The sequence below is a fragment of the Enhydra lutris genome, unplaced genomic scaffold, assembly GCF_002288905.1.
Source record: "Enhydra lutris kenyoni isolate GAN:26980312 unplaced genomic scaffold, ASM228890v2 scaffoldscaffold2, whole genome shotgun sequence".
Lineage (NCBI taxonomy): Eukaryota > Metazoa > Chordata > Mammalia > Carnivora > Mustelidae > Enhydra > Enhydra lutris.
In genome coordinates this window covers 30,782,540-30,926,718 of record NW_019154086.1, presented here as the reverse complement: position 1 = coordinate 30,926,718, position 144,179 = coordinate 30,782,540, and the positions used below count along the sequence as shown (strand labels likewise).

At 37.4% G+C, this 144,179-nt stretch overlaps 4 protein-coding genes across 6 annotated transcripts in view; 3 read left to right on the top strand and 1 right to left on the bottom strand.

The window, feature by feature from the left end:
* The window catches only part of LOC111146093 (arginine and serine rich coiled-coil 1), a 452,933-nt gene extending 422,111 nt beyond the window's left edge, over window positions 1–30,822 (top strand). The window contains exons 9-11 of the mRNA XM_022501478.1: window positions 21,013–21,119; window positions 29,464–29,616; window positions 30,277–30,822. Of these exons, the coding sequence (XP_022357186.1) occupies window positions 21,013–21,119; window positions 29,464–29,616; window positions 30,277–30,369 (353 nt within the window). The 3' untranslated portion in view covers window positions 30,370–30,822. The remainder of the gene's footprint in view (window positions 1–21,012; window positions 21,120–29,463; window positions 29,617–30,276) is intronic.
* A 20,146-nt stretch (window positions 30,823–50,968) lies between these two features.
* Window positions 50,969–85,029, top strand: LOC111150679 (myeloid leukemia factor 1). Of its 3 annotated transcripts, none has more exons than XM_022508223.1 (7): window positions 50,969–51,041; window positions 68,929–69,079; window positions 76,805–76,888; window positions 77,988–78,116; window positions 79,822–79,981; window positions 81,794–81,932; window positions 84,448–85,029. In XM_022508223.1, exons 1-7 carry the CDS (start codon window positions 50,995–50,997, stop codon window positions 84,551–84,553), a joined length of 816 nt encoding a protein of 271 aa, XP_022363931.1. In that variant the 5' UTR covers window positions 50,969–50,994; the 3' UTR covers window positions 84,554–85,029. The 3 variants fall into 3 exon arrangements, with proteins under 3 accessions (XP_022363931.1, XP_022363946.1, XP_022363940.1); XM_022508238.1 differs by lacking the exon at window positions 50,969–51,041 and adding an exon at window positions 73,277–73,318 and having other exon boundaries at window positions 68,933–69,079; window positions 84,448–84,746; XM_022508232.1 differs by lacking the exons at window positions 50,969–51,041; window positions 77,988–78,116 and having other exon boundaries at window positions 68,957–69,079; window positions 84,448–84,729.
* Window positions 85,030–91,791: 6,762 nt separating this feature from the next.
* Window positions 91,792–135,407, top strand: LOC111150059 (G elongation factor mitochondrial 1). Its single transcript, XM_022507395.1, has 18 exons — window positions 91,792–91,936; window positions 93,190–93,342; window positions 94,237–94,369; window positions 95,194–95,398; window positions 97,785–97,901; window positions 99,955–100,105; window positions 104,101–104,258; window positions 104,855–104,939; window positions 107,777–107,914; window positions 109,061–109,162; window positions 110,944–111,000; window positions 113,880–114,017; window positions 114,917–114,999; window positions 125,077–125,239; window positions 127,350–127,494; window positions 133,264–133,424; window positions 134,194–134,247; window positions 134,384–135,407. Exons 1-18 carry the CDS (start codon window positions 91,847–91,849, stop codon window positions 134,513–134,515), a joined length of 2,265 nt encoding a protein of 754 aa, XP_022363103.1. The 5' UTR covers window positions 91,792–91,846; the 3' UTR covers window positions 134,516–135,407.
* LOC111150068 (latexin) lies at window positions 115,027–121,242 on the bottom strand. Its single transcript, XM_022507408.1, has 6 exons — window positions 120,940–121,242; window positions 119,558–119,620; window positions 118,263–118,440; window positions 117,855–117,991; window positions 115,621–115,683; window positions 115,027–115,356 (listed from the first exon to the last, which is right to left on the bottom strand). The coding sequence occupies exons 1-6, from the start codon at window positions 121,066–121,068 to the stop codon at window positions 115,261–115,263; spliced, it is 666 nt and encodes a 221-aa protein (XP_022363116.1). The 5' UTR covers window positions 121,069–121,242; the 3' UTR covers window positions 115,027–115,260.
* Window positions 135,408–144,179: the final 8,772 nt, after the last annotated feature.

The window sequence follows — 144,179 nt, the reverse complement described above, 5'->3', positions numbered from 1 at the left end:
TTGCTATAAAGCTTTCTGAACCTAGTGTTTATTAAGAAGTTTCTTGCAAGTTGTTCAATTTCCTTATGAGTTAGAGGACTACTACTAGGACTGTTTACTTTTGGTCTTTGCTGATTCCTTACCTCATGTGATCTCAACAATACATTTAATTTGATTTTTTAAAATATTCTGTCTAGTATTATTTGTTATTGTGTTCAGCACAAGTATCATTTAGAGAACCTTTATCCTCCATTATCTAGGAAGTAGGAGTTTTTATTTAAACATCGTCTTTCTCTAAGGTGATTTACCACATCACTTCATTAAAACTCCTTTTTTTTTTTTCAAAATACCAATACTCTCTAATTTGCCAAATCTAGCGGAATTTTTCTCATCTTCAACCTTGCAGCACATTCAATACAACTCACCATACTAGTCTTCTTGAAACATGTCCACTTTACTTTATATGGCATTATAATACTTACCTGGTTTCCTTGCCAGTCCTGGCTAGCCCTGTGTCTTCTTCCCAATTTGCAAGTATTGGCATTCACTGGAATTTAGTTCTTTTCTCTCTATAACCTCTGTTCCTAGGTGAATTTGTCATTTTCCACTGGAGTAAGTGCTTGTATATGCTTGTTACTTCCAACTTTATATCTAAAGCCCAGACTTTCTCTTCTGAACTCCAAACTTGGAGACATTTTTTTTAACATACAAGCATATCAAACTTCATTATGTTTAAAACAACTCTCAGTTCCCACCTGATTGGGATAGTAATCAACTTTTGTCTAAATTCCCGTAAAAGCCTCACAATTAACTCATTTCTCTACTGTCTCTTGATATACTAGAAAATGACTAGTCACTGCTTTGGAACTGAGTGCTCTGGAAAGACCTCCCTGAAGACCTGGCATTTAAATTAAATCTGAACAAGAAGGGACTTGCTATAAAAAGAGAATTCTAGATGGAGGAAACAGCTTCTGTAAATATCCTAAGGCGAAAGTAAGTTTAGAACGCTTAAGAACCACAGGAAGGCCAGTGTGTAGCTAGGGCAAGGGTTAGAGATTTGGTTGAAGATCTTAGTAGGAGCCAAATTATGTAGGAACTTATAGGATTTTGTAAAGAAGAGTATGGGCTTTGAATTTTATTCTAAATGTGGTAGGAAGTCAATGAAAAGTGATAGTTTAAATTTAGAGAGTAAGAGAGAAAAATCAAGGTCTGGAGTTGGTAAAGATGTCAAGACTAGACCTAAAGATTTGAGGGTCATTAGCATGTAAATTGTTTTTATAGCTATGGGTCACCTAGAGAGAAAATAAAGATAGAAAAGAGGAAGTGAGGGGTGCCTGGGTGGCTAAGTCAGTTAAGTGTCTGCCTTTGGCTCAGGTCATGATCCTAGGGTCCTGGGATCAAGCCCTGCACAGGGCTCTCTGCTCAGTGGAGAGCCTGCTTCTCCCTCTCCCTCTGCCTGCCTCTTTGCCTACTTGGGCTCTCTCTCCTTCTGTCAAATAAATAAATAAGATCCTTAAAAGAAAAGAAAAAAGAGGAAGTGGTCCAATCTGAACATTGGGGCACGGTAACATTTAGAGGAGCTAGTATAGGAAAATGAAGAATTGTGCCCAGTGAGGAGAAAAGAAAATGAGGAGCATATGGTGTCATGGAAGCCAGATGAAAAATATATCAAGACTAAGGAAGTGGTTACTTAGATTGAATGATGGGTAGGAGTAGGAAATATAATCCTGCTCCTATAAGGGTCTTCATTAAGTAGTTTCAAGGACAATAAAAAATTAGCTTTTAAGTACTATCTAGAAATTCTTGAGAGCAATAAACAAGTACCTGCCATTTTCCTAAAATTAAAAAGAGAGACTCTTTAAAGAGCTTCCTTACCCAATATAAGAAAACTACATTCTTTAGCTACAGTAGCCTCTCTGTGATCAGCTGACCATTCAACAAATACCTCCTAGATTCCTTGTGAATGCTTAGTGTGATCCAAACACTATTCTTTTTTTTTTTTTAAAGATTTTATTTATTTATTTGACAGAGAGAGATCACAAGTAGACAGAGAGGCAGGCAGAGGGAGAGAGAGAGGGAAGCATGCTCCCTGCTGAGCAGAGAGCCCGATGCGGGACTCGATCCCAGGACCCTGAGATCATGACCTGAGCCGAAGGCAGCGGCTTAACCCACTGAGCCACCCAGGCGCCCCCAAACACTATTCTTGTTAGACTTTCAGACATAACATTTGATTCCTTAATTCGTTTGGGCGTGACCCATTGCTATTTTGTAGCAAAATTTAAGGATAATTGATAATCTTTTGGACCAGATGAGATTTTCTTAGAGCTTACGGCTTTGTAACATGTCTGATTGGTTAGACATAAAGAATGTAGGAACAAGTAAACTTGGCTTGTTTAAAGGGACCTTTCTTCAGTTGTCTATTCTGAACAAAGACTTTTAACAGTGAGTGATAATTGTTTGAAGTAGTACTGGCTTTTGTAGAATGTTTACTAAAAAAGATTCTTTAGAAAGGGGATAGCAGGGAGATACTGAAACTTCGTAATCCATTTTCTGACTATGTTGGTCAATTAGCTTTCTGACGTGTTGGACAGTAATTGCTTCCAGGGACTGGTTTTACTGTCTGACTAATCACTGTGTCATTGCATCTGGATTATTGACCTCCTATGTCCATCTGGCTGCCAGGATCAAGCCCTGAGTCAGCCTGTAAAAACTCTTCTTGAAATGTTTTGAATTAATTGTAGATTCGTAGTGGTTTCCTTTACAAAGGTTTATTTTTAGTACTAATATTGTTATATAATATCAGTTGTGTGATTATTAAATGAGTTTAAGTAGGCCTGGAAGTGTTTATGCATGTATGTATATGTGTGTATATGTGAAGTTTATATTTTTACCCAGTCTTAGTGTTTATGAGTTCAAATTCTATTCTTTAATTTTTTACTTAAAGTTTACTTATATCTAAATAGTAATAGCCCCTGGTTATTCCAGTTTCAGATGCTACAAGTTGGGAAATATACCTTCTTAGGGTTATAAACATCTTAGGTTTATAAATTTCTCCACTTCTGTGGACCCATTATAGATTTTTCTGCTCAGATTGTGAGATACTATAGAATGATTGCCACTAACACTGCCATCTCCCCTTTCCCAAAGATCAGAGATCTTTAAACATTCATCATATGTTGGTAGTTGTTGTTGTTGTAGTTCTTAGGCATTAAGAATTAAAATGTATAAAAAATAGGTTACTCAGAAATTATGTTCCTATAGTTGGAGATTTGTCCTAGAGCCACTGTCCTCCCAAACTGGGCTGTAATTGGAAGCTCTGCATACGAAGCTCAGAACTATTCTAAATATTCTCTCACTATCTCCCTTCCCTTTCTTGTCCTTCCCCCTTTGCACACATCTTCAGAACCCCTTGTCTTACCTTACTCCCAAGGTTTAGCTTCCAAACAATCCTGATCTTCCCTTCAGTTCCTCATCTCCTTATTTTTCCTTTCTCCAAATTTATCAGTCCTGCAGGGCACTATTCTCTTCTATGGAATGATAAACTCCTCTCTGCTAAAGTGTTTCTTCCACCCAGAGATGATGCTTGTACTTTAGTAGATACCATATCTTAATTTGGAAGAGAAGATGGAAATTTAATGGCAGCACTTGTTCAAGACAATATAGTTTGTTGTGAAGTTAGATCTTGGAGTGCGGATTTTCAGTCACTTCACCTGAAAGTAGAGCTGGACTTGCCCATTATTTTGTAATTTGATAACTTAAAACATAGTGTTTTTCATGAGAAAGTACTATTAGGAGCAAATGAATGGTTAATATTAATATTACCTTGTTTCTATAGCTGATTTCTGTCATAGTCATGGAGGAATGGGCATATATATATATATATATATATATATATAATTTCCCATTTGTTAATTACTTTATTTCTTTGTTTATACTTTGCTCCTCATCAATCTGAATGGCTTTGTATGGGTCTCAATTTAATGTGGCAAATGTGTGAATTATGGTATGGTCTGCTTTATTGAAATCATAATGGATTAGAAACAGGTTAAAATGTGGAAACTTTTCTCTATTTTTATTAAGGTTATGATCATTATTGATGTGAGATTTTCAACTTAAATATTTACTACCCTCTTTTTCTTTTTTTTTTTAAGATTTTATTTATTTATTTGACAGAGAGAGATCACAAGTAGGCAGAGAGGCAGAGAGAGAGGGGGAAGCAGGCTCCCTGCTGAGCAGAAAGCCCAATGCGGGGCTCGATTCCAGGACCCTGAGATCATGACCTGAGCCGAAGGCAGAGGCTTAACCCACTGAGCCACCCAGGCGCCCCACTACCCTCTTTTTCTTAAAGTACAGTTTAAAAAACCAAATCATTAGGCTATCTTACCAGCATATTGTAATTGGAAAAAATATACAGCTATGCATATAAATCATAACTCAGACTTACTATCATATAATTATCATAACATTGTCAAGGAGATTTTTAAGCCTACCCAAAGTTAGCTACAATAAGTTAAACCAAATAAGAATAATATATATTTCTTTGTACGCAGCTTGACCAACTGTATTAGAACATACAGAAACATACCAGATTTAACTGTAGTAATAAAGATTTATGATTACCTATAGTTAAATAATATAGATAATATAGCATTTAGGGCTTTTCTTAAGTAAAAGCCAAGGATCTTATTTACATTTATTTGAAGGACAAGACTGTAAGGAGAAGAAAGTATTTTCAAAATGATGGACCAAACAGAAAGATTATAATTACAGACATCAGAGTTCAGATAGGATGTGTAGGTATGTTGCTTCTTAAATGAAAGTTTGCAAAGTAGACATTATTCATCCATTTTATTTGGGTCTAGATGCCCCAGTTCTCTTCCCTGAACTGGTAGAATTTCTCCAAGTAGTTCTGACTCTCTCGCCCTTGGTTCCTTACAAGTCCCTGAAACACTTGCCTCTTCTATTAGTCTGTCATTCTTTATTCTCCCTTCAGATTTTTCTCTCATCAGTTCCACCTGAATACATTTTCCAGGCCACATTCTTTAACTAAAAAACAAAATAAAAAACTTGACCATCAACATTTAGTCATTTAAACTATTTTCTTCTTATGTAGCAGCTCCTTTATAAGGTAACATGAATGTGGCTCAATTTTTTACTTTAAATCAGAAGAAATAAAAATTTAACTTGGCAGTATCTTTTGGTAATAAGTAACATTTTTACAACTTGATCCTAAAACTATTTTTAAATTTGATTTAAGTAATTGGCAATTGTTTTCTTTTTTTAAGTTTTGTACCTAACAAACTAATATTTGGAGTGTCTAATTTTATTATAATCATTTATATTTCAGCTTATTCCTGAAACTGAATTTCATTATTAAATATTATATTTTGCATCCTAATGCTAAAATTCCACATAAAGTGTTAAGAGCAATGTTTTTTTTACTAAGAACCAATTTTATTTAAAATGCAAATAATGAGTAATAAGGCAGTTTTTTGAAAGAACAAAGTCCTATGATTTACACTCCCTAATTTCAAGATTTACTATAAAATTATAGTAATGAAGACTGTGGGTTACTATAAAGATAGACATATAGATAAATGGAACAGACTAAAGAGACCAGAAATTAACCTTCACATATATGGCCAATTAATTTTCAACAGAACTACCAAGGCAATTCAGTGGGGAAAGGAAAATCTTTTTAATAAATGCTGCTGAAGGGACGCCTGGGTGGCTCAGTGGGTTTAGCCGCTGCCTTCGGCTCAGGTCATGATCCCAGCGTCCTGGGATCGAGTCCCACATCGGGCTCCTTGCTCAGCAGGGAGCCTGCTTCTCCCTCTGCCTCTGCCTGCCACTCTATCTGCTTGTGCTCACTCTCGCGCTCTCTCTCTCTCTCTCTCTGACAAATAAATAAATAAAAAATCTTTAAAAAAAAAAATAAAAAAAATAAATGCTGCTGAAAAACTGGATATCCTTTTGGGGAAAAGAAACAATGACATTTATCTCATACCATACATAAGAATTAGCTTAAAATCAGGGCACCTGGGTGGCTCAGTGGGTTAAGCCTCTGCCTTCGGCTCAGGTCATGGTCTCAGGGTCCTGGAATCGAGCCCCACATCGGGTTCTCTGTTCGGTGGGGAGCCTACTTCCCCCTTTCTCTCTGCCTGCCTCTCTGCCTACTTGTGATCTCTCTCTCTGTCAAATAAATAAATAAAATCTTAAAAAAAAAAAGAATTAGCTTAAAATGTATTATAGATCTAGAAGAAAGTATAGGAGAAAATCTTTGCAGCCTTGAGGTAGACAAATAATTGATAGACACAAAAAGCACAAAATTTTAAAAATAATAAATTGGAATTTTTCTAATTAAAAAGTTTTGCTCTTTAGGGTGCCGGGGTGGCTCAGTTGGTTGAGCATTGACTCTCGATTTCAGCTGAGGTCATGATCTTTGGGTCCTGGGATTGAGCTAAATGTTGGGCTCTGTGCTGACTGTGGGCTCTGCTTGGGATTCTCTCTCTCCCCCTCTCTCTCTGACCCTCCTCCTGTTCATGTGCTCTCATGTGTGCTCTCTCTCTCTCTTTTTCAAATAAATAAATAAATAAATAAATATCTTTAAAAAAATAAGAAGTTTTACTCTTTGGTAGACACCATAAAGAACTAAAAGGCAAGTCACAGAATGGAAGAAAATATTAGCGATATATATTGACAAAGGATGTATATTCAGTATAGATGAAGAATTCTTGTAACTCAATAATAAGAAAACAGACAACCTAGTTAAATAATGAACAAAAGATTTGAAACAATTTTAAAAAGAAATGAATGGTCAAGGCGCCTGGGTGGCTCAGTCGGTTATAGCATCTGCCTTCAGCTCAGATCATGATCTCTAGGTCCTGGGATTGAGCCCCACATTGGGCTTCCTACTCAGCGAGGGTCTGCTTCTCTCTCTCTCTCCCTCTCACTCTCTCCCTCTTTCCCTTTCCCTCCCCAGCTCTCGTTCTCTCTCTCTCTCAAATAAATCTTTAAAAAAAAAGAAATGAATGGTCGATAGTGTATTACAGAATGCTCAATATCATTAGTCATCAGAGAAATACAAACTTAACCATATAATTCAGCCATTGCAGTATTATATATTTACCCAAGAGAAGCGAAAATACGCAGACTTTAAGTAAATGTTATAGTAACTTTAGTCTCAAAAGCCAGAAATTGGAAACAACCCAAATGCCTATCAACAGGTGAATGGATAAACAAATTGTGATTATTCATGTGATAGAATTCTACCAGTAATGCAAGGAACAAACCATAGATCTACCCCACAACACAGAGCTATACTGCAAAAAAACAAGCTGAGTCAAAAACATCAGACATTAAAGAGTTTACCATTTGTATGAAATTCTAGAAAATGCAGACTAACCCATACTGGGTTTCTTTAAATGCAATGATTTTATATGCTGCACTTCATTAACATAGCAAAATACTCTGCTTTTAAGAAAAAGAAATTAATGGGGCACCTGGGTGGCTCAGTGGGTTAAGACTCTGCCTTTGGCTTAGGTCGTGATCTCAGGGTTCTGGGATCGAACCCCACATCAGGCTCTCTGCTCAGCGGGGAGCCTGCTTTCCCCTCTCTCTCTGTCTGCCTCTCTGCCTACTTGTGATCCTTCTCTCTCTGTCAAGTAAATAAAGAAAAGAAAAGAAAAAGGAATTAATGTCTTCTGCTGTTCACTACCATTCTCCCTACCTCATCTCTGTTTAAAGGATCAAAATTGAGGGGCACTTGGGTGGCTCAGTCTGTTAAGCATCCAACTCTTGATTTCAGCTTAGGTCATGATCTTGGGGTTATGGAGTTGAACCCTGTGCGAGGCTCCATGTCAGCATAGAGCCTGCTTAAGATTTTTTCCTTCTCCCTCTGCCTGTCTCCCTCTTCTGTCTCTCTAAAATAAAATCTTTTTTAAAAATATCAGAATTGGGGCGCCTGGGTGGCTCAGTGGGTTAAGCCTCTGCCTTCGGCTCGGGTCATGATCTCAGGGTCCTGGGATCGAGCCCCACATCGGGCTCTCTGCTCGGCAGAGGGCCTGCTTCTCTCTTCTCTCTGCCTGCCTCTCTGCCTACTTGTGATCTCTCTCTCTGTCAAATAAATAAATAAAAATAAATTTAAAAAAAAAATAAAAAATAAAAATATCAGAATTGTATATAAATTTGATAAGCATATAAAATAAGCATAAACAATCATAATGCCTCATCATGTAAAGGTTATCAGATTCAAAAGCTAAGGAGGCATCTGGTTCAATGAGAACCATATGGAATATGAAGTACAAAGACTTGGTTTCATATTCCACCTCTGCCTCTTTTGGTACCTCTTAAATGTTGAGAGTATCAAATGCTATATTTGAAAAATGGGGATATTATTTATTACAAAAAATTATATCTGTTTCAGAATCAAAAAAGATGTCATTTCAACCAGAAATCTCCAGCACCTGGCAGATAAAGGCACTAAATACATATTGGTTGAATTAATGTCAATTTGTTTCTGAACCCCAGCATTTTTTTCAATGTGTTAAGGAAATTAAGGCACATGGGGCCACGGACTATTTTCTATAAGCTTATGAAGCCTAATACAAAATGCTTATAAGAAGACATCTTAGAATTCACAGCTTTGTATTGACAACTTAAATGTCCAAATACAATATGTTAGTTACCTGTTTGCTTCTAAGATCATAAAGGAACAGATCACAAAACACTTGAGTTGAGGCTGTCCCGCTTTTCCTGGCAGAGCAAGTCCCTTGGTGGAAAGAATCCCTGTTCTCGCAGAATTAAGCCCCACTGCTTCTAGTCCATGTATAACTTTCTATTCAAGATGAAATCAAACAAAGAACAAGCCGTGAGAGGAGACAGAAGATAATCTTATGTTAATGACTCAAAAAAACCCTTTCTTTGTTTTGTTTTTGTTTTTGGTGGAAGATTTCTTTTTTTTTTTTTTTTAAAGATTTTATTTATTTATTTATTTATTTGACAGAGAGAGAGAGAGATCACAAGTAGGCGGAAAGGCAGGCAGAGAGAGAGAGAGGAGGAAGCAGGCTTTCCGCCGAGCAGAGAGCCCGATGCGGGGCTCGATCCCAGGACCCTGGGATCATGACCAGAGCCGAAGGCAGAGGTTTTAACCCACTGAGCCATCCAGGTGCCCCATTGGTGGAAGATTTCTGAGTGCACTCTCTACTCCCTACCCCAGTACCCTGGTGTTAGTGGGAGGCAGCAGCTACGCAACTCTGAGAGGTGACTGGGCTGGCACCAACACCAGTGCTTCTGATATTTTCCCATTAAGTTTTCTTCTCCCAATAAGTTTTATTTCATTAATCTTAATGCCACATATGCATGCTTTCTCTAGCTAGTGGGTGGCCAGAACACAACAACTTGCAAACAAAGGCTAAGGCATTACTGGGTTGATATAAGAGAGTTGCAGAGTTTTTGTTGGTCTTATTTACTTTTTTTTTTTTAATCTCCTCTGGACCTAGGAGTGAGTATAACCAGTGCTTTTTGGGGACCATAAGGAGAATACAACTTCTGACTTTCCCCAGATTAGTAGAAGGAGTAGATTGCCTCTGGGTTCAGTGTTTGTGTCTGGAAATCTATCCTTTTACTAGTGTCATCCTCATATCAACTGATGCATCTGCTTTGCAAAATAGAAGACTGTGGAGTTCTTAAATGCAATTGTAAACACACTTTTGGATAAATGGTTCTTTTAATCTTTGAGTGCTCTTCATTTTCATCTCATTCATTTCCAGGTTCCAACACAGTTTCTTAAAATAAGGATTTAAGGGACGCCTGGGTGGCTCAGTTGGTTAAGCGGCTGCCTTCGGCTCAGGTCATAATCCCGGCGTCCTGGGATCAAGTCCCATGTCAGGCTCCTTGCTCGGCAGGGAGCCTGCTTCTCCCTCTGCCTCTGCCTGCCATTCTGTCAGCCTGTGCTCGCTCTCTCTCCCTCTCTCTCTCTGACAAATAAATAAAATCTTTAAAAAAAAAATAAATAAGGATTTAAACATTAAACATTAACCCTAGGTAAAGAACTAAGGGGTTTTGGTATGCCATAGTTATTCTTTCTTTTTTCAGTAGTTGTTTGACCCTGAAATATGCATATAATAGTCAGCTGCTATTAATAGTCCTATCTCTCATTTGTTATAAAATTATAACTTTAATACAATGATGCATTACATTTTAATCATGTATTATTACATTTGAACCTGAACTACCATATGAATTTGTGAGATCTTATTTTTATATTAACATCTATATTTTATAAGGTATGTGGTGTGTGTGTATACATATATATGTTTGTTGTAGATACATTTGACTACATTTATATGTCCACAGAGATTTATATAGAGGCATTAAAAAAACAAACAGGCATAGTCAGTCCTGGGTGTTCATTATATATAAAGGTTATTGGGATGCAAAGATATAAAAGATAGAAGAACCTAGTAATTGCCTTTAAGATCAGAGCACAAAGCATTAGTTTGGATTTTACAAGGCCAGCCAGCAACAAAAGAGCAGTAATTTATGAGCTCAGCGTAAAAGAATAGCATAATTGCATTAAAAATTAATGCTAATGAACACTAAAATGGGGAAGGTGGTTATGATGAAAGTTTGTATTCATCTTCTCTGGTTTGAATGATGGCTAGTGGCTTGATTAATGGCTTAATTTCTATCAATTAGCGGGGAAAAATCTCCTGCGAGACAAGGGTAAATTGAGCATTGAATTACATATCTTGCTTTTGTGTGCTAAGAAGAAAGAGCTGCGTATCTCTGATATTAGCCACAGTGACAAATGTGGTGTGCCCCGCGATGTCTGCATTAGCTCTCCTGACAGGCAAGTTGTGTGTGGTTATGGGGTGTTTAGAGATGGCTGGCAGACAGCATTCACTGCAAGTTCCTTGGAAACAGACAACTCTTCCATCTCCAGAATTTTAATTAGAGTCAATAAGAATTTTAGAATGAAAATGGACAGCAAACAGCAACTTCACATTCTGTATTCTGCCCTCTTGATCTGGTATACCTTGAATTATATTCCTTTCTTCAGTCCTGTTAAAATAAGAAATCTCCAGTAGCTTTTAGCCTTGTTGGCGTTATTATTTCTTACCACTGTGTTAAAGTAGATTTGACTACTCATGTTTGTTACACTTGAAAAAGCATAAGACAATAGTCTATGCAGTAGGTTACATGGTGGTTATTGGTTTAGCCAAATGTACAAAAGCCGTTCTAGTTTTTTGCAACAACAGTTGCTACGCAATAAATAAAGAACAGCTCTGAAGTGGTAATTTACTAGTCAGGTTGTTTTCAGGCTTAGGGGAAAGAATGCAGTTCTCTAAAAACTTATTTTTTAATACATAATAAAGGTTTTGGGGATGTGACTTACATAATTCTTTCAATACTTTTTCAAATATGTAAGCTTCTAAAAATATTGTTTGTAACCTAGCTCAAGATAATGCCAGAAGACCGAGATAATATTTATGGCATCAAATAAAGCATTAAAATACAGAATAAGAACAATCCCAAGAACATTTATTATTTCTAGTAAATGGATGGGAAAGAGGGGAAAAAATAATTTGTTTGGCAGGTGTGGGTAAAGAATTTATTTGACAAGGAATTAATGACTTGATCACAATGACTAGGTCCCCCATTTCTACCACCAGCTAGTTATGTGACCTTGACCACGTTACTTCACCTTAGTTTCTCATCTGTACAATGAGAATAATAATAGTACTATCTCTCATGGTTATGCGAGTTAACAGAGGTAATCCATGTGTAGTGCTTTGTGCAGAGTGCCATAATGTAAGCTTCTGTTACTGCTGGGATTTTACTCCTTCTACCAGAACAGCTCATCCGGCCTTTTCAACAACCATTTAAATGAAAAATTAGCCTTTGTGACCTTCCTCACTGGAAAGGCATTCTAGGATATTGACAGACACTTAAGTAAAATACATTTGCTTTATAAGCCCATTTCCTTATAACCACACAACTACTATTTGGGGGAGTTTGTGTTACTAGACACCATTAGGAAGAGGCAGGGCCTTTCCCATCTCTTGAGATTGGAGGCTGAGGGCCATGTGTCCGGGGGAAACACTGCTCCCCCATTCAGCCTGCAGTGTTCAGTGAATCCGGGTGGATCCAGTGTCTTGGCAGCTGATAACAATTCAGCCTTTTGTGCCTTCTCAGAGATGTGCGTAGCCCTGTCATCTCTTCCAGTCTTTCCCAGGCCTGCCACACCACAGGTGATGCCATGAGAGGTGTGAGCTAAAGCCAGTATTACCAGGCTGAAAAAAGGTTGCCAGCCTGAAACCATATGGCCAGAAATTGAAATATGTAAACTTGTTAGGCAACTTCCATGTCTTTACTACTCTGACTAAATTAGCACTCAAGTACTATGTCTAGTCTGTCATTTATTAAGTGCTTTTAGTGTTTCCTCACCCTGGGCTAGCACACGTATCATCTCCTACATTTTCTTGCCTTCTTCCTTCACCTGCTTCTTCTCTCTGCTGGATTCACCATGTCAGAGAGGATTTCCCTGCTCATCCCATCTGAAATAGCTCCCTTTCTCCTTTCTAGCCCTCTATGCTGCTCTGTTTTTCTTGATATTATATTGTTTATTTATGTGTTTATTATTTGTCTCTCCCATGAAGGTATAAGCTCCATGAGGAAGGAAACTCTTACTTGTTTCTAAACCCTTGTTTGTAGAACAATGCCTAGTGCATTGAATGTGCTCCAGTATTTGAAAGGAGGAAAGGAGAGTTAGGAAGGGAGGGAAGGAGAGAGTCAACCTCAGCTATTCCATGATGTTTATTCCCATTGCACAGAGAAGAACACTGAGACCATTACAACTTGAACCACTTGCCCAGGGTTACACAGTAAATAGCAGAGACAGGGTTTAATCCAGATAATCTGAACCCAGAGCTATTAAAACTAACTGCTTAAAGACACTTAATTTTTTAAGTTACAAAAACTTCTTATAATTTGACATCCCCCCAAGAAGTTTTATTTTTTAATGGTTACTTTAACATCCTTTCAATTTTTCAACCAAAGTTTATTGACTGCTTACTAAGTAATAAAGCATACAACACTAAGTCCTGGAGTTAACACAGAAAGTTATGTTCCCTCCAGCTGGGGAAATGAAGCTTTCACTAATGAAGAGATTAGTATCAGTGCAAGGCAACATATGCTAAGAGCCAAATGAATTATGGAAGAGGCCCTTTTCTCACCGGTGGCAAGAGAAGGTAACAGGGAAGATTGAGAAAAGGTGAGAGCATTTTAGGTGAGAGGAGCTAAATGAGGTATTCTGTGTGCATTTTGTTTTTAATAAAGCCTAGCTTGATACCCAGTTCACTTTCACTTATTAAAGTGTTTCTCAGAAACTCTTCACTGGTACAGTCACATTAAAATTATTCCTGTTACTTAATTTGATACAGAAAGCAGTTTAATAAGATTAGTCTGTCTTGGGCCTTATCCAAGAAGGGTTATTAGAAGGCTTCAGGAGCCTCATTGACATATATAACCTGGCCCAGTATTAACAGCTTCCAGAAGAGCAATAGACCAGCCACTTTCTACTTAAAAAGTTTTCTCATCTTTCTAGTTATTTGTGGGTATCAGTTCTAGGAATTTTTGCCCAGGGATCTGGGTCCTATGAACAACCTTAAAATGTTCAGGTTAAATGAATTTCTAATATATGCTTTGCATGTTTTATGAAAAAAAAAACTTATTTAAAATGTACTGTTTTGAAGGGAAAAGAATGGCTACATTTTGTTAAAATTTGTGTTCATGAGAAATTGGTATAACTTTAGAATTTCAAGTAAGCTTTCAAGTAAGCTTAGTGGCTTTTTCCAGGTAGGTTTTGTTTAGAGTTTTTTGTTTGTTTATTGGCCAAAGTCTGTTGTTTGCTTTTTTAAAAATTCTTACAACAGAACTTGAAAATGCTTTACATTTCAAAGACTGTTTTGCTTTCAGTATCGATATTTTACCATAAACGAATTTCATAGATGTGCCCATTCTTAGCTAAAATTTGAGTCAATTTAAACCGAAAATAAGATATTCTTTTGTGTTATTCATGTATTTATAGCAGTACTATTAGTATATAAATATTTTTTTACTGGAAGAGTAGCATGAGTACCTCAGTAACTATGAAGCCAACTGACCCAAACTCTTTGTAACATAAAATGTATTTTAACTTTGGGGAAATTCATAAACTATTAATATTCAGAAGGAGTCAGTTGAAGATGAGATTTTCATGTGTAAGAAGATATCTTTCATGGAACTCATGTTGGCTGTTATCCCATGATTACATCTTGAGTAATAGTGCCATCTGCTGTTCTCAGCCTAGCATTGCTGCCAGTTTAGAGAATAGTTTGTGTAATCTACAAATGGAGTATAGAATAAAATTTTGCCTTTTCAGATAAAAGGTTTATATTGGACCTTACCATCTTTACTCACTAATCTTAAATTTGTGTATCATTTGATAATATTTTTTCTAATTCTGTGAAAGTTGTGTCAAATTGTGTCAAATTGTCAAATATAACTTGAAGTGGTTGGTGAGCCTAATTTGTATAATATAACATCAACGTAACAAATAAAATGTTTGATTTTAATTTTTTATCACAAAAAGAGCAAAATGATTTTCCGCGTGGTGAGTTAGTATTGATTGTTTTTAATCTGTAGTGACTTCGCTTTCTGACTCCGCTATTTTTTATTTTAATATGAAATATGTATCCCTTCTACTGAAATTTTAAAAACTACCTATGAAAGTCATTTTATTTACCAGTAATGTGTTTATAAAATAGGATGAAATGCTAATCGATATCTTTCCTTCATGTTTACCATGTTAATATCTAAAACATCCTGTAATTTTGATTCTCCCAGTAACATTGTTCCTTGTCTTTATTTTTACCTCACAGCTGGTGAATAAAGATACTTTATATGCTAGGCATTCGTTCCAAGCATATAAATGATGAGTAGTTTTCATTCACATTTCTCCTGTTCTTAAAATTGGTAAAGAATTTTTTAGTGACAAATTGGTATGTAAAACTTAAGAACCTGAATTTAAAGCAATTTGTTGTATCTTATTGGTGTGTTTTATTCTGCTTCCCAAAATGACAGGATTATATTCAAGACTTATATTTGCAGACATTGGTATTTAAATTTTGAGTATGAAGACCTTTAATACATGTTTTATGGGGGCACCTGGGTGGCTCAGCGGGTTAGGCCTCTGCCTTCAGCTCAGGTCATGATTTCAGGGTCCTGGGATCGAGCCCCACATTGGGCTCTCTGCTCAGTGGGGAGCCTGCTTCTCCCTCTCCATCTCCTTCTGCCTGCCTCTCTGCCTGCTTGTGATCTCTGTCTCTCTGTCAAATAAATAGATAAAATATTAAAAAAAAAAAAACATGTTTTATGCCTGCTTTCAAACAGCATGAAGATTAGCTATTTACAAGACTAAAAATGTAACTCTCCCATGAATTTTTCAAATTTTAACTTAAATAACTCTCTCTTACTCTTTAATTTAAATATCACTGGTAAAATGGTTCCCACATTGAAAGGTAAAAGCTACGTTGGTTTATTTTCATATTGTAAGTCAGGCAAACTGGTTTTCTCTTATCTGCCCTGTCACTTTGTTAGGCCTGAAGTGATCTTTAAAGAAACGCAAAGATAACGTTCTGGTTTTCTCTAATCTTTTTCCTTCCTTCCTTCCTTTATAATTTCTCCAAGGCTGTTTTGTTAAACATACTGGCCCTTGGGCCAGCTTCTGTGATAATACTTTTATTTGTATTAGGAGCTGGTTGTACTTCCATATTTGAAGCTGCAAACACTATAAGCTTTAGACATCAAGTACTATTTGTGAGCTCACCTCTGACTTTTAATACTAATGATGTGCTTTGTAAATCCAAATGAGAGAATATGTTAGAGAAAAAACCCAAGGCTTCAAATAGTTGATATATATGAGACATCATCCTGAAGTCTGAAATACTGTCTTTTGATTGGGAATTAATGATGGTGAAATAATAGTGAGATTAACTAAAACCTATACAAACAAGTGTATTTTCACATTGACAAATTAAAGTTGGATCATATGGAATGGTATCCATTATGACTTTTCTCTGCCATATTAACACTATTATACATGTAAGTAATAAAAATATCATCCACTGGAATATATATGTTCACATTAATAAATTAGCTGGGCAAAGAATCTCCTCATTTGATATGCTCAATTAGTACACTGCATAATTAAAATGCACAGGAGCTTTTATTCTAAAACGTGTGGAACTATTTGCTCAACCATGACACTGACAGTACTTTCTTTCATGCTGCAAATATAGTCTTCTTAAATTGGGAGTGTGGGCTCTAGCAGCTATTACTTCCAGACATTCCATGCATTATTTTTCACATGAGAAAGGACTGGTTAGAGCTGTCAGGGACACATTTCCAGAAGACTGTCTTTCCCTTAAATAAACTGGAGGTTGCATAAGTTTGTATAATTACAATTTACAATTGGACAAAAGTTGAAACAAAGATTTTTCATAAATAGTTAATTTTTATTGAAATTATTAAACCAAATTTCTTTTCATACTCTTTGTAACACTTAGTATTTTACGTTTAGATCTGTAGGGATATAGAAATTACTTTGATGCAAACAACTACCTTATTGTCAAACCAGTTTTTATGGTTGTTTCTTAGGATATAAATCTAGTTATTGTCCAGAAAGTCTAAAATCCCCCAAATTTTTAGGTGTTTGTTGAATATACAGTAGCTCCTAATTCAGCTATGTATTCATATCAGCTTAGAGCAAGAGTTTAAACAGAGTGTGTGAATCATAATGTTACATTTTTCCTGTGGAAAAAAGAAAAATATGAAACAATACATTTCTTAAAGCACTAATTGGAAGAGCAAAAGACTGAAAACAACTCAAATGATCACCAATAGGGCATTGGTGGGGGAAAAAAATCATAAAACCATAAAACAGATAACTATACAGCTGTAAAATAGAATGGGAAAGTCTCTATACTAGGGTGGAATGATATTAAAGACATAATGTGTAGTATGTTAATTTTGTGTAAGAAAGAAGTGAATATGTATACTTATATTTTCAGAAAGAAAAAAAGGAAGGGTAAAAACCAAAATCTAATAAAACTGGTTACCTATGGATTGGGGGAAGACCTGAGAGAATGGGATAGGAAAGGAAACTTAGACGTCTTTGAATGATATTTTACATTTTGACTTTGGAATCATGTGTTTTATGCAACTAAAAAATAATATTAAAGACAAGAAATAACAAGTGTTGTCAAGGACATGGAGATAAAGGAACCCTTGTGTACTGTGGGAATGTTAGCTGGTGCAGCCACTCTGGAAAACAGAATGAAGTTCCTCAAAAAGTTAAAAATAGAAATACCACATGGTCCAGTAATTCCATAATTCCACTACTAGACATTTACCCAAAGAAAACAAAAACACAAATTCAGAAAGATAATATGCACCCCTATGTCTTTTGCAACATTATTTACAATAGCCAAGATATGGAAGCAACCTCAGTGTCCGTGGATAGGCGAATGGGCAAAGATGTGGGGTGTGTACACACATACACACAGACACACTAGAATATTACACAGCCATTAAAAGGAAGAGATCTTGCCATTTGCAACAACATGGTTGGACCTAGAGGCTATTATGCTAAGTGAAATAAGTCAGAAAAAGGAAAATACCATGTGATTTCACTTATATGTGGAATCTAAAAAAACAAAACAAGTGAATAACAAAAAGCAGATTCAGATTTGTATTCTACAAATACAGAGAATAAACTGGCAGTTGCCAGAGGGGAGAGGGGTTGGGATATGGGCAAAATGAGTGAAGGGAAAAGAGAGGTACAGGCTTCCAGTAATGGAATGAGTAAGTCTTGAGAACAAAAGGTATAGTATACAGAATATAATCAATGGTATCATGATAGTATTTTATTATGATAGTAGCTACACTTGTGGTGACCATAGTATATAACATATAATTACATCTAGTAGTATATAACATATAATAACATATGAATTACTATGTTGTATACCTGAAACTAATGTAACATTATGTGTCAACTATACTCAAATAAAAAATACTAATATTAGGGAGGCCTGGGTGGCTCAATTGGTTAAGCATCTGCCTTCAGTCTGCCTGGGGTCGTGGGATCATGTCCCACATCGGGCTCCGTGCTGAGTGGGGAGCCTGCTGCTCTCTCTCCCTGCGCTTCCCCTTGCTTGTGCTCTCTCTCTTTCTCTCTGACATATAAATAAATATTTTAAAAATTTATTAATATTAATCACAAGAACAATAAAACAGAAAGCAAGACCTCCATCAAAAATGAATTAAAACAAATTGAACCTAGCTATATATCTTGTTGGTAGCCTAAGCACATGGAGAATTATCTCAGGTAACTCTTGAGTATACAGTTTTGACAGTTCATCAGTGGAATAATTCCTGACATCAAAAAGAATCATAAAGAAATTTTAAACTGTATTAATTCATCTTGTTAATAGTGATATTAATCTTTTTACTTTGAAACTAATACATACTCAACTCTCATATTAAGAGAAACAACTAAGAGCACGAATGGCTCAGTGGGTTAAGTGTCTGCTTTCAGCTCAGGTCATGATCTCAGGGTCCCGGGATCAAGCCCCACATCAGGCTCTCTTCTCAGCGGGGAGCCTGCTTCCCCCTCTCTGCTTGCCTCTCTGCCTACTTATGATCTCCTTCTCTCTGTGACAAATCTTTAAAAAAAGAGAGAGAGAGAGAGAGAAACAACTAATACTTTTGATCATATCATTAAGACCTAAGTTGTTTTTAAAGATTTTATGTATTTATTTGACACAGAGAGAGATCACAAGTAGACAGAGCAGCAGGCAGAGAGAAGGGGAAGCAGGCTCCCCACTGAGCAGAGAGCCCGATGCGGGACTCAATCCCAGGACCCTGAGATCATGATCCAAGCTGAAGGCAGAGGCCCAACCCACTGACCCACCCAGGTGCCCCAAGACTTAAAAGTTTTAAAGTGAGAGAAAAGACAAAGAAATATAAAATCAGAGACCTTAAAAGTCCTCTAATCTTTAATTTGATTGCTAGTATCAGCATGAACTCATATCACTTTTTTTTTTCTTAAAATATGCATTTCCTATCCTACCCACTGAAAAAACTGAGAAGCAGTGACAATCCAGGAACAGTGAACACCCCTGGTGCTCCAGTTACTGTCTTTAAATAAATATCATTCCCCACTCAAAGGAGTCCGAGCCCTTTGGAGAAATGGCTAAGTTGAGGTGTCGGGCAGGAACTGTGCAAGATGAGCCTAGAACATCTTGTCACCCCTTAACTATAAGCGGTCATATCGAAAGGATGCAGGACCAACCTCAGGAGGTCCCCACTGCCCAAAGGTAGAATAATTGGAGCAACAAAATATGAAAATGATTACATACAATAAAATATATTAAGCATATAAATATTCAAGAACTCATAATGCTTACCTCTGGATCACGATCGACAAGTAAAGGGGAAAATTAAACATTTATTCTACCTTTCCTGTACAGACTACTTCACAGTCAGTAAGAGAAGTTCTTCATAACAGAGGAATCAGAGCTAATAAATGCAGGGAGAATAACAGAATTAGAAAAATCACCCATTTTGCAACATCTCATGAAATGATGGCTCTAATCAACAAACATTAATGTCTGCTGAAAACGATAAGTGAGAGGTTGATGAAGAACTTTATAATAGAGTCAGGCCGACATCACCTTGGACCCACTGATCAATCTTAACATCCTTAAAATTGGGAGAAACACATCCCAATACGGTGTAATGAGAATTACACAGCATCACCTATTATGTATCCTTGACCGAAAGAAATTGAATGAACCTGAAGTAATCCAGCCTCTAGATCTAACTATTGGTTTACACGAAATTTGAGGAATAGAGGAACATGTTAAATTACATCATGAGAATAAAATCAGCCAGATCTAGAATGTAGAAAATTTTCAAATGTGAATAATCTATTCCCTTCAATAAATAAATGGCAATGGAAGGGACAAACTGAAGACAGTCAGTCATTAAAGGGGATTTAAGATACTTATCAACGAGGTCTAAGGTGTGGACCTTGTTTGGATCCTGTTTCTTGTACTTGTAAAAAAAGTACTTGTAAAAAAGACATTTTTTTTTGGACAATCAGTGAAAATTAAACATGAACTGTATAAGATGATATTAAGGCATTATTCATAATATTATCAGATGTGAAGATGGTATTGTAATTATATTACTGTTTGGTTTTTTTAAGTCTTTATCTGAAATGCCTACTAAATATTTAGGGGTGATACAGCACGATGTCTGGGAGTTACTTTTGAGTACTCCAGGTCTACCCAAAAGAATGAAGTGAGGGGCAACTGGGTGGCTCATTGGTTAAGCCTCTGCCTTCAGCTCAGGTCATGATCCCAGGGTCCTGGGATCGAGCCCCATGTCATGCTCCCTACTCAGCAGAGCCTGCTTCTCCCTCTTCCTCCGCCTGCCTCTCTGTCTACTTGTGCTCGCTCTCTCTCTGTCAAATAAATAAAATCTTTTAAAAAAAAATGAAGTGAGGATGAATAAATATGAAGTAACAGAGTTCCTGACTATAGAAGCTGGGCAATAGGTGCAAATGGATTCATTGTGCTGCTAATTCCTTTTATATGTATTTCCATGATAATTTTTTTTAATATTTAAGGCCCTCCCCCAAGATTAGCCCAGATTAGCTTGGATCATTATAGCATTGCCTTCTCAGCAATGTGTTGTTAGGTTTTAGGTGAGAGCCTTGGTGTGTAGGAATGTGATATTTGCGGATCTCAAGAGGAAAATGGTTTTTTGTTAGAGCTTAACTATAACATCTTTTCATCCAGTTAAATTCCAGAAGTCATAAAAATTACTTCATAGAAAGAAAGAAGCTTGCTTAGAATAGTGTTGTTAACAATCTTACACACCAAAATATACTGACATTATACCCCCCCTTTTTTTTTTTAGACCAAGCCACCCTGGTCGAACAAGTAAAAAGAGTAAAAGAAATTGAAGCCATTGAAAGTGATTCTTTTGTTCAGCAGACATTCAGATCAAGTAAAGAAGTCAAAAAGGTAAGTTTTCATCCAGACATTATGAATAAGCCTTTAGATTCCCACTGAGGAGATGCTTTATTAATGGATTTTACTTAAATGTAAGTGCTTCTTCTAACAGATAGATGAAGTAGGGTGAGCGAGTGTCAGCGTGTTATTGAGAGAGAGAGAATGAATCAGTGAGAAGCAGTTCAAGTTTAACTTGTAAAAATATATCTGATGCCATTTTTATTTTAAAATTCACTGAGAAGACAAAGTAAAATGTCAACAGTTCAAAGCAGTAATATGCATTTCATGAACATATAGCTTTCTTTTCAAGTGTCTGCATCGACTTTTTGAATTGACACTGCTAGAGAAAAGTTAGAAGAGAGCTTTAACAATCAGATTATTACCCAAATAGTAACACGTATGTACACTCTTTGCCCAGATGGGTTTCACTTATTCAACTCCAGTAAAAGGAGTTTTGATTGGCATTTTATTTCTGTTGAATATTGCATATATTCTTTCAATTATTATCAGGGCCGCCTTTAGGAGTCTGTTCCTTTAGTCGGAAAAGGCATTCCACTGTAAGATGCATGTATTCTTTAATAACATACATGTAATGAAGGCATGGTATTATTACCACTTATTCAAAAATATTCTGTATCTGTAAATATATTAATGACTGTAAAGTATCCTGCTGACAAATTTATCATAATTCATCTATTTTTTTCTCTGATACAAGATATTTAAGTAGTTGTAACCCTGAAGGTATGACATACATGTTTGTAAATATCCATTCTTATCCCCTTAAGATCAAGTTTTTCAAGATGGAGTTATCTGCTTAAGGTTAATATTATTTGTTTTCACACATGTTCCCAAAGTCATCCTCCACACACATTGTCCCAATACAGATTCTGCCCACAAGTACAAGGAGATGCCTGCTTCTCACACCCTGGTTAACACCAAGTCCTTTTTCCCATTTACTGACCTGATAGATAGCCAGGCGAAAATTGACCTTCTGTTTTCCTATTAGCATTTCTTTTATTGCTAGTGACATGAACATCTTTTCAGTTACCATATACGTTTTAAATCTTCCTGGAGAGGTGACTTGAGCATGTGCTGCGCGCCTGGGTACACAGCACCGGCCAGCCCTGGTTAGCCATGGTCCCTGCCTTCATTTGCCAATTTCATTTGAACTTTCTATAGTGTACACCAACACGACTCCTAAAAAAGGGTGGAACTGTAAAATGGACATCCATAAGTATAGTTGCTCATTTAATACCTTACTCTTGAATATCTTACATATTAAAAGGTCATTCATATGTCCTAAAAGAATTGTAATTTACTTTCCTAATATTTGTTTTCTGAGGTTCACCCTGACTTCCCAGGTCTCACTGGACTCACTGAAGATAAACAGCATTTTCTTTCTGTGGAAATACTTATTCCTCTGTAGTTAATACACCAGGTTTTCCGCTAAACAACTTTTCCCCTTTTGATAGTAATTATTAATAATAAACTTATTTGGGGGTGCCTGGGTGGCTCAGTCAGTTAAGCAGCTGCTTCCAGCTCAAGTCATAATCTCAGTGCCCTGGGATCGAGTCCAGATCTGGCTCCTTGCTCAGCAAGGAGTCTGCTTCTCCTTCTACCCTTCCCCCCACCCCACTCATAATCTCTCTCACACTCTCTCAAATAAATGAAATCTTTTTTAAAAATTATTTTAAAAAATAATAACAAACTTATTTTTATTTTTTTATTTTTTTTTAAAGATTTTATTTATTTATTTGACAGACAGATCACAAGTAGGCAGAGAGGCAGGCAGAGAGAGAGGAAGGGAAGCAGGCTCCCTGCTGAGCAGAGAGCCCGATGCAGGACTCGATCCCAGGACCCTGAGATCATGACCTGAGCCGAAGGCAGCGGCTTAACCCACTGAGCCACCCAGGCGCCCAACAAACTTATTTTTAATTCAATTGTTTTCCCTCCAAGATACTGGCAGCTCTTCCAATAACTAGCAAAACCAGCAATCAACAAGGAAATTGATCAGAAGTGTACCTGATATAGAGGAAAGAGGGTGGAACTTAGGACTCAAGGGGATGTGAGTTTGAATTTTAACTTGCAAACTTCCTGCCATGATTTATGGTCTTTAGCAAGTTTCTCAACCTCTTCAGCCCTCAGTTTCCAAATTCATAAAATAGAACCAATAACACCTACTTTTTGGAGTTGTTGAGGAATAAATATAATGAGTATCAAATATCTAACATGGCTCTTGATCCAATAAATGCTTATTTTTAGATAACATACTCTAGCATCTAAATTGTTTTATATCTATGCACATTCTGTAAACTAAGCATAGTGCTTAAAAACTTCTACTATGGGGCACCTGGGTGGCTCAGTGGGTTAAAGCCTCTGCCTTCGGCTCAGGTCATGGTCCCAGGGTCCTGGGATCGAGCCCTGCATCGGGCTCTCTGCTCGGCGGGGAGCCTGCTTCCCTTCCTCTTTCTGCCTGCCTCTCTGCCTACTTGTGATCTGTCAAATAAATAAATAAAATCTTTAAAAAAAAAAAAAAAACTTCTACTATAGGTTCTCATTCTGTCTTAAGTATCAACACCTTGTCCCATTTACATTTTTTAATCTTCCCCTAGTTTCCATGCTCACCAGTAAGGCAGACCTCTTGTTGAAAAACACAGAAAATCTTTAGATCTGATTTTACCTTTAAAGTCTTTTGAAAGGTATAAATGTAATAATATCTGTATATTTCCATTACAGAATTAATAATGTTTTCACCTCACTGCAGCCACTAGAAAAGTTTTAAAAGATTATTTCCCATAACATCTGAAGGTTATTTATCTTAAGCTAACTGACTAAATCCAAGGGAAAAAGTCTTCTTCCTAAATCTCTAACAAAACCCAGTATAGTTAAATGGCTTTCCATGGGACCAGTATAAAGGAATTTCACCTATATCTCTGAGCAAAGGGACCATCATTATTAATTATTTTAATAATTAGTTTCTGTTTTAGTTTTCATTGCCAAGTTGGAATTTTCTCTTACCTTCAATACAGCTTTTCTTGCACTTCAAGTTCAGATGCCACCATAAGGGATAGGGAAGACTAAGATGAAATAGGGGCCTCCTGGGGCACCTGGGTGGCTCAGTTGGTTAAGCATCTGACTCTTCATTTCAGCTCAGGTCATGATCTCAGGGTCGTGAAATCAAGCCCCACATAGGGCTCCACGCTCATCAGGGAGTCTGAGATTCTCTCTCTTTCCCTCTGCCTCTCCCACCTTGCACAAGCTCTCGTTCTCACTCTCTCTAAAATAAATAAATTCTCTCAGTTTCAAAAGGAACATTCATGAATCTGTGTGAGAGCAACTCATCTACTGTTTCAGCTGTCTTTTAAAAGAGGTGCCCCTTAATAATAATTCACACAAAGAAATAAAATCAATTCTGGAAAGCCTTGAGCTGGCTAGTATGATGGAGAAGCAAAAGCAGCCTAGAAATACTAATGCAGCACTGTGAGCTGAGCCACTTAAAAATGTATTTAATTAAAATATTTTACCAACATCTTTATTTCTTTCCTCTAAAATTAAAACCAAATAAAAATAAATCTTGGGGTAGGGACGCCTGGGTGGCTCAGTTGGTTAAGCCGCTGCCTTCGGCTCGAGTCCCACATTGGGCTCCTTGCTCGGCAGGGAGCCTGCTTCTCTCGCTGCCTTTGCCTGCCTCTCTGCCTGCCTGTGCTCGCTCTCGCTTCTCTCTCTATGACAAATAAATAAATAAAATCTTTAAAAAATAAATAAATAAATAAATAAATAAATAAATAAATCTTGGGGGCGCCTGGGTGGCTCAGTGGGTTAAGCCGCTGCCTTCGGCTCAGGTCATGATCTCAGGGTCCTGGGATCGAGTCCCGTATCGGGCTCTCTGCTCAGCAGGGAGCCTGCTTCCCTTCCTCTCTCTGCCTGCCTCTCTGCCTACTTGTGATCTCTGTCTGTCAAATAAATGAATAAAATCTTTTTTTAAAAAATAAATAAATAAATAAATCTTGGGTTTAGCCGTTGGGAAGCAGTGGTCAAAAACATGAGATGTACGGTCAGACAGATGTGGGTTCAGGTCTGATTCTGCCATTGACTGTGTGTCCTTGAACCACATGAGAACCCCATGGCTCTCTTATCTTAAAAGGAGGTAATAGCCCTGGCAGAAGTTTTTATAAGGATGAGCAAGATACTTTACATGAAACAGTTAGCCAAGTGCCTGACACTCAGGAAATAAAAGCTGTTATTATTCTTTCTCTCCCTGCTTCTGTTCCACCTCTTCCTCTTCCTGAATGCTGAAGGCTGCATTTGGCTATGGCGTTCTTTTTTTTTTTTTTTTCCTTTTTAAGATTTTATTCATTTATTTGACAGACAGAGATCACAGTAGGCAGAGAGGCAGGCAGAGAGAGAGTGGGAGAAGCAGGCTCCCCGCTGAGCAGAGAGCCTGATGCAGGGCTTGATCCCAGGACCCTGGTATCATGACCTCAGCCAAAGGCAGAGGCTTTAACCCACTGAGCCATCCAGGTGCCCCTGGCTATGGCATTCTTAAAAGGAATTGGAGATGCAAAGATTCTCATTTTGGTTGGGTCACAGCTTGTTTTATGTAATTTTTTATGGTTTATAGACCCTAAAATTCTCATTGGAGTCTTGGTGACCTATTGTATTACTAAGCAAATAATTAAAAATTTACTTCACAGCTCACATAGTAGCTTACTGGTTCAGTGTACAGACAGAAGCTTCGGGCCAGTTTGTTTCAACACAGCATTCAGAAACATTAAAACACTAACCAAATGATGTAAAACAATGTTGTAACATAGCCCCACTTTGTTTTTTATATTTAAATAATTTAAAGTGACTGAAATAATAATGGCTGCCATTAATGCTAGACATTTAACATATTTATCTAAAATCCCAGTAACCTTTATTTAAAACTAAGCAAGCTAAGGCTCAACAAATTTTAGAACCCATGGTCAAAGTACTAATAAATGACAAGAAAGAACATTCACACAAAATTGATTCAACCCCAGACCCCATGTTTGTTTTTAGTCATTCGGTGTCTCCCATAATTGTGAACTCAATGCACGTTCCTATTGACGTATAAAGAAAGCATGCATTCACTAATGGGGGAATATGCTAAAAAAAAAAAAGACAGGGGCACCTGGGTGGCTCAGTGGGTTAAAGCCTCTGCCTTCAGCTCAGGTCATGATCCCGGGATCCTGGGATCCTGGGATTGAGCCCCGCATCCGGCTCTCTGCTCGTCAGGGAGCCCGCTTCCTCCTCTCTCTCCGCCTGCCTCTCTGCCTCCTTGTGATCTCTGTCAAATAAATAAATAAAATCTTTAAAAAAAAAAAAAAAAAGAGAGAGAGAGAAAATGGCATTTACCTTAGTGAATGTACAACAGTCTAAAGTATTAGCCATCCAACACTGGACTTTTGTTAGTCACTGCATTTCAAAATGATCAGAAAAGCAGTGATGGGCCAACAGTGAATAAATTTACACTCAACTGTAATATAACACAGAAGGCCAATTTATTAGTTTAGAAAACGATATCCCTTCCAGTTTCTAAAATGTCTGTGTCTGCAATATAAGGTAGCAATTCAGGATGCCCAAGAAGCTGAATTATTTATCAGGAGATTACTTAGCAAAGGGAGGTAAATTATCTTGAGGACCATTTCATCCAGATCATGGGGAGATAGGGGCTATCCCTGATGCATAGCAAAGACTAACTCTCTTGAGGACTAAGTTACTGATGACCCAGGTTTCAATATGTTTCTCTTCTAGACAGCTCTACGTACACTGGCATAAAGTTTGTATCCCTGAAAAAGGCTTCTCTATACTCACAACCCCTTCAACTGATAGTGTTCACCATTGTGAACTCCACTAATTAAGCTAAAGAGCTGTTACCAGAAAGTGGCTATTACCAGCAACATTCTAGACATTGTGTCTCTGTCAACACATATCGATTTAACAGGTTAACTCTCTGCAATCATCTCTCTCTTGTGTGAGTAGATAATCTGATAGCCTCTGCTAGATCATCAGCTTCAGGAACCAAGATGCAGTTTGTTTCCAAACTGCTGTCACAGATAAGCTTATTGCCAGTTATTCAACCCTGAAATGCTTGTAGCTGGCAGATAATCCACCTATGTTCAGAAAGAGGGTAAATAACCTTAAGCAGCAGTGTCTAACTTACTCTTTTTTCCTTGGAAGTCTGTTTTTGAAACAAGTTTTCCAATCCAAACCACCAGGTGGCAGTGCTACTCAAAGCCAGATACTTGATAGTGGCTCTGTTGAGTTTTTTTTATAGTCAAAATTTCTCCAGCAGTTTTCCTCACTTAAAGAAGCAATTGATGATTCTTGTCATATATTTTTTAACTACCCATTTAAATAATAACTTCCATGCTCTGATCCTAATCTCTGAAAACTTTACCTGAAATGTGTATAAGCACTTCTGAAAGAAAATGTTAATATACTGTAGGTAAAAACAGAATGAGATCAGTTCACTGATATAAAAGAATGTTGTACCTCTGCCACCTGAATATGTGTGATCCACATCTTTGACAACAAGAACAACAGCACTCCGCAATTCTTCAAGGTAGTTCGATACTGCCAGTCTAAGCCCCATCAAAGCACAGCTAAGACAGGCAGAATGACATGCTCCTCTATTCTCTGATTGCAGCATAGACTACCAAAAAAATGATGTCTGGACCTCATTAGATTAGCATACTTCCCACCTTTCCCTATTGCAGAGTGTTGGGCTTTACTGATCTACGTCCTTGGTTTTATAAAGGGTCAGTATAATATCACACAGGCCTGTAGACCTTCTCGGCCCAGTATGTTGGAGACGGAAAAGTTTGACACCTGGTGATGGAGGTGGGGGTGGGGGGGAGTACTGGCTTCAAAATACTAGAAGAAAACTGCCAAATATAACGGTTATGTCTTTAAGTATCTATATGTCCCTTGTTAAAATTTGCGATTGTCTTTATTTTGATATCTATTTGTTAGTAATCTGTAGGTTCATTAGCAAAATGTAATCTCCATGTGGTACAGAGAACATACCTATTTTACTCTCCCTTGTGTACCCAGTGCTTAGCAGTTAGTAGCATTCAATAAATACTGAAAACATGGAATCCAGTTCTAAGATAAATCATTCTAAGAAAGGATTAACTAATTCATATAGATTTCATTTTCTAGGTGTTTTTTCCCAGTGACATCTGTTTTACCCTTCACTCAGAGAAGTGGATGTTCAGAAGTAGCTAAATTAAATAAGAAAATGGTGGTTCAAAAACTACACATATAGAACCAGTGGGTGTAGAAAAAAGTTTGAGTGGTGGAATTAATCTCCCAGTCATCTTGGGTTATTTTAACTTCTGATTTCAGTTTCTCATCTAGTCCATTTCATGTTATCCCTGCAGCCTTGCAGCTAGTTAGCCACTTTCCTGGCCTTTTCCTTTCTCAGATAGGGAGGCATGGGATTTAACCCAAGAGAGCGCAACATTGCTGGTGTCTTCCAGGCATCAGCAATGATTTACCAGTCCTCATGTCTGCAGCTCTGAGCCCAGTGCCTGGCCCCTTGTATGGCCCCTGAATGATGGAATATCATTCAGCAATAAAATGGAATGAGGTACTGATACATGCTTCAGCCTTTCATGGGTGAACCTTGAAAGCATGCTCAATGAAAGAAGCCAGTCACAGAAAACAAAACAAACCAGCAACAACAAAAAATTACCTAATGTATGATCTTTTGTGTGAAGTGTCCAGAATAAGCAAATCCATAGTGACAGAAAATAGATGAGTGGTTGCGTAGGGATGGGGAGGCTGGGAGAAATGGGGATTAGCGAGTACTAATGGGTATGGGGTTTTGTGGGAGGAATATGAAAATGTTCTGAAGTTGCTTGTGGTGTTGGTTGCAAAACTCTTGTGGATATGCTGAAGGCTATATGAATTGTGATATGTGAATTATATCTCACTGAGGCTTTTATCTAAAAAGCAAAAACTAAACAAACTTTGAATTTGCTTTTCACCTCTAAAGAGACCAGATGAATGCTGGAGCTTTGTTGCTTGTTTTGACTAATAGAATTTAGATTTATGAAATATGTTTTTCTATAGATAGACTCATACGTCTCAATTTCTCAAGAAAAATATGCTGATTATAAAAAAATGATCAACATTGTCTCCATGTTTTTGTATTTGTGGTCTTGTTTTAAGAATTGTTTCTTATTCACCCAGGGTCTTTTTATGATTAGCAGTATCTCAAAGAGACTAAATGAACAATTACTATTCAAAATAAAAAATATTGTTAAGGGAAATTTTAATTCATCTTGTGATCTAATTAATGAACTATTTCTGTATGATGTTTCAGTCCGTGGAACCTGGTGAGGTGAAGCACACAGCTGTGACATCAGGACCAGCACCAGGAGCTGCTGACCCACCCAGTAGTGAGAAAGAAATAGATCCCAGCAGCATCCCCACGGCCATCAAGTACCAAGATGACAATTCTCTGGCCCATCCAAATGTAAGATCTTTGGATCAGAACAATGTCCACTGAAGTCTAGTTGACTGAAATGAGTTTAAACTGTTGTTATTTTTTGCTGGTGACAAGAAGCCTGTTGGAAGCAATGGATTCATATGTTCCTGTTGGCTAGAAATAGGCAGCTGACCCCTGTCCCTTAGAGCAGTTACATAGATTTGAAGCCAGTATGAGCCAAATCATTTTGTCTGACTTTCAGAAGTATTCTTTCTATGCTTAACAAAAATAAGCAAAAAAAAAAAAAAAAAAAGTTTGGTTGTTTTTTAAATCTAGCATTAAAGATCTAATTCTGCCTGAGCTCTAGTTGGTTCATTGAATTGAGCCTGTCATCGACATATTTTGCTCTCTGCTCTGAAGTCGTGGCATTCCACTGTGTCTCTGAGAGAGTATGTAGGAAGTAAACTTCACAAAATGCACCATAAAATTGTTAACAGACAATGTTGATATTAGTCCTTTTCTCCAGGACTTTCTGAACATTATGAATTCCAAATAGATTATCTTCAGTTGAGAAGTCACCAAAAGTTTAAACAGTATCCAAATCTTGTGCTAAAAGATGTATTCTGTAAAGGTACTTTATGTTGCATAAGGGCAAATCCAAATTATTGGCAAACAGTAACATTTTTCTTTTTCTTTTTCTTATTTCAGTTATTTATTGAGAAAGCTGATGCTGAGGAAAAATGGTTCAAGAGATTAATTGCCCTCCGACAAGAAAGGCTAATGGGTAGTCCTGTGGCCTGAATAATATACATATGGTTAAATTAACAGTAACATTGGAAATTTAGGTTTTTAAATCCCAATATTAACTTTTTACTCTTAAAAAGCAGTTAACTGATAATGTAAAAAGGTACTATTTCATTCATTTCTCGTGTAGGCTTGAATATTTGCTGATTTGAACTTAGCCAAACATTGTGAATATTAAAACTAGTGTAAAATTTAACAGTGCATGAAAATGTCATATTGTTAATAAAAATATCAGTGGTAAAATAAATGATACACAGTAGTATTTGAGTAAAATTGGAAAATATCAAGTCATCATTTAAAGACACAATTTTGATTAATCATGCATATGTAAGAATCAAACTATATGCTATCCATGTGAGATTTCATCTTCCATGTATTATGAAACCATTTTGAGTCTTTTTTTTCACCTTATTATAAAAATTTAGGCAGAATAAAAAGCACTCCAAACAATCTAAGCAGAATGAGCATGTTAATCTTAAAGGAAAAACATATTTTTTAAAACATTTCTTGAAAATTAAATAAATTGAAAATTTATTACTTAGAGATCAGCATTTACTAAGTGTTCCTTTTAAAAATATTAGCAGATCCCGGCTCATTCTTCTAGAACCATATGTTCATACTAGACCTCATCAGTTGACAAAATACCCATGATGGAGAAATCATTTCTGAGGAAACTGGTGAGAGCTCTCACTTCAGTCTTACTTACCCAACTGCTAGTCCCTGCAGAGAAAGCCAGCTAATTGTAATTTTGATAAGGCTATCTGTCATTGTAGAATACCTTTCTCCAGTAGCTGAATGAAAATCAACCATGCTTTCCATACTAAACATGCCAGAGATGAGGATTTCTAGGCCTTGCAAAACTAGTTTTCAACAGCTGACATGAATATTTCCCTTCTATTTTGTTCTGTTGTCTGGTGTCACTCTAATTTGGTCTCGGTTAAGACTGTGCCTCAGAATACAGTATAAACCTGAAAAGTTTGGGGGCGAGGATTACCAATATGCAGGACAGTTTAAAGCCATCTTTGTTGTATTTCTGAAACTACTAAAACTGTAATTCCTATAAAAATTTTAAAAGTAGGGGTGCCTGCATGACTCGGTCAGTTAAGCATCTGCTTTCAACTCAAGTCATGATCCCAAGGTCTTGGGATCCGCGTCCTGTATTAGGCTCCCTGCTCAGCCTCTCCCTCTCTTACTCCCCCTGCTTGTGTCTCCTCTCTCCCTATTAAACAAACAAACAAAAAAAACAAATAAATAGATCTTTTAAAAAATAAATAAAGGGCGCCTGGGTGGCTCAGTTGGTTAAGCGTCTGCCTTCAGCTCAGGTCATGATCCTGGAGTCCCACATCAGGCTCCCTGCTCAGTGGGGAGCCTGCTTCTCCCTTTGCCCCTCCCGTCTCATGCTCTCTCTCTCTCTTTCTCTCTCCCAAATAAATAAATAAAATCTTTAAATAAATAAACAGATTTTTAAAATATAAAGATCCCAGTTGCAAAAGGTATGGAAAATAAGCTGATGATAAAATACTTGTTTTCATATAAACATGGTTCACGTTCTAAGTAGGTGCTAGTGGTCTTTTCTTCTCTTTTCTCTTCTTTTTTTAGCTGTAAGTGAAAGTGCCCAGCATAAACTCAGGTTCATGTGATCTTTAGTAAAGATACATACATTTTTAGTGACTAAAGGAGGGATTACAGTTTTTGAAATATTTTGTAGTTCATTCCTTGCATAACTTGTAAACGGTAAAAGGACTCTCACTCCTTTGGAAAGTATATTTTACAAGAATATGGGTTGTCATTTGGTCCACTAGTTTATTCTTCAGTGAACTTGGACTAGGCATTTTTTTCCAGTATGCCTAACGCTCCTTACTTATAACTAGTGAAAATATTGTGATCTGTGTTAATTATATTTAACACCAGTGTTCCTTTATGGCAAGTAGCCCAAACACAGAAGTTTAAATTACAGTTGATTTGTATTTTAAAGCTAAATTTTTCAAGACATGGAGAATCAAGTTGTTTTTTAATTCACTAAACTTTAGTCCCTGCAGGAACTCAATGACTATTCCCCTCCTTCCTGATTTCCAGTATGATTCATTTTAATGTATCATTAACTTCATTTACCTACATTCCTGTTGAAGACTACACTATTACCACATAAGCCAAAACAAATTTAATGAGAAAGGCTTCAGAGAACACTATCAAATATATCACCATACTCAACTAGGTGATGCATCCTGGCCTTCTTTAATATCCTAATGTAATGAGTCTATAAAACACAACAATCCCTTTCATGTCACTTGAGTAATGATAACAATTTGGACTTACATGAGACCTTGGTGTTTATTGAGACATTGATTTCATACAGAATGATGAGTGCTCATAATATAAGTTGGGTTTTCATTTCTGACTACATTCTTAGGGAAAATGGAATAAGAGCATCACGTCATTCCCCTACTTCACTTTAGCATCCTCACCGATAAAATGAGTGGACCTGCCTTCTTTGATTTTTCGGCAACATAACATAAAAGAATGCCCTTCATAGAAAAAGTTTTCTGTGTATGCCAAAATAACATTTTAGCATGCTAGCCAGCTTAAGGAAATATGGAACAGATAGTTGCATGGGTAATGGTGCGAAAAGCTGTACCCCAACATTGGTGTACTCCTTATGTATGCGCTTGAAATGCCGTGGTCGGTGGACTCTATCCCAGCTTTGTCCCCAGCTCTCCCTGATCTCCCTCCCTGCCAAGAACACAGGAAACCCTATTTGCTCTGCAGTTAATGACCTATACCATCTACTTACTTGAGGGATCTCAGGTTTTCTTTAGTCAAATTTACCCACTTATTCATTAATCTTTTTTTTCAATACCTATTTGTCCTGGGCACCATATGTGCAGTTGAGTACACACAGGTGAGTCTAGTGGGGATCGTGCCTCCAAAAGGTTTAGTTATCAAGCTCAGACATGAATATGACACAAGAAATATAATACTTAGTGGCAGAGCAGAAAACACGGTGGCAGTGAAAAAAGAAATTATTCCAAGTTAGAAAATTAAAGAAGTCTTCATGAAAGAAATCACAACTGATGAAGACTTGAAGAAAGATGGCTCTGGAGCCACAAGGACTCCCAGCCAGCCATCCACCTCCATCTTCCTAATAGTTGCCCTGGAAGGTTGGGAACTATCTAACCCATGGAAGTTCTAACCCAGGGAAGAATCCCTCTTGCAAAAGACCTAGGTGGCCCTGCCTCTCAATTTTATGAAAAATCCAGGCAAAATTTGAGGTTTCTGGTTACTCTTCGGCTTTCTCTGACCATTTCTACCTTTCAGTGGAGAATTGGATAAATAAGCCAAGCCTTCATTTGGCCACTGGTATCAACAGTCTTGTATCACTACCAAGATGACATGAGCCGAGACATGCAAAGAAAACTGAAAGGAGACTTCCAGTACCTCTGAGAGCATCATGTCTGGCAGTAAGGCCTTGCACAGCCATGTGGATCCCTCTGCGTTCCCCCAATACGCTTTGTTTTTCCACTGTGTACTGTTATAGAAAGCATTATTTGGAACTAAAAGATAGAGTCTTGTCTGGTTAGATCCTACCCCAAATTTTCCTTTCATTTGGGGATCCAGTGAAAATCTTTAAGTGTACAAATAAGATAGTAATAAAAGCTGGAAACGGAACAAGACAGGTGACATTTTTGGTCACTGAACTATGGATAAATTGATCTGGAATTCTTGTACCCATGTTACTCCTTCCCCCATTTCCCTATCCCCAAATTCCTTTTGAGTATTACAGAAGGAATTTTATTTATTTAAGAATTATTTCTTCTAGAGAGAGCAGTGGAGAGAGGGAGAGAGAGTCTTAAGCAGACTTTGTGCTGAGCATGAAGACCCTGAGATCACGACCCTGAGCCAGAACCAAGAGTCGGATGCTTAACCAACTGTGCCACCCAGGTGCCCTGACAGAAGGAATTTTAAACAAGCTCTTGGCCATTACTCAATTGACATAGTACTCGAATTATTTAGACAGTGTTTAAATGCCATCCTTTAAATGTAAGCTTAACTCCTTGGAACTCCATTCTGGAATAATGAAAAAGCACATCATCTTCATAAGAAAATACTTGAGTCTTTACCACAGAACAGGAGTAAAAATAAAGGTAAGAAAGAACATTTTGTGAATTCTCTAATCATTTTCATCTTTTATTACGGGGGTGGACATTGGTCAATATATTTAACTGGTGGGTTTTTCTAAATCAAAACACTCTTATCCCTATTTCCAAGTTATTTTTGGCTATCATTGTACACCCAGGATCTAGCCCATTCCTGACACAAAGAAAGCTCTCAATAAATATTTTCCAGTGAAAGAAGAATGAATTTGCCCGTGTCAAATGAGCCATCTATTTAACAGTCTGGTTATTTAAATTAAGCTATTTGGAGCCAGCACAAAAAATAAGTAGGTGTCTATGTGTATACCAAAAGAACTGACAGTACAGTCTCAAGGAAATGCTTGCACACCTGTGTTCATAATGGCATTGTTCACAATAGCCAGAACATGGAAGCAACCCCAAGTGTCCATGGATGGATGAATGGAGAAGCAAAATGTGGCGTATGCACAAAATGGAATATTATTCAGCCTTAAAGAGGAAGAAAATTCTAAGCAAAATAAGTCAGTCAAGGAAAGACAAATACCATATGGTCTCATTCATATGTGGAATTTAAGAAACAGAACAAATGAGCAAAGATTAAAAGAAGAGAAAGAGACAAACCAAGAAACAGACTCTTAACTATAGAAAACAATCTGATGGTTATCAGAGGGGAAAGAGTGAGGGGATGGGGATTAAGGAATGTACATGTGATAAGCACCAGCTGATATATGGAATTGCTGAATCACTATATTGTACACTTGAAACTAATATAACACTGTATGTTAACTAAAAAAGGAGGAAGGAAATTCTGCAATACACTACAACTTGGATGAACCTTGAGGACATTAAGTGAAGTAACCCAATCACAAAAAGACACAAACTGTTATGATTCCACTTATATGAGTTACTCAGATTAGTTAAAATCATAAAGACAGAAGGCATAACCATAGTTGCCCAGGCTGGGGGAGGGGGAAATGGGGGGTTACTGTTTAAGGGGTAAAGAGTTTCAGTTTCATAAGGTGAAAAGAGTTATGGGGATGGATGGTGGTGATGGTTTCACAATACTGTGAATCTATTTAAGAACCCTGAACTGTAGATATTAAAATGGCTAAGATGGTAATTGCTATGTGTATTTTGCCACAATAAAAGAAAATCTATCCTAAGTAAATGTCATGGGTAAGTACAGAGTACATAGTGCCTTTCTGTTGTAATTGGGGCTACAACAGTGGGATGGAGTTAAAGCAAGGATCTTACTATTTCTACACTAGACCAGACTTTCTAGTGTAATTTTTTTATTGCTGAAATAATATTTCAAGTGATGTGGATGTGGTCATTCAGGGTCCACTGCTGGCTCCTATGATTGCTGTCCTTGGGAGCTATAGGCCAGTGTTCAAGAAGTAAAGGCTACCAATATAGTAATACACCACTGTAAACTCAACAGTGTACCACTTTATTTTTAGATCTTGAGAAGGAATGGCAAAATGATCCTGTGACAACTCAGGATGATGAACTGAACTGACCCTCTTTTAGCATCTCGTAACTTGAGACTTGGGCTGAAATCCTACAGTGTAAGAAATGTAATAGAGTGCAGACTCCCTTCCTAATCTTTTTAAAAATGAGCTGCCAAAATCCCATGTCTTACGTAAAGTCTGTAACTACAGTCTACCTGCGAATGACACAAGAATTATGTCCTAAAATTAAAATGGAATTGAAAGCATAAATAATTGAGAAATAAATATTTTCCAAATACCACCCCAATGGATGAATGACTGACTACTGTTAAAGATTCACAGGTTTGTTTAAACAAATTCTGTAATTGGATTATTTATTTAGCACCATTGTAGCTTTTCTCTCCTCTCTTTCTGCTGTAGTACATCTAATTGGCCTGGAGAAGATAACGCATAACTAATTGATTAATAGTTTGTAAAAATACTCTTTGCAAAATGCTGTGTATTTGAATCCCCTGCACTCTCAGTATGTGAGGTGAAAATGGAAGGTCATCCAAAATGATCATCGCCCATAAATACAGTTTTCTCCAAGTTTAAAATATTTCATTAAAATTTGTGGACCTACATAGAGCATAATCAGCATCCTAAGTCCCATGTTACTTAACAGCTGTTCCACCAGAAACGCTTCCAGGCAAATAACCTATTCACATTAAGTGTTCCTACAATCACGCTTGTGTGGCAGAGGTCATGTGGGCTGCTTTCAGAAAAAGATGCTATGAGGCTTTTAACTTCCCTTCTCTATCATTAATAAGAGAATAACGGATGTGTTAGCATTCACCATAGCCTAGAAAATACCAGAGACTCCGTTTTTACTTGTTGTCCTAAACTTGAAATTCCAATTTCTAAGTATTCTCATCTTGCTATAATAACTGTGCAATGTAATTCCCAAGAGACATTGTTTGATTAATTTCTAAATCCGTTTGAAAGGCATTTAAACAGACCTTAAAGAGCTTTGTAAAAGTTATAAAAATATACTTATTCTCTTGTTTTTTGAAAAGATAGCTTAAAATTCTCACAATCTATGAGAAAAATCTCTGTTCTGTTGCCAGCAAAGACAGCATAGCATTAAAATGTATTTTTACTTTGGAAGTTAAAAAATCAATCTAATGTTTAATGTCACTGGAAGATTTGAATATTGGACTCTAGTTCAAAAGCAGAATGTATATATTAAATGTGAATGGCCACTACTTTATTAAACTAATTCTGTTTCTAAGTACTTCAAAGTGTACTCAATCTTCATATATGTTTTCTATAAATTATATAAATTTAAATATGCCAGCTAGCAAATGGTCACATCTAATTTATCAAATGTGCTCATTTGCTAGCCTTGTATCAATACAAGCAACATCAGCCTGATAAAAGAATAACATAACGAAAATTATATCAAGAATTAGCATTTTTCTTAAGTGGTATCTTCAACATTTTTGTGACTTGAGATTTTCTTTCATTAATTTTTTTTAAAACAGGAAAGTCAAGTCATCCATAAGCAACCAATTTTTGTTACACTGCTACTCTCTCTCCCTGCCAAGTGACCATTGTTAACAGTCCTTCCCAGCCCTGCCCTATGTTTAAACAAATACATCTCTGTAGAGATAGTGACATATGGGCTGTCTTTTCAGACCATGGAAACAGATTGGTCTGCAGTTAACTTTTTCCCTTGATATTATGCCTTGGATAACTTTCTGAAGCCATACATCTGTGTGCCTCATTCTTTCTGAATGGCTGCGTAGATTTCCTAAAAGTGAAACTGCTAAGCCATAGGGTATGTACCTTTTGTATTTATACTATAATAGCAACGGTAAATAAACTTTCAAATTAGATGATTTTATGCAAATTAAGATTGTTATCGCTCTCTTCTTCAAATCATTTAAGAACTAAAAACTCACGGGGCACCTGGGTGGCTCTGTGGCTTAAAGCCTCTGCCTTCAGCTCAGGTCATGATCCCAGGGTCCTGGGATCGAGCCCTGCATGGGCTTTCTGCTCAGCGGGGAGCCTGCTTCCTCCTCTCTGTCTCTCTCTCTCTCTGCCTGCCTTTCTGCCTACTTTTGATCTCTGTCTGTCAAATAAATAAAGTCTTTAAATAAAAGAATTAAAAAGTCACTCTATAATTAGGATACATTTTATGCAGCTAATAATCTCCATATTCCCCCTAAAATCATTGGCCACAATGCTCCTGGAGGCAGACCTTAATAGACTGCAGTGCCTGGTTTCCCTTGCCCTCCAGCCTTTGGCTGGGTTCAGCCAATAGGAGGCACCGGCAGCAAGTCAAAGGAAGGAGCAGAGAGAATTGGGTATCTGTACCTTTGCTGGGCCCTGTTTCAATTGTGGCTGCTTTCCTAAGGTCACAGCTCTAGGAGGCCAGCCCCCTTCCCAAGGGTGCATCTCTCACCATGTTCTAGTAACAGCTCCTTCCTCCTGCCCCTTCAGACCTGGGGGCTGGAAGAGTTTCCTATAGCTTCTACTCCCTGATTGGGGCCCGTAACCCTGCCCATATCCCTGTTAATACCTTCATTAAACACTTTTGTGTATGTCCTCTGTTTCCTACTGAGACCAAAGCTAATAAAATTATCTTCAAGGGCAGTGTATCAATTAGCATTAATTAAGTATATCTGTTCCATGACAATAGCATAACAACAATAGAAACAACAAACAATGACTTAAAGAGGAAAAATGTTTCTCTCTCAAAGAAAAGACATTTAAAGGTAGTTACGATGGATTCATATGTCAGAGACTTGGGCTCTTGGGTCGATGGCTTCCACCACGCCTCAGGCTGACTGAGGCCGTAGCTAGCATTCTCACATTCCACATGCCCACATTCCAGGTGGCAGAAAGGATGTCCTCCCTGTCTTTTTTTTCATTTTTTTATTAACATATAATGTATTATTTGCCCCAGGGGTACAGGTCTGTGAATCATCAGGCTTACACGTTTCAGAGCACTCACCATATCACATACCATCCCCAATGGCCATAACCCAACCATTCTGTCCCTACCCCCCTACCCCCAACAATCCTCAGTTTGTTTTGTGAGATTAAGAGTCTTTTATGGTTTGTTTCCTCCCTGCAAGTTTATATCATACCAACTGAAACTTAATCAAATGACTGCTCTCCTGTTGCAAAGAAGATTGAGAAATGAAGTATTGAATTGTTTTAGCTCGTCAGAGCCGAAAATACCCTGATAATTATGAATCAATCGTAATAAAATATTTCCTTTAAAAATACAGTAAAATCCTGAAACAGACTTAACTATAGAGAAGAAATTGATGGTTACCAGAGGGGAGGTGGGTAGGGGTATGGGTGAAAAAGGTGATGGGGATTAAGGAGTGTCCTTGCCATGATAAGCACTGAGTAATATATGGAATTATTGAATCACTATATTGTACACCCACAACTAATACAACACTGTATGTTAACTATACTGGAATTAAAATTAAAACGTAATTAAAAATAAAGATATAGCTAGCAAAATCCCAAAGAAATCCAGCTACATAGCCCATCTACTCATTCAAATTTTCATTAATTCAGAAAACGATTTCGAGGAATACTGCTTGGAAGCACGTTCCCTTTCCCAGACCTCCAAAGACGACTAGACACCCTTTTCATATAAACAGTAATAGTTTATATGTAAACATTTCAAACACCGCATGAGTGGCATTTAGGCCCTAAGAATTCCTAATCACTGTTGTTGTTTAGCTTTATTTCAGGCTAATACTAATCAGTTAAGAGTAGTTCTCTAAGCCTGAATGTATCCCCTTTAAAGAAATGTGGCACGCATGTTTCAGCCTGACTTTATGTCGCACAGGTGTGATCTCTCGGGTGAGGATCCCAGGGAAAGGAGGCACCAAATCATCAATTTAAGTCAGGTGCGTACCCACCTGCTTTTACACTTAAGGAGTTTCCATGTCTTTATTCTACTTTTTCTCCTTTAAAGACCCTTTCATTCACCTTACATTGTAATCACATGGAAAATGCAGAATTCAATTCTAATTCTGTATTTATTTTTTTTTTAAATGTTATTTATTTATTTGACAGAGAGAGATCACAAGTAGACGGAGAGGCAGGCAGAGAGAGAGAGGGAAGCAGGCTTCCCGCCGAGCAGAGAGCCCGATGTGGGACTCGATCCCAGGACCCCGAGATCACGACCTGAGCCGAAGGCAGCGGCTTAACCCACTGAGCCATCCAGGCACCCCTAATTCTGTATTTAGCAAGCAACCTTTGATCAATGGTTTCTGTCTTCACCAGCAGGGTCTTGTCAACAAGTATTTTAATTTGCCAGAGATTGAATTAACCAGGTGCATGATTGCATGTGAGTGAACCAATAAATTTGAATTTTTTAGCCTGCTCTTACTCCTGAGAAGCCAAGAGAAATGAGGTAAGGCAAATGAGAGGTGAATTGTTGTTAGAAGAAATGATTGGTGTTTCTGTTAGAAGAAATGATTGAAAAGAGGTCTCCTAATGCTTGTATCAAGGTAGCAGATCAGCTAGAAATTAGGGGCAGAAGCCCCAACTAGTGGTAGAGGTACATTTGCCTGGAGCATGCCCTTGCTTATATTTCTGGGAACCAAGGAAGCCAGCAGAAGGGGATAGGGTCCAATAAGAGAGAGAGAGATGAGAAGCGCAAATCCAACATGCAAGCCAGAGATAGCAGTAGGTAGTAGCGTATTTCTTATACGCTGTGATAGCTTTAAAACATGTCTACAAATTCTTTGATACTTTTCCCATGGAGAGGTGGGAGTGTAGGTCCCCTTCCTTGAATCTGGGTCAGTCTCAGTAATTTGCCTTTAACCAAAAGAATGCATCAGAAGTGGTCCAGCATAATTTCCAAAGCTGGTTCAGGAAACGCCCATGCCTAATTCTCAGATCCTCACCCTCGGAGCCCAGAGCAGCCATTAGGAGATGACCAACTACCCAGGAGCCGCCCTGTTGTGAGAAAACCCAGGCAGCAGGGAGAGTCCACGTGTTGGTGTTCTGCCTGAAAGTCCCATCTGAGGATCCAGCCAACACCCAGCATGTGAGTGAAGACATCTCCAACCTCTGAGTCCCCCTAGCTGAGGCCCAGAGATAAGCCATCACCATTTCCCTGTCTGAATTCCTCACCCATGGAATTTATGAGTGTCATAAAATGACTCTTTCGCACCACAAAGCTTGGGGGTGGTTTGCTGTACAGCAATAGTAGTCATAACACCAACCCTATGGAGTCACTGAAAATCTGGTTGAACCACACACCAGTAAACACCGACGTTTACCTGCAGGTCTGCGGGAAGCTGGCTGACTGCCGCTGTTGCGGCTGTGGGGATTGTGCTATGAGCCTGCGTTGTCTGCCGAATAGACTCCACTTCCTGAATCTCTGTTCCACCATCTAGTAAACAAGGTTGGGGGTGGGGGGGGGGGGGCGCCTGGGTGGATCAGTCCATTCAGCGGGAGGACTCATGGTTTCAGCTCAGGTCATGATCTCAAGGTCATGGATTCTGCTTGAGAGTCTCTCCATTTCCCTTTGCCCCTCTCCTGCACTGTACACATGTGAGCCATCTCTCTCTCTCAATAAATAACTGAATACATACATACATAAATGTAAGGAAAAAAAAAAGGGTAATTCCCATCTTGCAGAATTCCTTGTTAGAAGAAATGACTGGTGTTTCTGTTAGAAGAAATGACTGAATTAGAGTTATGTATGTAAAACACCCAGCACAGGACCTACCAAGGAGCCAGAATCAATTAAAAAATAGTTGAGAGTTGCAATGCTATAATTTTCTGATTTTAAGTTCTCTACATTTCACTTAGAATGTGAGTGATCTTATTCTATAAAGCCAGGTCACCATATACAGCTAAGTTGGACAGACAGACCTATAAGAGTGTTTGGATTAAATGATAAATATAATTAGAAAATGAGAGTGCCACGTAAAAACAAATACAGGGTTATTTAGTGCCCTTAGCTAGAAATCAGCGTGTCCTATAAAACTGACTGCCACATACAAGATTGAATGAACCATAATCATCAAAATGACTGAGAATTAAGAAAGAAAATTAATTCCCAAAGGAAATCACTATAGATCTCATTAGTTCAGGAATAACCTACCTTAGGACTTTAATTAAAAATAATATTTATTCCCAATAAATGAGTGCTGACAGGTTTCTGCAGAATCCATAATCTTGGTTATGCTAAATCTTCTTATATTAAGGCAGACATCATTAATCTCATTTGAGATGCCCTCCAGTCTGACAGCTCTCACAGCACTGGGGCAATTTCTTGCAGCAGGCTTTTTATCTTCACAAAGGAGTTATAACTCATGCGGATACCTAATGTAAAAAGGTCTGGGCAATTAGAGACATCACTCTGAGATCTACACTGGCATTTTATCACTTTAGAAAGCATCTCATAATGAGTTTGTTCTCAAATGGAGGCCAATATCTCAACACTACCATCAAATTAATAGTGGTTATTTTATTATTTTATTTATTGCTACCATTCTTTTTTTTCCAGAAAAGCATCAGGTGTTTTATAAAAAATGCATAGAATATGGCAAGATAAAAGAAATTTTAACAAGTCGATGAAGAAAATAGGGCAAAGGAAGGAATGAGAGTAGAAAATTTAGGAAGAAGTTGGAAGGAATCAGATTAATATCCAAAAAGCATACTGTAAAATTTTATAAAGGTATGCACTTTCAAGCTGCCAGCTGATTGTTGGCTTATATTTCAAGTCTTATGTAATGATTAATTCTAAGAATTCTGTTCTGTACCTATTCTGATTACTTTTGTGCAAGTTACTAATAGATGCATGCGCTGGGTTGAAGGGTATCTTCCGCGCCAAAAAAGTTCACTCCCCCCCAAAAATTCACCTCAAACCTGTGGTGCCTTCTTTCGGAAATAGGGTCCTTGCAGGTGTAATCAAGTCAAGAAGAGGTCATTCTGGATTAGGGTGGGTCCTAAATCCAGTGACTGCTTGTCCTTGTAAGGACAGGGAGGTTTGGATTCAGACACTCGCAGGGGAGATCATGTGATGACAGAGGAGAAAGGAGTGATACCCGGATGAGCCAGGGAGCACTGAAGACTGTCAGCCAGGCAGAGGTCAGGACCTATGCTTCCCTAGAGCCTTCAGAGGGAGCATGGCCCTGTTGAAGCTTGATTTGGAACCTCTAGAACTGTAAGAGAATAAACTCCTGTTGTTTAAGCCAACCAGTTTTTTTGTCCTCCGTGATGACAGCCCTGAGAAGCTAATAACAGCGCATAAAGGTGTTTCCTTAAGAGCCTAGAATATATTCCCAGAATGAATATATAGGCCTGAAGGAGAAAAAATGAAGTAAAAGAAACAAAATTTCTAAAAATGTTGCCTATCTAATGTTGCCTACTTGTGATCTTTGTCAGTCAAATAAATAAATAAAATCTTTAAAAACACACACACACACACACCTATGGGTTGGGCCTCTGGGTGGCTCAATCAGTTAAGCCTCTGCCTTCAGCTCAGGTCATAATCTCAGCGTACTGGAATCGAGTTCTGAATCAGGCTCCCTACTCAATAGGGAGCCTGCCTCTCCCCCTGCTCCTCCCCCTGGTTGTTCTCTCTCTCTCTCTCTGTCAAATAAATAAATAAAATCTTTAATAATAAAAAAAAATAAAACCTATGGCTCCCCTATGCATATTGGCCGGTTTCAAAACAAGTATCAAGTAAACAAGTGACAAATATTAAGAGGGGTAAAAAGTCTTGGAAGCATTCAATCGCATTTAGTTTAGCAGATTATTTTTATATGGATAAATGGGCTTTTGAAATTTTATTACATACACTGCTAGATTCTAATTTTTCCAAAGCTATACAGGGAGGACACTCTTCAGTAAATAAAAAATTGGAATACAAACAGGGCACAGGCAAGATGATTTCAAGTCCACTTTAAGACTGAACAGAATTAGAAAGGTAATATAATACCCAGAACCTGATAAATGTATACTAGATGTTTGCAAACCAGAGGAAAACATTAGTTTGTTATCTAAATATCCTGTAGAAAGGAAACTACTGCCTCATGGCCCCGATATTTTAAGATCTGGACACCCAGCGATGTGATGGTGACTGGTGTTCACTCACAAAGGCCTTTTGTGAGGAGTCAGGACACTTCTCAGCTCTCACCACTCGGGACTTGCTGTCAACACAGTTCTGAGTTACATTCAGAAGCCAGCATGCGGGGGTTACTGGGCTCAGGTATCCTTTCATACCATGAAAACTCACACTGTAACTAGATCACAGACTCGAAGCCTGGGGACCCGATTGAGCCCACAGGGTTGTTTTGTTTGCCCTGCTCAGGTATTTTGCTTTTAATTAATTGCTAACTTTTAAAAATTGGGAGATTTCCTCTGAAATTCTGTATTACCAGCGGGCGTGAATTTCTGCAGGGTAATCACCTGGAGCTGAATAGCAGTTTCCCCCTTTGCTGGAAGCCTGTCCAGTGCCCCACTGTGCACCGCTCCGGGAGCCCATAGTTATGTGGCACCAGGATAAGAGTGCAGGTCCTTGGACCACACTCCTGCATGTGTGACCTTGAGCAAGTGCTTTCTCTCCTGTGACCCTCAGCTTCCTCTCATGTAAAATGGATGTAATAATAGTGTCCATCTCATGAGATTGTTCAGGGGATTGAGGGCGTTAAAACACTTAGAATGTGCCACACACACTGCGGCAACCAATACACTTCTGTTGTTATTTTGGTAATTATTAGTTCTTAACATCTTACCAATCCCACTTTCTTCATTTTTATTATTTGCCTGGCCTCTATTGTTTTGACTCCGGCTCTAGGTATAGCCCCGCCCTCAATCGGAGGGAAAGGAGACAGTCCTACTAAGTGCTAGCACAGGTTCGCCTGGTGTATTAATAAGAGCTCAGAGTCTGCAGTCAGACAAGCTGGCTTTCAATCCCGGCTCTCCTACTTCCTGGCAATATGTCCTTATATTACTTAACACTCTAAAACCCATGTTTACTTACTTCCATAACATAGTCATGGGGAATGGTCATGAATCAATGAGCCTAGCACAGGGCAGGGTTCAGCTTTTTCAGGTTTTATTATTAAGAAGAGCAAATCTCCCTGGGCCTGGGTCACTCAGTTCCTCCCAGTGGGCTGCCAGTGCCAGTAGTATGAGCCTGGCTGGAGGCTGTGTCCCAAGGGGGTCTCCAAGTGAGGGAGATATGAATTAGGAGAAATCCAGGTATAGCTTGGAGCAACTCATAATTAATCCCCAGTCACCATTTTATTTTGTTACCCCAAAATATATACCCCAGATAGCATTAAAACTTGCATTGCCTTGAAATTAAAAACAATTCTTCTAAAATGGAAGCAGATTTTTTTTTACATTTCAAGTAATAAAAGCATCTAAGCATATATGAAAAAGGGATGAAGGAATTTCAAGTGCCTAATGTTTTCCAAAATAATCCCTTAATCCCGAAACAGGCTTCTCAAATCATTGCCTTCACAGCAGGACATCCATCCACAGCTTGAATTCTCTCCAAATCTTATCAAAGATTTAAAAATAACTTTTAAAATAGCACTGTAGACAGTCACATTAAACAGTGTCTGAGAGCAGATGACCTCAACAGTATTTCTTTTTTTTTTTTTTATTGTATTTATTTATTTGACAGAGAGACACAGCAAGAGAGGGAACACAAGCAGGGGGAGTGAGAGAGGGAGAAGCAGGCTTCCCACCAAACCGGGAGCCCGATGCAGGGCTCGATCCCAGAATCCTGGGATCATGACCCGAGCCGAAGGCAGACGCCTAATGACTGAGCCACCCAGGTGCCCCCTCAACAATATTTCTTAAAGAATACTTTATCCTCCTCAACTTGTTTTAGGCTCAATGATTCTAAAATTTTTCATTTCTTAGAAGAAGCAAAAAAGTGTTCTATCCACAAAAGAAATAGTCACGAATATCAAAGTGTTGACTCAATAGGAAAATCCTCCTTATGAGATTATCCCCTGTAGAGAAAAAGTTTTCTGAATCTCAGTGACAATAAGATTAAAAAATAGCTGAATGTTAAATCAATTTTTAACGTGGACAAGAACGATCATAGCTTTATTCTTAAAAACCAAGAGAGAGAGAGAGCTGGAGCATGGAGAGAGGAAGAAAAAGGAAGAAAGAAAAGGAACAAAAATTGATCAATAATAGATGAGTAACTTGTGGTAAATTCATACAATAAAATACTACACAGCAATGAAAAAGAATAAAGTGCTGCTATATGTAACAAGATGAATGAGTTTTGCAGACCTAATATTAAGCAAAAGAAACCTCAGAATACTGGTTACCTTTGCGGGAGATTGGGAAAGAGCATAAGGGAATTCTCTGGGGCATTGGAAATGCTTTATATCTACAGCCGGATGGTGTTTTCATAGGTTTATTTGTATGTAAAAATTTACTGAGCTGTACACTTAAGATTAGTGGATTTTTAAAAAGAATTTATTTATTTATTTGACAGAGAAAGAGAGAGAGAGAGTTCACAAGTAGGCAGAGAGGCAGGCAGAGAAAGAGGGGGAAGCAGACTCCCTGCTGAGAAGAGAGAGCCCAATGCAAGGCTTGCACCCACCTGGGATCATGACCTGAGCCCAAGGCAGACATTTAACCGACTGAGCCACCCAGGAGCCCCTCTAAGTATTTATTTTAAAAAGAGCATGACACATGCTCCAAAGTGTCCAAGCCCCAAAGACTTATACCTAAATGTAGGAAATGTAGGTAAAGCCAAACCTTTTGCCCATTTTTATTAACAACAGTATAATCTTTGTTTTAGCCCTGACCCTACGGTGAGTCTTCACTCCCTCCCCCAGCCTATTCTAATATCTTCCTCCTCTGTGACCTTCCATCACTAACTACAACAGAATATTCCTTTGCTTTTCTCCTGGGAGCTCCCTGTCAGCCACCTGAAGGTTAGTCCCACTCCAGGGCCTGGAGCCTCCACTTCTGCCCCAGGAGGCTGCCTAAAGCATCTTTCCATAAAGGCACATCATTGTGACCAAAATTCTAGGTGATATATTCTCTACTTATTCCCAAATAAAACAACTCCATTACAGTTTGTGAAAAATAAACAGCCAGACATGAATATGCACGTCCAAAGAGATGGAAAATAAACATGACTGAGAAAATCTGCTGCTTGTTCATAGTTCAGTTGTGAATAAAACTCCAGGCCCTAGCCTCAGTAGCAGGCACCAAAAAGAAGTTAATATTGGAAAAGCCTCTCTGTAAACTCAAACTTGCTCTGAATTTGTAGGTCACTGGAAGACAAACGTGGGTGTATTTCTCAAAGGGAGAGGGTACTATGGGCATTTAGGGTAAGACAATTCTTCCCTGCAGGGTTCTGCTTTCACTCCACACAGTGAGGGGAATACAGACCCCTTCGGGGAAGTGGCATGGTCAGCGACCAACCACAGCTTGACACCTACTCCCTGGGGGTGGGGGTGTCAGTACCAATGGAATGGGAACCCAGAATATAAATGAAGTTTGGTTGCAGGAAAATAAATTGACATTTCTTACTCACAAGATAGTGGCTGGAGCTTGGTACACATCAACTCCTGTCTGGTGGGAAGCATTCAGGCTGGGGAATGGGGCTGCCATGGGCAAATGTGTAACACCTATGGGGACACCAGTCCTATCATACACACTGTAGATTAGTGTATTTATGAAACAATTTTACCACTGATAAAGATATCTTGAGAGAGAGGGTTAATCTGGATTTGAACTGACTGGACATTCACCAAATTTTGATGGGCCTCAGCTTTTTCGCATGTAATATGGGGATAAACATCTTAGCATACAGGATTGCTATAAGAATTTAAATGAGAAAAATGTATGTAAAACACTTAATGCAATGCCTGGGGCATAGGAAGTATAAATAGGAGCTACTATCCCAATATATAATTTTCACTTAGCTCATCTTATTCCTCTGAAGGTAAATTTCAGGACATATGAATAGACTCTATATTATATACACCAGGCACATGCTACCTCAGGATCTTTGCATCGACCTGGAATGTTTTTCTGGCAGATGTTGATTTTCTTCCAGCGAATCTCTTCAGATTTACTTTCTCAAAGTGGCCTACACAGGATTCCCCATTCATAATTCACAAGTCCGACTCCCTTACCCTGCTTGTTTTTTTTCCCCCAACACCTATCACCTTTTAACATAGTACTTTCTATGCCTCTTATTTTTATTCTGTGCTCACAAGACTATAAATTCCAGGACAGGGATTTTTGTCTGTTTTGTTCAGCAACACCTTAATGTCTAGATCAGTGCCTGACACAAGGTAGACACTCAATAAATATTTGTAAAATTGAATTGCTGGTTGAATATATTCCCACAGAATTTTATGCTTTTTAGTTTGGACCCATTATTTAGTTGGTCAGCATGATTTTGAGAAATGATTACCTGCTTTTATCTTGCTTCTTTCAGTGTGGCCCATCACCCACATTCCATGCAACCAGCCACACTGTGGAAAACTCCAGGCCTCCAACCCTGTTCAATAACTAACTGTGCAAACCTTGGCAATTTATTTAGCCTCTCTGTGTTTTGTTTGCATCACTTATAAATGAAGATAAAAACCATCTCTCCTCCACAAAATCCTAGGAGGATTCAATGAGTCAGTGCATATGAAGATCTTACAACAGTGCCTGGCATACACTCAATAAATATTAGCTATTGTGATTCTATTTATAGCCAAATCGAGGACCTTATCCCCTTTAATCCTGATCTCCATTCCTATTGCTCCCTTTTGGGGTATTCATCCTCTCCTACCTCTTCTTTCATTTCCCATCAGTTTGAAACTACGCTGTCTCTTCAGCTTCAACTCTCCCCTTTCTTCCATTAACCTTTAAAAAAAAAAAAAAAAAAGCATTTGTTACTAGGCCCAAATTACTTTTGGGAATTCCAGGTAACTCTGCGACTAACCTGTGCCCAGACTAACGCTTTCAGGTTTTAGCACTGTAGGTCTAAGAAAAATCCCCATGGGAACAAGGTGAAAATTCTTCTTACAAGGTGCTTTATTCAATGTTAATCCAAAACTATTTTAATACTATCATTTACACCAAACATTTACCCATTTCATTTAAGGATTTTGGGTGGGGGAGGGGTAGGAACAGAGGGAGAGAGAGAGAGAGAATCTTAAACAAGCAAGCTCCATGCCCAGCATGGAGCCAGAGGTGGGGCTCGATCTCAGGAACCTGACTGAAATCATGACCTGAGCCAAAACTAAGAGTTGGACACTTAACCAATTGTGTCACCCAGGCACACCTGTTTTTAGTTTTTAAACAATATGACCCTCCTTAACATCTTGGACTGTACTATTTTAAAGAGGAAATGATTACAAGTCTTCTAAAACAATTTTTTTTGCCTTGTAACTAATTTAGAAATCCCTGATATATATATATATATATATCATATATATATCATTCTGATGCCAGAGGAGAAGAAAATAGCCTATTCCCTGGAAAGGCTGTGCTATCTGAACTTGGACAGTGCAAAATCTGCCCTTACCTCACACCACCAGTCTCAGGAAAAGGAGGCTGCCAGCAAACTTGGCTAAAGGTGGGGAGGTAAGAGGTCTAAAGGATTAAATTTCCAGCTCCAAAAATAACCCCTGAGTACTCCTGTCACCTCAAATCGGGTCCTGCATGTTTCTTCATGCTGGAACAGTGCCACCTCTCTGGTCTGATCCCAGGAGGCCCTGTGGAGCCCTGGATGGCTCTCTGTCTCCAGAGGACAGCCTCCGAGAGAGGCTGGGGAGCCTACTGTATTAAAGTAGACATACAAAGTGCATCTTCTCTATTCTTATACTCATCATTCTTCTCTTCCTTTAACGTCCTCTCTTCTATCTTCTCCTCCACCTGCCTTTAGACTAGCAGTAGGCCTCAGGAGAGTGTTTTCCAAAACTTATTAATATGAGTAGCACTGTCATATATCCTTCTCCCGTATCATGTCCAAATCCCACCTTGCTATATCCTTAAATTAGCTCATATTTTCATTTACATTCGTAAAGACTAGTTATTAATGTATAGCACTGCTTTAAATTTAAAACCATTTTCACTTGCCATAAACAGAAGGCTTACACATAAATGTAATTAAAATAAAACTATATAGTAGTGGGATCTTAGTTGGATATGGTGCAGGCGTTTTGTACGAGTCCTACTCTGTTAGGTTAAGGACTGCTGGAGAAGTGTTAAAGACCTACTGGCATCAAAGTGAGACTTCCTTGAAATAGGAGACGGGAAAGAGGACCAAAAAGAGAGCAACTTGCTCATCTTGCTTTTAAATATCATGTCTACATAAAACTTAAGCATTCCCACTTTGGGAAATATTCCTTTGAATTTTAGACTCACATAAGGCAAAGAAGGTTGTGAAATTTTATAAGGCTCATTTCCTTCAAGTAAGCACTGAGTACATTATTTATTAACTGTACTCAAAAACTTGTTGCATGTTTATTCTCAGTATTTGTGCACAGCTTTGGACCAACTACCACGGAGTGTTTTGGATATAAGACTCTTTCCCGTGAATAACAAAATGCTGCAAGTGACTAGACCTTTGGAAGCCATCTAGCCCAAATCTTGACCCATTTCCACTTTCCCGAAAAGTGAGTTGGGGTTCGAGGCCGAGGGCGCTTTGCCCAAGGTCACGCAGAGGGTGGTCTAATTTTTGTGTTCCTGCAGTCCTGGGAACAAGCTATCTCGTCCCCTCAGAAGACTTTACGAAGGGTTGCCTGGCTGGCGGGAAACCAAACCTCTCGCTTCCACTGTGTTGATCGCAGTTGCTATGGTAGCGGCGCGTTTTCCCCGCCTCGTATTAGTGACGTCGAGAGACCGGTGTCCAATGGGAAAATAGCTCGGCGTCACGCACCGCCTTTCCCGGCGGGCACCGCCTTCTTAGCCGGGTGAGTAGCATTGACTGCGTAGGGGAACACTGGCTCCGGTCGCGGCCGCGGCAAGTTACATCGTCTTCCAATCTGTCCGCGTCCGCCGCCGCCCGTGACAGAGCCAGCATGTTCGGGATGCTGAGCAGCAGCTTTGAGGATGATCCCTTCTTCTCGTGAGTGTCTGGGGTCGAGAGCCCGCGGTCGCGCGGAAGTTCAGGGATCTTGAAGGGAGCTATTTTAAGGGCAAGTGCGAGAAAACTGAGGAAGGCGAGAGGGAATTTGAGTAACTTCAGGAGGCGGCTTGGGGAAGAGATGGACTCGACGGCGTGAGAGGGAAGGGAGTCGAGAACTTAGGGATGTGGGAAGGAGAGGAGAGAAAGCTTGGGGGGTGTTGAGGGAGAGGAAGATTTGGGGATGTGGGAGGGAGGGGAGAGAAGGGTCTGGGAGCGTGAGGTGAAGAGAGGTGCGGGCTGGCTTCCCCCCCGCCCCCGCACACAAACCTAAGTGCCCGCTGGTCTCAACTTGGCGGGACTTGGGGTGTTCGGGTTGGTTCCCGCGTTCCGAGGCCCGCCTTCGCAGCCGCAGAGCTTTGCAGGTGACGGTAACTTCTCTCTAGGTGGAACTTCTGGTGAGAATTATGCTTAGGGGACCCCTTCCACACCTGTTTCAATTCCAGATGAGAGGCAGAGAATGTCTTAGAAGATGACAGTTGTTTGAAAAGGAACACATTTTTAAAACAGGGTTTTCATAAATACGTGTTTCGGAGAGCACAGCAAAATTGGAGAGTTGTGCTGTCTCTCACGTCGGAGTGGTTGGAGGTTGCCAGGTGCACTGTTTGTTTTCTTTACTTGCTTTGTTACAAAGTTAGTCTTGTTTGTAAAGGGACTCCTCTGTCAGAAGTACAAGTAGGGCAGGGACGCAGACAGTGGGTGCATTTAACACTTCAGGTAAACAAATGTCAAACCTGTGGACAGTTCCAAGTGAATTAACGTGATGCCTTAGGAAGAAGGGATCCAGAACTTACTTAATTGCTTCATTATAAGCTAGTTTTCTTGGGTGAGGGTGTGTGGGGTTTTGTGTTTGTTCGTTTTGTTTTGTTTTAGTTCTTCCTTTGGCTATGATAAAAAATGGTAACACAATCCTAGTCGGATTCCCAAGACGGGAGGCTTTGTGATACTTTTTTTTTCTTTCTTTTTTTGACAGAGAGAGAGAGAGAGAGAGAGAGATCACAAGTAGGCAGAGAGGAAGGCAGAGAAAGAGGGGGAAGCAGCCTCCATCCCAGGACCCTGGGATCATGACCTGAGCTGAAGGCAGAGGCTTAACCACTGAGCCACCCAGGCGGCCCTTTGTGATACTTTTTTGCCCAAGTGTTTTGCCAGTTTGAATTTTGACTTGTCCTAATTTATTTTGATCGATTAAATTTTACATCTTTGTAACTTGGAGGCTTTTTTTTTTTTTAGTTTAAAATGTCAACAGTTTTCTACATAATATTGTTGTTTTTAAAGGGAAATATTATGTTGGCTTATGTGTTAGTACTATTTTTAAACCAAATAACATGAAAGTAACAATTGAAAGAATAATTGGTTAAAAAAGGATGAAATGATTAATATAGAAAAATAAAATGGTTAACATTACATTCTAAAGGTTATAAATTACAATTAAGGGGTGTATGGATTCAGAAAAATGTATAATGCTGTTTTAGTTAACTTGTTTAGGAGCTTTTGGGACATTTACAATTAATGCCATCTTGACAAGTTTTAAAATTTGTGCTATAATATGATTTGCTCTTTTAAAAGTCTCTGAAGAGTAGGGACTAACTAAATATATCCATAGATTTGTTGAGCTGTTGAAATGATTCTTATGTAATTGTGACATCACTGCAATGGGTAGTATTTAAGAAGATTATGACAACTTTTAAGTTGCATTATGTCCGCAATTATATCAAAAATAGCAATGGCCTTAACTAAACTGTGAGTGTATAATTAGTACCTTTTTTAAAACGTCTAGCAAAAGTGTAATTTAAACTCTTGGGTAACTGTCTGAGCAAAGGCAATGAACCCAAGAGTCAGGGTCAGAAATAGTAACAGACCACAAATAGTAGGCATACATCAAAGAACACTCTTCCCTGTGCTTAGGATGGAAAGGACCGTCGGTTACATGTCAGTGGGTCTTTCAGTCATCACTTTCGATAACCACCTTCAAATGCAAACAGCCATATCATAAAAATTTAGGATAAAATTCTTGTAATTAACTTTATAAAATAGATTCATCCTTATAATTTCATTTCTCCACAAATAACTGTTTAGAACGTAAACACAATTGGGCTGGGTAAAGAAGAAAAAGAATGTGTGTTTCTATTTATTTCAAGTAGTCTGCATTATACCCACCCCTTTTACTCTAACCCCAAACAAAATGAGTATCCATTACTTATATAAGTCCAACATAAGAAATTCCTAAAGGTTATAGACACCTTAAAGAACACAGAAGGGTTCCATGCCCACCATCTTTTGTATAAAAATTAGCCCTTTTGCTAACATAATGTGTCATTGGGTTCCTTTACTGCTAACTTAATACCTGACATGTAGAAGGTATTCAGTAAATATTGTTTAATGATAATCTGGTGTCCTTTACACTTTGTAAAGGACTTTGTATTGTATTGTATTTAATTTGTATTGTAGTTTGTATTGTATTGTAGTTAATCTGGTATTTAGTTGATTGCTGAAAGTATTTGCATTCAACATATGCTATTGTTGTTGTTGACACTTTCTAATTTGAACACTACCGTCGTCTAAATAACCATTAGTTCAGTATATCAAGGATGTCAATATAATAAGCACACTCTACTAATTTACTAATTATTCAAAAGTGGGCAAATACTTTTTGGATATAAAATTAGAATTATTAAATGATATGAGGCTGGTAAAATCCTGTAATCAAATTGTCCATGTTTAAAAGATTGGAGTAAAAAAAATTTATAATATCTGTAGTCTTGAATTCAAAAATGTTCATTTTCAATGTTTACCCTAAATGTTGTACCTTAAATGTTTCATCAGAAAATTAAAAGGAAACTATAAAAGTGATATGTTGAAAAAAAAAAGTGATATGTTGAAGTTTAGTGTTTTATTATGTATTTGGAACTTTTTTTTGTACCTGATGTTGCAGAGCTGAAACTCAGTGAAAGTTGCCGTACAATATACTCTTATATATACCTTCTTAAGTAAATAACACTTGTAATTTCGTCAAAAACACGAAAGCTAAAAGCTGGCACTTCTGGCATGCAATTTACTCTCAAGAATACTACTTTCCCTTCCCATTTATATTTGCTTGAGAAGAAATAGAAATGCATACGTATGGACAGGAAAATCAATTTGAGGTCCACATGATTTTGGCATCCATCCTATATCCTAAGAAACATTGATTATTTAATATAAAAATTTACCTATATCTGGTACAGTCTGAAAATTTCTACTTTGTGCAGAAACATGAACTTTAAATCTTCTGAGCTGCAGAAATGAGAGGCTGATCATACAAGTCTACAAAGGATAGCTATGTTACCACATATCAGATATTAGATATTAAAGGCTTGGAAGCAGGTTGGCAAATCCATCAGCCTTATTTTTAATTATAAATCGTTAGCATTTCCTTAAGGGTATCCTATGTATGATGATGACCAGTCTTTGGTAAAAGAACCCCTATGTATATTCACAGGGTGTTACTTTTTCCATGTCCTTGGTCTTAGCAGGAGCTGAAACTTATATATCTATAATCTTTTTAAATTAAAAAAATTATTTTGCCCTTTGGAAGTAGTTGAAGGACACTGGCTTTGACTTACACACTGAGTTGAAAGTGAATATATTCCAAGATAGGCCTTGACTGCTATTTTCTTGATTGAGAATATTGTCATAAAACAGGAAATAAAGTCACCTTTCTAAATAAGCTTTCGTGAATAATGAATGTTCAGGGTTACGCACATACTTGTTTCCGGACTTAAAAGTCTGAGGTAGGGTCTTCATCAAGATGACATAGTTTGGTGCCAATTAGTATTCTGCCTCATAAACCTCTAATTTTAATCATTTAATAAAGGCTTGAGAGTACTCCGCTAATATTTAAGGTTTTAATTTTCAGGATCCCATTTTATGTTAAGACACCTAACAGCTTCTGTGATTTTTGACACCTAAAAATTTGTTCTCAGAAATATGTTAATATAGATATTTCTTATAAATGAACTTTGCAGATTTCAAGATCATAGTTGATAGAATGAAGCACTATGATCCTTGAACTGAAAGAATTTCTAAGGTAGACTTTGGGCTTTCTGTGGTTCAGTAGGTATAAACCATTGAATTAGGAGCCAAGGAGCACAACAAGAGTATGACATAGTTGCTGGATCAAGAAATGCCATTTGGTAGCATCTAATCATATAATGCTTAGTTCTATCACTGAACATTGTAAATATCTGTATAAAAGTACTTAAAGGATGAGAGGGGGCCATAGTCATTCCTACAGTCCTTTTAATATAAAAGGCTTCTGCCATACCACCATTTTATTTTGTTTTATTTTATTTTATTTTTATTAACATATAATGTATTATTTGCCCAGGGGTACACGTCTGTGAATCATCAGGCTAACACATTTCATAGCACTCACCACAGCGCATACCCTCCTCAATGTCCGTAACCCTATCCCTCCCCCGCAATCCCCCCAGCAATCCTTAGTTTGTTTCATGGGATTAACATGGGTTTATGTTTGTCTCAGGGTTTGTCTCCTTCCCGACCCCATCTTGTTTCATTTTTTCTTTCCCTACCCACCATGACCCCCCACCCTGCCTCTCAAATTCTTCATATCAGAGAGATCATATGATAAAAAAATGTCTTTCTCTGACTGACTTATAATACCCTCTAGTTCCATCCACATCATTGCATATGGCAAGATTTCGTTTCTTTTGATGACTGCATATTATTCCATCGTATATATATATATCACCTCTTCTTTATCCATTCATTTGTTGATGGACATCTAGGTTCTTTCCATAGTTTGGCTATTGTGGACATTGCTGCTATAAACTTTCGGGTGCACGTGCCCCTTTGGATCACTACATTTGTATCTTTAGGGTAAATACCCAGTAGTGCGATTGCTGGGTGGTAGGGTAGCTCTATTTTCAACTTTTTTTAGGAACTTTCCAGAGTGGCTGCACCAGCTTGCCTTCCCACCAACAGTGTAGGAGGGTTCCCCTTTCTCCACATCCTCACCAACATCTGTCGTTTCCTGACTGTTAATTTTAGCCATTCTGACTGGTGTGAGGTGGTATCTTATTGTGGTTTTAATTTGTATTAACCTGATGCTGAGGGATGTTGAGCGCTTTTTCATGTGTGTGCTGGCCATCTGGAAGTCTTTGCAGAAATGTCTGTTCATGTCCTCTGCCCATTTCTTGATTGGATTATTAGTTCTTTGGGAGTTGAGGGTGATAAGTTCTTTGTAGATTTTGGATACTAGCACTTTATCTGATATGTCATTTGCGATTATCTTCTCCAATTCTGTCAATAGTCTTTTGGTTTTATTGACTGTTTCCTTTGCTGTGCAAAAGCTTTTGATCTTGATGAAGTCCCAATAGTTCATTTTTGCCCTTGCTTCCCTTGCCTTTGGCAATGTTTCTCAGAAGAAGTTGCTGCAGCTCAGCATACCACCATTTTAAACTGTGCTTCTAAACAGCAGGGAAACGAAGAATGGCCTATGGAAATGTAATTCATTCTTCAAATATTTCTTAGGTTTCTATTATATGCCTAATGCTGTGGACTCTATTATTGATTTGTAGAAGTCATGCCCCATGCCCTCAAGATTCTGTTAAGAATGTAATATGCATTATTTCTAGTGTCAAAACTTGGATCACCTAATATATTTTATACCTCATTGGAACAAGGAACATTTGTTTATGATCAAAAGAACCATAACCATCTGCTGATAAGCTTTTTGCCACCACAATGTATAGTGGAAGGAAGGAATTTCTCTTGATGACTGGGACTGCCATGTCAATTTTCTGAGACCCTTATGTATAAAGAATAAATTGCTTTTTACTATATTATTGTACTGGCTAAATAAAAATTGAAATTGATCAATATATTTATATATTTGAGAGTCTTAAAAACAGGACCTTATTTGGAAATAAAACTTACTATCCCTTAAAAAAAAAAAAACACCTTTTATGTCGAAATTATTCCCAATCTAAGAGTTCTTTTTTTTTGGTAGTTGGGGGGCAAACTTTATTTCTCATAGCTTGTGATAGGTAAATAATATGGAATATTATTTAGAAATAGAAAAGGTACATTTTGTGCAAAATATCATTCCATATGGTTGTGGTTTGTGTCAGCAATCCTAAAAGAGGTATGGCTATCATAATAGCATAAGTAAATTTTTTCTGATTTAAATGAAAAAGCATCTTTACAGAAAATCTGAAAACTATAGAAAGTTTGGTAAAGGAAATCATGCAACCAAGATTTTATCATTTTGGTGTATTTTGTTTCCATTTTCCATATATGAAAAATATTTTCCAAAATTAGAACAAAGCTTTATGATCACAAATACACTGTTTTCCTCTACATATGCCGCAATCATTTTCCTAGTCTTTATTCTCTAAAGTGTGAATTTAGTGTCTGCAAAGTATTGCATCCTATGGATGTATGGAGAATATTTTTTCATATAAATCTTTAACCACATTTCAAATTATTACTTTAGAATAGCTTATGTATATGAAATGACCAGTTTATAAAGTATGAAGTTTATAAAGCCTCATCATATTTCCAGTTTACTTTCCTAGAATGAAACATTAATTTTTAAGAGAATAATATGAATAGGTAGAAAAATATAAAAATGACTAACTTCTTGCCTGAGAAAAGAAACTCTGCATTAGGTTAATTTTTAAAATAATAGAATAGTTCCTTGTTACGACAAGAGATTTTTGGCTTTGGTAAAAAAGAATTCAAGGGGCACCTGGGTGGCTCAGTGGGTTGAGGCCTCTGCCTTCGGCTCAGGTCATGGTCCCAGGGTCCTGGGATCGAGCCCCGCATCGGGCTCTCTGCTCAGTGGGGAGCCTGCTTCCTCCTCTCTCTCTGCCTGCTTCTCTGCCTACTTGTGATCTCTGTCTGTCAAATAAATAAATAAATAAAAATCTTTAAAAAAAAAAATAAAAAAAAAAGAATTCAAGCTTGAACAAGAGAAATTTTAAAGTCTTATCTCTGAGCAGCTGCTGTTCTGGGTAGACAAGAATTGAACTCACTTCAGGGTCCAGCCAGATTTCTTCCTGAATGGTTTAGACAGGTGCAAAAGCCAGACTGGGAGCACAATTTTGTCTTAATGCTTTTTCCAACAAGCAGCCTTTTGTTCATGTCACTCAAAAAACACATTTTTAACAGTTGTTCTACATATAAATATACCTACTTCCATTTAAATGAAGAGGAACCTGGGCAACATATTAAATGAGCCCATGTAGTTGTTGAATTTGTAGCCCAGTTATAATGCAATTAGAAAAATAAATCTCACTAAATTCTATATTCCTATAGGAAAATAATAGCTGCTGAATACTCACTTACTCACAGAACAAAATCTAGTGTTCTCTGAAGTATTTTTCTTCTTTGCAGTTGAATTTCATCCATATATCTAAAGGGAAAATTGACTGGTTTTCTTAAGTGATGCATATTAATAAGAACAAACATTTCAATCTCTACACCAGTACCCATATTCTAAGCTGTAAATGTCTAGTGAAGAGTGGAGCTCTAAGCAAAAGGACTGTCTTTTGAACTATCCACTTTAAAACATCAGGTGGTGTGAAATCCTCTAACTCCACATAGTTCTATTTCTTTTTGTTTAAAAAAATTTTAATAAAACATTTCAAACATACACTATAAAAGTATAACAATTGGGTATCTGTCACCCAGGATTTCAAAATTTATACTTGTTTTATCCATCTCTATTTCTGCTGATATCTCAAATGTATTTTAAAGCAAATTCCAGATTTCTTATCATCTAACCTCTATGTATTTCCAAATACATTTCTGAAAAATATGGTTTCCTTATATAACCACAGTACCATATCACATGGAATAAAACATAATTATAATTGCTTGGTATCGTTTGGCATTAAGTATCACTAAGATATGAAATACCTTGAAATAATCTAGCTTTTGAGGTAAGAATCAAAAAATTGTTTCTTAGACAACTCTTTATGGGTCTTAGAACTACTTGAAATTCTGTTCTTTAAGTATAAAGAAGGAGATCCAGACATCAAATTCTGATTCCTTAATTAGAAACTAACTTGATCTTCAGTTCTTAATTTCGGAAGCAATAAAGCCAACTCCCTTTCTGCTCTCCAGTGTGTTCAGACCTAAGTGGCTCCTTGTGTGCAATTGATCCATTTAATTTTTAAAAATGTTACAACTTCCCTATAATGGTAGTTGCCTACAGTTCTGTTAGAGTAGTGCTAGGAGTCTGTCAAATTTTCTGTGCCTGTCACTCTTACCAATAAGACAAAAATCCCAGACTAAAAATCCCACAAGCATTCATGGAAAAATGACCTTGTTTATGATATTTTTCTGCACCATAAGTATAATATCTTTACTTGTATTTTTCTTAGTATGTTAGAGTTTGTTTTCAGTTGAGAAGAATGATATATGAAAAATTTCTAAATCTAATGTCTGGTGTCTTCATTTTATTGTATTTCCTGAGTGGACTTAGTACAATTTCATTTTTCCAGTTAATACCTAGCATTTATCTAAAGCGACTATTCATTCTGAGAGACTCAGTTACTAATTTGATTAAGAATAATTTTCCTGTAGAAATTTTTGTATTCAATTGCAATAGGAGTATCTTCAACCTGTGCACACTGGAGAGAGTACTTTCCTTTTATGACTTTACAAAAAATTTGTCAGTGAGCAGGAAAGAGGCAGTACAGTAGTGTTCCTAAACAGATCAGTATGTAGAGGACAAGAGAGTCATGGCAGGAGAGGAAATGGAGAACTAAGAGAGTACTGACATGTTACAATTTTTTAGAGTATGGATTTGTCAAACAAATGATTTGTAAAGTTGTTATCAATCATCCAGACCAGCGGTGATCCTAATGTGGATGCAGTTGGAAATGATCACATTGGTCAGGTATGTAGGTAACCTGCTATTTTTATTTAAGTCATTATTAACTCTATTTTTCTATTCAACAGTTTCTGTTAAAAGAATTGATATTGGATAAGAATAAACAGACCTATGGAATAAAACAGTCTAGAAACACTCTCATACACAGCCTCTGTATTAGATTTATTTAGAGACATCTTTTTATTTCTTAATACTTTGTAATATCATCAAATGTACCTGGTCAATGGCACTGCTTTCTGAGAAGATTAAATTGTGATTGATGGAACTATTGACACCTTATTCTTTATTTTTAGCAAAACTTTACTACTGAGATACTGTGTTTCTGAACTACAAAGCAGTGATCTAATTTAACCATAGTAGTTTAAAAAAATACTTTGCACCATATATGGTAGTCTCAATCATTCAAAACAATATAACAAATTTCTGCATTCAATTTTCAGGAATTATGTCCCAAGTTTAATTAAGGCAATAAGGCCTCAGAACTACACAATGTTTTTGAAGTGCAGTTTCTGCCCTAGCATATTTTTTAAAACTAATGCCTAAGTAATAACAGCTGGGAAATTACTTTATTAAAACATAACATTTAGAAGCTTTTCACCATAGACTTTGACAAGCTAATATATTTTTAGGGTTTTCACAGGATAAGATAAATTGGCATACTTTATTTTACAGCATTTTAATGGGTTTTGCTGAGAGATAAGCTTTATTACTATTAAGAAAGAAAAACACATTTATACAGTCTGGAATGAACATGTGCATAGATTTGGAATTGCAGAACTCTTTTCCCATATCAATTTTCCATAGTTACATGTGCCCTAGGAGACTTTAAATTTTTTTTTTAATCTTAAAATTCAGTAACATCCAACATTTGGTAATACCGTAAGGTATTAAGGTGCTTTACATTTTCAAAAGTGTATTTTGGGGATATGTAATACATGCTTAGGCAAAAACAAAAGGTACAGAAGAGTACATGGTTAAAAGACTCACTTCTCATGACAATGTGAGTATGCTTAATACTAAACTGCATTTAAAAATGCTTAAGATGGGAAAAAAGCTCAGTCAGTTATACAGTTATGATCTGTGCACTTCCCTGTATGTACTATACTTCAATAAAATAGCTTATTTAGACCAAAAAAAAAAAAAAACCCCCAAAAGACTCCCTCTCACCTTTCACCTTTGGCCCTCAACCATCTAGTTACCCTCTTGAATGCAACCACTTTGACCAGTTTGCTGTGCAGCTTCCTAGGGATATGTTCTATACATTTATAAGCATATATATCTGGATTTTTTTATACAGATGGAGGTATACTATATATCTTGTTAATCCTTCCATGTTAGCACATAAACATCTGCCTTGCTCTTTTAAAGGTGGCATAATATTCCATTTAAATTCTTTTAAAAGTACTGAAGAGCTTTTAATGGCTCTTTTCCTATCCTTTTTTAGTTATTGTTCTATCAATCAGTAAAGAAAAATCTTCAGGCTAATTTTGGTTAGTGGAGTGAGCAAGAGAGATATGTTCCTTTTCCTTAAGAGGCTTTTAATCTAGCAGAAAAGACAAACAATACTTTCTACATGTTATTTTATTATCAATAGTCTTTACTTATAAAGAGGCCTAACACAGATAGCAAGACTATTTTCAACTTAACTTTTAAAAAATTTCCCCTTTGACTCTCAATAATGGTAACCTATGCCTTCTTTTTGTGGGGTAGAAAAGAAGATAGTGAAGAGTACTTAAAAGAAAAATGATAAAATAGTTTGAATAGTCAATACTACTTAGAAATACTGGACTGGGATTAAAGCTTCAGAAGTGTGTCCTTTCCTACTTAGATTGGTTCAGTTACAGAAAACAAAATTTACTGACTTTAGGCAGAAAAGAATTTATTACAGGGTATTAAACAGGTTAGAGAATGATTGTGATGGCTTAAGAAACAAACTCTAAATTGAACTTTGAAGAATGACTCCTAAAGCCACATCAGAGGTCCAGACCAGGGGGTGGGGGAGCATTGGCCACTTCCCACACTAGGAATTGTTGAATTGGGAAGCTGCTGCTACTGCTGCTGGCTCTAAAGTCCTGGTGTACCTGTGAGGACCCATACCACCAAAATGGATTTCCCTTCCCTGGCCCCTAATAAGCTGTAGTGATCACACTCGCAGTTCTGGTAACACTGCAACAAAAAGACTGTGTTACTCTGTGATCATGTTTACCAAATAAGAGAAGTAGTAGTACATACAGACCCTGCCACACTTCTGCTTTCTAGTTCTCAAATAATGGCCCATAATTGGCAGAACTTAAACCCAGAAACTTTGCTGCAGTAGAGTCTAGGAAATTAAATCTTAACCTTTCTTTTTATGCAGTATAGAAAGGCACATTGAAAGGAGATTGAGGGATGCCTGGGTGGCTCAGTTGGTTAAGCAGCTGCCTTCGGCTCAGGTCATGATCCCAGAGTCCTGGGATCGAGTCCCACATCGGGCTCCTTGCTCGGCAGGGAGCCTGCTTCTCCCTCTGCCTCTGCCTGCCATTCTGTATGCCTGTGCTCGCTCTCTCTTCCTCTCTCTCTCTGATAAATAAATAAAATCTTTAAAAAAAAAAAAAAAGAAAGGAGATTGAAATGGGTTGAATGTGAAAAGCTTTATAGAGGTGTCAGAAGACAGTGCATTCATTTTGAAAAAACTAACCAGAGATACCAGAAATTAAAATTTTGATTTTAAAATGAAAAAAAAAATTAGTCAAGTAGGATTTTCACAATCAAAGACTAAATTAGCAACCTGGGAAACTGAACCAAAGAATTTCTTCTGATATGTAGGACAAAATCACAGAGGGTTCAAAGTTCTACAAAGAAGGAAGAGATAGAATAGTAAATATGCAAAGAAATATTTTAAGAACAATTTCTAAAACTAAACAAAGACCTAAATCCTTAGAACACAGATTGAAAAGGGAAATTTGAGGGTTGTCAGGAATTTTTAACATTCTATACCCAGATGCATAATAATGTAATTTTGATACATTAAAAAATATATACAGAAAAGAATCATAGATCTTTCAGAGAGTGCAGATTTTTTTTTTTAAAGATTTTGTTTATTGGAGAGAGAGTAAGTGAGAGAGCATGAGCAGGGGGAGAGGAGGACTCCCCATTCAGCAGGGAGCCAGACGCAGGACTCTATCCCAGGACCCTGTGATTGTGACCTGAGCTGAAGGCAGACACTCAACCAACTAGCCACCCAGGGGCTCTGAGAGTGTAGATTTTTTAGAAAGAATAAGAACCACATGGTCATCACTCTTAACACTAAGTAAGGAAGATAATGAAACAATATAGATTCTCAAAATAGTGAGGAGAAATGATCTAGATGTCTATGCCCAGATAAGCCATTGTTTCACTTTGGGTGTGAAAAAAAACTTAGACATGACTACTAAAAATTTACTGTGCTCAAAATTACTAGGTGTTAGAAACCAGAAAAGAAATAGTAAGATATAAGAAGTAATGATAATTCAGAAGTAAACCAACCCCAACTTTTCTTATTAGAGGGAGATTGTGAACTAGAGCACTTGCCATCTCCTTTATTCTTTCCATGGAACCAGAGTTCACCTGTTTCCTCTCTTGAAGCTAGCAGGACGGATAAAAACCCAACTAACATCCAGCCCATTCTGAAGTTTTGAATTTGGATGACTTGGAGAATAATGGCTGTGCCATAAAGAGGAAGAGCTGGCTAAGGAAAAAGACAGTGTGGGAAATGTTAGGTTAAAGACTTACTACAATAGTAATAGGCAAATGTCCCAAAATTACTTTGTTATTATTTGTAATTTATACTCTGAGTATTTTAGAAAGTATTACAACTTCTATTGTAAGATCAGTTCTCTATTTCCACTTCCTGGCACAGTGCTTTTTACATAGGTATCCAGTAAATATTTGTTAAATAAATGGAGATAGTTTTGTTTTTTGTTTTTTGGTTTTTTTTAGATTTCTTTTTTTTAATTTGATAGAGATCACAAGTAGGCAGAAAGGCAGGCAGAGAGAAAGAGGCGGGGAAGAGACTCCCTGCGAAGCAGAGAGCCGGATGCGGGGCTCTATCCGAGGACCCTGGGATCATGACCTGAGCCTAAGGCAGAGGCTTTAACCCACTGAACCCCCCAGGCGCCCCAAATGGAGATAGTTTGTATCAAAACAAGCTGAAATTGAACAGAGGTCCCTGATTAAATGGTTGAAGAGGTTAGATTTGTGTTTATTCATGTGAGGTTCTTGGAATGTCTTCACTAGGGTTGATAGAAATGCTTGCTTAAATGCAGATTATTGGGCCATGACCCAGATATAATGGATCAAAAATCCTTGGTTGTATGTTTCAGGAATCTGTATTTTAATAAGTACCTCCAGTGATTTTTAAGCATGTTCAGGTTAAAAGGAATAGCCCCACAGAGGCCAGGGAAAACAAGAACAGATGAAGGATAAAGCCCAGAAGAAGTACAGATCTCCCTCAATTTAAGATGGAGTTATCCTGATAAACCCATTGTAAACTGAAAACAGTGTGATTTGAAAATGCATTTAATACAGCTAACCCACTGAACATGATAACTTTGCCTAGCCTACCTTAATATGCCAGAACACTTAATTATCATAGAAATCCCATTCAGTTTTCTAGCACCAGGTTAATCACAGGCATTTTTTTTTATAGCATTTCAGTCTTCTAAGACTTTTATAGAGACTGGGAGAAATACTTGCAAATTGCTTTAAATAATGTGATTTTAGGAATATATCAGTAGTAGGTGGAATAATTCCCCTTCTCCCAAAGATGTCCATGTCCTAATCACCAGAATTTGTGAATATATTATTTTACATGACAAGGAGGAATTAAGGTTACAGATGAAACTAAAAATTTTAATGACCTTAAAATAAGAGATTAACCTGGATTACCCAGGTAGGCTCAATTTAATCACAAGGGTCCTTTAAATGTGGAAGAATCAGAGAGACTTGAAGATGCTATGCTGCTGGCTTTGAAAATGGGGGAAAAAAGGATCACAAGCCAAGGAATATGGGCCATCTCTAGAAGCTTGAAAAAAGGCGAGGAAGAAACAGACTTTCCCCCACAGCCTCTAGAATGAACCCAGCCCTGCCAATGCCTTGATTGTAGCCCAGGGATATCCATTCTGGGCTTCTGACCTCCTGAACTGTAAAAGTGTAAATTTGTTGTTTTAATCACTAAATTTATGGCAATTTCTTATATTAGCTAAACTAATATCTAAGTTTTATACTTTTAATTTTAAAACATATGTCTCATTTCTCTGTCAGACTGTAAGTTCCTCTAGACCAGTAATCAACTTCTGTGCTTGACACACAGTATACATGATAAATGTTTATTGAATTTGAACCATTCTATATATCACATGTTCTCTCCATCATTTTTGGGGAGAGTTATTTACCCAACTCTCTCTACTCACCTGGGTACATGCTACATGCTATATAGAGTAGCAGCTGCATTGCAATCAATACCTAGTTCTGAACCTCTTCCTTAGTGACTTGATTAGAAAAGAGGTACTCATTTCAACCAGTTGGTTTTCTCTGGCTCAAATGTTTTAGTACATGAGACATCTTCTAATCAACAGTTTCATGGGCTTCTTGTGCCTCAGTTTCAACTGCTCTAGAATAAGACTACCTGTCTGAGAAACCCCATCCTCCTGAGTTTTATAGAAGCTCATATTTTAATTTGTACCATCCCAAACATAGTCTCAAAATTTGGTGAAAATTTAAAAAAATATTTTCTCAAAATGCAGAAAAGGACCTACAGACAAACTACTTATTATTATAGATTTATGTCCATTTCCCTCCCAGTCTTTAGATAAAAACCAGCATAATTGAAGACTTAGAATGGAGACAGTTTTAGATGTATTATGTACTGTTCCTTGGGATGTAATATGTATTAGTAATATATTGCTGCTGTAATTTAGTAGCTTAAAACAAGAAACATTTATTATATAATTTCTGTTGGTTAGAAATCCAGGAGCAGCTTTCCTGGGTGGTTGTGACTCAGGGCTTCTTAGGAGGCTGCATCAAGTTGTGCGTCAAGGCTGCGGTCATCTCATGGCTTGACTGATGGAGAATTTACTTCCAAGTTCTTTCACATGGTTGTTGGCTGGTCTCAAAAATCTGCATCTAAGCTCACCTATGTAGCCCTCACAGGGCTACCTCACAGCAAAGCAGCTGCTTGTCCCACAGTGAGTCATCTTGCTAAGACAATGCCCAAGCAGAAGCCACATTCTGTTGGAGACAAGTCAGTAAATCCAGCCCATACTTAAGGGAAGGGGATCATTGGGGGCCATCTTAGAAGCTGCCTACCACACATATAAATTAGTGAGTTCATTAGTTTACCAGAGACTAGATAATCAACTTTATAATGTTCCTGACTGAAATTAAGTTTAATAATATCAAACAATTTTTTTAAAGACTCTATTTATTTGACAGACAGAGATCACAAGTAGGCAGAGAGGCAGGCAGAGAGAGAGAGGGGGAAGCAGACTCCCCGCTGAACAGAGAGCCCAATGCGGGGCTCGATCCCAGGACTCTGGGATCATGATCTGAGCCTAAGGCAGAGGCTTTAACCTACTGAGCCACCCAGGCGCCCCAATAGCAAACATTTTGTGAGAAAACCACAAATAAGTTTCTCATATTAGAAGATAGGAAATAAAAAGGGAAGCCTTTTAGCTTTCACAGAGTAAATTCAGAAGGTACATTAAAATAACACAATTTGCTTTTTTAAATCATACTTCCCTCAGATTGTCTACTTTAAACTTCATCCCTTCATTTTAAAAATCGTACTTATCCCTCATTTTTTTTAAATAGGGAAAAAATTTAACGCATGGTTTATCATAGAAGATTTCCAAAGGACATACAAAATACAAGCTACTATTACACCACCACTCAAATGGCTAAAATTAAAAGACTGACAACACCAACTATCAGTAAGAATGTAACACAACTAGAACTCTCAGTTCACATTTTTTATGAAGTTAATCACAATCCCACTCCTCCTTATTTTACACAAGAGAAATGAAACTATATACACAAAAAACAGTAGATGAATGTTCATAGGAGCCTTTTCACAATAGCAAAAAAACTAGAAACAGTTTTATGATTACATTGTGATATAATCATATACATACAATGTACCTAGCAAGAAAACTGAAAGAACTAATGATAAATGGACCAGTACATTTATGTATACAAATACTGAAGAATTCAGAGGAGAAGATCTTTCTGCCTGGGGCTACTGAAGGAAGACAGAATTTTTGTGCTTCCCTATGATGACATTAGAAGATGGGAGTTTAGAATTAGAAGTTGAAAGGGTGACATAAGGATGAAACTAAGGTGGAGAAGTCTAAAAGGGGGATGAACTGTTAGGGGACTCCAAAAGATTATGGGGAATAAGATTGCTTGGTAAAGTGCGCACCAACAGTGATGTACCTTAAGTTCTAGACTGAGCAATAAGGAATTGACTGTGGGTGAGTGACTTTCCAACTGAAATGAAGCTAAGAAATCACTGTAATAAGGCAATACAAATTTTACATTCTTTTTTTTTTAAGATTTTATTTATTTGACAGATAGAGATCACAAGTAGGCAGAGAGGCAGGCAGAGAAAGAGGGGGAAGCAGGCTCCCTGCTGAGCAGAGAGCCCGATGTGGGGGCTCGATCCCAGGACCCTGGGATCATGACCTGAGCCTAAGACAGAGGCTTTAACCCACTGAGCCACCCAGGTGCCCCAAAATTTTACATTCTTGAATGCGACTTGTGAATGGGATAACATCAGGTTATGAACACTGGTATTTATACAAATACCAAACATGATTATTGTTATATGTATTTTTAAATAAAACACAAATCTTTTTTCAATGAAAGGTATTTAATATTAATAATAGAATAATAGGGAGTGGCATTCATAAATGCATTAAGAAGAAAAGTTTCTCTTAAAGGAAGGGAAATTAGGGGAATTTAAGGGAAATTAAGTTTCAACACACTCTGTGGGCCAGATACTGTGCTTTGTGCCTTCAGATTACATGCTTTAATCTCAACAACAGGGATGTGCAATATTATTCTCATTTTATTGCAGTGGAAATTTAGGTTCAGGAAAAAGGCTTGAGTTCTAATTAATGCACGTACTACATATACAGAAGGAATACTATTCCTCAAAGGTTGGTGAAGGGACTACTTGAAGTAAGATCACCAGGGATGCGTTTCCACAAACCACACCCGGAACTAGTAAATTAGATTGAGATATTGTTGGGGGACAGAAATATGCATTTCTAACCTGCTCATTTGGTTACTCGGTAATTTCAAAATAAGTTTGAGAACAGCTATCTTAAGACACAGGAGATATTTTTTCTGTGTGGTGATTTCTGATACTAAGAGTTCTTAGAAACAAAAGCCTCATAAAGGTGATCTGTAGCTTTATTTTTGACTATTAGAATAATGTATATTTACAGTATTCATAACCTAGCTATATTTCTCAGTGCTCATATTTCCTAAATAAAGAGTTAAAAAATAAATAAGCCAGCATTCTTTATTGGTTCTTACTAGAATTTATATTTTTTGGCTGCCTAAGATGACCTCTACCTGGTACTAATATTTTTCAGTCCTTTTTTTGGCCATTTCCCTTAGTGCTGGCCTAAGCTACCTGAGATGTGTTACTTTGTATTTGCCGTTTTCATACAATAAGAGTTAAATAAAGATGTATTTTTATTATATATAGATTAATTATAGTAGATAGGAAATGGAATAGTTTTTGTATTCATGAATAATGGATCTTTGGGAGATAATTCCATTTGCCTAAATTCTTTTGTCTCTTTAACAAGACTATCAACACAAAATAATTCTTTGTAGTATTTAGCTGCCTACTTATGACTTAAATTCCAAAACTTACTCTTGGATGATATGTATTTTCAACAGTGATTCTTTTATTGCACACCGAGAAAGTATGCGACAGATGATGAGAAGTTTTTCTGAACCCTTTGGAAGAGACTTGCTCAGCATCTCTGATGGTAGAGGAAGAGCTCATCATAATCATATGAGACATGATGATGGTGAAAATTCCTTGACTGTAAGTTCTTTATTTTAAGTTAGTGAGAAGGCCCTATGGGATTTGAAGAAAATTATTACAGAAGAATATAGAAGAATATATGTATCTTTGATGTTAGGATATGAATAATGCTTGTTATAGAAATAACTATTGTATAAAAGGATGGACCTGTTGGAAAGCTGAATCCTTTAAAATTGAATTGTTAGCTGTATGGAATTCCACAATGCTACCAAAACTTTAAGATCATATTATAAGCCAAACAAAGCATTATTTTACGTATGTGTCTATAGTTTGTTCTGCATGGCTACCTTGGGCCTTCAAAACTTAGATTAACTTTTAACTGTATTTAACTTGCATAACTACAGAATATTTTCATAAGTTTTATCTGAGAGCAAAAGTAGGAGGTTATAAATATATTCAACTAGAAAAAAAAGTCTCGGATGCTTATATATCTTAATTACTTTCTTCTCTGTTTATTTTATTTCTATTGCTTTTTCAGTCTCAGAAGTGGCAGTTCTAGAATAAAAATCCACAGGAGTATCTGGTTTTGGTTTCTATTAATTAGTTAAATTTTGTTATTACATAAGTCTTTCATACTTAGACATAAATATGTCACATGTATCGCAAATTAGAGAAGAAAAGGTGAGCCATATTTTGCTAGTATAAATTATAAGTATACAGAAAAAATGAGTTTTGGCTAAAAGAGAGACTGAATATTTCAAATAGTCCTAAGAAGTTTGATGGATAAAATTAGATTTACTATATGAATGAAATTTTCACAATCCTTTTCTTATTATTCCAGTATGGATTATTCATATTCCAATTTGTTTTCTTTCAATTAGTGAATAGTGGTATTTATATCTGTATTTTTTTACTTTTAGGACTATCAGTTTCCATAAAAGTCTAAAATTAAGATCTAAGGAAAAATTATCAGGGAGGGCAGAAATGCCAATTATAAAGACATTTTGAAATTTTATCTTTCAATGAGCATTGAAATATTTTGTCTGTTTGCTATAAGCATAGCAAGGCAGAAGTAGGGCTCTATATAGTACTTTGTATTTATGTGCATAAATGAGCTACTTGTAGCTTTTGTGGAAGAAGGAAAAAGTGACAATTTTATTCCCAATGGAAAAAGACATTATATCATATCAACCGTCTTAGAATGCTAACATCAGTGCACTTTTTTCTTCTTCAAACTGTATGAAGACCCTTTGCCAGCCAGGAATACTGAGTATTGTCCTAGGGCAGTAATAATTTTTAAAATAAAGATTTATAGCAGAGTTACAGCAGATTTTCCAAGGAACATTCAGCCTCTCTTTTAGCCAAACTCATTTTATAATTTATACTGGTGAGAAATGGCTCTCCTTTTATCCCATAGGGTATGATATATTTGATATGTGTATGTCTAAATGTGAAAGACTAAACGTAATAGCAAAAATAAAACAAAAAAAAGTTAGCCAAACAAACAATAACAACAAATGACCTCTATGCCAACCTGAACTTTTCTAAGTTCAGTTATATGTGAAGGTAGAAACAGAAACTAAAAATTGACTGCAGAAGATGGGAAAGACTGCTGCTATTTGAAAAGAGCACAGCCAAGAGAACAATAGACTTTCTGAGCATGCTAGCTGTTCTAGTCCATTTAAACTTTAATAAAAATTCATAGAAAGCTTCTCTCTCTCTAGTGAAGCTGTAAAGTTTTTTTAAATTTTTTAAAGAATTTTCTTATTTATTTGTGAGAGAGCGCGTGCATGCGCCCATGAGTGGAGTGAATGGCAGAGGGAAAGGGAGAGAGAGAATCCTAAGCATCCTAAGCGATGACTCAGTATGGAGCCTTGTGCTGAGCACAGGACTAGATCCCAGGACCCTGAGATCATGACCTGAGAGGAAATGAAGAGGCTGAAATGAGTCTGCAACTTAACGGACTGAAACACCTAGGCGCCCTAAACTATAAGTTTTTAAATGATTGTTTTCATTAAGCAGTGAGCCATTATGCTGCTGCTTTTAAGCATAGTGGATGAAAATATGTATTTCAGATAGACATCATGATAATTTTTTTCTTTAGTTTTGGTCCATTACTTGACATTTGTCCTTTTTTTAGGGGAGAAGGAGCAGAGGCAGACAGAGAGGGGAGGAGAGAGAATTTTTTTTTTTAAGATTTTATTTATTTATTCGAGAAAGGGAGGGAGAGCAGCAAGCACGAGAGTGGGAAGGATCAGAGGGAGAAGCAGACTCCCCACTAAGCAGGGAGCCCTATCTGGGGCTCCATTCGAGGCTCCATTCAGGGCTCAATACCAGGACTCTGGGATCTTGACCTGAGCTAAAGGCAGACGCATAACCGACTGAGCCACCCAGGCGCCCTGGGAGAGAGAGAATCTTAACCAGGCTCCCTGCCCAGCACAGCCTGATGTTGGGCTCCATCTCATGACCCTGAGATCATGACCTAAGCTGAAATCAAGAGTTGGCTGCCCAAATGACTGAGTCACCCAGGCGCCCCTAAAACTAGATAATTTAATCTATAAATTTAATCTTCCAACATTTGTCATCTTTATCAGCCATTTTATGAGGGAAAACAGAGACTCCTACAAAAGTAGTGGAAGCATCAGTTATGTTATTTTCTTATTTTCTTGTTTATATTATTAGCATTTTCTTCAGTTCATGACTTCTTTATGGGGGATTTTTTTAAAATATTTTATTTATTTATTTGACAGATAGAGATCACAAGTAGGCAGAGAGGCAGGCAGAGAGGCGGAAGCAGGCTCCCTGCCGAGCAGAGAGCCCGATGCGGGGCTCGATCCCAGGACTCTGGGATCATGACCTGAGCTGAAGGTAGGGGTTTTAACCCACTGAGCCACCCAGGCGCCCCTATGGGGGATTTTTTTAAGCCACTTTTCCATTTTGGTAGGATTAGTTTTATTTAAAACTTGATTTTTTTTTTTTAATTTTTGGATTTTACTTACTCATTTTAGAGTTAGAACATGAGTGGGAGTTGCGGGGAGGAGCAGAGGAAGAGGGACAAGCAGACTGAGCACTCAGTGCAGAGCCCGACTTAGGGCTTGATACTAGGACCCTGAGATCATGACACCACCTGAAATCAAGAGTCAGCTGCCCAACTGACTTCAGCCACCCAAGTGCCCCTAAAACTAGATAATTTAATCTGTAAATATATTTAATTAAGCAGTTTATAATTCACGGTATGACATGTGACCATCTAACATTTAGATTGAATGATGGTGCCAGAGTGAATCTACAATGTTTTTATTTTCAGTGAAAAGAGTAAAGAAATAGTATTGATGATAATACACTTATAATAATACACTTCGGAGATTACTGTTCTAAATATATAGTACAGATATATATAATTTGATATAATTTATTATTAAATTTAATATATATACAGTTTTCTCTATTTTTCAGCATAATTTACAAAGGAGAAAAGTATCACTGAATGATGGTAAAACCTTATATATACCCTTTACCCCAAAATTTAAATTTTACTTTCAGTATTTGAAACTTCCAAGTAATGAAAGTTTTTAATATGTGTATATGTATGTCTAAAATTTTATTTTTACTTCTCTGTTACCTACTGAGGAATACAATTTGTGAACTATTAGATAACTCCACCTATTATACTTAACATTCTTTTGCCTATCAAAGACCCTACATATTTTTAAATCTGTGTGTGATCCTTTCTGAAGTCTATATTTTTTATTCTATGTATTAGTTCTTGGGAGATATTTATTAATTTTTTTGCCCAATATTTCTACTTTTGAAATGTTATTAATGTAAATAATTGTTTATTTTTAATCAGTTATGAGCAAGATTAACTCATCTCTTAAAAATACAGAAGAGTTGAGCAAAGGAAATATGAGAATATTAATCATTGTACCTTATGTTTTAATTAATTTTAGTGTGAAATTGTATTTCCTTTGACAAATGTTTGTCTTAATCTGTAGCAAATTCAACTGCCTTTGGTAAATACTACAGTAGTCATATTTAAAAGTGGTATATGGTCTCCTTATTTATCTGCCATGCTCCTCTCAGGCTTTATGATGAATAGTAAGTGGTTAGTTTTTTAAAATATATTTTGAGGATTTTTTTGTTAAATGGTTTTAAAACTTTGTTAAGTTATGAACTATGTAATTATATAGTACATTTATTTTTCAGGGATTATTATATAATAAATATCAACCAAAGTTAACTGGATTTTTTTTCTAGGCAATGAATTCTCTTGTGCCTTTTGGCAGTTTTGGCGGTATGGTTCGTATCATGAGACACAAACCATTTTAACAATATTTTCTGACAAAGATTTATTTTTCATTAACTCAAGCAAAAGTGAATTGGCATGCAGTTTCACTTATTTTCAAAATAGCTTTTTGGAATTTGTACTGAAACCTGTTTTATGTATTAATCTTAGAGTATTCAGGCATATTTTTTCTGAACTAAGTCATATCAACATAGATAAAATCAGTCTTCCAAGAAAGAAAAAATACATTTTAATAGATAAAAATTTACTTGATTTACAAAAGGAATCCCCATAGTATGTTTGAAAGTTTGGACATTTTCACATATTTATGATGACTTTCTAAAAGATGAAAAAGCACCAAACTATAGCTAGAGGAGCACATTTGGAGAAGCTCAGATTGTCTGCTCTTTCTAGGACTCTAAAGGTAGTTTGTGCGTGCTGCTTTTCCTTTCCCACATCCAAGTATGGCTCGTCTACAACCAGCTTTTCTCCCACTCCTGTTTCTTTTCTGTGATGCTAGTTTCTAATACACTGAAAAGCAGCCTGAGGAGTAGCAGAGAATAGCATGACTTTGGAACATTTCCTATGGATGCATCTGTGCTCTTATGAAAAAGTTTCTTCTGTGTTAGACTTGAATCATTTGTATCCTTAAAGTTGGATGAACCACATTTGTCCTTTCCGATCAGAGTTTCAGTGGGACGAATGACAAATTAAAAAACCAGTTATAGCCAGAGTTATCAGTAAAACAATCAGGAAGTTCAGCATGCTGTGGAAGCACAGATAGAGGAAAGCCTTTTACCCAGACCTTTTGGGGTGGTAGGGTGATGGTGTGGAGATTTATCAGAGATTTCTGGAACCTTAAGGATGAATAGGAGTTAGCCAGGAGTGTTCAACACAGAAGAAACAGCACATGCATAGACTTAGCGGCTAGGGAGCTCAAAGATATTTCGGATCACTTGGCCCTGGAGCATGAGTTGGAGAGTAGATAAAGATAGAATGGTAACCAGGGACTTCTTTTGGTCCTGGTAAGGACTTTAGACATTATCTTAAGAATAGTGGAAGCAGTTGATGAATTTTCACCAAAATAGTAATAGAAGCACATTCTCATTTTTGAAAGATTATTGTGCCTTTAAGGGAAGGAAAGATTAGAAAAGACTACAGTAGTTAAAGTGTTCTGGAAAATATTAGTATGGCTTCTATTTAGGCAGTGGCTATGGTGTCTCATCTGGGAGTTAAAGAGGTAAATGGGTAAAACTTGGGGATTTACTGGGTTGAAAGGACAGTAAAGAGGGAAAAGGAAAGTATTATGCCTACTTTTTGGCGTGAAGAATTAGCTACGTGAAAATACCACTGAGGTAAGGAGCAGTGCATTCATACAGTACAGATATGAGAGCAGGGGCGGTCAAAAGATCATTTTGGTTTGGGGTGTTGGGTATTTGAGGCATCTGTAGTATGTCCAGGTGGATTTATCTGGTGAACAATTGGATATATGCATTTAAGCCAAGCTAGAGATGATTTGTTCATTCATTCAGCAAATATTTACTGAGCCCTCCTTATGTGCAAGGGAATTATTTTTAAAGTATTGAGAATATAGTAGTGAATAAGACAGAAAAATAGCCCTACCTTCACAAAGATGATTTCTAGAGTGGGAAGACAGGCAATAAACAACAAAATAATTTCAGATAAAGTACTTCAAAGTACTATGAAGGAGATGAAACAGGGTAATGATATAATGAGAGATGGGAAGTGAAGCAGAGATTACTTTTGCAGGTGGCCTTTCTAAGGAGGTAATACTGGAATGATGAGAAGAAACTATGCTGAGAGTCAGGATAAAAACATTCAGGAAGAGAGAAGAGCTTGTGTACAAAGTTCCCAAAGGCCTTAGGAGCCCACTGGAATCTTAGCTCTAAATTGTACCCATACTTTTTGTCACTCCAAGGTGTTGGGCCACCCCACAGCAAGTACAGATGGATTTGGGATGGCTGATTTGATAGTGAATTGAAGAAAGGGCGGAATATACCTTAACATCTGATCTTTTCTTCTCTTCCTCCCCTTATTTGGGCTAGCCCTTCCAACTCTCGTGAATTGTATCTCTTAAATAGCCCTGGTTTCTCAACCTGGTGATGAAACAAAGCATTCAGAATGTTTCCTGAATTGTGTTGAATCTCTGAAATGCAGATTTATTCTATTGCAGTTCTTTGTGTCTCCAAAGATATCAGTATCTCCTAAATGTGCCTTTGTTCTTCCCTATGGTGTTAAGTGCCCGTTCTAAAGAAGAATTTGGTTTTCCCATCTGTTTCCCATTGTTACAAGTAATAAAACCCACAGGAAGGCAGGGACATAGACAGGCCTTTGATAATTCTTTATTGAATCCCAGTTTGGCATACAGCAAAAGAATCTCTAGAGGGGTTGAAATACGGGCATTGAACTACAGTGCCTTACAGGATTTAAAAGACTGCCGTTTGAGTGGAGGAATTCCTTGAATCAAACACTCCTTCTGTTTTATAATAGTAAACAATGCATCAGGTGACTCACTAAAATGTGTGCATCACTTTTTAAATTTCTTGTGAGTGTTCTAACAGTAAAACTTAAAATCAATAGCAGATTTTTCTAGAGCAGAGCTTCTCAGCCCCTGACACCACTGACATTTTAGGCTAGATAATTCTTGTTCTAGTGGGGCTGTCCTAGTCTTTGGAGGATTTTAACAGGGTCCCTGACCTTTACTCAGTAGATTACAGTTATATACCCTCCACAGTTGTGACACACAAAAATGAATATAATATTAACAAATGTCCCCTGGGAGTTAAAATCAGTCTTGACTAGGAAACCACAGTGCTAGAGGAAATAACTACTTTTCTAAAGAAGCATATGCCGTGCCTCAAGGGAATGTTCTACTGAGCCTTCTGTGGTAGGCAGCAAATTCCAGGCCTACAGTAGAGTGAATTAACCTCTATTACTTGGAACCTCTTATGATGTAAAGGAGAGCTGGAAACCTCAGAGGCAGTTTCTATCAGCTGTGTTGTACTGGTGGAAGTGACATTGGTATCTTATACCCAAGTTTTACTGATTTGCATGGTGAGATACTGAGAAGGAAGAAGGAAAAACTTGAAAACTAGTCTATGCTAGAATTGTCCCAGCCCAGAATACACTGCTCAGTATTTAAATATTAACTAAATTTGTTATGAGAAAGTTGGTAAATGTGTGTTTATATTTATATGTTCATGTGTGTATATATACACATATATGTATGCATGTATTTACAGTGGTGCAACCCCCTAATCATTTAAATGTTGGCTCTTTGAGATTTTATATATGCTTCCATTTTTTCTTTAACAAATTGCTTTTTTGTATAGTTCTTAAATTATCTTTGCCTGGCCGATTGCTGCATGAGCTCCCGCTGCGTAAATCAAGAAAAAAATTTTTCAGCTGTTTTGGGAAGGTTGATTTGCTTCTTTTGTGTTGTACTTACAGTTAATAACATACTTCCTAATGTCTTGTAGCGTACAGATGTCAACCCTTTTCAGGCAATGGACCGAATGATGTTAAATATGCGAAACAGTATGCAGGAATTACAAAGAAACTTTGTAAGTACTAAAAAATTGATGAGAATGTTATTCTCAGTTATTGGTACCCTATATTATAGTGGCTTTCAACTTTTTTTAATCATGGTCCACAGTGACTAAAAAATGTATCTTAACAGTATGACCCAGTATATAATACTTGTGTACTGTATTAAAAAACCTGAAACAAAAGTTTTGTGACAAAATGATCATACTATTTACAGTGTGTGCTTATATTTTCTGTTTTAGCTCATATTTTTAAAATCCTGGTCACAATCCAACAAATTGATTTCACAACCTACAGGTTTGAAAAATAGCGTTAATTAACTTACACAATTAAAAAAAACCAGAACAACCTCAAAAACATTTATCTTGCTGAAGGTCACTATTGTAAATGAATATTTTTATATGAATTTAGACTTTTTAATTATTTTTAGTTTGTCTACTTAAAAGGCTTTGTGGCATCTAGGAAATTAAGTTTTAGTATTTTCTTTAAAAAAGCTGAAAACAGAAATTTCAGGAATATGTTTAGGCATTGGATTATATCAATAGAGTTCAAATAGTTATAAACTGGTACTGATACTCTTTTCTACTCACAATATTAACATCAAAAAATTAACTTGATTCAATATGAAGAAGACTCATTTTAATCATCTAGTTTAGAATCTAAGGACCATTTCAGAATGTCCAAATCTAGGGCATTATTAATGATCTTCATAATCTAGCAATCTGGTACCCACAGGAGGTATGAAACTACTTGGTGTATGGCTAATTGGCTCAGCATTGGCAAAATTGCACACAGGGGTCAACCACTGACTATAAAAGCATCATAGGCTTCAGGGCATAGCATCTATATTTAAATCTAAGCTGCAAGTCTTTGATCACAAAGACTTAAGGATCTCTGAGTGTGTCACTTATTATTCCTCACAAGCAGAGTAAGAATTGGTACCTAAAATGGAAGGAAATGAGGTCCTTCCTGGGGGTGCCATTTGGATATACCATCCTGATAGTATGGTATCCTTGGTAGTACTTCAACTAGTGTTGTTACTTATTTGAATCATCTGATGTCAATTCTTCATACTTGACTAAACTCTCCGGACTTAAAATTTATATTTCCCTCTAGGGTCACCTTTCAGTGGATCCAAATGGACATTCATTTAGTTCTTCCTCAGTTATGACATATTCCAAAGTAGGAGATGAACCACCAAAGGTTTTCCAGGCCTCAACTCAAACCCGTAGGGCTCCAGGAGGAGTAAGTATTTTCTGAGCATTCTTGGAGCTTTATAAAGTTGTGGATTGATAGGTCATCTTTATTTTATTTTAATTATGAAAGCTTGATCTGGTATTCTGGGGGTAGAGATGAGGGAAGAAGACACATATCACTGTGAAGAACAATAATGCTAACTGTATTTACTTAGTTTAAGACATTTTTTTCCTCCCTTCCACCCCCACCTCAGAGCCTTTTTTCATGTAACTATCTATTGATGTTTATTCTTATCTTTACATGTTGACCAGGTAAGTAGACTCTAAAAGAAGTCTTTGTCTCATGAAATAAATGTCTATTTTCAATTTATATCTGAAGCAATAGAATTTTTTTTAACTCATGAAATACTTCAAGAATACGGAAAAGATATAGAAAATAATATAATAAATACCCACATTCCTTCCACCCAGTTTAGTCAAATCATAACATTTTTCTCTATTTGCTTTAAGTTCTCTCTTGTTTTGTTTTCTTTTTAAGCAAAAATACTAGATGCAGTTAAAGCTTTCAGTACACTATTCCTCCCTGGTTCCTTTTCCCTTTCACTCCCTCCCCACAAAAGAACCATTTTCTTGTATCTCAAACTTATGATTCTCATGTGTGTTTTTATAATTTTATTACTTATGTATGCTTCGTAAATAATATAATGAATTATTTTATGGCTTTCTAAACTTTATGTAGTTTTATGCTACATGTGTCCTCTGCAACTTGACTTTGCTCAGGCATATACTTCTGAGATTTATTCAGCTTGATATATGCAGCTCTGTTTATTTATTTTTACTTTTATATATTATCCAAAATATCAATATACCACAGTTTTTAATCTATTTTTCTGTTGATTGATACTTAGGTATTTCTGATTTTTCACTTACTTTATACATGTCTTCTTGTGCAAATGTTTTAGGAACGGTATTGTTGGTTTGTAGGAGGTGGGTGCTTTCATCTTTATGTAAAAATTACTAAGTTACTCTCACACAGTGATTGAAACAGTTGGCTCCCACAAAGCCTGGTATGAGAGTTCCTATTTCTATACTTCCTCATTAGTACTTATAGTTAAAAAAAAAAAAGGTTTGCCTGTTTACTGGGTGTGAGTAGCTCTTACATATAAGGGCATAACTTTTAATGATGCTCTTGTTACAGTGCAGACATTTTCATTTTCACTTGCTGTAAGTGACATCTTAAATGTAAACAGTTTAATTGTAGACATCCCGCAGCAAACCATGCTAATATTAATAGTCTTTGGCTATCATGAATATTCTCATAACCCATAGAGTTGATATGTAAGAGCCATGAGATTCAAGCTGATCAACATGACTGCTGAATAATCAGTTGCCCTTACTTATAGGGATGTACTCCCAACTATGATACTGTTAAGATACTGTTGAAGGCACTAAGTCTTATATAATTAAGTAATTATTTGATATACTATTTCATTACAACTTAGAAAAAGTTTAAATTGTATTGGTTCTATTTGCCCTAGACATTAATTTTAAGCAGTTCGGAAAATATCAGAGAACTATTACCACAATTCTACTGCAAGTTGGTAGTGGAACTAAGTAGTACCCAGTGTTTTTAGAGCTGTAGATTTATGGTCTTAACCTCTATTAGTAAATAGGTCCTGAGGAGTTGAGAATTATATCCATTCTCTATATATTTAAATAATAAATTTTAATTTTTATTTTCTTCATTTTTTCAGATAAAGGAAACTAGGAAAGCAATGAGAGATTCTGATAGTGGGCTAGAAAAAATGGCTGTTGGTCATCATCTTCATGACCGAGCTCATGTCATTAAAAAGTCAAAGAATAACAAGACTGGAGATGAAGAGGTCAATCAAGAGTTCATCAATATGAATGAAAGTAAGTTGTCACAGAAAATAGTATTCTTCTTCTCAAAATAGCAGCTGTACTGGTAGAACTTGATGAATGTTTTTTGTAGAAACATTCCATAAGGTGTCATTTTGAGGTAGTTTATGAATAATATGTGTGGGGACTACCAGGGACGACCTTATCAAAGTAATAAAATTGGGGTTTCATTGTTTTATAGAGATTTGTTTTTTATGCTGATTTTTGGTAATGTTATTTATTTTTTGTTCTATACTTGGAAAATGGAATCTTTTGAATTGTCATTTAGTAAGATTGCCAGTAGGCAAAATGAGTTTTTACGTATTTCTAAGGTATATTTGAAAAGTGTAAAAAAGAATAAAGAAGAAAACTAAAATTATCCATAATCCCAATCCAAAACAACTATTCAAGTTTTAGTATATTTCTTCCCCAGTAGTTTTATGTATATGTAAACACATACACTTTTTCTAAAAATTAGTATTTTACTATCTAGTTTATATTGTGCTTATTTTAATTCACCATTATAATTGTGAAAACAGTTACCTATGATGTTGTTTTTCAAAAACATTCTAAATGGTTACCTAAAAGTTTTGTGAATGGGCCATAATTTATTTAAAACATTCTTTATTATTGGGCACTTCAGTTTTTGTATAGATAAGATTTTAATTTCTTGTATTGTTAGATAATATATCATGTATATTTCAAGTACATCTTTCCATTTTCTGGATTTTATATTCATTCCTCAATGCGTTTAAGTCCTTTCAGTGTTGTAACTCTTCTCATTGTAGTTTTTAGGTTAAACTCATCTTCTACTTTCCAAAAGTATTTTGAGTAAAAGTGTTTTGTCACTTTAAATTTTTTAAATGGAAATGGTTTAAACTATCATATCATTTCAGAAAAAAATTCTCTTAGGGTTGGCTTGGACAAAGTTATTTTTATGCAATGAGATGGAAGCTACAACATCTTAACCTTTAATTTTAACCTTTATAGTTTTGTCATAATTAAATATATACAGAGTACTTACAGTAATTAAAATGTTGAAGAAAAATTTAGTGAGGGAACACATTATTATTATAAAGGCCGTCTGATAGAACAAGTATTACCATTTACCTATTGTTTTTTTTTTTTTTTAAAGATTTTATTTATTTATTTGACAGAGAGAGATCACAAGTAGACGGAGAGGCAGGCAGAGAGAGGGAGGGAAGCAGGCTCCCTGCTGAGCAGAGAGCCCGATGTGGAACTCGATCCCAGGACCCTGAGATCATGACCTGAGCCGAAGGCAGCGGCTTAAACCACTGAGCCACCCAGGCGCCCCCCATTTACCTATTGTTAATCGAAGTTAGATTGCCTAATTCATAACAAATTGGCAGTTGAGATGAGTAACCTGTCTTAGGAAACTGACAACAGAAGCTTGTGAGGTAGGCCTAGTTATGCAGGAAAACGGTGAGGTTAATAGGAAGTGCTAGTTATAGGAGAAGTACCCAAGTACAGACCAGGAAGATGACCCAGGAAGAAAGACTGTAAGTCAGTGTAATTGAGTCAAAGGGTTCATTGGGTAGAATAACATAATATGCAGGCAGATACATGAAAAACCAGATAATCAATAACCAAATTATGAATAGGAATAAAATAGAAATAGGCAAATAAAAAAAAAAAAAGGAAATAGTACTCTGAATCAAAGACCTTTATATTTGGGGCAGTTCCCTGCCTCTGTCTTGAGGTTAGGCTGAGGGAAGCACAAGGCCAGAATCAACTATGTGGGAGCCAAGGCAGCTACTGACAGTTGATATATTAATACTTGCCTCTTTATTTTGATATTTAATGTAGGTGATGCTCATGCTTTTGATGATGAGTGGCAAAATGAGATTTTGAAGTACAAACCAGTGGGACAGTGGCGCAATGTAGAAAACCCTAGGATGAGAAGCGTTGGTCATGAGAATTCAGGCTGCCGAGAACTTAAAAGAAGGTAAAATTATTTCTAAAACAAATTATATTTTTTTAAGAATTAGAAGAAAAGTAATGTAATTTTACTTCTGTCAGGAAGTTTTGAGTAACATCCGTTGTTTCTATCAACAGTATCTTTTTTGAAGGATGTAATGACTCTATATTCATCTGAGCATTCTACACAAATTTGAATTTGTATCTAAAAACCAATAATATTTTAAGATTGCATGATTAGTAACTCACTAGCAAACTATGCTTCAGAAGACGGGGCTAAAATCCTTTTAAGAAAAAGTGAAGTATTATAATGTAGTTCTTCTTAAAACAGATTTTAATCTGGATGTAGGAGGAGTTATACATTTCATGCCAGGTAAGATATTGGTATCTAGAGATCTGATAAGGGAGGAGGGGCTGTATTTGAAAGGCTTAACAAAACTCCCCTGACAAGTCAATGGTAAAAGCATTTTTAGATACTTGTGTAATACATAACATTATTTGCACCTATATTAGGTATTAGATATTTTGGAAGAATTTTCCCAAAACATTAGCCTCCTTTGGGATTACCTTTGGAATAGCTGTGCTGAAACCACACCATTAAGATTATAGAGGTTTTTCAGTTAACAAAACCAAAAGACAACTGACAGAATGGGAGAAGATATTTGCAAATGACATATCAGATAAAGGGCTAGTGTCCAAAATCTATAAAGAAACTCAACACCCAAAGAACTAAATAATCCAATCAAGAAATGGGCAGAGGACATGAACAGACATTTCTGCAAAGAAGACATCCAGATGGCCAACAGACGCATGAAAAAATGCTCCACATCTCTCGGCATCAGGGAAATACAAATCAAAACCACAATGAGGTACCACCTCACACCAGTCAGAATGGCTAAAATTAACAAGTCAGGAAATGACAGATGCTGGCGAGGATGCGGAGAGAGGGGAACCCTCCCACACTGTTGGTGGGAATGCAAGCTGGTGCGACCACTCTGGAAAACAGCATGGAGGTTCCTCAAAAAGTTGAAAATAGAACTACCCTATGACCCAGCAATTGCACTACTGGGTATTTACCCTAAAGATACAAACATAGTGATCTGAAGGGGCACATGCACCCGAATGTTTATAACAGCAATGTCTACAATAGCCAAACTATGGAAAGAATCTAGATGTCCATCAACAGATGAATGGATAAAGAAGAGATGATATATATATACAATGGAATACTATGCAGTCATCAAAAGAAATGAAATCTTGCCATTTGCGACGATGTGGATGGAACTAGAGGGTATTATGCTTAGCGAAATAAGTCAATTGGAGGAAGACAACTATCATATGATCTCCCTGATATGAGGAAGTGGAGATGCAACATGGGGGGTTTGGGGGGTAGGAAAAGAATAAATGAAACAAGATGGGATTGGGAGGGAGACAAACCATAAGTGACTCTTAATCTCACAAAACAAACTGAGGGTTGCTGGGGGGAGGGGGGTCGGGAGACAGAGGTAGGATTATGGACATTGGGGAGGGTATGTGCTATGGTGAGTGCTGTGAAGTGTGTAAACCTAGCGATTCACAGACCTGTACCCCTGGGGATGAAAATACATTTTATGTTTATAAAAAAATTAAAAAAAAAAAGATTATAGAGGTTTTTGTACATTTAGTGTAGAGTTAGAATTTAATTTGGTTCTCTGGGGGAAAAAATGGAAAACAATACCTAGTTCCTATTAAATTTACACTTGAGAGAGAGGGAGGCCTCACCAGGCCTTAAAATAGAAATCTATTCTAGGCCTTAAGAGAGTGGAGGATTGCTGCAGAAGGTGGAAGGCTTCACAGAACCAGCGGTGGACAAGTGGGTATCAAGTAAATCAGAAGCCTTGTGCAGAATTTCATGAGCTAGGATCTTTTATTTTTAAATACTTATTTAGGAATTTAGAGCCCTAATACTTTCTGTAGAAAATTAGCTTCCATATTACTTTCCGGCAATATTTGTCTCAGTTTGGGAACTCTATTGATAAAAAAAAAAAAATACAGTGCTAAGTTTGAGTACGAAATAAGGTCCCTGTTAGAGAAAGCATGCTCTTTATAGATGATCCATAAATCTGTGGCCCTGTCTGTGGCATTTCCTGTAAACCAGCACTGTCCAATAGCCCTTTCTGGAATGATTTTCTGTAATAGTGAAAATATTATGTATCTGTAATGTCCAATATGGCACCCATTAGACACATGTGGCTATTGAACCACTCTTCATATGTGGCTGATACAGCTGAGGAACTGAACTTTAAACTTTATTTTAATTAATTTAAATGTAAACGATGTGGCTAGTGGCTGCCAGTCACTAGCGTGATTAAACAGTTAAATCTATCTCAGGAAAGCAGCTGTTGCTTTCTTAAATGTGAATGAAATAATCTCCCATATGTTTTTCAAAGCGATTGTGGAAGTCTTAGATAAAACTTAAAAGTATTTTTTAATCATGTTTGTATTGATTTGTAAACTACTGGCCATTTGAAAAATGGTATTAATGTTCATACTGTATTTCTCAGGGAGAAACCTCATCAAAGTCCAGCCATTGAACATGGAAGAAGATCAAATGTTTTTGTGGACAAACTCAACATCAAAGGATCACCTGTGAAAATCAACAAAAAATAAATAGCCTTGCATTTGATTTCTTTAGTTTTGATTGTTTTAACAGAGAAAGTAATGGTGCTGGGTAATACATATAAGACCAATCTCTTGTTAAATCAGTACTGTATTTAACTTTCTTCTGATATCTGAATGTTCTTGGAAGTACTAGCTTTATATTGTCCATACTTTAGGAATAAAACTTTGATTTTCAACAATTCAAGTTGCTAAACATTCTATACACTCTTTTCTTTAAAACATACTAATTTTTAAGGCTGATTTTGCTTTTCCAATTATCTTCCTATTGGCTGTGTTTTCTTTTATATAGTCAAGATTGAATGTAGAGCTAGTTTTATCATATGTATCAGTTATAAGAAAGTAAAATATTAAAAAATAGTCTCAGTTTTCACTAACACACCACCACAGTGATGCTAAGAAAGGTACAATAATTTAAATCAGATTTCATGTGTTATATAGCCAGCTAGCTTAAGATTTAAAAAAAATAAAGCAAAATTATATTAGTACTGTTTTATGAGAAATTAGTTATTTTGATAAATTACATTAAAATCAAAGAATTCTGAATTTTAAGGAGATTTTAAATTGCTAATATATGAGTTTTATTCTTATAATTTCATTATACAGTGTATTCTTTTTTTTCCACATCACATTCTTAACATTCATCAGACTTTACATTGACCTTTCTCTTTAACTTCTTAAAGTAGCATGTTTCTGCTCTCCTTTCCCACAAACAGCTTAATCTGTCTCCACAGTTAACATTCTAAAGTTGGAATGTCCTTGGAGAAACTCTGCTCAGCCTTTTTGTGACATTTAGAAAAATGCATTTGGTATTCTGTAAACCTGAATGATTGATTGTCTCAAAATTTCTTCGACAGGTGATATGTGTTCTTGAGCAAGGTACTTAATAATTCAGTTGTTCCCTTTTATACCATTTAAAAATTCAGCTTTAGCTTTTTTATTCTAGAATTCAAGCATTAATCTGTTTTTAGAAAAAGTTTGAAGTTTATGAGAATATTAAATCTTAACCTTAAGTTTTTGTTGTTTCAGAGGAAAAAAGACCAGAAAATCCACTATCACCTTGTAATCCTAATATCTTACTTTTTTCACTTTTGAAATAGAACTATGTGATTGAGCTTATACTTTCCTATTTTCCATATTGTATCCTGTTAATTTTATTAGTCGGTGTGTTTCATGCCTGTAATTAGTTACAAAATAAGATGCATACCTGTCAATTCATTTTTATAACAAAAAGTAATTGAGCATGTATTAATTAAAGATGTTAACATTTTCCTCTTATGCATACATTGGTATACTAATAACATATTGGGAAGTTGTCATAAGGCCTGAATTCTAAATAACACTTTTGCATAAATTTACTTGATAGAGCAAAATCCCAATAGAATAGACACTGTAATACTCTTCTGCCTAAATCATTACACTGATAACTTGAATCATTATATTCAAATATGAAAACACACTTTAATAAATGTATTTAAAACTATATAACTTCTGTGCAACATATAGCAGTTACAGCATTTACAGCTATTTTTTATCCCAATTTGTTTATCATAGAAAGTAAATAAAAATTGAATTAAATATATATTTCTTCTTATGCCACAGAGCTTCATAAGGGGCCACTCATAAAACTATGTGACATAGAGTGAGTAAATGTCAATTCTTTATATTCACATGTTGCTGAAATGTGAATGACACCAAAACACAACTAACAAAACCTCCGGAGAGTCTATGTGTTACTTGTCTAAAAGAGACCACTTTATGTAAAAGATTCTCTGTCTTTTATTTCCATACTTCAGAGCTTTTTAGATTTTTTTAAAGTGGTCTCCATGCCTAGCATAGAGGCCAATGCAGGCCTTGAACTCACAACCCTGAGATCAAGACCCGAGTTGAGATTAAGAGTTGAAGCTTAACCAACTGAAGCACCCAGATGTCCCCATACTTAAGAGCTTTGTAACTGTATGGTTTATATTTAAACTTTATCCTCCCTTCTTGAAGAGGGAAGGTAATTATACTTCTATAGGAATACTTTAATATTTGTATTATTAATAACAAGGAAGCCAGTAGACTGAGATGGCTTTAATGTCTTAGTAGCCCATTTAACCAAATCAAAACAAGCTTGTTATGCCTGAAGGTTAAGATATTGAAGCCTAAAGACATCAATCACTAACAGCCAACTAGACTTTTTAATAGAAGGCAACCATTTAAGCTAAAGCCAGTAAATCAAATAATTTTCCTTGTTTGCTTCTGCCTCTTCTTTTTTTTTTTTTTTTAAAGATTTTATTTATTTATTTGACAGAGAGAGATCACAAGCAGGCAGAGAGGCAGGCAGAGAGAGAGGAGGAAGCAGGCTCCCTGCTGAGCAGAGAGCCCAATGTGGGGCTTGATCCCAGGACCCTGGGATCATGACCTGAGCCGAAGGCAGCGGCTTAACCCACTGAGCCACCCAGGCACCCCTGCTTCTGCCTCTTCTTTATAAAAGTCTCCCTTAGCTCTAGTTGGTGGAGACCTCCTAACCACTTCCTGTTTGGCCACTGCCTTACTGCAATTGATTTTTCCTCAAACTCAAACTTATTTTTAAAGATTTTAGTTTTTTTCAGTAATCTCTACACCCAGTGTGGAGCTCGAACCACAACCCCGAGATCAAGAGTCACCCGCTCTACTGATTGATCCAGCCATGTGACCCTCAAACTCAAAATGTTTAATATGCCATTTAGCTCACTGTTTTTCCTGTTCCAATTTTTTCCTCCCACTTGAAAATTTTTAAAGATTTTATTTTTTGATTGATTTGAGATACAGCATGTGCAAGCGGGGGGAGGAACAGAGGGAGAAGGACAAACAGACTCCTTGTTGAGCTCAGAGCCTGACATGGGACTTATCTCAAGACCATGAGATTGTGACCCAAGCAGAGATCAAGAGTCAGATGTTCAACCCACTGAGCCACCTAGGCACCGTGCACTTGAAAATTTTAAAGATGAATTAAGAAAAAAATCATTTTGGCATATGTGTAATCTAGGAATATCTAGTCCAAATAGTCTAAAATGTCTAAGACAAAAAGTCTGTTAACTACTTGTGCTGTTTTGCATTAAAAAATGTGGACAAGTGCATTTAAATAATAGCTTTTGTTAGTATGATTATAAGAAGAAAGGTTTCAAGATAAAAGAGTTTTTAAATATGATTTAATGATTATGAATATAAAGTTTATGAAGTACTTTAAAAAAGTTTTATGAAATATTTCTGATAAATAGGTGCATTTGGGTAGAGGAATGAATATGGTCAACTATAGTCTTCTTCCAGGTTTTATTACATAAATTAATGCTAATAAAATCTTCTAGTTTATATAAAACCAAGGTTGAACTTCTCATGATTTAAGCTTTCCAAATTTCCTATATTGATTTTATAGGTCAAGTAAGTTATTGTTGACTCCATCAATTGTGTAAAATTGCAAAATATAAAATGGTGTTTATCTAAATAAAATTACAATGCAGATCTCTCTTTTTTTTTAAAGATTTTGTTTATTTATTTGTCAGAGAGAGAGAGAGAGAGAGAGAGAGCAAGCACAGGCAGACAGAGTGGCAGGCAGAGGCAGAGGGAGAAGCAGGCTCCCCGCCAAGCAAGGAGCCCGATGCAGGACTCGATCCCAGGACGCTGGGATCATGACCTGAGCTGAAGGCAGCTGCCTAACCAACTGAGCCACCCAGGCATCCCACAATGCAGATCTCTTTTAAAGGGGTTTTAATCTTACAAGATTATTATACTACTATTTATTATAATGACTGAAAGTGTTAGCTAAAATTGTAATTTTCCAAATCTTTAGTTAACTTTTCCAGAGCTTAGAAAATATTAAATTAATCCTTGGACACTTGGATAGTTTTTCTTTCTTTTTTTTTTTTTAAAGATTTTATTTATTTATTTGACAGACAGAGATCACAAGTAGGCAGAGAGGCAGGCAGAGAGAGGGGGAAGCAGGCTCCCCGCTGAGCGGAAAGCCCAATCCCAGGACCCTGAGATCATGACCTGAGCTGAAGGCAGAGGCTTAACCCACTGAGCCACCCAGGCACCCCATACTTGGATAGTTTCTAAGTAAAAACTGATACAAGATTTTGGTCACTGAAGATGGTTTCCAATTTCTTAGAGATTATAAAATGACTATGGATTAACTGTGGAAATGTTTTGGATGATATTGTATATGTGTATTTTGCCACTTTAAAAGTTAACAGAATTAGGAGTACCTGAGTGGCACAGTTGGTTGGGTGTCTAATTCTTAGTTTTGGCTCAGGTCATTATCTCAGGGTTGTGAGATCCAGTCTGCATAGGGCTCTGATTGGCCATAATTCTTATGCTTAAATTCTCTCTTTCTATCTCTGCCTTCTGCCCCCAACAAGCTCTCTCTCTAAACACACACACACACACACACACACACACACACACACACACACACCCCTTAACAGAGATAATCTATAATAACATAAAAATTTAGCTAGACAGTTCTTGGTTTTCTGTCTTCCAGTTTTTCTTTTGGAATAAAGAAAAGTTGATTATTTTGATTAAAAGTGATTAATAAAAATAATATATTCAGGGGCGCCTGGGTGGCTCAGTGGGTTAAAGCCTCTACCTTCGGCTTGGGTCATGATCCCAGGGTCCTGGGATCGAGTCCCACATCGGGGAGTCTGCTACCCACTCTCTCTCTCTGCCTGCCTCTTTGCCTACTTGTGATCTCTGTCTGCAAATAAATAAATAAAATCTTAATAAATAAATAAATACATAGAATCTTTAAAAACATCAGCATAATTACAGAAAAATATGAATATACACACAAGATAATGAGCATGAATTCTTACTTAAGCTTAGTTTGTTAAAGTGGTTTTAGTGTTGTAGATATATTGTTTCATTTAACATAATTATATCTTTAAAGTAACCTTAATTTTATTATCATTTGCATAATTATATATTTATGTATTTTAAGCAAATACATAAAAGGCTTATAAAGACTGAATTTTTGAAAGTCTAAACAAAAGTTTATTGGGTATACTCAGCATTAATGGATTTATTCTCTAATCAGTTTACAAATCCTTTCTTGCAAATTAATACATGGATGGCATATGAAAAGTAAATTTGAAATTCATTATTGAAACTTTGATTTTTCTTTTCTTGTCCCTTGTAATTTACTCTGATTTCTATTTGCTTATTCTCATTTGTACATTCATTTAATACTTACTGAGCACCTGCCATACGCAAAGGGATACAGAAATTAACAAAACCAAATCAGTTTCCTTATGGAACTTACATTCTCATTGGGAGAGCTGGACAATAAACAGGTATGTGAAATGTCTGGATCTATCTAAGAAGTGCTCCAAAGGAAAACTAAACAGCATGAGAAGATAGGGAGGAGCCTGCTGGTTCAGAAAAGTTGGTTAGGGAACATCTCACTGAGGGGGCTACTGAAAATAAAGAAAAGGGCTGTCGCAGGATCTAGGGAAGAGCAAAGTCTCTGATTATATGAGGATCAGTAAGGAGGCCAATGTGGCTGGAGCAAAACCAGCGAGGGAAAGTAAGGCTATGCTGGTTTGGCTGCTGAAGTAGGGCATTTGCAGCCACTTACTCTGAGGAGGACGGGAAGCCACTTCAGAATTTTTTTAAAATTTAGTTATGAAAAGTTTCAAACCTACACAAAAGTAGAACAGCAACGATGAACTCACTGGTTGGAGTATTTTCAGCAGAGAAATGACAAGGTCTGGTTTAAAAGGATCCCTCTAGTTACAGTGTTGAGAATAAGCTGAGCTGTAGGCGAAGCAGCGACATCCTTTAGGAAATCTATTATAATCTGGTGGAGAGATGGCAGTGTTGAGAGGCGGGGAGAAAGGGCAGATCCTGGATCTATTTTTGAAGGTGGTGCTTATAACATATGCTGACAGGTTAGACCAGAGGTGTCCAAGAGTAGTGGTGGAGTGACATTTTTGTCTGGGCAACTTGAGCGGGGTTTCCATTTTCGAAATAAAGACTGCAGGAGAAGGTTTTGGGGAGGAAGATAAGTTCCGTTTTGGACATACTGAGCTCGAAACGCCCCCCCCCCCTTTTTAAAGATTTTATTTATTTGACAAATATTATCACAAGTAGGCAAAGGCAGGCAAATAGAGGAGGAAGCAGGCTCCGCGCCAAGCAGAGAGCCCGATGTGGGGCTCGATCCCACAACCCTGGGATCCTGACCCCAGCGGAAGGCAAAGGCTTTAACCCACTGAGCCACCCAGGCCACCCTCAAAACACTTCTAAGAGATCTAACTGGAATCGTCAAAGATGCCGTCTTCCATACGGCCTGAACATGTAACATTTAACATCCAACAGTGAACTTTTTGAAATGAGAAAAAACACTTATAATCGACAGTTCATTTTTCAAGTCATGTCTTTTTTCTTTTTAAGGATCTTATTTATTTGACAGAGAACATGAGCCGGGTGGGGTGTTAGTGGTGAGGGGCTGAGACTGACTCCCCACTGAGCAGGGAGTCCGCTGGGGGGCTCCATCCCAGAACCCTGGAGTCAGGAGCTGAGCGGAAGGCAGTCACTTAGCCAAACTGAGCCACCCCAGGCGCCCTTCGGGTCATGTCTTATAATTAATTTTTTTGCATTTGTAAACATAAACAGCAACTTTGCATTTTGTTTTTTTACTTTATTCTGTTATAAACATTTCTCCACATTGCTATATTAGTGTGGCTGTTCAAGCAGGGCCTTCTAGGCCCTTTAAAGGGGTGAGGAGGCTATTTCAGATTTTTAAAAAGTTATGAAAATTTTTAAACCTACACAAAAGTAGACATGACGGCAACAACGAACACGCAAAATAACCACGTTCAAAAGGTTGGGAGGTTGGGTGAGCCTGGGAGTGGGTATTATGGAGGGCACGTATTGCATGGAGCACTGGGTGTGGTACATAAACAATGAATTCTGGAACACTGAAAAGAAATTTTAAAAATAAATAAAAATTAAAAAAAAAAAGAAAGGAAAAGTAAAAGTTGCATCTTCCTAGGGGCACACAAACGCTTGATTAGCTCGCCAGAACGATTGCACTTTCTCTTCCAGGTCCACAGAGGGCGCCATGGCAGTAGACGGGGCTGGTCGGCTCTGAGGGCCGGAAGTCTCTCCTCTTATCTTTCCTCTCACCTCCTCCGCGTCCTTCGACCCGGAAGCGCTCTTCCGGCACTGATTGCCGGCGTGACTTTGAACGCATTTTGATGTGGGTCAGGTTGCTGAGAAGACCTACAGCTACCCCACCTTTACGCCACGTCTGCGCTTGCCATGAGACTGCTGGGAGCAGCCGCTGCCATGGCTTTGGGGAGCGGGCGGCTCCCGCGGGTCGCCGCTACCCTGGGATGGCAGAGGAAGCAGGTACTAGAGCCCGGCGAGGCGAAACCAAACCAGGGACTGCATAAAGGACCTTGCTGTCCCTCCCGGGCTAGGGAACAGTAATGCCTTCTCTGGACCTCCTGAGAGCTCCGGGTATGAGGTGTCGTGCCTCAGTGCTGAAAAGTTTTTCGGTACCTGAACATCTCGTTATTCATGAGCTGCGTCTCGGTGCCCTGGGGTAGTGGACGGGCCACCGATTTATGTTTCAGCCTCTTTTTCGGGGGGGAAGTGACTGGAGTGCCGGTCAGAACAGCTGAAAAATTAGTGTGTTCAGGGTTCGAACCCAGGGCTTCTGACTCATTATCGAGTGCTCTTTTCTGCACAGAATCCTTGGGCTGTGGACAGCCCTCTTCGGGCAGACCCTGGATTATTTGTTTTGGCGTTCGAACTTCCCGGTACTTTGATCCTATTTCTGTCTTTTGCGGGGGTTGCACAGTGGAGTAGGTTGGGGTGGGAGTTGAGCCTTTCCTGGTATGCAGATGTCGTTTGCTTTGCTTGCTGATATTCATGGGATTTCATCTAAATGCCTGTTCACCAGAATCCATTTAGTATTTGCCCAACTTTTCTAAGTTCTTCTGTTTCCCTTTCCCCAGAAGTGCTGCAGTACCTTTTGGATTTGCAGTCCTATAGGGAGAGGTTTATATTGTATTGATTCGGTAAAATATATGGTTCTCCCTTACCCCCACCTGACCAAAATGAAATGAAGTTTTTTTAAAAAGTAATTCTTCCCGTGCAGAAGGAATTGGAAACCTTTTGTGGGGTCCCTTGGAACTATCCGTCCACAACACAAAGCATATGTGTTGGAAAACATCCTTGCTAGCTGTCAACTACAGTAAGGGAGAAGGGGGGAATATAAGTAAAATTTAAACGAAAAACTGTGTTTCCTTTTAAAATTGTTGGAAGTTGTCTTACTGGTTTTATTAGCCTCAGCATGTATTTTCAAACCTGTGACATTTGGAAAAGTATCTGTCCCCCTTTTTTCAACTAGCTTATTTGAATATATTTTTCTGATTTATTTATAAGAATGTGTATGCCCTTTCTGTCCTCTCTTGCAGTTTCTCCTTTGGTTACAGGAGTTGCAGGTTGAGGCATTCCTTCTTTTGCCTTTCCAGGCAATCTCACATGATGTTTTGTTTCCATAGAGATTCTTTGGTGGAAAGATACCAACCAGACCAATTCTAGGTGCCCATTATCTCTTATAAAAAGTGCATTGATTTGAGCTCTTATTTTTTCAGGTTAATTGGGAAGTCTGCCGATGGTGTTCATCAGGAGTGATTCCTAATGAAAAGATACGAAATATTGGAATTTCAGCTCACATTGATTCTGGAAAAACTACATTAACAGAACGAGTGCTTTACTACACTGGCAGAATTGCAAAGATGCATGAGGTGTGGGGTTCCTGGTTGATTCAAAGCTAGTTCGAGCTTGGTAGTTACGATTTAATAAACATCACAAAACCTGAAAGAATAAAATAATGGTTACAGTTGATCTTTATTGAAGTCCTAGCACAAAGGGATAGATAGGTCGAACTGGCTTGCGGTGTTGTTGTGAGGAATCTTTCTAGAAACCATCACTATGAGTATCCTCGGTAGATTGTCCTTTAGGAATGTTAAGTCTGCACCTGAAACTAATATAACTGTTAATTATACTTCAATTAATACGTCGTGATATATTCTTAAGCAGCTGTTAAAGTCGTATTTACATACTTTTTAACGTTATGGAGAGATGTTTAAGAAGAAGATGTTTAAGAAGTATACATATCATATATAGTATGATGTTAATAGTTACAAAATACATGTATCAGAAAAAAAATTTTTAATTTGAAAGTCTTCTAAAGAAATTACCGTATCATTGAGTAACTTAACTCTCCATTTCTTCAGATGAAGATCATCTTGTTAAGTCACATATTTTGAAAGCTGACTCCTTCCCACTCAGGCCTCAAAATCCACATGTCATAGAGCAGGGAAAAATGTGTGCTTTGAGCATCTGCTCATGGACTACCACAAGGCTAGTGGGCAAGAACAGTGTGGAGGAAACGGGGTTGGCTCAAAGACTGAGGTGATTGCTCTATGTTAGCCGTTGTTGGGAAGAGCAATGAAAAGAGTGTTAGTAAATAGAGGGCAAAACTTGTAATCATTTCTCTGTTTCACAATATGATATGGTCTGACTTCTCTGAAAATTGCATCAGTTAACTATCTGTGTTCTAGTTCCAACTCAGTAAGATTTCTTTCCTTCTTGGGATGTAGGGATGGGGGACTCTGAATTGCTGTGCTTGTGTTTAGGTGAAAGGTAAAGATGGAGTTGGTGCTGTCATGGATTCCATGGAACTAGAGAGACAACGAGGAATCACTATTCAGTCAGCAGCCACCTATACCATGTGGAAAGATGTCAATATCAACATTATAGATACTCCTGGTGAGTTGAAGTCTTAGTTTAATTGTTGCAGCTTGTTTTGACAAAAGCACATTTAGTTCTTTATTACGTCCCAGCTCATTTTTAAATGTCAAATGATATTCAGAAGTGTGACTGTGAATTCTTGTTAGAGAAATCTGGGACCTAGAGCACTTCATCATTATGTGGTTTCCTTAAAAGAGAGTGCAAATAGGGCGCCTGGGTGGCTCAGTTGGTTAAGCAACTGCCTTCGGCTCAGGTCATAATCCATGAGATCGAGTTCTGGATCAGGCTCCCTGTTTCTCCCTCTGCCTGCAGCTCCCCCTGTTTGTCTTCTCTCTCTCTGTGTCAAATAAATAAGTAAAAAAAAATGGTGCAAATAAATTTTGAGTAGGAAGGTTCTTGCCCATTGAAAGCTGTATCTGATTTAACGGTGCCCATGCCCTCGTAGTTTTGTTGTGTTTTTTTTTTTTTTTAAGATTTTTATTTATTTATTTGACAGAGACACACAGCAGGAGAGGGAACACAAGCAGAGGGAGTGGGAGAGGGAGAAGCAGGCCTCCCGCCAAGCAGGGAGACCCATGCGGGGCTCGATCCCAAGACTCTGGGATCATGACCCCACCTGAAGGCAAGTGCTTAACAACTGAGCCACTCAGCCACCCCCCCTCATAGTTTTTTGAAGAGTTGGGCTCCTGGACCTTATGGTGAGTAAACAGTAGTGGTGGTTTAAGAAATCCACATTCTAATTAAAAGACTTACGTCATGAGGAGAGATACAAAAGCTTGTAATCGTGCTTGTTATAAAAATTCATACTTTAAGACCCTCACACACTTCTTTGTCTAATTTAGGACATGTGGACTTCACAATAGAAGTTGAAAGGGCCCTGAGAGTGTTGGATGGTGCAGTCCTCGTTCTCTGTGCTGTTGGAGGGGTGCAGTGCCAGACCATGACTGTTAATCGTCAGATGAAGCGCTACAACGTTCCTTTTTTAACTTTCATTAACAAATTGGACCGAATGGGCTCCAACCCCACCAGGGCCCTGCAGCAAATGAGGTACTGAGCCTTAGAAAGAACAGGAGGGGCTGTGATGATTTGGATAAGAAACCTGACAAACCTGACTATTATTAATTCAATGTCATTAAGCTTTATTCCTATAAAATTTTTTAGGGGGAAAAAAAGATTTTTTTCCCTAAAATTTATGTGAGGACTTATCTTAGTAAAAGAAACATTGAAGTCAGTAGTTTGGTTTGTGATGTGATCTCATTAGTTACATTTGCTGTAAAATGGGGAAAATGTGACTTAAATTATAGGGAGGTTTAAGGTGAGTTCATATAACAATCTGGCAATTCACTGTTTTGCTGTGATTAGAGAAGTAATAATCTAGTGTAGATTCTATAAATATATGTTTAGACAAACCTAGAGGATTGTCTGTTTTAACCTTTACTGAAGGAACTTTATTTTTTTTATTAATTTTTTACCCTTTTTTTTTTAAAGATTTTATTTATTTATTTGACAGAAATCACAAGTAGGCAGAGAGAGAGAGGAGGCAGGCTCCCTGCAGAGCAGAGAGTCCAATATGGGGCTCAATCCCAGGACCCTGGAATCATGACCTGAGCCAAAGGCAGAGGCTTTAATCCACTGAGCCACCCAAGCACCCCAATTTAAGGAATTTTAATTAATGCCCTTAAGAAGTTTTGGTGTATTCCCTTGGGTTCATATGGTAACATACTTGCTAAAACAACAGTAACACTTCTTTTCTGTACCAGATGTAACTAAGTTGTGGTCCTGGCATTTTATACTTTGCTCAATATTGTATATTTCACATAGCCTTTGAAAAGAGTGGAAGTTTCACTTTCCATCTTTGGTGGATGTGTAAATGGAGCTATCAGTTTCCTATTCAAATATCCCAGGGCAGAGCTGATGAAAATAGTAAAGTTTCTGGTAGTGGAGAGACCAAGAGTGATGTGTCTGATCATGAAGGATACAGTGTTGAAGGAGCTTCAAGAGACAGTATTGCTGTGCGCACTGATGGAAGTGATGTATTTGGGAATATGAGCATGAAAGTTTTCTTTATTGGGTATTTGTAGTAATTTCTTGGGAAAACAAAACCTTTTCACTTTTTGTCCTTTTTACTTATATTTTACTTGTACTTGGCAATGGATGGACTGTTTCTACCAAGTTGTTGTCTGAATTCCAAAAAAATCTCTTTTAACATTTATGTGACTACTGCAGTTCTCTTTCTGTTCTACTCCCTCTTATCTGCAATCTGTAACTCCTATTAAACAGATTTTAGAATTTCTTGATCTCATCTGCATGTATTACCTTTTCTACCATACATTCTCATACATTTTGTTTCTTCTCATTTTCGACTGGGTTATGAGAGAATTGATGTCAGTCTTCCAGCTCACTAATCTGAAGGTCATCTGTGTCCCTTCTGTTATGTTAGCCTTTTCTTTCTTTTTAATTTCTGTAATTATGTAATTAAATTAATTTCCTAAACTTTGTCTTTTATTGCATTGTCTTCATTAATAGAAAGGTAGTTCTCAGATCTTTGCATTTTATTTTCTTTCAATAACTCTCTCCTTAGAAGTTAATACTGTTTCTTGAGCTCACACGTCTCTTTCAAGCTATTGGTAACCTTCAAATATTTGGTGATTCTTAGTTCTCTATCCATAGTTATAGATGGGGGCCTAGAGTCTAGACTAAACAATGGTAGCCAGAGCATATTTCTTTTTCAGTGAGAATACCTGCCGTGAATCCCTTCAGTGGTTGTGCCTGATTGAGGGTACAGGCTGATAATGAGTATCTGATTTTTAACATGCATGCTAAAAGTTCTCCTGTAAGAACTTCTTCTTTAGCTGTACTCAGCTTTGCTAGAGTCAGCTGATCTAAGGAGAGATGGGCAAGGTGATCCCACTGTCCTTTAGTTTTCTGACCAACCACCATTGACTTGTTCTTCCCCCTTATGTTTTTGATCCAGGATATTCTGGGAAGCTGATGGAGAAACACTTATTTTAGAGTTCTCTTGTTGCTTAAATAGGGTTTTGGCTTCCTGAGCATGGTGAATTTGGTTACTCCCAATTGTTTTAAATTTTCCGAGTTTTTTGGGTTTTTTTCTTTTTAAGATTTTATTTATTTGACAGAGCAAGAGAGGGAACACGAACAGGGGGAGTGGGAGAGGAAGAAGCAGGCCTACAACTGGGCAGGGAGCCTGATGAGGGACTCGATCCTAGGACCCCAGGATCATGACTCCAGCCCAAGGCAGATGCTTAATGACTGAGCCATCCAGGCACCCCAATATATTTTCTGTTTTGAGCTCCTGATGATACCCCTCTCAGTTCCACAACATCTGCCATTGATTTATTTTTGTCATTTCAAAGGGATTTAGGGAGGACATATGTATTTTTATTTGGTAAACATACATATTTTTATTTTTCAGGTCTAAACTGAGTCACAATGCAGCATTTATGCAGATACCCATTGGTTTGGAGGGTGATTTTAGAGGTATAATAGACCTTATTGAGGAACGAGCCATCTATTTTGATGGAGACTTTGGGTAAGTTAAAAATGTATTATTAATATCTTAGAAGCATCAAAGAGAAAAAAGAAAGGATGATTTCTTTAAACATAGAGAAAACATCTTTTTAAAATGTGGCTAGAGGAATATACTCCAAAATGATTTTGTTTTAATGCCTTTAATCTTAGTTGGTTCCCATTTTGCTTAGTATTCTTTCCAAGGGAGAGTATGTTATTTTTTGGGTAATTTATATCCTGTTATATGCATGGTATGGTAAAAGGCCATCAGCTTGGGCTAGTAATGTATCTCATTTTCCATTTGTTTATTTTTTCGTTGATTCATCCTGTGGACTTTTATGGAGTAGCTGCTATGTCCTGGGTATTATGATAAAAACTGGGAAGAAAATACGGATCATGAATGTTTGCTCTATTTGTGAGACTACAGAGATAAAATGACAATACATAAAAGCAGTTATAAATAGTGCAGATGTGGTTTGGAGAACATAAGAAGCAAACTGGTAATTTTTTGACATGGTATTTGATTCATCAGTCAATTTTGAGTGACCTCTACATACAAAACTGTGTTTTCCCAGTAGTTATTCAAAATTTGACATTCAGAAAAATCACGTGCAAGCTTGTTAAAACACATTCCTGGATCCACTTCCAGATGATTCTGATTCAGTAGGTCTGGGGGGAGCCTGGAATTTGCATTTCTGGAAAGCTCCCAGGTGATGTTGCCATTATAGGTCTATAGACCACATTTTGAGTGGCACTGTTATGGACAATGTGGGAAGACATAAATGACCCTTCATTAGGAGGAGTGGCCCCCAGTAGCCTAGCAGTTTCTCTAGGGGTAATTCCCCGAGAGGTTTTCTTTCTCTGCTGTGAAACTGGGATTGCTAGTCTGGCAGGTCGGTGAAGGGTGTTGTGTTCAGTTAACTGTATCCTTTATCCTCATCAGCTGTCTTGTAGGCAGGGGAAGGATATAGGCTGTTAGTAGATGAGGCATTTCTCTCACTTCTTGTGTGACAGTAGTGACTGTGGTTTATCTACTATTTCTTAGAATGTAAGGCCCAAGAGGATAGGGATATTTTATCATGTTTATTCAATGCTGTCCCAAGCCCTAGCACTTTCTAGTACACAATAAGGACTCAAAAATATTTGTAAATGAATGAATAAATCCACTTTCCCAAAGTTACCAGGGCACACATTTGTCTTCTAAAGTAAAGGCTTTTAAACTTTGTTATGCCCCTACCACAGATGAAATTTCTTACTATACCTGCCCCCTTTCGCAGCCCTAGACCTCTGGGTATATAAATTTCGAAAGGACCCACAGCTGATTCTGACATAAAAGGCTAAGAACCAGGGGAGCTTGACAGGAAGGATGAAATTATGATCTGAAGGCTGTGAAGAGCATTTTTTGAGAGAAGAATTATTTTCTGACTATATGCGGTTGACTACTTTTTTAATTTAGGAAGACATTCTCTGAAAAGCTGATATTTTGGATGTTAGTTTCCATTTTTAAAGAAGTACTTTTGAAGCTTTTGAGACTGATGTTTTAAATATCATGTATATCTGTTTCTCAGTTGTGTATATTTATAATTCTTTCCTATCCAGCCCCTAAAGAAATGGAGATCTGGGGTTAAGGTTGAAGAGTTTGTCATATTTAGTAACCTTTTTTTTACTATATTCTGTGTTAAAATTGTGTAATTGCATTTGTTACCAGTGGAAGGAATAGAGTCAGGTCTCTTTTCCTCCTTGTTAGTGACTGTGATTTTCTTATTAATTTGGTTAATAAAATTTTCAAGAGTCATATGAGCTTTGGAGTCAGAATGACTTTGAAGCTTGACTCTTGTATTTATTAGTAGTACAACCTTGGCAGTTTGCTTTGCTTATTTAAGTATTTTTGCCCACTGTTCTGTCTAAATTTTAAAGATCTACATTGGTCTTACTTGCCATTTTAATGCAAATATATCGAAGCTCTTTCTCATTTAAAAAAATTTTAGCCATTAGGGGTTGTGTTTTTCATTGGTGCTTTATACCGTTTAATTGAATATCCTTATAGCAGTAAAATAAAGCATTTCTTTTCTTAGTCAGTTTGTTCGATATGGGGAAATTCCAGCTGAATTCAGGGCAGCAGCAGCTGATCACCGGCAAGAGCTGATTGAATGTGTTGCCAATTCAGATGAGCAGCTTGGTGAGATGTTCTTGGAGGAAAAAATCCCCTCAGTTTCTGATTTAAAGGCAAGTGCTCTCAAAATAAGTCTTAAGAAAAATAGGGTGGGGTTTTTTGTGGGTAAGAGACATGATGCTTTTATGCATGGGTTTTATTAATGAAATCTGAGTAAATTTATTTAATATTATTGGTTTTTTCAAAAAATACTTGCTATTTCTTATTATTCTTTAAGTAATGAGTTCTATAACATCTTACAATGGGAAAGGAGTTATAGTTCTAAAAAGAAAAGATGATATTTAAACATCCAACCTCTCAGCTCAAGTCATGATCCCAGGGTCCTGGGATCGAGTCCTGCATCGGGCTCTTTGCTCAGCAGGGAGCCTGCTTCCCCTCTCTCTCTGCCTGCCTCTCTGCCTACTTGTGATCTTTCTCTCTGTGTCAAATAAATAAATAAAATCTTAAAAAAAAATTCAACCTCTTGAGTGTATCTTCTTAAGGAGAAAGAAGATAAATATACAAGTGTTACAGCAATAAAACAGATTAAGTGATGAGGCTGCTAAATGGTTACAGACTAAATGTTGATACTTGTACTGTTTAGAAGGCTGTATAGATTTCTTCACTTGGTCATTTAGATCCTTAAAAAAAAAAAAAAAAGATCTCTGCTTAAGATTGGTATTTATTTTTCAGGAAGATAATTTTTCCAGAGGAGACACACAGAGGCCAATAAGCACATGAAAAGATGCTTAGTATCACTAATTATTAGGGAAGGCAAGTCAAAATCATGAGATTTCAATTTATCCATTAAGATAGCTAGTAAAATTGCCAAGTGTTGGCGAAGATACAGAGAAATTGGAACTCTTGTGCATTGCTAGTGGGAATGTGAAATGATGCAGTCACTGTGGAAGAAGTACGGCCATTCCTCAAAAAATTAAACCTAGAACTACCATATGGATTCAGCAGTTCCACTTCTGGATAATATCCGAAAGAATTATTCAAATAGGTATTTGTACCCCTGTGTTGGTAGTAGTAGTCTTCACAGTAGCAAAAAGCTGGAAACAACTCAAATGCCCATCAGTGGATGAATGGATAAACAAAATTAGTATATACATACAATGGACTATGATTTAGCCTTAAAAAGGAGAGAGATTCGGATGCATGCTATAGCGTGGATGAACCATGAAGACATGCTAAATGACACGAACCATACAAAAGGACAAATGACATATTTTCCCACTTATATAAGGTACCCAGAACAGTCATAATTCTTAAAGACAGAAATAGTGGTTACCAGGGGTGGTGGCAGAGGGGTGGGTTACAGAATAGAGAGTTTAAGGAGTACAGAGTTTCCATCTGAGATGATGAAAAAATTCTCAAGATGGATAGTGGTAATGACAGCATAGCAGTGTAAATGTACTTAATGCCACTGAACTGTATACTTAAAAATGGTTAAAGTGATAAATTTTGTTTATTTTACCATTAAAAAAACTGGTACTTATTTTACCAAACCACATGGTACACTTAGCAGAGATCAGATAAATGATTACTGTGTTTAAGACGTGGCACAGGGGCGCCTGGGTGGCTCAGCTGGTTAAGCAACTGCCTTCGGCTCAGGTCATGATCTCGGAATCCTGGGATCGAGTCCCACATGCGGCTCCCAGCTCCACGGGGTTCTGCTTCTCCCTCTGACCTTCTCCTCTAAATAAATAAAATCTTAAAAAAAAAAAAAAAAAAAAAAAGACGTGGCACAGGAGTTGATAGTAGGTGAAATGCACAAGGAAAGAACCCTGTCAAAGCTGAGGACGCTTACTAATCTCATAACTTGAGTCCTTTAGTTTTCATAAACTATGTGGGAGGGTATAGGTCAAGCATTGTGTCCTGGGAACCACAACACGGAGTTAGGTTTTTATCTGTTAAAGGGCATGTGTCAGAGGTCCCCTGGACCATTCCCGGTTCAGTGATTCAGGAGGATCACACAAAATTCTCAACACCTTATAGTCGTGGCTCTGATTATTACAGTAAAAGGATACAAAGCGAAATCAACAAAGGGAAAAGGCACATGAGGTGAAGTCCAGAAGAAACCATGTATCAGCTTCCAAGAGTCCTCTCACAGTGGAGTCATGGCAGGGTATGCCTCACTCCTCCAGCAGTTGAGTCGTGACTATACCTGTGAATCTCATCTGTTAGAAACTCATGCCCTCGGTTTTATTAATGGCTATTGAAAGACATCCTCTGCCTGGAGGAACAGACTTGCAGGAGGAAAGCAGGTGTTTAGCATCCACCCATTGTTTGTGCAGACTGTAGCCATGGTGAACCATTGTCAGTTCTGGGAATGCTGGGAACCCCCCTGAATCCAGGTTCTCAGACACCAGCCAGGATCCAACCTTGTAAACAGGCCTTTCTAAGCATGGCCAATTCAGTGCTGCTATGTTTACTGTTTTCTGCAGAGGATACATGGGTATACTTTCTGTATTGTTGGATATATTATTAGGGACAGTGGAAAGGCAGCACCTTTGAAGTGTGAAAATGATTCTTATGAAAACAAGGGAAATTTTTGAAAAATAAAGCTTTTGTTAGGCTGGTATTAGGATGGTTCTAATTTTTTTTTTCTATTAATCTACCACCTTCCTGTTTTTCTGTTGTAAAGTAAATGTGGTAAGATTATTTACGTCCGTACTTGCATATACAGGAGGTTTGGTAAGTCAGAGTTTTTGTCCTGTGGCTTACGGTAGCTTATTAAGTGGTTAGCGACTTGTATTATAGTGATGTTCAGAAGTTACGGTTGTAGGGGCACCTGGGTGGCTCAGTGGGTTAAAGCCTCTGCCTTTGGCTCAGGTCATGATCCTGGGTTCCTGGGATCAAGCCCCGCATCGGGCTCTCTGCTCAGTGGGGAGCCTGCTTCCTCCTCTCTCTCTGCCTGCCTCTCTACCTCCTTGTGATCTCTGTCTGTCAAATAAATAAATAAATATTTAAAAAATATTTTAAAAAAGAAGTTACGGTTGTAAGTTTTTGCGTTAAGCTTTTTTTTCTTTTTTTTTACAATAACTAGTTTTCTAGAAGAATAATTGTACACTGGTTTCCCTATCGCTGTTGATGTCTTCTAGCTGCTAAGACTTAGTTCCATTGCTTACTCTCAGAGACCTGCTTAGCCTGGAGGGCTGCCTGTGGCACACAGCTGGTACACATTCATAGCTCTTGCACCTTAAGCAAGAGTAACATCATAGCCTGTTACTGTCATGGCTTTTAGTTTATGAGTGATTTGTACTACTTGGCTTCCTGTATGTATGTTGTTTAAAAGAAAGAAAACATCTGTTAATTAAATGTGTTTTTTTAATAGATATTTTCATAGGTTTTAAACATTTAAAAGTACACAAAGGTACACAGTAAAGAAAAAAAAAGTCTCCCATGTGTCTCCTGTTTGCCTAGTTCTCTACTTCTTCCCTAAAACAGGTTACCAGTTAATAGTTTTTGGTGTATTTTTCCAGACATAGTGCATGTGTGTGTAACTTTTCCTTATTACATAATTGTTAGTGTACTGTTTATACCTCTCTCTGTGTGTGCCTGTTTTCTGTGTGTGTGTGTATTTTTGTCACATTGGAAATTAGTGACATTCCAAGAATGTCAAAAGCAGTTATATAGTAAATTGCTTCCTAGCCCTGGAGAAGGAACTGATTTTTTTCCTTGTATTTTGACCTTTAATGTATAGAGGACCTTGTTCTAGTCTCCACTATAGCCTGTACTCCAAACAGTGTCAGTTCCTTTTATTCACTTACTGGTTTGAAGTTTCTTTCTTTCTTTTTTTTTTTTTTTCTTAAAGATTTTATTTATTTATTTGACAGAGATCACAAGTAGACAGAGAGGCAGGCAGAGGGAGAGGAGGAAGCAGGCTTCCCACCGAGCAGAGAGCTTGATGTGGAGCTCGATCCCAGAACCCTGGGATCATGACCTGAGCCTAAGGCAGAGGCTTTAACCCACTGAGCCACCCAGGTGCCCTTCACTGGTTTGTAATTGATCTGAAATACAAAACTTTTTTTAAGGTTAATTGTTAATTTTTTTTCTTTTGTAGTGTGCAATCCGAAGAGCTACTCTAAATAGGTCATTTACTCCTGTCCTTTTGGGAAGTGCGTTGAAGAACAAAGGAGTTCAGCCTCTTCTAGATGCTGTTTTAGAATACCTCCCAAATCCATCTGAAGTACAAAATTATGCTATTCTCAATCAGGAGGAGTAAGTCTTGGAAATTGAATCTTAGTCCATGTAGAAATACTTTAACATTTATGCACTGTGAAAGAATTTAAGAATGGTTCTTTTGATTAAGTTGTGTTTATTGGTTTTTCCCCCCATAATTTACAAAAATCAGTTGCCAGTTTCTATTTGGGTAACACTTTTGACATGTAGAAAACTATTATACCATTTGCCATATCATATTGTTTGTGAGATAGAAGTATGGTTTATTATCTACTAAGGTTTTCTTCATGAGTAAATTTTTTTTCATTTAGGACCAGCTGTTTTTGGCCACACCAAAAAAACCAAAACCAAAAACAAACAAAAAAAACCTTTAAAGTTTGAAATGCAAACATTTTTTTAAGCTCTCATTGATTATTTTTTTTTTCTTTCTCTGCCATTTTTGTGTTTTTGGTCTGCTCTGGTCATGTCATAATGTAATAACTAAGCCCTGAGAAGTTACTCTTACCAATCTCAGTGAAATTTCCCTTATATGAAGTCAGAAATATTTAACATGTAGATGCTTTTTCTCTGATGAAATAAAGTGATATAAGAGAGATATCAAATAATGCATCTCACAGATTTATATTTCTTTTAAGTGACTCAAGAGAGAAAAACAAAATCTTAATGAACTCCGAGAGAAGCAGTTCCCACCCATTTGTAGGCCTGGCTTTTAAACTGGAGGTAAGTTGCTTTCTAATGTATGTAATTGCTGTAGGTGGAAATTTTCTTCTAAGGTGTTCTTCCTATTACAAAATGATTTTGTTACAAATTTCTCTGCTGAAAATTACTCCCCCTTCTCTTTCCATATTGCATCTTCAGAAGGAAGTTGCTGTAAGCAGCCCACACTTAAGCTATGAGGAATCATGTTCCACTCCATTGAGGGAGCAGTATCTACTAAGTTACTTGGGATTCTTCTATACGGGAGAGTTGTCTTGTCTCCCCATTTATATTTTTATTCAGTCTATCTTTATGTCAGTATGGCCTCATGGATATGTATTTTGAGTCACAATGAGTAGTATGTTATTTTGTTGTGCAGGTTGGTCAGGTTTGGCCATTGGAGCTCTTCGAGTTGTTCCTTTGTCCTTTTGACATTGAGTAGTGTGTTCTTTTGAGTATTTCCTGACTTTGATGGCACTGCAGCATCCTCCAGGCTTATCCTCCCTGTCTCCACCCTAGAATCAACCATTTTAGGTTCCTTGGTTCCATTACTTTTAACCGAGAATGGTATTAGAAACCAAGATTTGGGTACTTTTTGTTAGGTTGTTGTTGCTGGTGTTCATATTATTTTAACGGGGAAAGAGAGTGGTTAAGTTAGAAGTGTTACAAAAGTGGTTATTTCTGGGATGGGATTCTATTTGGGGGGCTTTTAGTTTTTATTGTAAAATTTTTACAATACACTTTGGAAAACTTAAGTTGAAAAGTACAAATAACAATTGTGATAATTTTTATGGGTAAAGCTTTTAAAAATATACATTTAGGAATATCTTTTTAGGATTCCTGAAATGATGATTACTGAATTAAAGGAATGGAATGTTTTTTTTTTTTTTTAAAGATTTTATTTATTTATCTGAAAGAAAGTCAGTGAGAGAGAGCATGAGCGAGGGGAAGGTCAGAGGGAGAAGCAGACTCCTCATGGAGCTGGGAGCCCGATGCGGGACTCAATCCCGGGACTCCGGGATCATCACCTGAGCTGAACGCAGTCGTCCAGCCAACTGAGCCACCCAGGCGTCCCAAGGAATGGAATGTTTTAACACTGTTTTTTTTTTTGTTGTTTTGTTTTTTAAGATTTTATTTATTTATTTGACAGAGATCACAGGTAGGCAGAGAGGAAGTCGGGGTGAGAGGGAGCAAGCTCCCTGCTGAGCAGGTAGCCTGACTCGGGGCTTCATCCCAGGACCCTTAGATCATGACCCCAGCCGAAGGCAGAGGCTTAACCCACTGAGCCACTCAGGTGCCCCAGGAATGGAATGTTTTAATATTTAATGGTTTATTATCAGATTTCTTTCCTAGAGTTAATGTATTAAATTATTTCAATGAATCTTTATCAGCATTGAGTATTATTTAAAAATTATTACCGGTTTTATAAGTGAAAGTTAGTAATTCTTCTTGCTTTACATCTTGCTTTAATTCCTAATGGTACAGAACTTTTTCCATATATTGCTTATGCAGTTATAATTCCTCTTTTGCAGTTGTCTTATTTCTTATTTTAAAAATTAGTGTCAAAGTGTTTACTTATTTGAATGCTCTCTTATTTTTTAAAACAGCAGTTTAAATTTATAGTCAAATGTATTCGTCTTTTTTACTTCTCTCATTTTTAACCTTAGACATCCTCTTCTTTGTATATATTTCATAAATGTTTTCTTTTTTTTTTTTTTGTGACTTTTTCTTCATTGTTAATCCTGCTGGAATTTGTTTTGCTGTGTGCTGTGAGGTGGACTCTAAATGTATCTCCTCTGCCTTCACATAGAGGACCAATTGTCCAGCTCCCAGTTATTGAACAATGCTGTACTTATCCATTGTCATGTCTTCTATCATCACTGTCTGTTGACAGATGTGTTCTATTCTGCATTTTAGATTTTTTTACTCTGTGCGCTATTGAGTTTAATTTATCCTCCTTCTGTACTTTTTAAGTTTGGAGTATTAAAATGTTTTTATATCAGTCATGTTAGCTTCTCATTGTCAAAATACTTTAAGAAATGGCTTTTTCTTTTCATTTATTTTTCAAAATGAATTTTAAAATCAATAATATGTTTAAAAATTCCTTTTGGGGTTTTTATTGTTATTGTGTAAACCTATAAATCAGTATGGGAACTTTTAAATGTTAAATGGCAACTTTTAAAACATACCCAGTTGGTTAGTGTTAGTATTGAGGAGGAATTGATCCTTGGTTATTTATTTTATATTCAGTTACTTTAAAGAATGCTTATTTATATAGCTTTGTAGGTGCTTATCAAAGGATTTTTTTTAGATGTATAATACAGTCTTACCATTTCTAATTATATTTTTATTGTCTTTCCAATAATTATATTTGTGTTTTATATCTTAATTGCATTAAACCAAACTTATGAAATAACAGAAGGCAAAAGGATAATTCCTTATTGCATATGCAATTTAAAATTATTTTCTAATTTTTATTTCAGAAGAATCAGAAGTAGTACCAAAAAGATCAACAACAACCATTTAACTCATTTATATTCAAAGCTAGTTTTAAGTATTTTAGACAATAAACCAGAATGTGTATAAAGTATACTACCACAATTGATAGGAAAAGATTGGAGGTTGTTGTGAAGTTTTTCTCTTAATTTTGATTTTTTTTTTTAAGATTTTATTTATTTATTTGACAGAGGTCACAAGTAGGCAGAGAGGCAGGCAGAGAGACGTGGGGGAAGCAGGCTCCCTGAGATCATGACCTGAGCTGAAGGCAGAGGCTTAACCCACGGAGCCACCCAGGCGCCCCTTAATTTTGATTCTTATGTTTCGTTTTTCTTCTTTCCACCTTATCCAATCTTGACTTCTAGGCTGGACGATTTGGACAGTTAACTTATGTCCGCAATTACCAAGGAGAGTTGAAGAAGGGTGACACCATCTATAACACGAGGACAGGAAAGAAGGTGCGGGTGCAGCGGCTGGTTCGCCTGCATGCTGACATGATGGAGGCAAGTATAGCTTCTTCCTGGCAGATCAGAAATTTCTCTAATGCAAGGGATGGCCCTGTGTGAAAGCCCTGTTTAGCCCTAGAGTTTATTATTCCTGTTATAGAATCAGCTCCCCCCCAGAAGGACCATATTAGTGCTAGAATCCATCTGGAGATTTAGAACCTCTCAAAGTCTAATTAGGGAAATGAACTTTGGCTTACAGCTTGAATTTTTTAATTGGGTCTCAATCTGTTCTAGCATTCTATATGGTCTTTTAGGGTTAGGCCTTAGTAGAAATGCCATGTGGGTGGGGTTGTCTCTTGCTCACACTCTTTCCCCAGTCAGCTCTATTGCTGGAGAAGTTTATTGCTCTGAACAAAATCTTAGGATGTACAGAAATTTGTGGTAGCCATACTGTCTCTCGAATAGGCAGTCTTTCAAAATTGGGTGTTATTGCTGTTTTGTGAGATAGGCAGCAGGGGGCATGATACAGGAATTAGTGATTGTCACAGATCTTTTTATGGGCCAGAGGCTACGAGAGGTTTACATCTGTGGAACTGTTAAAGACTCAGGCACATTTGGTCATTCATAACCACAGCTGTTATGAATGAACTGTCAGTATAAATGGACAAAAACTAGGAAGCTTAAGAGGCACCAGTGCTTTGTTCTTAGATTTCCTGTGTTTACTTGACTGCTTGCATCTGTGAGAAATTAAGACTATTTTAAGTACAATGGGCTGAACTCGCCTGCCTTTGTTTTTAAAACTTCCTGTGCAGTTTTTCCTTGTACATCTTTGTCATATACTCATTGTTGGATTGTGCCAGCACACATAATACATCCTTTTGGATCCATAGAAATAACGCTAAAAGTGTGAAGCTCTGTGTTCTGTCAGTACTACAGATCTTCCAACTCATGATGCCACAGCTTGGAGTTTCCATGTAAAGTCAAGTCCTGTCAGTTGAGATGTGGTTTAAATAAAGGCCCTATTCAAGGTATATCTCGCCTTGGTTATTATTGGTATTACATTGGTTCTAGCTAATTCATTCTCTGTAGAATTCATGGTGAGATTCTGCCATGTTTGTTTATATCCAGTGTGTTCATCGTGTGATTACCATGTCCTGATGTGTGTTATTTGCAAGTATTACTTAGTGTTATTTCTTTCTTTAGGATGTTGAGGAAGTGTATGCCGGAGACATCTGTGCATTGTTTGGCATTGACTGTGCTAGTGGAGACACATTCACAAACAAAAATAACAGTGGCCTTTCTATGGTACGTGATTTAATTTCGAAGTTATCACTTTTTAGAAGTCTGTGTTTATGTAGTATATTTAATACTTAAGAAAAACAGTCACAGTTTTCATTTATAAGCCACAGGCATCAGTGTGGATTTGTCCTGGCTCTTTGGATGTCAGTTAGGCAAGCGCTCTGTGTGACTTAACTTATCTGATTTTTCTTAGTTAAATAATTCCACAGTCCCCTAAGATTTAGCATGGAGGGAAAAATCTTCACTAGGTACACCTGAACTTGAAGCGCTAACTCCTGCACTCTGAGATCTGCTTCCCCTTTGCAGATGCCTCTCGACTGCCTATCACCAGAATCAGGCTAGTCCCAGTGGGCGGCCACTTACTAACTTAACAGCCAGCCTGGGCCCTTGCCTCGGTCCCAGAGAGCTGTGACATGTAGACTAGGGTATAAGAGACTGGAACGTTGCTCAAAGGCAAGGTGCAACTAGGCAGTCTGACTTACTGTACACAGCCTGTCCTGTGGAACTCAGAGATCCCTTTTCATGACTGAGGGATCCCAAAGGGAAGAGCATACTTGGGCACTTCCTGCCTTTGAATCCCCCTTCACTCACTTTTCCCTTTATTGAGTAGGCTCTCTGACAGTATGACCATCTGTTCATGAGGGTGATCCCACTCCTGAATTTAGTAAAGAAAGACTGAGCACACATGGGTAATTTGCCGTGAAGGAATTTACGGTGGGTCATTTACCTAAGAACTGATCCAACCCTAATAGATGAGCACTATAATAGTCCCTGTATTATGTGATGAATTCATAATTTTATAATTTAGCTTTTCTGTGTAAGATTCTCTAATGTCCATGGCTTTCCATGTTGATTTAAGATATTACAGAAAATCAAAGTATGTACAGGTTTTTGGGGGATCTAGAGAAGGGGCATAGTTTGTAAACAAATATTGTTGATAAGGCCTTCTCTAAATACCTATAATTAGTAATGTGAGGGACTGGAGGTTGTGGGAAATGCTTAGGCTTTGAAGCAAATAGACCTTGATTAGATAGAGTCTCACCTCTGTCAAGTTATTTTGTCTTTCCAAGCCTTTAATGATTTTATTTGTAAAATGGGGATAATAATATCTGCTTGTCAGAGTTGTGACTGATTGAATGAGGTATCATATGCATAAAGAATCTAGTGCCCTTTCTCTGTTTTAATAGTCATGGTATTTTTTTTTTTAAAGATTTTATTTATTTATTTGACAGAGATTACAAGTAGGCAGAGAGGCAGGCAGAGAGAGAGGAGGAAGCAGGCTCCCCACTGAGCAGGGAACAGGATGCGGGGCTCCATCCCAGGATCCTGGGATCATGACCTGAGCCGAAGGCAGAGGCTTTAACCCACTGAGCCACCCAGGTGCCCCCATGGTATATTTTTGATTAAATAAAGTAACTAGGCAAAAGACAGCAACAGCACGTGTAGCCACTAGCCAATAAGAATTTCACATTTTGGCATTTGGGTTCATTATGATTATATTTAAATGAATGTGTCAATAAACATAGGGGTTTTAAATAGTGAATAATCTTTTTTTTGTTATTTATTTTGGGAGGGAGGAGATCATGTAAGTATATGCATTCATTTATTAATGTATTGTATTAATATATTTAATACAAAACAGACCAAGATATATATTGTCTAGCATAAACATGTTGACTAGTATTTGTCCTTTGTTCTTTTGTAAGTAGCACATTAAAATTAATCCATCCCTGACCCAAATAGTACTGTACTTGAATTCTTCTTTGTTCTTTTAAAAAATATTTTAGGAGTCAATTCATGTTCCTGATCCTGTCATTTCAATAGCAATGAAGCCTTCTAACAAGGTAGGAGTTTGGTTTCAATCTCAGTATAGCACAATAGAAACTTGAGCCCTTTTTCATCTTTCTACACAATGCACATAGTATCCTGTGATACCCAGCAATCTTATGGTCTCTGTTTCTTCTTTTGGTATTGAAATCACCTTCTAAAACTACCAGTCTCTTGGTAGTAATTAGTTCTCATTATACCTGAAAAAGTTGATGGTATTAAAGTAGGCACAAGACTGTGCTTTCTAACTCTTTACAGTATCATTGGCTCCAAAGTGGTAAGAATATTTTCCTATATACAGATCATAAAGGAACAGAATAGGGGAAATAAGGATATTTATTCTAAGTTATAGTAAAACCTCACTGAACTACATTAGATTACTACATAGGTTAATTGCCTCATGGATTATAATACATTTCTGGATTTGTGGTAGTTATGAAGTATATATCTCATTATAACATGGAAAGCCTGCAAACAAGACTTTTCCTTCCTTTTTTTTTTTAAAGATTTCATTTATTTATTTGATAGAGAAGGAGAGGGAGCAGGAGCAGGGGGAGAGGCAGACTGCCCGCTGAGCAGTGAGCCTGGTGCAAGGCAGATCCCAGGCCCATGGGATCACGACCTGAGCTGAAGACAGATGCTTAACTGACTGAACTACCAGGCACTGCATCACTTTTTTGTTTGTTTGTTTTGTTTTTTTTTAGTAGACTGCATGCTGGGTGTGGATGTGGGGCTTGAACTCACAACCCTGAGATCAAGACCTGAGCTGAGATCAAGAGTCAGATCTTAACCAGCTGAACCACCCAGGCACCTCTTTGTCAGTTTCAAATAGAATAGTTTTATGGTTGGATTTGATGTCATTTAGCTTTTTATGAAACCAGAATTTCTTGAATAGGTTCTTACTTGCATTACTACCATTGGAATTAGTTTGCATTGCTCGCATAATTGAGTTCTTAAGTTGATCTGACATTCATAACAGTCATGTTAATATGGTAAATTGAAATGAACTCATTCATGCATTGAGTGAATATTTTATAATCTCACGTCATCTGGGAACTATTATTTACAAAACATACTCTGATGTATCGTCTTGTGGTTACATTAACAGGTACTTCTTCCTCTGTTTTGAGGAAATGAGGTTTTCCAGACCCTTCTCAGTATAGAAAAAAATGTTGAGGGAGCAAGAAACATTATGTCATTCCATCTCAGAAATTCGAGGAAAGGCAAACTTTGCATTTTACCATACAGTGAAATGCCACAGTTCCAGGTGCTTTGCTAAAATTGCTTGCTTTTCCCTTCTGAATAATCAGGGAGAGAAGTTAAAGATATTTAACTGTTGATAGTTCACAACAGTAGAGGAAAATCAAAGGCATCAATATCTAAAAGTTTTTTGGTATCTCAGGGTTGTCTGTTTGCTGGAGTAAATTTAAATCAAATAATGAAATCACTGCATAAAGCTGTGAATCTCGATAGTGGGGGCAGGGATGATCTTCTAGTAAGTTGGGGGTTCTTGGCTAATGTAGGGAAAAGGCCAAAAAACTTCAGAGATAGACTAACTGAGGATTCTGTCTCAGCTTTGCCATGCACTAGCTCTGTGGCCTAGAGCAGGTCACTCAGCCTTTCTACACCTAATTTCCTCACCTGTGAAATGTGGATAATTCTGTCTTGCAGCATGTTGGTTAGAATTTGAGGTACATATTCAAAACATATAGCACAGTTCCATGCACACACCTATCGGTGTTAAATACTGGTGATTCAGGGTGTGTTAGTTTTGCTGCCATAAGAAGAAAGTACCACATACTTGGTGGCTTAAAATAACACAAATGTGTTATTTTACAGTGTTAGAAATCTGACGTAGTTTTTAATTGACTAAAATCAAGATATTGACAGGACTGTTCCTTTCTGGAGGCTCTTGGGGACATTTTATTTTTTACTTACTCAGATTGTTAGCAAAATTCAGCTCTTTGTGGCTGTTGGGACTGGGGTACCCATTTCTTTGATGACTGTCACCTGGGGCCTGGGGGTTTTTTAATTTGTTTGTTGTTTTTTAGTTTGAGAGGCTATCCATTTTCCTAGGCTTGTGGCTCTATCATCTTGTCTTCAGTGCCTTCAACCATGAAATCAGTCACTTTTGTGCTTCAGATATCTTCTGCCTCTTCCCTTATTCTGTCTTTCTAACCTAACCCTTCTGTTTTCCTCTTCCTTTTTAAAGGCCCATGTGATTACAGATTCTTCATGGTAATCTTCTCATCACAAACTCTGTAACTTTAATTATAACTGCACAATCCCCTTCACTACATAAAGTAACATTCACAGGTTTTGGGGGCATTAGGGCATATTCTTAGAGGACCATAATTCTATTTACCATGTATGGAATTATATCTAAGGAGAATAAAGGTACATGCAATCACATCCAAGCAGGCTGTTTTTAAAGGAAGAAGTCTCACTGTGGCATTTGCCTTACTCTTGGTCTTAACTGTCCTGCTTGATTTTACAATCAGGTCTTGGGAAACATGCGGATTCCTTTTGTTATGTGTAGAATTTCTAAAATGTGATAGAGTAACACAGATTCTTCTTTTCCCTTCATGGAGAAAGTTTTCCACAATTGGACAATTTCTATGTATATCCAAGAATTAAATAGGAAAGGGTATAGTTAAGCCTTAGACTCTTGTTTTGTATCTTGTGGAAAGAAAATTCTGTCAGCCAACCATTCCCTGCTCTGTTGACTGTGTGGTGTCCAAGCTTACATGTTGAAAGGGTCTGGCCTAGGAACTAGATGGGGATCATTATTATTTCTTAACTGTTCATGTATTTGATTTCATTTAGTAAAGTTCTTTCAACAATCCCATTGCTTATCATGCTTACTAAAATGTGTAATGACTTTCTTTTTTTAAAGAATGATCTGGAAAAATTTTCAAAAGGTATTGGCAGGTTTACAAGAGAAGATCCCACATTTAAAGTCCACTTTGACAGTGAGAGCAAAGAGACAATTGTATCTGGAATGGGAGAATTACACTTAGAAATCTATGCTCAGGTAATGAATAATATGGAAGTTAACTTAAATTCATTTTATGTCTGTGTTTTGTTACAAGTCAATAATTCTCAGTCTAATGACTGTAAACTAATAGTGGTTCTTCAGACTTCATTCTGGTTTGTATCCAGATGTGGTATACTATGTTATAAATGTTACCATCTCTTAAAAATTATTTTTTATTTCTAAATCCTTATATTTGTAAAACATTTGCAGACTCCTAGAATCAAGACTCCCAAGTATTTGCAGTAAGATCGTTCATCCAACGCTAGGTCATGGTTAGTTTGGTCATTGCAAATCCCAGTGCCAGCCTTAGGGAGACAACCTGCAGGGAGAGACCTGCTGAGGAAGTTAGCCCACCAGTACCTGCTCTTGGAACCATTTCTTGTCTGTTTTCTTCTCAAGTCAGTACTTGAAGGTTTAGATAGATTTAGTACTAGAATTTAGATAATAGAAAGAGTAGATGCCTTATATTTTTCCTAGGAAAGGTCTTCTGTATCTATGAATGAAAACAAAAGCTATTTGACTTATGATTGAAATTTCTGGTTGTGATCATATTTTTGAAATTAGGTAGTAGAAACTCTGACAACAGACTTATAGGCTATTCCAGAGAATATATAATAATATGAAATAAAGGTGAAGTTTTAGTGGATAGATTAATTAGAGGTAAGTGTAAGTTAAACAGTCTAAATTAGAATTCATTTCTATAAAATATTTAAGAGTCATTTGTATTACTTAAATCATGTATCTAACCTTTGTAAGATACTTAAATGATTTAAGATTTATCATTTTTTATCATATTTAAGTGAGTGCTTCAAATGTAGTTAAGATTCTTTTGATTTTTCTTCTTTCAGTTTGTTTTTTTAAGTATACCAAAAAATTATCTCCCCTCTTCTTTTTAGAGGATGGAAAGAGAATATGGCTGTCCTTGTGTCACAGGAAAGCCAAAAGTTGCTTTCAGAGAGACCATTACTGCCCCCGTCCCGTAAGTATGCAGCAGAATTAAACATAATGTGAGGCCGGAATTGAAGCTTTTTATTATGGGATATACATACCACTATCAGTGTTGGGACACTTTTACATCATGTGAGTCTCTATTATGGAATCTGTGTAGTTCTATACTGTCATGAAGACATTTATACAGAGTGACATTTTGGGATTTGCTTGACCCCACAAACTAGGTATCAGTGAAGGCATACACACATCATCAGTAAGTACGTTGACACGTCAGTGTTAGGGTCTTCCGTTATTCTAGTGCTTCCTTTGGCAGACGGCTGTTATGTTTGACTTTAGTACCATACTGCGGGTGCCAGAGAACTTGCATTTGCCAAGGAATAATCTCCTGCAAGTAAAGGAAACTAACTAATGCTGTGATAAAATTCAGAAAACAATGTTGGTTTACATTTTGTTGGAGACAAAACAGTCCTTACAAAGAATAGCAAAAAAGAAGTTTGGCTACAAGTATAATATACTTTAACCTGGTGTCTATATTAATTTACAGGAATTCTGATTTAGGGTCAAAATTAATAAGGCATACATACACTGTGGCTCTAAAACAAGTCTCAGTTTTCAAAGTCTCATCAAAGAAAAGTAGTTGATACTTTACCTGAGATGCAATGTCATGAAGTAGAACAGTGTAGTCTAACTCAATGAAGTCATCATTTCTTTGCTATCATAAAAAATAAAAATCTGGTGTTTGAAACAGCATCTTTGGCAAAAATGGTATGTTCATTTTAAAATTCAGCTTTCATTACTAGATGATAATACTTCCATTTAATAAGTAAAAACAAAAATTGAATGTTATAATTTATTTAGCCTGATCAGAAAAACTGTGTTCCTTGGGCACCTGGGTGGCTTAGTCCGTTAAGTATCCAACTCTTGGTTTTGACTCAGGTCACGATCTCCTGGTTGTGAGCTGGAGCCCTGCACTGGGCCGGCACTGGGCCTGGAGCATGCTTGAGCTTCCCTTTCCCTCCCTCTGCCCTACTACTCAATACCCGTACCTGCATGCTCCCTGTCTCTCTCTCTCTCTCTCACAAAAAAAAAAAAAAAAAAGAAAAACTATGTTCTTACAAAAAAGCTCTCTTTCAAACTACATTTTGAAATCATGATTTTTCACCTGTTCTAAAAGTTGTGTTCCCTGAGTTGTGATAGTTACTTCAGAACATCACAATCTAAAGTTTGTCAAAGATTGATTCCTTAATGTTTCTATTTTTCAGAAAAGCATTGTTTTAGGGGATAAACTACTGAAATGAGTGTTTACATTAAAGGAAACCAATTTTATAATGGAAATTCTCTTTTTAAAAACTGAAAATAGGAAAACAATGTAGTTAAATGATTTTGCAATTAAAGCTTTGATCTGTGCTGCTTATTGTTTTGGGCATATAAAGTATTTAGACCACCAGCTACCCAGAAATACTGCATCCACATCGTTTAAAACTACATTCACCAGAGATTTGCTGTATAAGGCTTTTTAAGGTTTATAATCAATGTGTTGAAACCATCCCTGGCCTCCAAGGGGCAGCATGAGCTGCTGTGGCCTCTTCGGTTAATAGCAATTATAAATGTGCAGTAAACCTTTCTGCTGAAATTTTAATAATGCTTTAAAACTTTGATGAAGGGTTATAGGAGTTTTCTGTCATCAAACTTCTAGCACTGTCTGGAGCATATTTTGCTACAAGATCATGCCTTGAAAACCATGATTATGATTGTATAACCACTGTAACCTGGACCTTTTACTCAATTATTTGAGCCTTGTTACCCCAATAGGAATTTGTAACCAAAGTAGATGTCTGCAGAAATGCATTAACAAAAATCCTCTGTTGGGATGCCTAGGTGGTTCAGAGGGTTAAGCGTCTGACTTGTGATCTAGCTCAGGTCTTGATCTCAGGGTCGTGAGTTCAAGCCCTGTGTTGGGCTCTACGCTGGGTGCAGAGCCTACTTAAAAATTTAAAAAACAAAAAAAAAAGGGCTCTGTTTCTTAAAATACAGTTGTGGTATTTATGTTAGATATTGACATCATATTCTAATTATTGTGATTGGGTGTCCTGGCCGCCAGTGCCCGTAGGTGTCTACTAGGTGGTTGCAAAAGCCTGTGGAGTAAAGATGTCCAGCTGCCTTGCAGTTTGTTTCCAGCAAGCTGAAACAAGTCATTTGGAAAGTCCTATTCTCTTATAGAACTGAAACTGTTTGTTGTAGTTTCTTTGTACTCTGTTTTTCTTCATATCCATTAGATATCAACAGTTGACTTTTTTTCTTTTTAACTTCTTAATAAAGCTAAAGTGTGAAGTTGACTTTATGTCTTTAAAGACCAGAAAGAGGAGGTTCTAGTCCTATCAGACTTAAAAGACTAGCAGGCTAGCAGTAAGATATGAGGTGGTAGATTATGACTAGAAAAGAAAATGATATACAGCAAGTTTCACAAAGATTAAAAGATGCTAAGATATATGTTGTAGCTGATTCTTGGGGCAGAAAAATACCAGCCATGTCTCTGAGGAGCTCTGGCACCACCATTTCAATAGAGGAAAAAAAACAGAGGTAGTTTCATTTGCATAGCTATAAAGACTTCAGTACAAAATTTAGATCACCAAAGGATATACTCTGTATTAAGCTGAGCACAAAAACTGAATGCCAAATTATTTATAACTCAATACTTCACTCTCTTGAAACCGTAGCTTCAACTTTTTTAACCTTGGTTGTAACTGACCTCTCCTTCAAAATACCAGCTTCACTATTTTAAATACAAAATGACTGAAGGGGCACTATTTATCCAATTATGAATGATCACACTTTCAGTAAAATACAACCCTGTTAATAGTATATTTTATAGAAATCACTTACCACTTGCTTGACAGTTTGAATTTTTACCATTTTATACCATGTGTTTTCGGTAGAATTCTGCCATATTATATAACCACAAGCAACCCAGGCTAAGTGTCGAACTGGCTTCATTTCTGGAGATACATTTCCAAAACTGTCTGGTGAGGAAACATTTATATGGTAAATGGAATTATTTATACATACAGTGTTAACCTGTAAGAAATCTAAATTCTAAGTCATGTTTTAGTTTCCTTCAAATGTGTACAGAATATAAGTAAGTCCCTTTTTTGTTGAATTAGATTGGTAATGAATATTTTTGAAAAAGCCAGTATATTTCCGACATATTATTAACATCTAACAGTTTTGAGCACAGATAATTAATACTGATCTTAAAGTTGAAAAAAATTTTTCCATGCCATATTTATATACCTGGAATATTTTGTGCTTCAAGTGGTTCCTTCATGGACTTGAGTTTTTGATAAAATGTGTTATCTTCTTTATCTGGGTTCTTTCCAATTTCTCCTTCAAATGTGAAGTTGACTTCTGGTGCAGTATTTTGTCCCATTAGAGGGTAAAGTACTTCCGCTGTACAGTTCAGTGTAACTTGCTGTTTGAAACATTTTGCAAAATACCTTTACATGTAAATGGCCATCCATTCCTAACTGTCATTTTTGAGATGCAACATTTAAAGTGTTGGCCCCCAATCATGTTTCAAACTTGACTTCAGAGTGTCTATTACAGAGCTATCTTAATTGGGTGTGGCCTACAGTTTTCTTGAAGATATCTAAAATAGATAACTTATTTTATAACTTATCAAGTATCATAATCTTACATTTCATCTTAAAACTTTATTATGTCAGTGTTAATGGGGTGCCCCATTTGTGAGGCCAGAATTTAGTCTGACTTTATGTACTACCTCTAGACTTCATTTACTTTTTAAGTCTTACTCTACCCTCTGCTTCTGAAACAACAGAAATATCCTCAAGCCCAGATAAATTAATCTGTATCTAGATGTAAAATTAGAAAATAGTAGCAAATAGTAGCATTGGTTCTGCTTTGAAAGATGGCTGTCTAGTAGCTCAGATAATCTTTTAATAAATCTCTTATGTTAGCCTGTGTCTCTTCTGAATTATGCTCAACAAAAGAGCAAGCTTTTTTAAAAGTTTTAAGATGGTTATGGTATAAACTGCAGTTCCTTTTTTTTTTTTCTTTAAGTTTGTCTCACTAATAATTTGGCAGGTATGTAATATTTAAAAATCTCCCTGCCACATTACTGAAAGATTCCTATGAACATACTGGTATCATTTGATCATTTTATTGCTCATGAATATCTAAATGCACCAGCTTTCTTTAAATGGAAGAAATAAAAAATAGAATGAGAAAGGCAGACATAAGAAAGTGATGATGACTAGAGAGTAAATTACTTCATTTGTTCATATCAGGCATAAGTTCAGACTGCCCTAAGAATATATTTAAGAGAATTTGTTTGAATTAATATGGGTAGTCTTTTCTAAATAGCTGAATAGAATTACTTCATGTATCTCAGAGTATGTTTTTAAAAGAGTATAATCGGACCCTTGAATTCTCATTATTTTTTTCCAAGGCAGGAATTTCACAACAACTTTAAAAAAAACACGAGTTAATTCTATGATTTGATTAGGGAAGGTGATCTAAAATATTTATAAAGTCAAATTTTATTTCATAATAAAGGACATTTTACTTACTTTTTGGATAATTTCTTCCACAGAAAATTTAAGGCAATACTTGTGTCCCTTTCCCGGAATATCCTATTAAGAAAATGTGGTGAGTTATTATAAGAATAACTCCGTTCTTTGCGTTGTTAGAAAAATACATTCTCATTTGGTTGGGGCAGAGGGCTGACTTGGTGAGGGTAAATGATTAAAGCCTTTGACTTTGAAAAACGCATGTCACCATGTATGTAACATCTAATTTAGGAGGTCCATTATGAGATTTATTTTGGATGAGAACAGAAGAGTGGGATAAAATCATATATAAAATAAGTTATAATTCACTTTCATTCATCAGAGGACTTCAACCTCTGGATCTGTGATCCTGAATTCTCTACAAAAAAAATTGTGAAACACCTTTTGACTCTAAGATGAAAAACAAGATATACCATTGAAAACATTTTCAAAAAGCCCTGTGTACCCTCCAAACACTGTTCAAGGAAGGTCAGTTCCATTTGGGACAGATTACTGTGAAGTGGTTAGAGATGTTAAATACGGTTTTTATTTGTCCATTAGTGGACCTGCAAAATGATACTTCAACAAATTTTATAAAACTGTAAGACAGTTGTGTAGGTATTTCACTTTTGAATCAAGATACAGTTAAGAGTGTATACCTAATTATCTGGTGCAGTTTTGAAGTAACATCTACTCCCTGTCAGCTCTTACAGACTGTTAAGTTTATGTCAGATAACTAAGCGACAATCTCAAATCTTACATTTTAGTAAAATAGAAACAAGCCTAGTTAGCGACAGCTGCGGCCTTAAGCATTTAATTTAACCCTTTACCAGAGGGAGCATTATCTTTTACAGGAATCAGTGGTAGCGGTGTTTGGGTATTTAAAGCTTCAGCCCACAATGCTTTTGTTCTCTGACTTTGGTTGTCAGTTTGTCTTGTTCTTTGCTTCCCCCTTCAAAGGGTCTGATAAAGATTGTTCCTAAAATTTCAGCAAAGAAGTGTTGTTTGAAAGACAGGATGTTTTGTTGGTTCAGATTGGAGTAGCAGATGAGAAATGCAGTAGCAGTTTTGAGATTCTTTTGAATGGTTCTACAGGTTTCATTCAGAAAATGGTTAAATGCTGCCCCACATTTAGAATGCTTTTCCATTTCTTTGTAAGTGCCCATTAAAACCTGTATCGATGTGTCTAACTTTCCAAGAAAAAACAAACAGCTGTGGCTGTCCTGGAGTGTCACCCTCCCCAGAAATGTTAACTTCCCTAGACCTGACGTCAACAGCAAGTCCCAAAACAGGCAAGGGTGGAGTGGAAGGGAAGTCGCCCGAAGAACGAGGCTGAGACCCTCGGGAGTGGAGGGAAAGCAAGTAGGTGCAGGCACCCGCCCACTGCCCTCTGTCGGACTCACCTCCATGCTGGCTTGTTTGATAGTCTGCACCAGAAACACCTTGTGGGGGGTCCCCTGCTGGTAGTTGATGCAGTTCTCTGCCACCGAGGCTGCCCTGGAGGCTGGGAAATGGGTCGGGGGGATTTCCATTCTTGGTGGGAGCTTACGGCTGCTCTAGTTGCAGGGACCAGAAGCTCCCAGTGCACCGCTGGTTCAGCCTTCTGCCGGGTAGCTGCGACGGAAGAGTCGCACGCCGATGTCGGCCCGGTGTGGGCGGGATCGCCAGCTCCCACCCTTCTCTTCCTCCTTCCCTCCTTCTGATTCAGGAAGCTGCCGCAGGGGCGCTGGCTCCCGCTGCTGCTCCTGTGGCCCCGCCCCACTGCCACCCACAGTACTGACTTGTTCCTGCGAGGGGAGAGCCCTAGCCTTTCCGGCTGGCGAGGGTGGAGGTGTGGGGAGGGAGTTGGTGGGTTAGACTGGCTGGGACTTTGTGCTTCCTTTCATTAACCTTTACTGAAGTGCAGGGAAGGGCGTTCTGGCCTTTTCGTTTATGGAGCTGCCTCTCGGGCCTCCAGTTTCCTCTTCATGGAAGAAATCTGGTTGCTTCACATGCCCTTCAGAGCACACCTTCCTCAGACACTACTCACAGTGTCAGGCCCAGGGCAAAGTGCAAAAGGAGCTCCAGGTAGCAAGTGGGTTGGTTACTTTTTTCTCTTTCCCCTTCCGAGGTCCAGGAGCCCTCTTGGTTAATCCCCTTTTCTGTGGGATTGGACCAATGCTGCCCAAATCAGCACATGAGAAATTAGCATTAATTACATATTAATATTAATTACATAATAAATAATTTTATTATTAATACCTATTAATTACATAATTATGTAATTTATTAGATCAAGAGAAATAAATACACCTGCACCCCTCTCTCCCTTTGCTAATCTTAGAAAAATGAGGTTTTGCTGTAAAACCATGCTTCTGACATTCTGATCACTTTGAAATTTTTACTTTAAGAATTAAACCATTTAAGAACTGAACTTCAGGCACTATATTGAAGAAACTTCTAACAAAGATGAGAGTTTTTATAGCTGCTTAAGCAGGCACAGACTTTTAGTAGGTAGTGGATTTCCACTCTCCAGGTTTCTTAATTACCTTGTTTTACCTTTGAAGGGACTATAATTTAGGCTTTGGATTTGCTCTAGATCAGGAAGCTAAGGTTCCTTTTTAACCGTATGGCCAAACTTTACAAGCTCATTGGCTTGGAAAATAGAGATTCTTTGCTTTTTTTCCCCTCAAAATGGATTTTTTTTTTTAAAGATTTTTAATTTTATTTATTTGACACAGAGAGAGAGAGAGAGATCACAAGTAGGCAGAGAGGCAGGCAGGGGGGAGGGGGGAAGCAGACTCCCTGCTGAGCAGAAAGCCCAATGTGGGGCTTGATCCCAGGACCCTGAGATCACGACCTGAGCCAAAGGCAGAGGCTTAACCCACTGAGCCACCCAGGCGCCCCCCTCAAAATGGAGTTTTGAAGGTTCTCTGAAAGTTCCTTGGGTGGGCATATGTGTTGTGCTTTAAAAAATAAACTTAAAAATGTATTTGTAATGTGTTCTCTCCCTCAAATATCCTTAATTTACTCAGTCTTTATTTGCAGTAAGTATATATATTTTTTTAATGTAAGGAATAAGGCATTTCTGTCTTTTCTAGTTAGATTAGTCAGCCAATTGTCAAGTGAGTTGAGGATGACAGGGTTTCTCTCCTTAAGGCTTTTTTCTAAAAAAAAAAAGAGAAAGATTTTTCTTTTTGGGCGTGAGAGGGTGAGTCATTCATGTATCAGCCAACCTCTTAGGTTGTCATTGTGTGTGTGTGTGTGTGTGTGTGTGTGTGTATATTGTTTGAATCGTGTGTTTCTTTGATAGTGTCCAGGAAAGAGTGGCTGAGTACATTCTGATGATGCTGAAAGAGCTTTTTGTTGGTAATGAAAACTAATATGAATGAAAACTAAGTAAAAAGATCTGTATCTTGCAATTTTGGTACAACTATCAAATCAAAATAAATGTGCAAAATAGAGATAAAACCAATACAGTTATGAAGTGCCGGGGTGGCTCAGGCAGTTAAGTGGCTGCCTACAGCTCAGGTCATGATCACGGGGTCTTGGCATCAAGCCCTGCATTGGGCTCCCCACTAGGCAGGGAGTCTGCTTCTCCCTTTCCCTCCGCCCCTTCCCACCATTCATGCTCTCTCTCAAATAAATTAAAAAAAAAAAAACAAACAAAAACCAACACTGTTCTAATTAACATTAATTTTATCGTGAGAGATGATGTTTTGCCAAAACGAAATTGCCTCCCCAACATGACTGGGGCATGAGTTCTTTTACCTGCAGCACTCCTGTTAGCTGCCTACCAAGTGATATCTTAGTTCTTCTACCTCTTGTAAGCTGCTGTAGTCTGTCTTCACGTACTGCCCTCTAACAACTTTTTCAGTGAAATCATCATTTGCAGGTTATGTCAGCTTATGTTCTTATTAGCCTTCTAGAAAAATGTTTAATTAAGAGCATTGGTTTTGGTACAATCCTGGTTCTGCCATTTAACTGCATCATATTTGGCAAGTTACTTTCTCATCTGTAAAATGGTGATAGTAGTGCACAATCATAGTTTGTGGGGAAGAACAAATAAAATGATATGTAAAAACTGCTTAGCACAAGCCTGGTACCTCCGTGTTTCATTATTTGGCCTCCACTTGATTATGATTCAGACCCCTGAAACTTACTGGTTTGTGAACTGGTCCTGCAGGGCAGTGCTGGAAGTGTTCTCTGTGCTGCCCTATATTGTACCCATTTCCCACATTTGACTGTTGACCACTTAAAATGTGACTAGTGCAACTGAGGAACTGAATTTTAAATTTTTAAAAAATTTTAACTTAACTATAAACATCCCTGGTTAGTGATTACCCTACAGACAACAGAGTGTATGTTTGTATTGATGTCATATTATTGTCAAATTGAAAACAAAACTGTAAACATCTCAGAGAACTTGTGCATACCCAAGACTTGTCAGGGGCCCATGGTTATGGAATCCCTGCAGCAAGTCCTTTCGTTCTCTTAGTTCTGATAGCTGTTGTTTTCCCTCCCAGAACAGTCTCTGTCAGCATTTTGTTTCTCTCAGCCCGTCCCGAGTCTCCTGGTGACTGGGAAACTGTTTAAAGGCAGTTCAGCAGGCACATTCACATTTAGGCTTCTTATGAAACCGCATACTCCAAGCTGGTGTCTGCTACAAAAATGAGTATTTAGTAATTTCAAACCACGACACATCTGTATGTAGGGACACGCTCATTCACGTCCATTTACCTGCAGTTGTCTGAGATAATTTTGAAAGCAGGTGGCCTCTTTCATCTTGAGGTCTTGAGGAAGGTTTCACTTTAAAGGAAGAAATGCTTTGCAGGCAGTAGATACTCATGAAATGGTGGTTTGTTTTTTTTTTTTTTTTTCAGGGAAATAGCATATGTTTACAAATGTTTTAGTAAGTATATAGAAAGTGCTTACTCTGTTTATGTGGCCGTTACTGGTTTGAAGTAATCACTGCCGTGTCTGTATATTTTCTGTATATGTGTCTATTTATATGAGTGACTTATGTTAGTCACTGTTTTGCCATTACTCTCTTCAGGTATTAATCCACCTGAAACTCCCTTCCCTTGTATTGCATCACTCCATAAAGTCCAAGTGGTAAATTAACTGCAGAGCTCCCATTTTCAAGTAACTGTCTCTAGCTGTAGAGATTTAAGAAGAGAACGCTGTATCCCAGGGAAGGGAGGCATTCCAAAAGAAGAGGGTGAGCTCTTTGAATGTAGGTTACTAGAGCAAGAACCTTAGACTGACTTTTAACACTTTTACCTTTCTACTTGTGAAGTAAAGAATTGGCAGAATGAAAGAAAACCATGGATTATTGTGGTGTTGTACCTTACCCTCACCTCCAGGTAAAAACATGAAAGAGAGAATTACCTTTTAAATAAATTTTACAGTAAAATTTTATGGCAGTAAATTCAAAGGAACAAGTAAGTAAAAATGGTGAAATGTGGTTTTTCATTTAAATCGGTAGGAATTATTTCATTTTGGTAATTAATTATGTTAATGTCATGTTGATTTTTTTCCCCCTCCTAAATCACTTTCAGGTTTGAATTTACACATAAAAAACAATCGGGTGGTGCAGGCCAGTTTGGAAGAGTGATAGGTGTACTGGAGCCTCTGGACCCAGAGAACTACACTAAGTTGGAGTTTTCAGATGAAACATTCGGGGCAAATGTTCCAAAGCAGTTTGTGCCTGCAGTAGAAAAGGTAACAACAAAAATAAGTTGATTACATTTTTTTCAACCAGTTTATTAGGTGGTATCGAATCATATTTCTTTTGTTTGTGTGTTTATATTTTTAATTTAATTTTTTCAGTGTTCCAAGAGTCATTGTTTATGCACCATGCTCCTCTTCTTCTTTTTTTTTTTTTTAAGTTTTATTTATCTAAGTAATCTCTATACTCAACGTGGGACTCAAACTCATGACCCCAAGATCAAGGGTCTCATTCTCTTCTGACTAAGCCAGCTAGGTGCCCCTCAGATCCTGTTTCTATCACATTGTCTTCTGTGGTTCATTTCAATTACAGTACTGCATCTCTATCTGACTGGTAAGCTTTCCATCTGATTTAGAATCTTCGGTTCATTAGGTTGAAGAGCTATAAATATACGCTATGACAATGAGGGGGAACTCATTCTGTTTCTTTTTTTCCTTTATTTCTTTTTTCCAGAACAAAGCAGTAGTTCTTTCTCTAAGAGGACTTATTTTCCTTCTCATAGTGCAGCTGTCTCCAGATTGTAGCCAGCTTTTCAAAGACAGGCACTTAGCAAATATATATTAAGCACTTTTCATATTTAAGCACTCTACTAAGGGGCAGAGGGAGAGGGAGAGAGAGAATCTTAAGCAGGCTCTGTGCCCAGGGCAGAGACTAATAGAGGGCTCAATTTCACATCCCTGAGATCGTGACCTGAGCTGAAATCAAGAGTTGAATGCTTAACCGACTGAGCCACTCAAGTATCCCTCATTCTGTTTTTAATCATAGCTATTCTATTTCTTTTGATAAATTGAGCCTATGTTGTAAATAGCAATCAACAATTAAAATTTGTAGCAGTCAGTAGGGTTTTATGAAGGTTTTTGAGTTTACTGTTAACAGTAGCATGATCTTTTGCCAAGATTCCCAATATCTGAGTTCTCCCATCGTCTCTGCTACTGATTAATGCACTCTTTGGTAAATCATGGTGTTCAGAGCCAGTTTCTTCATTTGTAAAGTGTGAGTAAATAGAAAACTAAACTTGAACCCCTTACCAACTTGAGGGTCAGATAATACTCTGTGACATTTCTTTGTAAAGTGTGAAGTGCTTTGCACATTTAAGAGGTTAGTGTTTTGTTTGCTTTCTAGGTCACTGGCTTTAAGACTGTTGTAAACCTTCAGCAACTGTCCTCCTACATTGAGATTTTTAGGTTTTCATTTACCCTTTTAGCTTAGAAATCTTTGCTAATTATAATTTTGGCTTTAGTGATGGTAGCATTTTGTGATTACTGTATTTCATTCACTATACTTTATTTCAAGAGAGTATTTTGTCACTCATACTTTTAAGTTATCTTGTATTCTTCAATATTAATGTAGGTAAAGGAGGGTTTATGTTTTTTTCAGCATATAGAGTTTATAGTTTTGCATTGTCAGAAATATATTGTACTCTATGTGCAGCAATGTGATTGTCAGGAAAAACTAACTTGAATTGTGGGAGCTCTACAAATGTTGAAGTGGCTGAAAAAGAATTGCAAACTTATCAAATTATACTTTTAAAATATGTTTAGTTTATCGTGTATCAGTCATACGTCAATGAAGCTGGTTTTTTTTTTTTAAAGAACTGCATCAGGAATGAATTTACTTTTGAATTCCAGTTCTTACTGGCATGTATAACACCAAAGCCATAATGTAGTGATCTGCCAGTGAGGCAAAGCCCTGATAGGTGTATAGTGGGAGCTCAAGACATAACTGTTGAATCAATGCCAAGTTTGATGGAAATATTCTTCCTTGCTTTTCCTCTGTTTCCTCCTTATAAAATTAAGAGCAGGCTGTCTGTATAATGGGTTATAAGAGGTAAGTAATTCCTGAAGATGTTAAGTGTCGACACTCTCAGCATCACTTTCAAACCAGCTCACACTTTTAAGTGATAACGCTTTTCCAAGGGATTGTTCATCTAGATGCCACAATAATAAAATTTAAGTAGTTAAGCTATTCAGCTTTTTAAAACTTCCTTTTCTGAGGAGCAAAATGTATTCATAAAAATGTTCAATTTCTGAACAGTAAAATGTTTGATAATTCACCTGGAAGTGAAATCCACTGACTCCAGAAGTTGTATTCATTCACTAACAGGGGTTTTTGGATGCCTGTGAGAAAGGCCCTCTTTCTGGTCACAAGCTCTCTGGGCTCCGGTTTATCCTGCAAGATGGGGCACACCACATGGTTGATTCCAACGAAATCTCTTTCATCCGTGCAGGAGAAGGCGCTCTTAAACAAGGTACTGTGTCCTGTGTTTGCTGCAGCACGGTGTCTGTTTCCCTGACAGACCATCAGAGACTCCCGAGTGCAGTGCTGTTTTTTAGTCTTGTGCCCCAGAGTCCCAGGCAGCCCACCGAGGCACTTGGCAGGTGTGGGCAAATCTAGAGTTGAAGTGAGGGTAGCTTACTGTATTCTCTTCCTTACAAAACTGAAAGGCTACCTTGTTCTCCTAAATTACCTAATATTTGTCATATGCTTAATTTAGAGATAACCTGTAAGTTCTGGTTTTTTGCCACTTTTTAAAAATCAGTTAATTAGCATATAGTGTAGTATTAGTTTCAGAGGTAGAGTTCAGTGATTCGTCAGTAGCATTAACACCCAGTGCTCATTACATCAAGTGCCCTCCTTAACGCCCATCACCCAGGTATCCCATCCCCTCACCCCCTCCCCTCCAGCAACCCCCAAATTTGTTTCCTAGAGTTAAGTCTCTTATGGTTTATCTCCCTCTCTCATTTCACTTTATTTTATCCTCCCTTCCCCTGTGTTCATCTGTTTTGTTTCTTAAATCCCACATATTAGTGAAATCATATGATATTTGTCTTTCTCTGATGGACTTATTTTGCTTACCATAATACCCTTTGGTTCCATCCACATCATTGTAAATGGCAAAATTTCAATCTTTTTGTTGGCTAAGTAATATTCGTGTGTGTGTGTGTGTGTGTGTGTGTGTAGATAGATAGATAGATAGAAATATACATGCCATATCTTTACCATTCCTCTGTCAAAGGACATCTGGGCTTTTTCCATATTTTGGCTGTTGTGTTTTTAATAAAGAATATGGATGTGCTTGGAGTACTAAGAGGTATTTTATAGAAACATTGCTGTCATGCTCTTTTTAGTGACTTATTCAGATATCAGGAAATCCATAAATTTTAAGTAATTTTTGTAAAGTGTGACATTTTAGACTTTTAGGCATTTTGTGGATGGCAACATATTTTGAAGGAATTCAGTAAACTTTATTCACAGTGCAGACCTCTTGATAAACTGCTGGAATTGTCAATCTTTTCCACACAGAATAACTGGTGTATTAAAAACCCTGATGAACCAGAAACCTAAACAATTGCAAGTATTATCTGATTCTTGCTTTTTTTTTTTTTAAAGATTTTATTTATTTATTTGACAGACACAGATTACAAGTAGGCAGAGAGGCAGGCAGAGAGAGGAGGAAGCAGGCTCCCTGCAGAGCAGAGAGCCCGTGTGGAACTCGATCCCAGGACCCTGGGATCATGACCTGAGCCGAAGGCAGAGGCTTTAACCCAGTGAGCCACCCAGGCACCCCCTGATTCTTGCTTTTAAGAGAGAAAAGCAAATAACACAGCAATCTGACATCAGGGTTATTCAACAAAGGAACTTGAAACCTGTGTCCTGGACCCAGAAAATGTATTCTCTTTGTCATCTCTTCCATATTATTAATAATGTCCATAAGTATCTTTAGACAGGAGAATTATATTATGATTTATGAAACATTTCAGAAACATTTTTATCAGAGGCAGTCAAAATGGACAGTAAAAATTAGATTAATCATAATATTTTTTAAGCATTCTGTAAATCATGATTTTGTTGATTCTACATGAATTTTGGACTTCGTTTTGTTTTTCTGTTTCCATCTGTGACCAGGTGTGGAGCAGTAGTTGGAAAAGTTTGCTCATTTCTTGACTAGGTTGCTAATTCCTTATATTACTTAAACTAATGGCAGCTGTTAATAATTTGTGTATTAGTTTCTCAGTTGTGAAAGGGAGAGAAAATCCTTCATTTTCTTTTGCCAGCTGTGTTAGAAATGCAGTTGAAGTCTGTGATCTGGAAATCTTGTTGTAATCTGAAGATTGTGTTAATAGGAAAAGGGGAAATTAAGTCACAAAGAAAGATTTTCTAAGGCATGATTCACATTAAAACACTTGCCGCTCCCAGCTCAGAGGAGAGAGCCTGCTTCTCCCTCTTTCACTCCGCCTGCTTGTGCTCTCTCCTCCTTAATACCCGCCACCAGGCTAATCCATCCCCTCACTCTCCTCCCCTTTGAAACCCTCAGTTTGTTTCCTGTAGTCCATAGTCTCTCATGGTTTATCTCCCCTTCTGATTTACTTCAACTCGTTTTCCTTTCCTTCTCCTAATGTCCTCCATGTTATTCCTTATGCTCCGCAAATAAGTGAAACCACATGATAATTGTCTTTCTTTGCTTGACTTATCTCACTCAGCATAATCTCTTCCAGTTCCACCCATGTCGATACATTCTACAAGTATAGTTAAATTAGAAATCACCAATTATTCTATGCTGCTGCTTGACTGGAAATTAGTAGCTTTCCTGGAGATAGAGTTTACACAAAGCCAGATAATTGGTATGGTTGTCAGTTAACAAAAAGCCTCATCTTCTTTTTTAATTGCTCCTATAAGAGATATAACTAAATGCAGACATATATGCCCATAATTTACACATGTGCATCCATGAAAACAGTCTGTACATCTGTGAATATTAGCTAAACAGGTGAATATGTAATCTTTACTTTTTAATTATTTAAGTGTACAGACATTACGTATGAAAACTGGTAGGTGTGTAAAGGAAAAACACTAGATAGTAATTGAGATTTTTTTTTTTTTGCCAGATAATCATGTACAAATCAGGATGCTAGCATGAAAAATGAATTACTTTGCTGTTTCTTCATCTGTTATTCAGTCATCCATGATTGAAGGACAAGTGTATAGGGTAAAATGAAGTTTTCCTTAGCTCAGTAAGAAAATCAGCTTTTCATGCATAAACCTCTCTTGAATCCCATATGAGAGTTTTGGGGTAAAAATGTCGTGAAATGAGCCCAGTATCAGAATAGCTTAGATTTATGAGCCATTCTCTATTCAAAATTGGATGAAAAGTAGTTTGGATTGTCTTTTTTTTTTTTTTTTTTTTTTTTTTTTCAAAACAAATGCAAACTGGAACTGTTGGGTCACCATTTAAACTTTGTCTCTGAGATTAATCAGTGATATAACTAAAACTGAATCTAAAATGAATGTTCTCGGGGCGCCTGGGTGGCTCAGTGGGTTGAAGCCTCTGCCTTCGGCTCAGGTCATGATCCCAGGGTCCTGGGATCGAGCCCCGCATCGGGCTCTCTGCTCAGCGGGGAGCCTGCTTCCTCCTCTCTCTCTGCCTGTCTCTCTACCTACTTGTGATCTCTATCTGTCAAATGAATAAATAAAAAAATCTTTAAAATAAAATAAAATGAATGTTCTCTTTGGGCATGTTTCACCTTACAAATGCGACCATTGCCATCTTCTTCTGTGGCCAGGTTTTAGAGCACTATGCTTGGTCTTCCCAGAAACCTCAAACTTGTAGCCACCCAGCAAGAGAAATAAAGGCCTAGAAATAAAGGTTAGCTCAGTTAACTTGACAGCACCCCTTCTTTGAGCTCCTGCCCCATTATGTGATGGGCTTGGGGATTAGATCCCAGCTCTGCTCCATACTTACTGTGTGGAAACTTCCCCCAGGCTGCTTGGAAATAGTAATTCCATAACACTGTGTGAGAGAATGTAAAATTTATAGGAACGTCTTTGAAAACTTGCACGTGCATACTTGGGCAGTGAATGCTAGTCACGCTTTCCTTTGGATTGCCTTTGACCTGGTACTGTGCCATGCCGCTGTTCCCTAGCTTCTTGTCTCCGAGTACTCATAACATTTATTGATCACTTATGTGCGCTATTTTATGCTGAGTGCATGAATGATCGTATCTTATGTTCACAGTGACATTACAGTTGAGAAAATAGGACTCAGAGTAGTTAATTGAATTGCTCAAGATTACATGATAGTGGTGGAGCTGAGAGCTAAACCAGTCTAGAGTCCTAGCCCTTGAATACCACCTCATACGGCCTCTTCAACACCTGGCCTGGTGTTATCAGCATTATTCCTAGTGGTTGATATAAAAATATTACCACCTCTTCTCACCACCACAGGCTTAAAGTACCTGTGAAGATGTTGGTATTTTTACTTGCTATCTTAAAAGCCATAGACCACTCGGATCTGCTTGAGGAAACATAGGTTTTAGGAGTGGGCTGCCGTGTGACTGTTGAATGCAGCAGGGTGAAATTCACTCCAGAGTCTTGCCACAGAGGCTTAGAAGAAGGCGTGAATTCTTTGGAAGTGAGCCAGGAGATGAGTTGAGGAAGAAAGAGAAACTTAAAGGGAAAGGAGCAGGATGAGAGAATATGAAACTGAGAACTGGACAAGGCATCCTCAGCAATTAAGTGATGGGCACTGTCTACCTGGCCTTTCTTCCCTTTAAAATATGACCCTTTCACAATCTCGCTCTTTTATATTACTGACCTATTGAAAGCACGAGGTAATGTGTTCTAAATCTTAAGACATCTGCTCATATCTGTCTTTCTGGATGTCTTCTGCTGCATGGATTGCATTTCTTTAGAGCCAGGGAAGCTCTGTTGTTGGGATAACCCCAGACACTGCAGGAGCTAGAGCCGTTTCTACAGTCCCAAACTGTTAGCTGCCTTCCACGTCTGTGCGGGATTTTGGGGGGCTTAGCTGAAGAAGCTTTGGAGTCTGCAAAGTTCAGTTACTTCTCTTTTTTAGAACAAAATTCACTAATGAGGACTAATTAGTCAAAGGTAGGTCTGAGCTATGATTTGAATTAGAGAATAATTCAAAGAAATCCAAGCATATTAAGTTGCTGTTCTTATATAATTATTGCACTTAAGCTACTAGTGGCTTTAGGAGAAGTGTTTTAATGACTATATGAGAATGATTGCTGATTAATTAATTGATTAATCTAAACAAATTGATGCCTGGAAAGCTGTGATTATCTTAAAATATTTTCTTTGTCATCTTTTCTAGGTTTTGCTTAAAGTTTTTATTTAGAGATAATTCATCCAGTCTGAGGCTGAAGTATTATTCCACACTATCATAATGTACAAATTAGATAAGAATGTTTGAAATGTTATTCTGTCCTCTCCACATTGCTAAATATAACCCTCAGTCGGCATTTGTCACATTAAGAAGTGTTCTGGTTATATATTAAGGGGAATAAAAATAAGCTTGGACACACACGTTTCAGTGCTTAAATGTCTCTTCACATCCAGTGTCTTTATTTTATAGGTGAAGAAACTTGAGAGCTGGACACATTTTGTTTTTCTAAAAGGCATATATAACTTGTTGAGGTCAGAGCAGAAACTAGAAGCTTGGTCCTTTGATTCTCAATCATGTGTTGAAAATGTTTAGCCTAGAAAAGGAAAGACAGAACTCAGGTGTGACTTTTTTATTGTCTCCAAATATATGATAAAAGTTATTCTCTTACAGTTGAAAATAACTGTCTTCCAGGGACCAACCAGAAGGAACTGGTTTACCTGGTCAAACAAAGACTTAACAGTGAGAGTTTTTACTCCTGAAAGTATTCAGAGAAAGAGAATAAGTAACCCTCAGCTGGATAATTTAGATGCTAAAGAACTTGATTGAATGTCGTTTGAAGACCCCTTTTATATTCTCTGCAGCTTAGTGATGTTTAAGGATAAAAATATAGTTTAGAACTATTAATCCTGTAATCATGTGTTGTCTTACTGGAATTTCCATCTCGGAGAGTGACTGTTACAGCTACTAGAAGAAAAGAGTCCTGATCAAATACTTGAACCTCATCACTTGCGTGTACCTTTGGAAGCACTCTCTTGTATGTCTGGGTAGGGAAGAGTTCACATGTGTTTAAAGATTAATAAACTAATTGTTGTATTTTTTTTTTTAACCCAGCTCTGGCAAATGCAACATTATGTATTCTTGAACCTATTATGTCTGTGGAAATTATAGCCCCAAATGAATTTCATGGACCTGTGATTGCGGGAATTAACCGACGCCATGGGGTAATCACAGGACAAGATGGGATTGAGGACTATTTTACATTGTATGCCGATGTAAGTACTATTGATCATTGACAATCCTGCTTTTAGTAACTGCAGATAGAAATGAGAGTTAGTTTTTGGTTTTGGAGACTTTGTTTTGGAGAGTATAGAGTGAATTGGCACATTTTCCTAGCTATTCGAGTATTGTATTTGTGGCAATTTCTATAATTTGCTGTTAGAGCAGCTCTTAAATGCAAAAGCATTCATTAAGGCCCACATAAAATAAGATTTATGTGGGCCTTAATGAATATGTCATTTTCTTAGATGTATAGAAGTTGTCTTTATTTCTTGTTACAAGTTTCATTTGTATAGCTGCTTTATCACATTATCTCTTACTGGATAATACTGAGTTCCATTGCCTGTGCTTTACTTAAATCTCATAGAAGAAAATGTATATCACATTACATAAGGCCTCCTAAAAGACACTACTATCAGCATATTATTGAGGTGTCCAGAGGAAAGTTGTATTAATATTTTCACAGAAGAAACACTTCTCCATGTTTGAGCTGCAGCCAGAGTGTGGAGTGGGTATGAGAGTGGTGTCCACCCTGTGAAACAGAAAGATTTGGTTTTTAGTTGTGACTGCCATGTTAAATTATTTTTAAATAAGATTTTTACTTTCAGTAAAACAAATATATACTTCTCTAGCTTTTAATTCTTTTAAATCAAGAGTAGTTAGTAGAAACCTAAGACTAAATGAATTAAACGCCTAAGGCTTTTCTGTACTTTTCTCAAATATTTGTCAGTAAGCAATACCAGAATATCCTGTGTTTGTTTTCAGGTCCCTCTAAATGATATGTTTGGTTATTCCACTGAACTTAGGTCATGCACAGAGGTAAGCAGATATTTAAACTTTACTCAGGTGCTCTTTAAGAAACCGCCCTACACAGTGCTCAAATGTGTGAAATCCTGTCTTTGCTTGGTAGATGTACCAAAACAAACAAAATCTCTGTTGTTTTTTAACTCCTTAGGGAAAGGGAGAATACACAATGGAGTACTGCAGATATCAGCCCTGTTCACCGTCCACACAAGAAGACCTCATCAATAAGTACTTAGAAGCTACAGGTCAACTCCCTGTAAAAAAAGGAAAAGCCAAGAACTAACTTTCCTCACTTTAAGTTGACTAGCTATAACCGAATCTGCAAGATTCATATACTCTCATGGGTTCTGGTAGAATGAATTCAGGCTAAAACAAATTTTAGAAGCTCTTCCTCTTACATTCAGGAGTTTCTATCATATTCAAAGATAATTCTGTATATATCCCAAATCTGTGGATTGGCTTTATAGTTCATTTAAAAACCTCAAATAAAATATGATTATTACTGAAATATATTTAATATCTAAGGGAAGAAGAGACTGACTTCAGTTATACTTCTAAGTTTAGAATTGTATGTAAACTTCCTTTCCGAATTTTTTATTCTAAGAATTTTCAACATAGAAAAGCTGAAAAAGACAGTACAGAGAATAGCCTATATCTTCCATCTGGACTCAATAACGAACAGTCTTGTTAACAATTAGTTTATCACATATTAATTTATTTTGTCATACTTGCCTCATCTCTTTGTGTCTCATACCTCTCTATTTAATTTTTTTTAAATTTTTTGCTAAGCAACAATTTGAAGGTGAATTGCTTATATCATGACACTTCTTGGGGGAAGTGTCCTCTTTTAATGAGCAGGCTTTTGTGGAAGGCAGCTATGCTCACCACTGTACCACCAATGCATACTTGAACAAGACTTTTCTGTTTGGTGGATTTCATATGTTCTTAATAGAGAACATTTTTCAGATTCTTCATGGGGATATTACAATGGCTACTAGATTTCTAGCTGTTTTATATACAGGTGATTGCTTCAATTTGTGGCTTCTGCAAATTTGTAAATGTCTACTTTTATGTTAGTTTCTTGTGGATATGTTAAAATGAAAAGCAGACCCTTGCATATTGCTATTTTTACCTATGTTTATTTTAATGTTTCTGCAACTCTGAATAATAAAATAGAATTTACATAGTTGCTGTCTGGTCAGTTTCATTCACTTGGTAAACACTAGCTGAATTTGAGTCTGTTGGGAGTTTATCCTATATTGTATTCCTTGACATGCTGAAAGAACAAATGTTAAGTTTTGTTTTCTAGGCTAGGTTGGACTTTCCTGGACAGTTCTACCATATCATTGAGGACTACTTCATCCCCAGATCATCTGATGGGAAAGGTATTTCCTAGTCCTTTCTCTTAGTGGATAACAGAAATAAAATAATGGTTCCTTTCTTTTTCTTGATTTACAGGTTGGGCTTTATAACTTAAGGTTTCTAGAAAAAGATTATTTGAAGTATTGAGCATGTTTTCAAAGTATCTGCCAAATGCTTTAAGTGCATTTAATTTAGTTTTCACCCTATGAAAGCCAGTACTATAACTACATCTATTTTGTAATAGAAGCAGCAAAAGCACAGAGAGGGTAAATAACTTGTCTGGGACCACACAGCTTGTTAAATTTTCAAGTTGATAATTGTATTCATGAAACCAAATGTATTTTCCCCATGAATATGTTTGTTGTTATAGTAGCATGAAGCCTTAAAAATATTGGCTTTAGCATTTCATCAGCATCTCATGCTCTTTGACAATGATTTTGAAAATTGTTCCTGATGAGGAAATACCTTCCTAGAATTTAGTGCAGTTCCTCTGGCTGTTGCCAACAGTTAGGAAAATGGAACTAAGACAGGTAAGTTTTGATGTGTTTTTAACTTGTTAAACATTCTGCTTGTAAAGATAGAGCATCAGAAAAAAACCTAGATATTTAATCCAACACCAGCATTTCATAGACAAAAACACAGCCCTGGCTGGTGGGGGAGTAACCAACAGTAGGATGACATAGGGATAGATCTAGGACCAGAACCTGCATCTCTTGCTAATTTGTTTGGTTATAATTAGTAAAGACCCCATAGCAACCAAGGTCTGTAGCAAAGAAAAATTAATGAGAATATTCACAAATGAGGATTCTTTTTTTTTTTTTTTAGCTCTTACAAAGGATAATTGTGGGCTAATTTAAAGAAAGACAGCATTGTGTTAGAGAAAAGTAACAGCACTGGGCAGACACTTGCAGTGATTCCCAACTTACTAGATCTGGCTGCACTTTAAAAATCATAGGGGGAGCTTTAAAAAGAAATGCCCGGTCCAGCCTCTAGATACTCAGATTCTTTGGATCAAGATCAAAAGTTTTCCGCTTGTTTCTAATATACAGGAAAGTTTAAAGACCAGTGTTCCCTGCACCTCCAAGACACAAAATGGAATATTTGTTTATCTGTGTCATATTTTTCATTTTCTCTTGTGTGATGTTAGAGTTTGGGCCATATAGGTTCCTAGTTTGATAATTTTGTCTTTAAAGAAATGTGGTCAATTTTCTGTCATTCCTTTCCTCTCTGCTCACTCTTAGATTATTTAGTTGTAAAGTCATTAAATTTTAATACTGAAGTCTTAGAATTTTTCATATTGTAGTATTTTTGAAATCTGGATTAGTTTTAAAATTGATGCCAGTGGCTACTACTAGACACCACCAGGTAGTAGTAAATTGTGACCATGCAGAAGTATATCCTTTTGTAAGAAGACAACTATTTGCATTGCTAAAACTGGAATTGGTGAATGAGAGCTTTAATTGCTGCTTAAAGTGTTTTCAGATAACACTGGAATGTACCCTTGAAATAGTTTGTTGTATTTACAATTTATTGTGAGCATTCATTCATTCATTTATCCATTCAAATAAGTGCTAGGCAGCGATTAGGTGGTTGTAGTACTTTGAAATCTAGGCAAGGTCATACATAGAACAGGTCAGAGAATTTTCTAGGCTGAGAGAAATTTGTGGAATAAACTCATGTCATGAAGAACTATCATTCAAGGGCAAATACAGAAGCTTCCAAATGACTTTCAGAAGAATTAATTTCTAAAAATTCATAATTCAGGTAGGAAAAATGAAACAGTGGAAGGCAGTGGAATACAGATAAAGTTCTGGTATTATTTTGTATATCCTAAAACTTTGAAAGTTCTAGAGATTAGGAGATAAATGTGATGCTGTATATACCTGCCATTGGCTCAGTCAGTCAGAAGAGTTTAGCCTCCTAATGAAAGAAGACTTACGTGCAATTGCAGGGTCATAGGGAAGCTCTATTTTTAATTTCTTGAGGAATCTCCACACTGTTCTCCAAAGTGGCTGCACCAACTTGCATTCCCACCAACAGTGGAAGAGGGTTCCCCTTTCTCCACATCCTCTCCAACACACGTTGTTTCGGGTCTTGCTAATTTTGGCCATTCTACCTGGTGTAAGATGGTATCTCAATGTGGTTTTAATTTGAATCTCCCTGATGGCTAGTGATGATGAACATTTTTTCATGTGTCTGATAGCCATTTGTATGTCTTCATTGGAGAAGTGTCTGTTCATATCTTCTGCCCATTTTTAGATATGATTATCTGTTTTGTGTGTGTTGAGTTTGAGGAGTTCTTTATAGATCCTGGATATCAACCTTTTGTCTGTACTGTCATTTGCAAATATCTTCTCCCATTCCGTGGGTTGCCTCTTTGTTTTCTTGACTGTTTCCTTTGCCGTGCAGAAGCTTTTGATTTTGATGAAGTCCCAAAAGTTTATTTTCGCTTTTGTTTCCTTTGCCTTTGGAGACATGTCTTGAAAGAAGTTGCTGTGGCTGATATCGAAGAGGTTACTGCCTATGTTCTCCTCTAGGATTCTGATGGATTCCTGTCTCACGTTGAGGTCTTTTATCCATTTTGAGTTTATCTTTGTGTACGGTGTAAGAGAATGGTCGAGTTTCATTCTTCTACATATAGCTGCCCAGTTTTCCCAGCATCATTTATTGAAGAGACTTTTTTCCACTGTATATTTTTTCCTGTTTTGTTGAAGATTAACTGACCATAGAGTTGAGGGTCCATATCTGGGCTCTCTACTCTGTTCCACTGGTCTATGTGTCTGTTTTTATGCCAGTACTATGCTGTCTTGGTGATCACAGTGTGGAGATTCCTCAAGAAATTAAAAATAGAGCTTCCCTATGACCCTGCAATTGCACTACTGGGTATTTACCCCAAAGATACAGATGTAGTGAAAAGAAGGGCCATCTGTACCCCAATGTTCATAGCAGCAATGGCCACGGTCGCCAAACTGTGGAAAGAACCCAGATGCCCTTCAACGGACGAATGGATAAGGAAGATGTGGTCCATATACACTATGGAGTATTATGCCTCCATCAGAAAGGATGAATACCCAACTTTTGTAGCAACATGGACGGGACTGGAAGAGATTATGCTGAGTGAAATAAGTCAAGTAGAGAGAGTCAATTATCATATGGTTTCACTGATTTGTGGAGCATAACAAATAGCATGGAGGACAAGAGGAGTTAGAGAGGAGAAGGGAGTTGAGGGAAATTGGAAGGGGAGGTGAACCATGAGAGACTATGGACTCTGAAAAACAATCTGAGGGTTTTGAAGGGGCGGGGGGTGGGAGGTTGGGGGAACCAGGTGGTGGGTATTGGAGAGGGCACGGATTGAATGGAGCACTGGGTGTGGTGCAAAAACAATGAATACTGTTATGCTGAAAATAAATTTAAAAAATTTAAAAAAAAAGCCTTACGGAATTTAGAGTTTTCATTTTATGTTAAGGCTAATGAAGTAATTTTTCTCTGCATTAGCTGGCAAAATCAATATTAGTAAAATCAGGTCAGCAACGTTAGAGTTTGTGCTAGAAAAGATGTTCTAATGATATTAGTAAGAAATATTTAGTTGGTTTTACTTTTGGAAGTTTTCTAAATGTAGACAATTGTGTTTGTGTGTTGTCTATGTGTAGAATTCCTCTTCATAATATGTTACACTGAAATCTGTAAATTGAACAATGGTCATATCTGAGCCTAATCTCATTGATTAAAAAATGCTTTCATGAAGAAGACGACTTTGAGATAAGCTAGACTAGAAAGCTGAAAGCCCTTTCTTAGCCCTTAATGTGATACTAAAAAGTTTTAGCCAACTAAAAAGTTGATTAAAGATCACAGGACATTGACATTATTATACTCTTGGTATCTTTTTTGATGATTATTTAGGGGATTTCAGTTAGAGGAGCTTATTGCTTGGTTTTGACCTGATTTAATCCTTGTAGGTGGATATTTTAGGAAAAGTATTTTCTTTGCATTATTACCTAGGTGGGAGATATGTTTCATTTAAGTAATTGTTTCCAGTGTTTTAGAATACTTATGGTTTTTTAAATCAGGTGGATATTGGGAAGATGAAACAGAGGGGTTTAAATAGAAAAATACATAAATTAGATCTGAAGTTTCTGTTCATTTTTATTTTGTTTTAGTCTATGTCTATAAAATTTTTCTTTTCAGAGTAAACTTTTCTAATTTTCTTACAGTATAGACTTAAAAGTATTTTGGTATATTTTAAGGCTGATGCTTCCTAATCAGTTACTGGCCAAGGAACCTGGTTAATGGTTTTGAGACACTCATATAAGCATTCCATTAAATGTGTAGCAGCCAAGGACAGACCATCCCAAAATGTCCCACTTTGGAATATTGATTATTCTAAATAAAAGTTGCATAAGAGACAAGACTGTGCACAAGGACACTCAGACCACACTCTCTCTCCCAAATAGCAGGAAATGAATCTCTGATGTGAAAAGGCACCATCTCTGTACCACAAGGTAAAGAAACATCCTTGTTATCAGAGATAGGAAATTTAGAGCCAAGAAATCTGTATAAGCATTGCTTATGACTTGTTACTAATTTACTGCCGCAGCCCTAATTCAGTTTAGAATTCTTTAATTGGTTAATCAAAGTTAAGTTTTCTTTGTCCTATCTATTACTCACAGATTATCTATCTATAAACTACCCAGTGCACTGTTGGGTCTCTCTGCACATATAATAAAACTTTTCTCCTGTTAATCTGTCACCTACCAATCCTGTCACTACTAATCCTGTCACCTACCAATTCAATTCCTAGACCAGCTGAAAGAATCTTGATGGGTAGACTGAAATTTAAATTCCTCCCCTATAGTTGGTTTCCATGGGGTAGTTGCTCCGAAGATTCTGCAGTTTTAAGGTATTGGAACATCTGACATAAAACCAGCAGAAGGTAAGATTTCTTTCCATGTCTGCCTCCCATAATCTCTGCAGAATCTGGTGGAGTGAGAGTAATGAGAATCTTTTGTCTTTAAATTTAAATTAGCAAGAGAAAATATTGTGGAACTAATACAATGGACTTAGCAAGTCTTGGTAAAAATGTGGTTGAGTACTATTATTGATCCATTTCCTCCCAGAGATGGTCTTTTCTTTTCCTTTGTCTCTGTGTTTTGTGTTGTCATAAAAAGGAATTTCCAGGGGGCAGAAAGCAGGCCTGTGCTCTAGAAGCGCTCTGTTGGAGCCAGCCTCACAGACTCATGAAGTGGTGGCTCTCAGCAGACTGGTGTCTGCTGAGACAAACTCCCCTGTGGATTAATGTGCACATGAGGTAAAGGATGTTGCCATGGGCAATCTTGGAAGCCAGAGCCTAAAAATTGGTAGGCATGGGTTGAGCACTTAAAAGCTATTAGAGTGCTTACTGCCTAACTCAGGGACTCCCGTGTTAGGATCAGTTGGTCACAGAACAGGTTAGATTAACAATAGGTTACCTGCCTAACACCGCACAATCTCAACCCACAGCATATCCTCCTAGATAAGAGACCCGTATCTGAGAGACCCAGCACTTAGCTAAAGCTGTCAATGTGCACATGGGGTTTTTCCTTTCATCTTGTTACATGCCCTAAGAGCCTGGCTTTGTGATCAGTAAGAATCTTCTCTCTCGTCTTCACTGTCCAGACGTGCACTTACTGGTGTGCACCTTGGTGGCCAAATAGACTGGGGTTCCAAGACCTGCAGTTACCAGCAGCATGCTTTGTCTGGGCATGCCTGTCCTCAAGGGAGTTTGTCATAAAATGTCCTAGCCCACAAGGGCCTCTGTCATGTCATCCTTCATTGCTTGTTAGTGTTGGAAAGTCCCTTTCCAGTAGTGTTGGCTGCCGTCACACATTAGCGGATCTACTCATTTTTGTGGGAGAGTGCAGACACCGTTTTCACTATACCATCCTTACTGCCTGTGCAACAAAGTCCATTGCTTTCTTAGACCGTCTTTGGGAGTAAACTTTTGTATGATAGGAGCTGCCCTATCTGCCCTAGAGAGGGACACCTCTTGCATATTTGATCACTCATAAAAGGGCTTAGTGGTTTGAGTTGCTATTGGAATTAATAAGATCCTACTTGTCAGTGGCCGGAAGAGGGTTCCTTTAAATTGGCTGTATTTGCGAGGAAAAAATTATTTATGGAGAGCTCTCAGTTGTCTGATTAGTATAATCACTATAACTAGGGACTCCCTGAATGAGATGAAAAAAAAAAAAATTAGACCTAAGATATTAATGTCCACATCTAACATAAATTCCTCTTAAAATCCAACCCCATCTGCCTATTTTAACTTTCCCTGGAAGATCCACAGAGAACATGCTGGTCTAATCTCTAGGTTTAAAGGAGACAGGCTATTCAGGCTAGTCATGTACATGCTGAAAGCCAGAAAGTGAGTTTAGCAGAAGCACCCCGGACAGGCAGTAGGGCTTGCTTCGCTATAATCAGGCCCTTTCAGCTTCAGGAATTTCTGGGCAGTACTATTGTGATGTATCTAAGAGCCCACCACTGCAAAACCCATGTGTCCTGAACAGCAGCAATCTTTTGAAATAAAAAGCCTCTTTTCCTCCACTTTCAGAAGATCCAACCAAATTCAGAGAAGAATTCGGTTAATGGCTATTCGCAATTCCACTCCCAGAGACCTTGACTGGCTGCTAAGGTGAGTTCTTCCTCCATGATTATACTATGGTTATTCGGGCACATAGGCCTGTGGAGAAGCCCTTCACAGAGGGAAAACAGAAGGCCAAAATTTCTCCTACTTCTACAAATGAATATTCAGACACTAATGGAAGCCAAGGTTAAATTCTGTACTCAGAAAAAAAGACTTCTGTTAAAATGTTTGACACAGATTTTACAAAGGCAAAAATCTTTGGATTCCTTTTTTTAGTTGAAAATCTCCCTGATAATTAGAAAAAATAAAAGTTTCTGGGGCACCTGGGTGGCTCAGTGTGCTCTTGGTTTTGGCTCAGGTCATGATCTCAGCTTTGTGGGATCAAGCCCCATGTTGAGCCCTTACATAGCGAGGCTCCACCCTCAGCGGGGAGTCTGCTTCTCTTTCTGTCTCTCCCTCTGCCCCTCCCCCTTCCCACACACTCTCTCTAAAATAAATCTTTAAAAAATGTAAAAGTTTAATTAAAAAGACAGGTCAATCCATTGATATTCAGTCTATAATCCATTTCTTTGGGGATTGGAAACAACTGTCTTTGTCTTACAAATTGCTACAAAACCAGAGATGCAACTCTAGAAACCTTTTCAAGCCCACCTTTTTTTTTTTTTTATAATTTAAAAAAATTTTTTAATAAACATATAATGTATTATTAGCCCCAGGGGTACAGGTCTGTGAATTGCCAGGTTTACACACTTCACAGCACTCACCATAGCACATACCTTCCCCAATGTCCATAACCCAATCACCCTCTCCCTATCCCCCACCCCCTGCCACCCTCAGTTTGTTTTGTGAGATTAAGAGTCTCTTATGGTTTGTCTCCTTCCCAATCCCATCTTGTTTCTCACCTTTTTTTTTTTTAATTAAGTTTTAAATTTTGATTCCAGCATAGTTAATATACAGGGTTATATTAATTTCAGGTGTAAACCTGAATATAGTGATTCAACAATTCCATACATTATTTAGTGCTCATTATATGATAAGTGGACTCTTCTTTTTTTTAATAGATTATTTATTTTAGAGAGAGAGCATGAGTCGGGGGAGGGGCAGAGGGAGAGACAGAAAGAGAGAGAAGCAGACTCCCCACTGAGCGTGGAGCCTGACAAAGGGCTTGATCTCACAACCCACAGGTCATGAACAGCTGAAATCAAGAATCAGTCATTTAGGGGCGCCTGGGTGGCTCAGTAGGTTAAGCCTCTGCCTTCGGCTCATGTCATGATCTCAGGGTCCTTGGATCGAGACCCGCATCCGGCTACCTCCTCTGCTGGAGGAGCCTCCTAACCCCCCTCTCTCTGCCTGCCTCTCTGTTTACTTGTGCTCTCTCTCTGTCAAATAAATAAATAAAATCTTAAAAAAAAAAAAAGTCAGCCATTTAATAGACTGAGCCACCCAGGGGACCCTGTAAGTGTAATTCCCTTAACATATTTCACCCATTTTCTCACCATGTCCCTCTGGTAACCACCTGGTTGTTTTTTTTTTTTTTTTTACTATAGTCTCTTTTGGGTTGTCTATTTTTTTCCTTTGTTTTGTTTCCATGTATGAGTGGAATTATATGGTATTTGTCTTTCTGACTGATTTTACTTTGCATAATATACTCTAGCTCCATCCTAGTTGTGGCAAATGGCAGATTTCATTCCATTTTTGTGCCTAAGTAATATTCCATATCTATTTATCCATTTAGATAGATAGATATATAGATATATATCTATATATATATATATAGTATAGGGGCGCCTGGGTGGCTCAGTGGGTTAAAGCCTCTGCCTTTGGCTCAGGTTGTGATCTCAGGGTCATGGGATCGAGCCCCTCGTCAGGCTCTCTGCTTAGCGGGGAGCCTGCTTCCCCCCTCTCTCTCTGCCTGCTTTTCTGCCTACTTATGATCTTTGCCTGTCAAATAATAAAATCTTGGGTC

Bases quoted from the DNA above. Each gene is read 5' to 3' on its own strand.
- LOC111150068 (XM_022507408.1), bottom strand. From the start codon at position 121,068: ATGGAAATCCCCCCGACCCATTTCCCAGCCTCCAGGGCAGCCTCGGTG. The intron at 119,621-120,939 runs GTGAGTCCGACA...TTTTCTTAATAG, and splicing joins TCAAACAAGCCAGCATGGAG to GATATTCCGGGAAAGGGACA. The intron at 117,992-118,262 runs GTATATAAATAT...TTTCCTCACCAG, and splicing joins TGAAGCACAAAATATTCCAG to ACAGTTTTGGAAATGTATCT.
- LOC111150059 (XM_022507395.1), top strand. From the start codon at position 91,847: ATGAGACTGCTGGGAGCAGCCGCTGCCATGGCTTTGGGGAGCGGGCGG. The intron at 107,915-109,060 runs GCAAGTATAGCT...TTCTTTCTTTAG, and splicing joins TGCATGCTGACATGATGGAG to GATGTTGAGGAAGTGTATGC. The intron at 115,000-125,076 runs GTAAGTATGCAG...AATCACTTTCAG, and splicing joins ACCATTACTGCCCCCGTCCC to GTTTGAATTTACACATAAAA.
- LOC111150679 (XM_022508223.1), top strand. From the start codon at position 50,995: ATGTTCGGGATGCTGAGCAGCAGCTTTGAGGATGATCCCTTCTTCTC. The intron at 79,982-81,793 runs GTAAGTTGTCAC...TATTTAATGTAG, and splicing joins GTTCATCAATATGAATGAAA to GTGATGCTCATGCTTTTGAT. The intron at 81,933-84,447 runs GTAAAATTATTT...TGTATTTCTCAG, and splicing joins TGCCGAGAACTTAAAAGAAG to GGAGAAACCTCATCAAAGTC.